The 133,689-nt window shown below is 43.4% G+C and overlaps 23 protein-coding genes and 1 non-coding gene across 47 annotated transcripts in view; 17 read left to right on the top strand and 7 right to left on the bottom strand.

The window, feature by feature from the left end:
* The window catches only part of LOC4325136 (uncharacterized protein At4g18490), a 12,565-nt gene extending 11,048 nt beyond the window's left edge, over window positions 1–1,517 (top strand). Inside the window, exons 17-18 of one of the 3 annotated variants that reach the window (XR_010737723.1) lie at window positions 274–396; window positions 1,099–1,517. The gene's annotated coding sequence lies outside the window, so the exon portion shown is untranslated. Of the gene's footprint in view, window positions 1–273; window positions 494–1,098 lie in introns of those variants that run through there. The other 2 variants (XR_010737725.1, XR_001542549.3) reach the window with 2 other exon arrangements.
* Window positions 1,518–3,965: 2,448 nt separating this feature from the next.
* LOC107279874 (uncharacterized) lies at window positions 3,966–6,611 on the top strand. The gene is made up of 5 exons (XM_066306045.1): window positions 3,966–4,265; window positions 4,348–4,509; window positions 4,613–5,901; window positions 6,040–6,171; window positions 6,257–6,611. The coding sequence occupies exons 1-5, from the start codon at window positions 4,122–4,124 to the stop codon at window positions 6,417–6,419; spliced, it is 1,890 nt and encodes a 629-aa protein (XP_066162142.1). The 5' UTR covers window positions 3,966–4,121; the 3' UTR covers window positions 6,420–6,611.
* Window positions 6,612–14,515: 7,904 nt separating this feature from the next.
* LOC9271701 (pentatricopeptide repeat-containing protein At3g58590) lies at window positions 14,516–17,099 on the top strand. The gene has a single exon (XM_015776455.3). It carries the CDS (start codon window positions 14,745–14,747, stop codon window positions 16,734–16,736), a length of 1,992 nt encoding a protein of 663 aa, XP_015631941.1. The 5' UTR covers window positions 14,516–14,744; the 3' UTR covers window positions 16,737–17,099.
* A 5,328-nt stretch (window positions 17,100–22,427) lies between these two features.
* On the top strand, window positions 22,428–27,211 carry LOC4325133 (altered inheritance of mitochondria protein 3). Of its 2 annotated transcripts, none has more exons than XM_015765956.3 (3): window positions 22,428–22,598; window positions 23,945–24,214; window positions 25,563–27,211. In XM_015765956.3, exons 1-3 carry the CDS (start codon window positions 22,470–22,472, stop codon window positions 26,946–26,948), a joined length of 1,785 nt encoding a protein of 594 aa, XP_015621442.1. In that variant the 5' UTR covers window positions 22,428–22,469; the 3' UTR covers window positions 26,949–27,211. The 2 variants fall into 2 exon arrangements, with proteins under 2 accessions (XP_015621442.1, XP_015621441.1); XM_015765955.3 differs by having other exon boundaries at window positions 23,942–24,214.
* An 812-nt stretch (window positions 27,212–28,023) lies between these two features.
* Window positions 28,024–37,394, top strand: LOC4325131 (callose synthase 12). 4 transcript variants are annotated; one of them, XM_066304088.1, is made up of 4 exons: window positions 28,024–28,093; window positions 28,209–28,287; window positions 30,667–36,061; window positions 37,060–37,394. In XM_066304088.1, exon 3 carries the CDS (start codon window positions 30,688–30,690, stop codon window positions 36,058–36,060), a length of 5,373 nt encoding a protein of 1,790 aa, XP_066160185.1. In that variant the 5' UTR covers window positions 28,024–28,093; window positions 28,209–28,287; window positions 30,667–30,687; the 3' UTR covers window position 36,061; window positions 37,060–37,394. The 4 variants fall into 4 exon arrangements, with proteins under 4 accessions (XP_066160185.1, XP_015616625.1, XP_015616637.1 ...); XM_015761139.3 differs by having other exon boundaries at window positions 28,180–28,287; XM_015761151.3 differs by lacking the exons at window positions 28,024–28,093; window positions 28,209–28,287 and adding an exon at window positions 30,430–30,582.
* Window positions 33,686–33,766, top strand: LOC112937692 (small nucleolar RNA J33). Its single transcript, XR_003240355.1, has one exon. It is a non-coding gene; the product is annotated as a small nucleolar RNA J33 (small nucleolar RNA).
* A 1,052-nt stretch (window positions 37,395–38,446) lies between the features above and the next one.
* LOC4325130 (uncharacterized protein At4g28440) lies at window positions 38,447–40,239 on the top strand. Its single transcript, XM_015766485.3, has 2 exons — window positions 38,447–38,749; window positions 39,657–40,239. The coding sequence occupies exons 1-2, from the start codon at window positions 38,515–38,517 to the stop codon at window positions 39,842–39,844; spliced, it is 423 nt and encodes a 140-aa protein (XP_015621971.1). The 5' UTR covers window positions 38,447–38,514; the 3' UTR covers window positions 39,845–40,239.
* Window positions 40,240–40,393: 154 nt separating this feature from the next.
* On the bottom strand, window positions 40,394–43,286 carry LOC4327016 (protein NUCLEAR FUSION DEFECTIVE 6, mitochondrial). 12 transcript variants are annotated; one of them, XR_010734977.1, is made up of 6 exons: window positions 43,049–43,286; window positions 42,800–42,927; window positions 41,853–41,888; window positions 41,299–41,371; window positions 40,905–40,951; window positions 40,496–40,755 (listed from the first exon to the last, which is right to left on the bottom strand). XR_010734977.1 is itself a non-coding variant. In XM_015766487.3 (4 exons), the coding sequence occupies exons 1-3, from the start codon at window positions 43,198–43,200 to the stop codon at window positions 41,869–41,871; spliced, it is 300 nt and encodes a 99-aa protein (XP_015621973.1). In that variant the 5' UTR covers window positions 43,201–43,286; the 3' UTR covers window positions 40,394–40,755; window positions 41,853–41,868. The 12 variants fall into 12 exon arrangements, 5 of the variants coding, with proteins under 5 accessions (XP_015621973.1, XP_015621976.1, XP_015621974.1 ...); XR_003239181.2 differs by lacking the exon at window positions 40,905–40,951 and having other exon boundaries at window positions 40,394–40,755; XR_001542609.3 differs by lacking the exon at window positions 41,853–41,888.
* Window positions 43,287–43,707: 421 nt separating this feature from the next.
* Window positions 43,708–44,780, top strand: LOC107281091 (uncharacterized). Its single transcript, XM_015783798.1, has 2 exons — window positions 43,708–43,966; window positions 44,146–44,780. Exons 1-2 carry the CDS (start codon window positions 43,708–43,710, stop codon window positions 44,778–44,780), a joined length of 894 nt encoding a protein of 297 aa, XP_015639284.1.
* A 3,313-nt stretch (window positions 44,781–48,093) lies between these two features.
* Window positions 48,094–49,464, bottom strand: LOC4327015 (uncharacterized). The gene has a single exon (XM_015785353.3). It carries the CDS (start codon window positions 49,399–49,401, stop codon window positions 48,361–48,363), a length of 1,041 nt encoding a protein of 346 aa, XP_015640839.1. The 5' UTR covers window positions 49,402–49,464; the 3' UTR covers window positions 48,094–48,360.
* A 6,127-nt stretch (window positions 49,465–55,591) lies between these two features.
* LOC4327014 (auxin response factor 3-like) lies at window positions 55,592–61,656 on the top strand. Of its 3 annotated transcripts, XR_010738898.1 has the most exons (12): window positions 55,592–56,336; window positions 56,423–56,479; window positions 56,889–57,071; window positions 57,176–57,260; window positions 57,894–57,984; window positions 58,068–58,232; window positions 58,353–58,469; window positions 58,546–58,621; window positions 59,552–59,634; window positions 59,992–60,154; window positions 60,241–61,096; window positions 61,204–61,656. XR_010738898.1 is itself a non-coding variant. In NM_001409034.1 (11 exons), exons 1-10 carry the CDS (start codon window positions 55,917–55,919, stop codon window positions 61,077–61,079), a joined length of 2,196 nt encoding a protein of 731 aa, NP_001395963.1. In that variant the 5' UTR covers window positions 55,621–55,916; the 3' UTR covers window positions 61,080–61,096; window positions 61,204–61,636. The 3 variants fall into 3 exon arrangements, 2 of the variants coding, with proteins under 2 accessions (NP_001395963.1, NP_001395964.1); NM_001409034.1 differs by lacking the exon at window positions 59,552–59,634 and having other exon boundaries at window positions 55,621–56,336; window positions 61,204–61,636; NM_001409035.1 differs by lacking the exon at window positions 59,552–59,634 and having other exon boundaries at window positions 55,621–56,336; window positions 56,423–56,560; window positions 61,204–61,636.
* A 3,431-nt stretch (window positions 61,657–65,087) lies between these two features.
* Window positions 65,088–68,163, bottom strand: LOC107276038 (trans-resveratrol di-O-methyltransferase). The gene is made up of 4 exons (XM_015791265.3): window positions 67,264–68,163; window positions 66,718–67,004; window positions 65,551–65,612; window positions 65,088–65,221 (listed from the first exon to the last, which is right to left on the bottom strand). The coding sequence occupies exons 1-4, from the start codon at window positions 68,086–68,088 to the stop codon at window positions 65,088–65,090; spliced, it is 1,308 nt and encodes a 435-aa protein (XP_015646751.2). The 5' UTR covers window positions 68,089–68,163.
* A 1,000-nt stretch (window positions 68,164–69,163) lies between these two features.
* Window positions 69,164–70,652, top strand: LOC4327012 (uncharacterized). Its single transcript, XM_015765788.3, has 2 exons — window positions 69,164–69,323; window positions 69,846–70,652. Exons 1-2 carry the CDS (start codon window positions 69,178–69,180, stop codon window positions 70,426–70,428), a joined length of 729 nt encoding a protein of 242 aa, XP_015621274.1. The 5' UTR covers window positions 69,164–69,177; the 3' UTR covers window positions 70,429–70,652.
* A 556-nt stretch (window positions 70,653–71,208) lies between these two features.
* On the top strand, window positions 71,209–73,976 carry LOC9268108 (uncharacterized). Its single transcript, XM_015765787.3, has 4 exons — window positions 71,209–71,580; window positions 72,807–72,941; window positions 73,150–73,236; window positions 73,333–73,976. The coding sequence occupies exons 1-4, from the start codon at window positions 71,452–71,454 to the stop codon at window positions 73,537–73,539; spliced, it is 558 nt and encodes a 185-aa protein (XP_015621273.1). The 5' UTR covers window positions 71,209–71,451; the 3' UTR covers window positions 73,540–73,976.
* Window positions 73,977–74,248: 272 nt separating this feature from the next.
* Window positions 74,249–79,652, bottom strand: LOC4327011 (uncharacterized). The gene is made up of 7 exons (XM_015765786.2): window positions 79,298–79,652; window positions 78,543–78,770; window positions 78,030–78,103; window positions 77,330–77,489; window positions 75,986–76,105; window positions 75,791–75,899; window positions 74,249–74,637 (listed from the first exon to the last, which is right to left on the bottom strand). Exons 1-7 carry the CDS (start codon window positions 79,520–79,522, stop codon window positions 74,456–74,458), a joined length of 1,098 nt encoding a protein of 365 aa, XP_015621272.1. The 5' UTR covers window positions 79,523–79,652; the 3' UTR covers window positions 74,249–74,455.
* Window positions 79,653–81,825: 2,173 nt separating this feature from the next.
* LOC4327010 (transcription factor VOZ1) lies at window positions 81,826–86,654 on the top strand. The gene is made up of 4 exons (XM_015766249.3): window positions 81,826–82,207; window positions 82,306–82,626; window positions 85,014–85,539; window positions 85,625–86,654. Exons 1-4 carry the CDS (start codon window positions 81,971–81,973, stop codon window positions 86,242–86,244), a joined length of 1,704 nt encoding a protein of 567 aa, XP_015621735.1. The 5' UTR covers window positions 81,826–81,970; the 3' UTR covers window positions 86,245–86,654.
* A 3,199-nt stretch (window positions 86,655–89,853) lies between these two features.
* Window positions 89,854–93,277, top strand: LOC4327009 (uncharacterized). Its single transcript, XM_015759476.2, has 8 exons — window positions 89,854–90,042; window positions 90,780–90,817; window positions 91,241–91,330; window positions 91,415–91,498; window positions 91,654–91,688; window positions 91,777–91,862; window positions 92,617–92,682; window positions 92,988–93,277. The coding sequence occupies exons 1-8, from the start codon at window positions 89,976–89,978 to the stop codon at window positions 93,020–93,022; spliced, it is 501 nt and encodes a 166-aa protein (XP_015614962.1). The 5' UTR covers window positions 89,854–89,975; the 3' UTR covers window positions 93,023–93,277.
* A 2,064-nt stretch (window positions 93,278–95,341) lies between these two features.
* On the bottom strand, window positions 95,342–103,118 carry LOC4327008 (uncharacterized). The gene is made up of 19 exons (XM_015760005.3): window positions 102,726–103,118; window positions 102,178–102,252; window positions 101,925–102,075; window positions 101,300–101,368; window positions 101,048–101,220; window positions 100,473–100,610; window positions 100,212–100,337; window positions 100,035–100,133; window positions 98,786–98,909; window positions 98,556–98,619; window positions 98,232–98,286; window positions 98,009–98,133; window positions 97,783–97,856; window positions 97,599–97,648; window positions 97,276–97,362; window positions 97,137–97,187; window positions 96,976–97,059; window positions 96,634–96,684; window positions 95,342–95,903 (listed from the first exon to the last, which is right to left on the bottom strand). Exons 1-19 carry the CDS (start codon window positions 103,065–103,067, stop codon window positions 95,820–95,822), a joined length of 2,022 nt encoding a protein of 673 aa, XP_015615491.1. The 5' UTR covers window positions 103,068–103,118; the 3' UTR covers window positions 95,342–95,819.
* Window positions 103,119–103,214: 96 nt separating this feature from the next.
* Window positions 103,215–109,845, top strand: LOC4327007 (probable lipid-A-disaccharide synthase, mitochondrial). Of its 4 annotated transcripts, XR_010734898.1 has the most exons (9): window positions 103,215–103,595; window positions 104,745–104,844; window positions 104,938–105,043; window positions 105,128–105,345; window positions 106,134–106,212; window positions 107,096–107,334; window positions 107,977–108,036; window positions 108,137–108,363; window positions 108,622–109,845. XR_010734898.1 is itself a non-coding variant. In XM_015760021.3 (8 exons), exons 1-8 carry the CDS (start codon window positions 103,354–103,356, stop codon window positions 108,836–108,838), a joined length of 1,233 nt encoding a protein of 410 aa, XP_015615507.1. In that variant the 5' UTR covers window positions 103,215–103,353; the 3' UTR covers window positions 108,839–109,845. The 4 variants fall into 4 exon arrangements, 3 of the variants coding, with proteins under 3 accessions (XP_015615507.1, XP_015615501.1, XP_015615514.1); XM_015760021.3 differs by lacking the exon at window positions 107,977–108,036 and having other exon boundaries at window positions 107,096–107,139; XM_015760015.3 differs by lacking the exon at window positions 107,977–108,036.
* A 128-nt stretch (window positions 109,846–109,973) lies between these two features.
* LOC4327006 (pathogenesis-related genes transcriptional activator PTI5) lies at window positions 109,974–111,035 on the bottom strand. Its single transcript, XM_015760037.3, has one exon. The coding sequence runs from the start codon at window positions 110,933–110,935 to the stop codon at window positions 110,297–110,299; it is 639 nt and encodes a 212-aa protein (XP_015615523.1). The 5' UTR covers window positions 110,936–111,035; the 3' UTR covers window positions 109,974–110,296.
* Window positions 111,036–114,684: 3,649 nt separating this feature from the next.
* Window positions 114,685–117,441, top strand: LOC4327005 (glucosidase 2 subunit beta-like). Of its 2 annotated transcripts, none has more exons than XM_066306798.1 (6): window positions 114,685–114,820; window positions 114,900–115,013; window positions 115,669–115,764; window positions 115,918–116,136; window positions 116,281–116,334; window positions 117,002–117,441. In XM_066306798.1, the coding sequence occupies exons 1-6, from the start codon at window positions 114,697–114,699 to the stop codon at window positions 117,004–117,006; spliced, it is 612 nt and encodes a 203-aa protein (XP_066162895.1). In that variant the 5' UTR covers window positions 114,685–114,696; the 3' UTR covers window positions 117,007–117,441. The 2 variants fall into 2 exon arrangements, with proteins under 2 accessions (XP_066162895.1, XP_015626319.1); XM_015770833.3 differs by having other exon boundaries at window positions 116,227–116,334.
* A 548-nt stretch (window positions 117,442–117,989) lies between these two features.
* LOC4327004 (60S ribosomal protein L18a-like) lies at window positions 117,990–119,649 on the top strand. The gene is made up of 4 exons (NM_001409030.1): window positions 117,990–118,120; window positions 118,226–118,341; window positions 118,438–118,501; window positions 118,996–119,649. Exons 1-4 carry the CDS (start codon window positions 118,106–118,108, stop codon window positions 119,335–119,337), a joined length of 537 nt encoding a protein of 178 aa, NP_001395959.1. The 5' UTR covers window positions 117,990–118,105; the 3' UTR covers window positions 119,338–119,649.
* Window positions 119,650–121,988: 2,339 nt separating this feature from the next.
* Window positions 121,989–125,924, top strand: LOC4324637 (3-hydroxyisobutyryl-CoA hydrolase-like protein 5). The gene is made up of 15 exons (NM_001409029.1): window positions 121,989–122,191; window positions 122,289–122,372; window positions 122,470–122,538; window positions 122,989–123,049; window positions 123,191–123,264; window positions 123,359–123,442; window positions 123,751–123,835; window positions 124,036–124,121; window positions 124,277–124,398; window positions 124,502–124,562; window positions 124,838–124,936; window positions 125,188–125,289; window positions 125,390–125,431; window positions 125,510–125,616; window positions 125,723–125,924. Exons 1-15 carry the CDS (start codon window positions 122,147–122,149, stop codon window positions 125,769–125,771), a joined length of 1,170 nt encoding a protein of 389 aa, NP_001395958.1. The 5' UTR covers window positions 121,989–122,146; the 3' UTR covers window positions 125,772–125,924.
* LOC4324636 (FBD-associated F-box protein At5g60610) lies at window positions 125,812–128,124 on the bottom strand. Its single transcript, XM_015766311.3, has 3 exons — window positions 127,228–128,124; window positions 126,487–126,645; window positions 125,812–126,379 (listed from the first exon to the last, which is right to left on the bottom strand). The coding sequence occupies exons 1-3, from the start codon at window positions 128,077–128,079 to the stop codon at window positions 126,056–126,058; spliced, it is 1,335 nt and encodes a 444-aa protein (XP_015621797.1). The 5' UTR covers window positions 128,080–128,124; the 3' UTR covers window positions 125,812–126,055.
* Window positions 128,125–133,689: the final 5,565 nt, after the last annotated feature.

The raw sequence follows: 133,689 nt of genomic DNA, 5'->3' as shown, positions 1-133,689 counted from the left end.
CGCATAAATTTGTGTTGAAGAATACTAACACAACTTATTAAACTTTATAAGCTTATTCTGATATAAAATTGGATGTTAAGTTTTACAATTTTGACCAAATTTTGTTCCAAACACAAATGTTTATGACGAAAATGTAGTATAACGTATATACTCTCCTATTCTCTTTTTACGTATCATTTAGGATATTGACATAATCTATAATGTACATATTTGATTGTCCTGTGTTCGACTCCCCATGAAAACGAATTGGCTTTAACGGCTTTGTGTTTTCAGTGGTAGGCGATGTACCCGTCGACAGCAAGGCGTCTGTGTTGACTTTATCAATCTATAGGATGGATTTGCCGGCCCAGTCTTCGAAGATACTCATAGGGGTAGAGTTTGCGTGCGTTCATAGGGGTGAGTGTGCGTGCGTTGTGAGTGTCTGCATTGTACTGTGTAATTCTCAAAAAAAAGTTTATAGAAGAATCTAAAATATCAAATTAATTTTATTAAATCTAACATTGACTATACTTTCATAAGTTTGTCTTGTATTGAAAAATACTACATTTTTCTATAAGTTTGGTTTGACTAGGTAAAAAGTCAAATGCTTTATAATATGAAAGGAAGGGAGTATTTTAGAAGCAAATTTATCGTAAAACTACAAACTTAGAAGAATGTCTATCACAAAACCATATCTTTAAAAGTAAATTTATAACAAGACTACACATGAAAATATTGGTTAAAGAAACTACATATTTAATTAGTGATATTTTTTTCACAAAACTACATATATATTCTAAAAGTTCCATAAGAACAACAATGCCAAAGATCTAATATCTAAAATATGCGGTTCTCTCATAGCTAAATTGACAATCGAATCTTTAGTTGTATGCTATATTGTACCTTAAATACGTAGTTTTGTAACAGTGGAACTTAAATCAGTAATTTTGCGATACATATGTCATGTAGTTTTGGAAATTTGCTACATTTAAATATATAAATTACTTGTATAACATTTTTTTCAATTTATACAAAGAATTATGCAGTCAAAGTTATATCTTCCAGTTGGTTTACTCTCCCCTAATGCTTCCTTTTCGAATTGCTTCTTATTCACTGCAGTGGAAGATTTTAGGGCGTGCTGAAGAAGCTGACAGGATGATGGATTTAGAAGAGAAGATGAAGATCGTTGCTGCTAATACTGGAAGTAATAGATTGGGGATAGGTTGATTCCTTGTTTTTAGAGTTGTCTTGGTTGCCACAGTTCTGCCTGTCTTCTGTCTTGGTTTGTCTTGGTTGTGTGTTTCTTATCTGATGTCTGCTATGTTTAGCAGCAGTCCCTACTGTCTCTTTTGTCTTAGAGTTGGTCTTAGAGGTGGTAGCTTGCTCGAGTCCTTTTGCACTTTGTTAGAGGTCTCGCCCTCCCTATGTTGTAAACTAATGTCTGGATTTCCCAGCACAACCTTCGGGCTTTCAATAGAAGCCAGGTCTCTGACCTTTTTCTATTAAAAAAAAGCAACTTATGACTAAAGGATCAGACTTTACAACATCGATATGGCGTGGATGCCTATGCTAGAACGACAGCTAAATAAACTACATGCAGGTTTCCTAAAAAAATATTTTAAATCCTGTTTCTCTTATACATTGTGTATTAGAAAAAAAACACAATGCAATGTAAAAGTGTTTTTTTAACAATGTACAATGGTTTAATGATTATTATGAAAAGTATGACGTAAAAGAAAATACCCTGATCCCCAAAACTATAGCTACTTATCGTCGGCGTGAGTATTTATCCACTCTAACCGTTGGGGTTTGCTCTGCTAGATCATACTTCATTCTTCCCAAATTGATCATCATATAATGAAATCCAAAATTTCTCAAATTAATCATCATATAACCGCATGGATACGGATTTCATTAGAATACAATTAATATAGCAATGGAGAATGTGTATGCTAAAGGCACTACTAGAAAAACGATTTTTCATGGCGTTGGTCTATGATTTTTGCTGGCGGAGAAATGCCAAAACCGCTAGCAAAGTCATAACGAGGGGGTGGGGGGCACCGACCGCCAGCGAAAATGGATCTTCGCTGGCGGCCACGTTATACCGGCCGCTAGCGAAGATATGTTCATTTTCGCTGGCGGTTGGGTTATATAGTCTGATAGGAAAGATACAATTATTTATACTGGCGGCCCACTTAAGCAACCGCCAGTGAAAATCGATTTTCGCTGGTGGTAGAACAACCTCCATATTTTAGCACCACCCATGTGTCCTTATCCACCCACCTCGGGATTTTGGACTATTTGCCATTCACTTAGATGTAGCATTCCCAAATGCCATCTTCCCAAATAACTTAGACAATTTACCCCAGGTCCCCACAAACCAGCTCTCCTCTGCCATTTTACACCCAATTTTAGGTCCCACGGCTGCCACATCACCAACCAAGGTGGCACTGAGAGCGTGAAATGTCCATCTTACCCCTGCCCCTCTCACTCATAACACAGCCTCACCACAGATCCCTCTCTTCTCTCGTTTTCAGTCGACCTGGTCTCACTCCTGCGGCGGCGGCAGCGGCGCTGTCGATTCACCGGCGACGGAGCTGCGACAGCCAACGAGGTGTGAGATAAATCCGTTTCCCCCTTCTCTTTTTCAGTTTGGCAACAATTTGTCTCAGATTTGGTTGTTTTTGTTGCAGATTGGATTGTCTAGGGTTTGGATTTTGGGGGTTATGGCTCCATCTGAGTGCCCGCCGGGGTAAGGCACAAATCTCATCCTTTATTTCCATGTATTTTTTCTATGGCTTCCTAGTATAGCTAGGGCACGTACATGCATGGTATACGCATACGGCAAGTCTGTCCACAACATATACATCGATCTGTACACGCATACGGCAAGGGTGCAAGGTAGCAGCATACGTGCATGCACTAGTCCACATGCTGATTCATCAAGGTGCACTAGTCCACATGCTGATTCATCAAGGTCACAAGTTGGTGCATAATGTGAGGGTTACTAATTCATCTGTTTGGATTAATAATAAAGGTCACATGTTGATTGGTCATTGATCATCAAGGTCACAAGTTGGCCACAAGACATCACTGATAATACTAGTGTGCAAATGACTATTTTTATGTATGTGTACCGGTTTGACCATGCTATGTATTAGCATTGAATTATTTTTCATTGATTAACTTTGTACTATTTAGTATGTTCACATTAATTCATATATAATAATGGATCAAAATAATATTTTACTTCTATTTCAGTCATCAGCCTTATGTTTTTTTCCCATGTGCACCACATAAATTTTAATCCTGTGTTCGCCACTGTTAGATACAAAGCTTAACTCCATCTTTTTTTCCTTATGTTTCTTTACCGCGGGTAGGTTTGATCGTCATACTGCGTTTAGTATAAACGTTAGAATCCCCCCATATGATGCTAAGATGGATGATGGGTCAGAGCTGCCAATGGAGGGGCAAGAGCACTCATGGTGGGTGAATGGTGTAGTTAGCATGGACCGTATGGTTGAGGATTTAAAGAGCCAAGTCATCTGGGGTAGTAGGCAGAAACCTATTTTCTATGGAACTGACCATAGGACATGTGAAACTATTGAGATTTCAAGCAATTTGGTGCTCATTTCTCAATTCATTGATAGATTTGATACCAAGGTGATGAACTTGCTTGTTAATATAATGGACAAATCAGACACTTTAGATGGCTCCAATACTGCTATAGCTGCTATTGATTCTGGCTCTGTAGTGAATGATGATCCTCCTGCTCCTGCTACTCATGCTGCTGGTCCTTACAATGTTGTTGCTCCTGGTGCTGTCGGTGCTTATAATGTTGATGCTCCTAGTGTTGTTGCTCATGGTGGTATTGATTGGGATGAACTAAACATCCAGCCATTGACAGTTGAAGGTGGATCCTGTCATGTTACATTTGATGAGGATGAGATGTTTGACATGCTGGGACTAGGTGGTTCTGATATTGGAGCAGATGAGGCAACAACTAGTCAGTTTCCACCAGTTGACCTAGAGCAAGGAATGACAGAAGCAGCTATTCCTGTGAATGATGATGTGGGTGTTGAGCCAAACAGGGACTGGGACAGAGATGACCCAATCATGAATGTAGACACTATTTACCCAAAATGGCTGTCAGGCAATATGCCATCAATGAAGAATTTGAGCTTGGCACTGAGAAGTCTGACCCTACCAGGTTTAGGGGATTCTGTACAGCAGATGGTTGTCAATGGAGGATTGTTGGCAGAACTCAACATGATAAGACTGTTAGGGTATAATCCCTGTTGTTAATTTTTGGGTAACTACTTGTTTTTTTCCTAACTTGCTGCTAACTTGCTTTGTATCGATGTGCAGGTGCAAATAAATGCAGGAAAGCATGATTGTTCCTCTACTAGCAGGGTTCTTGGAAGAATGGCATCACAAGCTTGGGTAGCAGATAGAGCTGCTGCAATTATGAGGAAGAAGCCAAATTGTGGGGCCAAGGAGCTAAAGACCATATTAGAGGAGCGGTACAAGGTACAGATTCCTTACTCCACTGTTTGGAAGGGTAAAGAGAGGGCCATACAAAAGATTTGGGAGTTCATGGGATGATAGCTTTGATTCCTTGTATAACTTTAAGGCTGAGATAGAGTTGAGGTGTCCTGGCAGTCGAGTTGAAATTGGTACCAAGGAAGTAAATGGTCAAGTTCACTTTGAGAGGTTCTTTTGTTGCTTTGAGCCTTGCATCACAGGTTTCTTGTTAGGATGCAGAAAATACCTTAGCATTGATTCTACGGCCCTCAATGGGAAGTGGAATGGCCACTTGGCAGCATCAAATGCCTTAGATGGGCATAATTGGATGTACCCAATGGCATTTGGGTTCTTTGATGCAGAAACCACTGATAACTGGACTTGGTTCATGGAGCAACTTGCAGTGTGTATTGGACATGTGGAAGACCTGGCAATATGTACAGATGCTTGCAAGGGCCTAGAAAATGTAGTTGAGAGGGTTTTTCCTAACTGTGAGGAGAGGGAGTGCTTTAGGCACTTGATGGAAAACTTGACAAAGAGGAAAACTGGTACAGTTTATGGTAACTTGTGGCCAGCTGCTAGAGCTTTTAGGTCTGAGATCTATGACTATCACATGGATAAGGTTTTATCAGCTGATCCTGATGTTGGTGATTGGTTATACAAACATCATAAAATTCTGTGGGCAAGGAGCAAGTTCTCACCAAAGATCAAATGTGACTTCATCACTAATAATGTGGCTGAGTCATGGAATGCATGGATCAAAGAATTCAAGGAACTGCAAGTTGATGCCCTAGCAGATGCAATCAGAGAGAAGACAGCAGCCTTGTGGGCTAAGAGAAGGAAGATTGGAGAAAAACTAGAAGGCAGAAACATTTTACCTGCAATTGTCACACAACTAAAGGCAGCAACTAGAGGTTTAGCCAACATGAGAGTCATGAAGGGAGCGGATGATACAGCTGAAGTGACTGAGCTCCATAATAGTGTTGAAGTCTATAGGCATGTTGTGTATCTTGACCAACAGAAATGCACATGTAGGGAGTGGCAGTTAACAGGGAAGCCATTCTCTCATGCTCTTGCAGCTATCTCCAAACAAAGGAATCCAATCATGGATGATTTTGTTGATCCCGTTTTCTCTGTTAGTTGCTTTAGGGCTGCATATGAAGGTGTCATCCCCTGCATAACTGACAAGTCCCAATGGCCAACAGCGAACAAAGATTTTAAGTTGCAGCCACCAGTGCCCAAGCCTAGAACTGTTCCTAGGCAAAGGAAAAACATGATTCCTTCTTGTCTTGAGAAGGGGAAAGGAAAGATCAGAAGGCAGGTGAAATGCCCAAGATGTGGTGGGCTAGGGCATAGACAGAGCAGCCAAAAGTGTCCTCTTAATGGGACCAAAAAGAGGTAATAATTCTAACATGTTAACTTGTTCTATATTGTCTTAACTTGCTTCAATTATTCATTCCTTTCCTTTCTTAACTTGTTAACTTGTCCTATCTTTATTCACTGTCTTCAACTTGTGTTCTACTTGTGTTTTTTTAGGAAGAGGAAGGCAAAGAATATTGCTACAAAAGCTAGGAAAAAGAAAACTGCTAAGGAAATTGTTGAAACTCCAACAAGATCAAAGGTTGCTAGAGTTCAATTAGTTGATAGCCCTGCTCGAGTCACTAGGAGGTTAGGATATAAAAGAGACCTTGCTTCTTTTTAATTACATGATCATTATTGTGATGACTGCATAACTAACATCTTTTTTTCTTAGTCAAACAAGGACAACTGGAACACCAACTATTGCTAGAGAAGGATGCTCACAAGATTCACCTGGACCAGTGACAAGGAGGCGCTTGGCTATGACTGAAGCAACACCATCACAGCCACTACCACCAACCAAGAAGAAATTGACTCCAAAGAAAAAACAGAACTGATGTTGCCTTTTTGCTTTTGTTACATGAAACTGGACTCAAGAAAGATGGGGTTATTTATGTATTTAATGGCAGCAAAGACCAATGTTAAGGCCAGCCATGCTTGCTACTAGACGTGCTATGTAGAAATGCAGAAAACAATATTTGAAGCCTATACTATTTTAGTTCTAAGAAATGTTCCGTTGAATTGCGTTATATACTTGTTATTATGGTGCAATGTGGCTGATATATTTTGTCAGATTGTGCAATTTGGGTTGGGATGGTATGAACGAGGGATTAGAGTGACTGGGATGTCTTAACAGTGCTCCTATGAGAGCAGTTGTTCAATTTTAGTGTCAGTGGCAATTTGTGTAATTTTTATGTTAAAACATAACAGTTGAGAAGAGGCAGGGGCAAGATAGACATTTCACGCTCTCAGTGCCACCTTGGTTGGTGATGTGGCAGCCATGGGACCCGAAATTGGGTGTAAAATGGCAGAGGAGAGCTGATTTGTGGGGACCTGGGCAAATTGTCTAAGTTATTTGGGAAGATGGCATTTGGGAATGCTACATCTAAGGGAATGGCAAATAGTCTAAAATCCCACACACCTCTTCACAATAAAAATATCTTCCTCTCCTCTCAGCACCAGATCCAGATCCAGATTCAAATCCTCTCCTCTCCTCCTCACCTCCACAGATCCACTCCTCCTAGGCGTCGGCGTCCTCTCCTCCAGGCGGCATCGGCGGCGGCTCTGCCGACGGTTCTCGGGTGGTGGCGGTGACGGCGAAGGGAGGCAACCGTGCGCGGCGGTGACGGAAGGCGGTCGTCGGGGGCCGCGGCGATGGCGACGGGAGGAGGAGTCGTGGGGCGCGACGGCGACTGCAACGGGAGGTGGGGGTGCAGTGACGGCGACGGGAGGAGCTGTTTTGGGGCGCGACGACGACGGGGGGCGCGGTGACGACTGCGATGGGAAGCGGGGGCACGGCGACGGGACGACAACGGTGACAGAGGGCATGGCGAGCTCCTCCTCCTCCCCCTCCCCCAACCCTTCCCCCTCCCACGGTTTCGCTGGTGAGCCCGGCTTCCTAGATCGGGGCTTGGTACAGCAGAAGAGCTCAGCGGCGGTGATGCTCGGCGACGGGGCTCGCACAACCGGTGCTGCTCGGTCGGTGACGGCGACGACGGCCTCCTTCCTCTCTTCTGTTGTTGCTGTTTTTCTTTTTCTTTTTTTCATGTTCAAAATGCTTGTATGCTGTGTTCACTTCCATGTTCAAAATGCTTGTATGCTGTGAACTCTGGATGAGGATTTGAATCGATGCTCGAAAATTTGGAAGTGGATTTGAATATGTACACGCTGCGAAAATCTGATTTTGGGGATATTTTTGGTGTAATTTTTATTGCAGACGGCTGGCTAGGGTTGCGGTTCCGTTTTGATTATTTTTCTTCCAAATTATTTTCGCTGGCGGGTCTCATTACCTGCCGCCAGTGAAACCAAATTTTTGTTGGTGGCCATCCACTGCCAGTAAAAATGAGGAACCGCTAGCAAAAATATGTTTTCGCTAGCAGTCCACATAAGTCAGTTTTCGCTGGCGGCTGCCTTACATAGACCGCCAGTGAAAAATGAACTTCTCTAGCGGTTTTTCGCCGCCAGCGCAGATGCTTCATCTTCATTGGCCTTTGCTTTGTGGCGGCTCCAAATACCGCCAGTAAAAACCCAAAATGGCTGCCATGAAATATAGATTTGGTAGTAATGAGGTGTAATTGACATGGTTTTTTAATTGATACATGCATTATTGGAGAATGTGTGTGCATGGTGTATTGATTGATGTCATTTAAATTATCATTGGTCTTGGTGTATAAGTATATATGATGATCAATTTAGGATGGAGGGAGTATTTTTTGATCCATGCATAAATACGTGCTTACCTAAAAACACACGGATATATTTAGCTTTATGCGTGCATACCCTGCGTATAGCTATTATCATAGTCGGAATACACTTTGGCCGCCGCCCCTAATAAACCGAGAAGACAATTCGTTGTAGCCTCTCTCTCTCTCTCTCTCTCTAATTAGTGGCTGAGCATTTAGAAGAGGTGGCAAAGTTAACATACTTTTGTCTTAATTTGCATGGTTTCTTAGTCAGCTTGCCCTCGACTGTAGAGATCATGTCCGTTACTAGCTTATAGCTACACACGCATCATATCTATCTTACGTGGACGCCACAAGGTTCTATAGGCTATATAAGACGATGCAGGCCTAGATGTGTAGCTCCACACAAACCCATCATCACCTTCAACCTAACGATCGACCTGTACGTAGAACTAGCTTTGTCCCAAACCCAAGTCTCGAGCCCCAGCTAGCTAGAATCCATCAGCTTTAATTTCCTCCCAAAAAGAGGCCATCTCAGCAGGCGACATGGCGGCACGTACGTACCTGGCCGTGTTCGCTTTCTGCGCCATCTTGATGCTTTCTGCCGTGGCGCGCTCGGCCTCGGCCAGGGCTTTGAGAGAACGGGCGCCGGAGGAGGCGGCCGTTGTCGCCGGCCGCGCAGGCGTGGCCGGCATGATGAAGGTGCCCGCCGCGGCGGCCGGCGAGGCTGCAGGGCGGAGGAGCGGCGGCGGCGCGGTCGTCGTCGTCGGCGGCGCGGCGGCGCACGAGTCCAAGCGGCTTAGCCCCGGAGGGCCGGATCCCCAGCACCATTGATCTCTCTCAGTCGTAGGTAGTCGTCGCCTCGTCTGCATCAACACAAATTAAGGAGGTTTTTTTTTGTATGGTCGTCGATCGCCCAGTGCTGCATGTTTCAGTGTTCGATCTTGCGGTTAATTTTGTTTACCACTTCTGTTTCTTCGTCTTGATTTGTTTCTGTTTTTCGCTTTGTACGGCATGTGTTCTTGTCCATGATCAGACCATGTGTAGTGTAGAACTGTAGAACTCGACTAATTAATCGTTCTGCACTGTATGTTGTCAGATAGATGGACAATATAGACGAGTTCATTTCGATGCATATGCATGCATACCTGTGAAACACCATCGGAAGGGAATAATTAATATAGTGATTTCACTTTGATTTTCTATTTCTAGTACAAATCTACTCGACAAAGCGCACAAGCTTAGTTTTAGTAACATTGATCGGATCCGCTCTGTACGTACCATCATATAGATCAATAAGATCAGCGGTCGGTCAGTGGAGTATGTACTCGTACAAGCTTTTCTCAAGAAACCAACTTAAAAGGACAGTGCTAGAGTTTAAATTGGGCTGCAAATTGAAGCAGCTAAATATAATCATTCGTCAACGATATATATATCCGAGCTAACAATGACACAATTAACATGCATTGACTGTATACATTGAAAATGAACGTACAACACTATATTCCTGTGTCATGTGAAAGGAGGGGTTGTTTGGTTGGTGACTAATTTTGCGACAGCTAACCTTAGCTAAAGTGTGATCATGGTAGAAAAAATTATGTCCATGAATTATTATGTCACAAGTGTGGTATGGTTCGAAAAAAAATAAATGATTTAGGAGTTTAAAGTATAAGAAAGTATGGTAAATCTAAGTTGTGGCCGCGAAATAAATACCTATCTAATAATTATAATATGATTAAGATGTGGCTTGATAAAGTGAAGTAGTGAACTAAACAACCCGACACATTAATAAGCAAATTAATAAAGTATAGGAAGCAATTTATACACGCAGCTTCAGACTTCGGCTGTGTACGAAGGGATGCACCTGCTGCCAACTTTAGTTATGTGCTGTATAGCTGTAAGGCCGAAAGGCACCGTTCTGCGCATATATATCGCGGCCCCATATGTGCATAGAAAATCGGCATCAATGATGAGCCTATAATATTGCTGCATGCTTGACCATAACGTGAATGTATTTCTTAGTGATGAACTTTTCAGAAGGAAACATTGACATGGCACTAGTCAATGGAGCACTAGGTACAGGCGTACAGCGGTTCATCAAATAAAGACGTGAATATTAGGAAATGGCCTATTATACAAATAATTAGAAGGGGTGAGGCTTCGAATACATATCGCTCACCACCTTATGAAGCTAGCTGGAAGACCCGGCTCTTCGTACCCCAGCAGCTCATCAAATCGTTGAGTAACTCCAGATAACTTCTCAAGTTTTAGCTAGTGACCAGCAGTCCAATATATACGCTTGAGTAAATCACTAAATGTACTTTCTACTGACAACAAATACTACATCTGTTTTTAAATATATGGTGCTATTGTCTTTTAAACTTGATGTCGCGTTTGATTATTCATTTTATTTGAAGTTTTGTATAAATGTGAGAAATATGATATGAATGCTTGAAATACCTTCACTGACAAAAGTAAGTCATAACAAAATAAATAATACTTACTACATATTTTTTTAATAAAACTAGGATGGTTACACACAATGTCTAAAAGCCTACAATAAATTGTTGATTGATCTTGGCTAACCAGGCCAAAAACCGGGAAGTGCTCAGTTCACCCAAGCCCACAGGCACAGCTTAGGACGAGTCTCCATGTTCGTGTGCATACGTCCTCTAGTTTTTTTTTTTTGTTACGTATTCTTCAGGGGGTAATTTTACCATCATTCAAAAAATACCGGAAGGTATCACGTTTTCTAGTATAAAATTTAGTAGCAACGTCGTATTACCAAGGCCACCCCATTAAAGAGTTCACTCTTTGGGCTCGAGAACAGAACTGCGATTTACAAAATTCAACAAAGTGATTAAAGTTATTCATCATGATGTCATCATTACAAAGGCAGCGTTCGTTCCAGTGAGTTTGAGGAAGAAAGCACGTCGTTTTCCGCGTGCACGCTTCCCAAACTACTAAACGGTGCGTTTTTTGCAAAAATTTTCTATAGGAAAGTTCTTTTAAAAAATCACATTAATCCATTTTTAAAATTTAAAATAGTTAATAATTAATTAATCATGAGCTAATGGCTCACTTCGTTTTGCGTATCTTCCCAATCACTCAATCCTCTCCTCCTCAAACACACCCAAAGTTTATCATCTATATCTAACAATTAATGCTTCATGTAAATTCTTGTAGCAACGTCGTATTATAAGTATCATCCAGTAAAACGTGAAATGAAAAGCTCATCTCCGTACGTGTGGCCTTGCAAGACTCGACAGACGATTATCGCAGTAGGTCTAAAAAGAAAGACCTCGACCGATGCCAAGAATAACGGAGGAAAAAAAAAGGTAGCTCTGGACTCACACTGCTCTGACAACAGTCACTCAAGCATTAATTAGTTTCTTGTTTTCAATCAAGGAAAAGAGCATTAACTCTTTAATTAGTCTGCTCTTCTCCTATCTACCGATCGAGGTAAGCATGCAACTTTTCATTTTTGTCATTGCTTGCGACGTGCCTTGTCACGATCTTCTCATTCTATAGGTTCTTAACGAATAGGGTAATCAGAGAGATCAAAAGCTAGTCCATGCCTTAAAAAAAACCCTTTGCGATTAAAAGACCCAAGAACTTTTTGGATATGATATGCCATCGTCAGAAAATTGCTGGTATCTACACAAGTTGCATTGCTTTAACTATTTTTTTCAGGTCTTAAACCAAATTAAATCGATTGTGCTCGATGGATCGAGCTGCCGTACGTCACGGCTAAACCTTTTAATTTTCTGCTCTGTTCATAGTTTCATATGCTTTTCGATGGGGCCTTGGTATCAGACGCAGCCTATCGACGAACAGGTTCATCGAGCGGTTGTTGGGTTGGCCGGTTAGGATGGTGTAATTAAAATACAGGTAGGGTACGTTTAGTTTTGCCTCTTCAGGGTTCAGAAAGCGTAATACTACTAGACTAGAGGTTGACGGTCGACTGAATATTATATGACGTGTGCTAGCCAGAGCTTCGGTCACTAGCTAGCTATTCTGCAAATCGTCGAAGCGATTGGCTTTCTTGTTTCTTATTTTCAATCTCCATTAATCTCATTAGCGGCTGGTGCGCGTGTGTATACTAATCCGGTTTAATTTGGTCTTGCCTTTTTATGTTTCTCTCTTAATTTTTCGCTGAGATATGGTGGTTGGATCGAGCAATTCAAGATGAGTGCGCAATTAGAATTTTTCCATTGTAGTGATCGAGCAATTCAGATTCAGTGCATTGTACTGGAAATATTCATGAAACCACGCTCCACTCGACCACTCCGGGCTCCCGGAGGCTCCACTAACGATTCTCATGTCAGGATTTCAATTAAAAGTTTGTCATTTCCAATTAAAGGATCACACAATTGATTTAACTTTCAGCTCAAGATTGAATAATCTTTCAGCTAAATTTTGCAATTGTAATTTAAATGGGATGACACGCTTTTTTTTTCCTAAAATGAGGGAGACAATTAAATCCTTCATTGCACAAAGATTCTTGGAGAGAAACCTTTAAACTCAAATCGTCCATGGTATTAGTTTGAGAAAAGGTCGGTGCAGGCACAGGCCAGAATGCTTACTGTCAAGAGAAGATAAGCAAGGCATGCACCGCCACACCGGCAATATGCAGGCAGTAGGCCTCGATCGGTCTGCCGGCCACCAGAAATTAAAGATACTAGTAATTAATCAATACTCTGGCTAGCATGTTATTGATATTCTAGTATAGTTAGCTAATGCTAATGATCCAAGTCAGACATGATCATGGTCCAACGCAGCAGATGCATTGCATATGCATGAGGAGAAACGCCAATGCCTTATCAACTGGTACCTACCGCTAACGATTCCAACATTGCCGCGGCCGGCCGCCGCCCTGTACCTTCCATGTCGGCCAAAAGAACACTTAGTATATATATATCAAGCAAAAGGAGATCGATCGATCGGTCAGTTCATGGATGGGCTATATATCGGTCAGTTCATGGATCGGTCAGTTCAGGGATGTTTGGTACACTTATATAGATTTGAAGGCAACTCCGAGGGATCCACACCCTGCTCTGGATCCCTTGGAGTTGGGTATAACTCTACCAAGTAGAGTTGGCCAAATCTATACCATCCACTGTTTCCTACGGCTGAGATCATGCCTCATCAAATTTACCTAATAAATTAACTCCTCAACATTAATGGTTATAGCTTGAGAGAAAAATTAGTTTTTTCAACGCGCGCTTCCTCTATTTTGATTATGTTCTCAACAAAAAATTAAGTGAAAAACTTTTTGTTCTTAATAACCACGTACAGTCGATCAACTCTAAGCAACAGTATATACCAACACAGTGTTTTCATATATATGCAACAGCGAACCATATCAATATTAATATGTATAATTTTTTAATAAAATAGATGAAGTATGAAATTCTTGTATTAATTCTACAATTCTATAGTAAAAAAAAAATCCTGTGACATGTTGTTGATGCAAGTTTATTTGTTGCACGGTTAATTACTTGTTTTAAGTATATATTAATGTTAACATGGCTTAATCTTAGCCGTTGAGGTACACGGAATGGCACAAATCATGGCAACTCCACCTGATAGAGTTGTAGCCAACTCTAGGGGATCTAGACCCCGCCTAGCTAGCTATACTATAGGCGTTCACTTTGATACCATTTTTAACCTTACCAAATTTCGATAAAGTTTCCAAAAAAATGGCTATATTTAGTTTGCTGCCAAATTTTAGTAATTATATAAGAAATCCTGCCAAAATTTGGCACGTTGCCAAAATTTTGGCAACTATACTAAAATTTTTGGTAATGCCAAAATTTGGTAAGGTTTTTTTTCATCAAAGTGAACCGGCCCTATATTATCCAGGGCGGCATTTTATAGTACACTAAGTCTGCATGTGGTACATATGTCCAAGAATTCGAGATACTGATGATCGATTAAAATGCTAACCCGGATATGACGAAGATACTGAAGATCATTTAAAATGCTCTGCGCAATATGGTGACAGATAAAGAGAAAATATGCAAATATCATCAGATATGCAATGCAAAAAAAAAAACGTTTTTTATGTTGCAAATTGCAGGAAAACTGGCCCGGTCTATCATGACGCACAGCCTGCTCAGCGGAAGCCGTCGCGCGCTTTCCTTGCAGTTTCGGCCCGATGCACCGCCACGCGTATTTCCGGCCCAAACCAGCCCAACTGCAAGCGCGCTCGGGCAGATACCCCCCGGTGAGGAGCCCATCGCAACGTCGCCGCGCGCTCGTTTGCGATTCTTCCTTCCCCTCTTCTGCCGCTGCTGCCACGCGCCGCCTCGACGCCGCCCCGCCTGCTGCGGCGCCGCCGGTCGCCGGGGCGCGCGATTAGCTGTGCGCACCGCGAGCATCTCGTGCCCGTGACGGCACGCCTTTGGCCTTCGCCGGCGCGCCAGGAGTGACACGCCGCTGTCCCCCCCATGCCGCACCCGGCACCCGCTCGACGGAATGCCGAGCCCGAGTCCGAGCGCGCCGCCCTCCGCTTCCCTCTTCAACTCCCTCATCGCGTCCCGCGCCCGCGCCGGCCGCGCCGCCGAGGGCTTTGCGCTCCTCGCGCGCATGCTCGCCGCGGGCGTCGCCCCGACGGCGTTCACCTTCGCGCCGATCCTCTCCTCGCCTTCGGCCGGCGCCCGCTGCGCGGCGCAGCTGCACCCTCACATCCTCAAGAGCGGGCTGCTCCACAGCGACCCCTACTCCGGGACATCGCTGGTGGGGTTCTTTGGGCGGAATGGCCGGTTTGATGATGCACTCAGGTTGTTCGGCGAAATGCCTGTGCGGAGCGTCGTCACCTGGAACTGTCTCATCTCTTCGTTTGCGCAGCATGGACGTGCCTGCGATGCTGTGATCTGGTTCAGGGCGCTGGTTCGAAGCGGTAACAGCGTGTCTGATGGCTCTCTTGTGGCAGTACTTCCTGCTTTTGGCACACCAGAGCAAGTTCATGGGCTTGTGAAGAAAATTGCGATAGATTCCTTCTCAACAGTTGCAAACTCATTGCTGAATTCATACTGTACTCACAGTTCCACGTCTTTGGCAGAGAATCTGTTTAGTGAGTTCATGTTCAGAGACGTGGTTTCTTGGAATACAATGATCATTGCCTTCGCTAGGAGAAGCTTGCCTCAGAGAGCCCTTGAATTTTTCTGGATGATGGAAGGTTGGAGTGTTTTGCCCAATGAAATAACATTTAGCAGTGTAATTTATGCCTGCACCAGTATAAATGGACATGAACATGGGAAGTCCATTCATGCAAAAGTTATCAAACACAATCTCAATACGAGACCATTTGTGAACACTTCACTGTTTGATTTCTATTCAAAATGTGGTTGTACGAAGGATGCTCACAAAGTTCTTGAAGAAGCTCCTGAGGATAGCACCACACGTTGGAATGGACTGATTTCTTGTCACTCAGATACTGATGTTCCAACGTCGTTTTTTATTCTGAGAGAGATGTTGCGATCTGGTGTTATGCCAAACGAGGTTAGTTTGTCTTCTTTGCTCAAGGACCCATCAGTATTCGATCTGTTGCAGATTCACTCGTTGGTAACAAGATTGGGTTACGACGGCTATGACTATGTCTCAAGTGCCATTATATCTTCATATGCTTCACATGAAATGGTTTCTGATGCTTTGGCTTATGGGGGTATGTTAGATCCTGACTCCTGTGCTGTCTCCATGAATGTTTTAGCTGGGGTATATAACAGAGTCCGCATGTATGACGAAGCGAAGAAGCTACTTTTACATCAGGGATGTAATGACACTGTTTCATGGAGCATACTTATCACTGCTTGTGCAAGGAATGGTGATTATGCTGAAGCTCTTAAATTTTTCGAACTGATGAGAATTTTGGGGCATCATTTTGATAGCTATGTATCTGTGAGCCTGCTAAGCATTTGTACAAAGTCTAATAGCCTTGTTCTTGGTAGGTTGCTTCATGGGCTTATCATCAAGACCAATTCTGGTTGCTTAGATACTTATGTTCATAATATGTTGCTAGATATGTATGCTAAGTGCGGTAGAATTGAAGAATGTCTGAAAGCCTTTAAGGAAATGGAAGATAGGAACATTATCTCCTGGACAGCTATAATTTCTGGCCTTGCACTTAATGGTTTTTCTCGTAAGGCCCTGGCATGGTTTAAAGCCATGGAAGAGGATGGCTTCAAACCTGACAAGGTAGCAATTACAGCAGTCCTTTCAGCTTGTAGGCATGGTGGACTGGTGCATGAAGGAATGAATATATTCAGACATATGAAGTCTGAATATTCAATCGAGCCTGAGATGGAGCATTACATTTGTGTGGTGGACATGCTATGCAAGTGTGGTCATTTGAAGGAAGCTGAGGTTGTGATTAGAGGCATGCCATTCCAACCAAGTGCTGTCGTATGGCGCACATTCCTCCAAGGTTGCCAGACATACGGTATGATAGATACTCAAGTACTTAGCTAGCAAATCTGTCATACAAAGTTTGGTTATTTAAAGGAAGCTGAAATTGTTTGTAAAGGCATGCATTTCCAACCAAGGCCTGTCATATGGTCACATTTCTCCAAGGTTGCCAAACAGATTCACAAATATTTAGCTAGCAATGTTTCAGGTGAAGTTGCATTTGATAAACAATGGAGGTGCGCCTTTTCTTTTTTACATTGACTCGCCAGTTTACCGTATATCACTTCAACATTTGGATCATGGTGGATATCAAATTAGTTTTGGTTGATCCTGTACAAAATAGTTAGTTTCGTCTGTCCTGCAGATTCTTTGTTTATATGATCTTGTAATAGATGGTACATAACTACTAGGCATCTTCATTGATCACTCTGCTTCTGTTCCCTGCATCTGCTATGCAAATGAAAATGAGAAGTACTGAGTTGGAAATATCCTAAGCGATCGTTCAGTCACTTATATTCAGGTAATAGATGTAAGGTTAAAAAAAAAAAGAATAACGTCATCGCTTAAGGTTCTAGGTGGATCAATATTTTTACTATTATCTGAAAAAGGTTGCTTTCATCCAGAGAGTGGCAAAAGGTGTGGTGTAAAAGGAACAGCATTGTCGCTTTCGAAACAGATTGCATCTAGTCACTTAACACAGTATGTAGAAAGATTGTTGACTGGAATGATTTCAGTAACTTTTTCCTCTATATTACCATGGAATCTGCTGATTGTGACGTACAACCGACTCAGTTAATTAATATGGCTTCTCTGGTGCGAGTATTTCATCGTGAGATTATTTCATGGTTTTGACGGAATAAAGAGAATTCCTAATTTTTGTCAGTAACCATATGTTTTGACTTTTTGAGGGACGAAGTTACGGATGGATCACTCCATTTCGTATCTCAAACCAAGCAAGTCATACAGGATCGAATTAAAGTCAAATGACCGTATCATTTCTCAGCTAAACAGACACTTAGAACCCGAAACGTGGACTCTGTGTTAACAATCAAGTGGTTCTTATTTGTAATCTCTTGGGTTTGATTTCGACCATTTATCTTATAAAATTCTGCAAGCTGCCTTCTTGCATTATGAGGAGGTCAGACAGCCGTTACATGCAGAGGATGTGGCTAATCGGTTGCAAAGATATAAAGAGCAAATCTGCAACCGAAACATTAACTAACCTTTCGAGGTACTACAGCCTTTTGACGAAGCAGGCACATAGATGAGCAAAATGACATATTGACATATAAATTACATCCAAGCATTGGATTTTATTGGCTACTCGTTTTCCTTTCCACTAAGCACTGTCTACATAGCTACGTAGCGGGCTCGTATACTAATGGTTGGTGATCGAGCATATTTGTTTTGATGCTACAAAGTGATTTGGTCAAAGAATTCTTTTGAATTTTCATATTTTACAATTGCCTTCCATATTACCTATTGTAATGTCTGGTGGCACTAAAAGGTATGGATATCAGTAGCTTCGTATCAAAGTCGAGATTGCAAATGTTGATAGCCAGGGGACCCAGTAATACTGAATGCAGGATTGCAATTCTGAACCAGATTGATTCGCCTTTGGTTTCAGCTCAATATCTCATGCTGTACTTAGGAATTTATCCAGGTAATTTGGCGCCGTACGTGCTGGCGGTACTGCATTCGGCGCATAGCCAGTTCAGCTACACTACTAGTCTTGTCCTTGGCTTTGATTCTACTCAATGTTTACTGTGTGTTTAATTAATTTCTTCCATCTTACCTGTGACATTTGTGAATTCGACAACTCCAAGCACTCGTTGTCTAGGATGCCTAGCTAGCTGACAGTTTCATCCAACAGCAACCTACATGTAGTACAGCCATTGCAATTAGCATACCTCACACTCTAATGCCTAATGCAAAAGCCAAAAGGGGATATATATATCCTCCTCGTCGCAGAAAGTGGCAATGGTGTGCATCATGGTACTGATCTATTACTAGCTAGTAGCAGCACCAGCAATTGTGGTGGTGGTGGCCAGTGGCCACTCGGACGAGGCCAGAAGAAAGGCTACGTAGAATGCGCCAATGCGGTGGTAGTTGAGATTAGTACCGAACTTATCCAAGAAAACGCCCCCCGGCCGGCGCCCTTTGGCCCCCACACTTATATGTTTCTTTTGTAACCGTCGCTGCACTAGTTCCACCGTCTCCTCTACACCCCCTATATAAACACACCTCGCGCCGGCACCTGGCCATGACAACACAAACGAACCTAAGCTAGCTAGCTATAGCTCATCGACACACACACACACACACGTACGTACGGTGAATAATTTCATCGATCAATTGAGATATGGCTATTCGTAGTTGCGTCTGCATTGTGCTCTGCCTGGTCTTGGTGGTCGTCGTGGGGCTCGCGGCCACGCAGGCCGAGGCGGCCCGTGCCTTGGCAGAGTACGCCGCTCCGCCGGGCGGCGACTACGACGACGACGTGGCTGGCGGCGGCGGCGGCGGCGGATTTGGTATCCGTGGACGTCGTCGGCCGGGGAGGTGGAACGTGAGGAGCCTACAGGGCGGCAAGCGGGAAGTGCCGGGCGGCCCGGACCCTCAGCACCATTACTAGACGACGATCCGATATATATATCGAGCATTATTCGTGAAATAATCTCGTCTGAGGCTATTATGATCTCAAAGAAATAATCTCTCTGAGAGGCTTAGGTTGATCGACTGGTGCTCAATAGTTGTACTACTAAACCCTTGTAACTAAGGGTGGCAGCAGGTAGCAAGCAACTTGTGTAGCGGCCGGGTTATTCTTTTGGCAGCAAATAATGTTTTCTCTGCAGCTAGCTATATATATCATCGTAGCATATCCATCCGGCCATCCGGGGAGTAGTAGCCATGCATATGTATACGTACGCTAGCCGCTGCAGCTATCTAGCATATATATTTTGTATACGCTGTAGTTTGAATTGTATTGTTATTACCAACATTGTTGTGACAAAGCTAGCTTCAGCAAATATTTATATATGAATTACGAACGAATGTCAAATGCTAATTGCTGCTTTCGATGTCCCTGCATTGCTACTTTACCATCGAAGATTTGCCAATCCGAATATAATCATCCGTACGGGTGACACATATATATACACGACACCGAGCATGTGGCCATATAAAGGTTCCTTTTAGAAACTTTTCCATCAAAAATTAAGAAAAATATGCGCAACTTTACATAGGTCATGAATCATGATTGTGCCACATTGCAAATAATTAACAAATGGACGACCAGCACGTCATCTGACTGAGAAAAGGGATGAGAAATAATGGCTAGCTCGGTGGAAAAGGCTCTTGTCAAGATCAAAGGGAGAGCGTATAGCTTTTTCGGTCAAAACGTTCTGGCCCTGTTTGGTACAACTCCAACTTCTAAATTTAGCTCCAGGAGTTGAGTTTGAAGTGAAGTTGTAGAGCTACCTAAACCCAGCTCCACAACTCTAGTACATTTTGTGAAAGGGCTCCACCTAACTCTACTCCCAGTTTTGGTGGAGCTGTTTGGCTGAGCTCCAGCTCCAGAAAGAATGGAAGTAGAGCTAGAGCTGTGCCAAACAGGCCCGCCTCGTCGCCGTCGTTGTAGCCTACCAGCAAAACGGCTCGCAGAAGGCCATGACGCGGGCCATTGTTACGGCCTAATGGTTGTGGGCTTCTTCTGCGATGAGGCCCTTCGGGCTTAAATCAGTTAACGTCGTTTCGGACTTTCGATTTGCCACGGAAGGCCTTGCTTCGGCCCAATTTATGGATGTTAGCCTGTGAGCTGACAGTCTTCCGTCTTTCACTAACTTAAAAAACATATCCGTGCGTTGTAACGATGAATATTATTTTATTTGTATTATTGTTAGCAAAAGTATATGGGATTTTTTTTATTTTGATAGTATTGATATCTAGTTAGGAACTCTTATTGGGATGATAGATATATCGTGTACGTTGTTATCTTATGGGATAGCGAGAATTGTGAAGCATATAGGAGTCTGACTCTCGTCCCAAGTTAACATGAATTTCTTACACGACTCCTTCTGTATTTTCAAAAGCGAAAGAACTAAAAACCAATTCAAATACGAACGACATACCAAAGAATCAGCGGAAGCATCGTCAATTTTTATAGTAACTAGAAAAAAAATGTTCGTGCATTGCAATGGTTGAAGGCTATTTTAATTTTATTATTGTTATATGGTTTAGTTAAGGTGAAATTCACCATGGGTATTCACTTGGATATATATTTTTTTAGAAAATCATGAATTGCAGTTAGGAGTCCGATCGTCTCAAGTAATCTGCTTGGATATATATTTTTTCAGAAAATCTAAACATGAGCTACAATTAGGAGTCTGGTTGTCTCAAATTAGCATGCGAGTTTTTTTTAAAGAAATCATTTTGTATTTTCCAAAGCGAACAAACTTAAAAACCGACTCAAATAAGGATATGTATTTCCAAAAACGAATGAACTTAAAAACCGACTCATATATGGATGACATACCAAGGTACCGGCAAAAACATCTTTATTTTTTATAATAGTAGAGATAGAGATGGAAGGAATAAGTTCACCTTGACTCCCTTAACTAGTGGTCGTATTGGATTCGTATTCTTGAACCACAATACTGGATATCCCAAAGTTATGTAACAATAGTAACAATAGTGATAAACTCTAAAATATATTTATATTTTGTATATCTAACAGTGAAGCCAATACCTATATTACAATTGAGCGGTTACCTAAACTCTGTTGGTGTTATAAATACAGTTGAGTTGAGCAGTTACCTGAACTCTGTTGGTGTTATCATGTTGGTGTTATCACTTGATAAAACCAACAGAGTGGTAACCGCTCAACTGTAATATAGGTATTGGCTTCACCGTTATATATATATATAATATAAATAGATTTTCTTTAAAAATAACGGTAAGTGAATATCTGTACTTAGCATGAATATACAACTGATTTTTATAGACTGATTGGACGATTGTAAAAATTTGCAGAGAAAACAATGATTATACCCTTATGTCTTGTTTAGTTCCCAAATTTTTTTTTAAAAACATCACATCGAATCTTTAGACACATACATAGAACATTAAATAGATAAGATGAAAAACTAATTGCACAGTTAGGGGAGAAATCGCGAGACAAATCTTTTAAGCCTAATTAGTCCATGATTAGCGATAAGTGCTACAATAACCCACATGTGCTAATGACGGATTAATTATGCTGAATAAATTCGTCAAGCAGTTTCCAGGCGAGTTATGAAATTATTTTTTTCATTCGTATCCGAAAAACCTTCCGACATTTGGTTAAACGTCCGATGTGACACCCAAAAATTTTCTTTTCCAACTAAGGCCGAGTTTAGTTCCAAATTTTTTCAATAAACTTTCAACTTTTTCATCACATTAAAACTTTTTTATACATAAATTTTCAACTTTTCTATCACATTATTTTAATTCTATCTAAACTTTTAATTTTAACGTGAGCTGAAGAAGACAGTACCGAAGGATAGAATTTCTCCAACAGAGGCGCTGCAGGTTTCCGTCAATGTGAGCGTCCATCTAACAAGCAACCGGGACGGCGACGCCTTTGCTTAATTAACACCCCAGGCGGCCGCAGACCAAACCGACCACCAAGTCGTCATCCTCCTCCCTCCTCTTCCTTCCAGTGCCAATCAACCCAACCCCCGCTTCCCTCCCCCCCTCCCCTCCCTTTCCTTCCCCTCCAAGGAAGCTATCCCCGTCTCGCCTAAACCCTAGCGCGCCGCGATGTCCGGCTCCGGCGTCCCCGCCGGCCGCGGCTCCCGCAGCTTCGACTTCGGCGCCGACGACGTGCTCTGCTCCTACGACGACTTCGCCGCCCCCTCCGAGCCCAAGCGCCCCGATCCGGCCGACAAGGTATTACTTCCTCCCCCCCCCCCCCCCCCGCCCTCTCTCGGCGGCAACCCACCTTTGATCCCTCGTGAATCGTGGTGCGTGATGATCGCGTGCAGAGCTCTGACCGAGGCTTATTGCCGCACGATTTCGCCTCAGCGGTGTCGTATTCCCGTGAATCTATTCGTTCAACTGAATAGTGTGGAAACGGTCCGATGAAAATTGGCTGAACAGCACTGAATAGTTTCAGTTTTTTTTTTGCCCAATTGTAACGTTCACATCGATTTGGTTATAGGCTCGTTGGTACTATGCAGCCATCGCTTGCTATTTCATTTTCTTCCTGACGAATGTGTTATTCCAGCTATGCCTATCTGTTGTAATTCAGAGAATATCATGGATTTATTTTATTGTGTGCATCAAGGTTTATATGGTACCTGCTATACTTGGGATTTTCAGGTCTTATTTTGATTAAACCCACACTGAATTCCTGATGTGCAGTGTAGGTTTGTCTTGAATGGTCAATATAGGCTGGAGATAGTCAATGAGAAATTCATTTAATAAGCTATCAATTGAAATATTCAGTGGGTTATTTCTGTGAGGGCCACTGCACGAGAGAGAAAGATGCCTATAGGATATAGTTTTCAGATAATTTTTTCTGACATTCTGTTGAATAAGATTTATGCAAGTCATGACTATTTGATTCACACGTAACATTAATACCGCCTATAGTTTTCATGTTCAGTAAAATTTTTGTTACATATAAATTAGTGACCATGTGTCCAGGACATTGCTATTCTAGGTAAGGAACACAATCTAATGTTTAGAGAAAAGGTGGATTGACGTTGATTTTGTACTTGATAAGTTTACCTATATGTTCAGTCTGTTTAGGGATTATTGTCTTGCTTATCTATTTGTTCAGTCCATTTATGTTTAGAGATTATTGTCTTTATGGGTGAATGTTGAAAGTCCATTATAGCATTCTGGAAACTTCTGATGACACCCTTGGTGTTGCTGGAGGATGGTATTCTATGTTCTAACAGGTGAAATATAAATAATCACCTGTGGGTTGGTGTGTTTTGGGATGTGTTCTTGGTAGGAGGGACTCCTTGATCCCTCCTATGTAAATATTTCTTTCTTCTTAATGAAATGAAGCGCAGTTCTCCTGCATCGTCCAAAATTATATAAATAATCAAATTAAGCTATTACTGACATAGTTGGAGAGAGCATTACAAAAATCTGATGTATTTGTTTCTTAAAAAATGAAATTTGTCAAAGATATCTGCATTTTTACAAGCAAAATTAATTTAATGATTATAATAGTAGAAATCCTTGTGCTATATTCATCCCTCATTCTTGTACTTGTGCAGCAGGACTTTCACGACAGTAGATTGGGGAGACCATTTGGAAAAGCTTATGAACAAGAGAGTTACGGCAAGGAGGATGTACTTTTTGCTGTTGAGAAGTGCATGAAGAAATATGCTGATAATTTGCTGCGATCGCTTGAGGGAATTACTAATCGTCTTTCACAACTGGAGATCTATTGCTATAAGCTTGAGAGATCCATGGGTGAACTTCGAAGTGATGTGCTCCGTGATGAGACTGATCAAAGATTGAAGTCTCTTGAGAAACATCTTCATGAAGTAAGTAAATCACTATTTTAAGAAAAAATATATTTTGAGACTAGATCCAGTATTTCACATTTTCCACCCTTTCAGTTTCTGCACTGAAGGGGGACAGTTCTTTTGCATCCAGTGTAATTATGATCATGTCATATACTCATCCATATATTATACCCCCTCCATTCCAAAATATGAGCATTTCTGCACGTATTTCAAAATTTATATGCCTATTTGGACATCCCCGCGTGCAGACAAAAATGCTTATATTTTGGAACGGATGGAGTAGCCTTTTGTGTTGATTGACATGTACAGTACATGTTTTCTTTATTTGTTGTGACAACTTACCTTTTCTTTATACTGTGTATGTGATTTTGCTCCTTCGCTTTAAATGCATGCTCCAATTCTTATATGTATTTAAAATACCATCTAGTGAATACATAGGGAAATATTAGGCTTATGTATGTTTAGCCTAGAGGCCCTAATCTCCTAAGTTGTTGTGGTTTTTGTGGGCTATGGTTCTTTAGTATTTTGGGCTGTGATTATTGTTTTTTTCCTTTGAACAAAAAGTACACCATTTCCAATCTCTAAGAAATGTGATGGTGCTATACCACCGTCCCTTTCAGACAAAGGGAGAGATGTCTTCCTGGTCTCTCAAAGGCTGCTCCCTACTGACCTGTTCAGAGGTTAATGCACATAAATGTCCTTCTTGTTTTGTACTTTCTTCTGATAAACTAGTCTTGTTGCCTGTTGTGCACTCGAAGCCTGGAATCCACTCTTGAATATACTCAGTATGTCTAATGTATACCCTGTGACTCAACCAGGATTGGCAACACTCCTCTGTATTTAAATTGGCAACTGTGGTTGATAAATAAGTGATCCCTGTGATGGATCTGTTCTAACATCTTATAAGTTCAGAGTGCACAAATGCTAAGGGTATACATCATCTCATATGTTCCATGCCAGACATGCATCTGTTGAGCCATAATGGCCATTTGGAGTCTTAGGTGCTACCACGAGCTTCAAGATGACACTTATTTAGAATTTGGAGATTAAGGCCTGACCACAAACTTCGAGTATTTCTAGCAAACAGAATATTTAAGTATAGTTCATTCTTGGTATTCATCGAGATTGTCCTGCAGTCTAAAATGACATGCACGTTGCAAAACATTTTGGCTATCACAGAGCTGTTGATGGGCACATGACCGTATCCAAGTTCAGAAGATGTGACAATTTATTATTAACCAACAATTCAATCTCCAAATGTTTAATTTCTTTACTGTTTATGTACTGTATTTTATATCTTTGAGCATTAATTCTCTGTTGAGAAGTTTTCAAGTTTCAACTCTAATCAAATTTTCAAATGATGCAGGTGCACAGATCTATTCAAATCCTTAGGGACAAGCAAGAGTTAGCTGAAACTCAGAAGGAATTAGCCAAATTTCAACTTACACATGACACATCTAAAAAGAAGGAAGATATGCCAACACCATCTTTCCCTGAGCAAAAGACGCTTGAAGAAAAGGCAGATGCACCTGGTCAGCAGCTGGCGATTGTTTTGCCTCATCAGGTGAACTCATCCCTTGCACCTAGAGCTTCTCAACCAGTCCAACAGTACAAAGATCAGACAGTGCAGCAGCCACCTAGCTCTTCTGTACCACAGCAGGACCGTTATGTTCTTAGCCAAGCCATTGTTTACTACCCACAGCGTCAAGCTCCAGGCATTCAGGATACACAGGGGCAGCAAGTACAACCAGAGGTGCAGTACTTGCCAGTAAGGCCTTCAGCAACGCAAGATGTTCCTGTCCATGCTTCATCTCAACAGTCTCAGGCAGCAAATCAAACCCAGCCTCAGTCTTTCCCTCCCTACCAGCAGCAGTGGCCCCAGCAATCTTCCCAGCCGGCTCCTGCACCAGTGGCCCAGCCACAGCCGACTTTCTCGCAGCCATTTCCTCCACCTGTGCAGCAGCCCCAATTATCTAACACTCAGCAGTTTCCTCCACAACCAATGCAGCAGCCCCAACTATCTAACACTCAGCAGTTTGCTCCTCAACCAGTGCAGCAGCCTAATGCTCAACAGTTTCCTCCGCCACCAGTGCAACCGCAGCAATCTAACACTCAGCTTCCTCCTCAGGCAATGCAACCACAACAGCATCCTCCTGTACAAAATCAGATGAGGCCTCAAACTCCACCAAACTACCCTCATTATCAACCCCACCAGTCCTTGAACCCTCCCCCTGAAACTCTACCTGGCAGCATGGCTATGCAAGGACCATACAACACGGTTGCTCCGGCAGCGGGGAGCCGTTCTGAAGTGCCATATTCATACGGAGGACCTGGCATGCCACCACCGCAGCACAACATGCAAAGGCAGCAGCTACCTCCTCCAAGCCAGGGCTCTTTCGGACCTCCAAGTAAGGGGGGCTATGCCGGCCCGCCACAATATGCGCCGCAGGGCAGCTCACATGGCTACAACACTGCATATGGCTACCCCCCAAGTGGTCCTTCAGCAGCCCAGGCACCTCAGATGCCTCCAGCTCCAGGTAATGTTGGTATGAGTCACCCAGGTTCGCATCAGATGATGCGCGGCCATCCTTATGGGGAAATGATTGAGAAGGCAATCACCATGGGATATCCCAGGGAGCAGGTGATGAATGTTATTCAGAGGATGACCGAGAGTGGCCAGCCGATGGATTTCAACACATTGCTGGACCGGTTGAACGAAGCAGGGTCCGGAGCACCCCCTCGTGCGTGGTGATTTCGTCCTGGGTTGGGTTTGGACCTCTCTCCATCCCGGCACGGCGCTCATACGTGTGCAAAGAGTGGTACTATCGTGTAGTAGTTGAATAAATAAGATTTGAAGTGATGCCATCTGTTGACTGTTGCGTATTTGTACGATGTACATATTATACATTGATCTTAATCTTCATGTACTTCCTGCACGTGTACCACCAACTTCTTTGCAATTGGACCATTTCAGCAGATCTGTGCTAATCCAAATTATTGCCAGGTATATTGTCATTTTGCGGTGTGAAATGTCAGGTGATTGTTGCCAGTTGCTACTTGTGTTTTTAAAGTTGCATGTAAATTGTTCCAACTTGATCGAGCATCTTTTACCTGCAGAAGTGCAGAGACGGTATTTTCTGATAGTATATGGGTATTTCCTCTTTTACAGTTTTCACTTTGCTCAATCAAGTTGCGTGACTATGTGACTAATAAAAAAAAAAGTAAATTTTATAAAACTACATGTTTTATGGTCTAAGTTGAAGAAAACAACATACACTTTGATATTTGGCATTTAATTACATATATTTTGGTCGTGTAGTTTCACAAAACCACACTATCGATGAATGGATTCACTCGCGAGATGATGTGGTTGTTTCACATAGGACGAGGACATGGCATCATATTACCAGCCATCAGACAAAATTAACAGGATGCCACGTCCCCATCCTAGATGGAACAACCACGTCATCTCGCGGGTAAATCCATTCATGGATAGTGTGGTTTTGTGAAACTAAACTACCAAAATATATATACTTAAGTGCCAAGTGTTAAAATGTGTGTGGTTTTCTACAACTTGAACCATAAAACATGTAGTTTTGTGAAATTTACTTAAAAAAAATACGAGAACACCCGAGTATGGGTGTCGTGACAGCATTTTCCACACGTCAGCAAGCGTGCGGATATGCACTGAACGGGCTAGAATTTTGAATTCGGATTGACGCATGTGTGAGTTGGAACTTGAGCTCACGAGTAAAATAAACGGGCCTACGATCCTGAGCGCGGCCTGGCTAGAAAAAAGAGGAGTGTGGTATCTGTGCTCCACCTCCACGGCGAAACCATCTCAAATGCGCTGACACCTGGGAGGCCGAGCAGGGAGGAACGAAAACTCAATAAAGGGTAATCTCTTTCTACCTACTATATCTACTAATACCTAGTATTGCATAGCAATCTCACTGTATGAATCTGTTCTTCCTGTTTCTCAGCATCTCGATTCTCCTACAATTCCGACCAGGTTTTAGGAAGAGATCGAGGAGCAGCTGAGCCAAGCTGAGACGCCGCGGCGGCGGCGGCGGCGGCGGCCAACCCATCCGGTGAGACCCTTCCCCTCTCCGTTTCGCTAGCTCGTCACCGCTGCCTCTGCCATAGATTCGCCAGCTCGAGCTTCTCCGGCTCAGGGGATTTCCTCTCCCACGGCCACCGGAACCGACGATTTCGATTCGATTCCGAGCCGACGACGACGAGGCCAGTGGCGGTTCACGCAGCTGCCTCCGCCGCTGCGGCGATTGACGTGTTCCTCCTCCTCCCCCTCCCCCCGAATATGCCGGCGCCATCTCTCTCTCTCTCTCTCTCTCTGCCGTTTTCCGCCGCGCCTGACAGGTGGGCCCACGTTACAGTCCCGCGGGTCAAACCCCTTGGTCTCAGTAGCGAAACTGCCCGGTCCCACTTTCCAGTGGCGGATTTCCTCGAGCCGTGCGGCTACCCGCACACCAAGTGTCCCCCGTTCTTTATTCAGAGTGCAGTGCAGTGGAGTGTGGTGGATCTCCTCCTGCATGCTTTGCTTGAGCCTTTTTGCTTCTGGCGTCAACCTCTCAACCCAGATAATAAAACGCGAGCAATAGCGTTTAGCGTGTGCGGTCGCTTAAATAATTGGCACTTTGGCAGCAACATATGGTTTGTTTAGGGGTTCATCAAATTCAAATCATGGGTAGAAATAGCCGGGAACACCCAGTGGTAGTTGTTTTCTTACTACCGCCGATTTTATATAGAGTTTTTTTTTTTATCTTCGCTTCTGAATGAATAGACCTTACCGTTTACGAGCTCCATAGTCCGTATTTCTAATTCTCCATCCACATCCAGAGAGATTCAGATTGCGGTGTGATAGAAATAGGCTGTGAGGTGTCGCTCTTTTGTGATTAGTGCCTACTCTAGTGCACCGAAAGCTGGCAGTGCAAGCTCAATAAAAGCTTAGCCAAAAAAGCGTCTTAGAGGCGTAACACAGAAGGATTTAGCACCAAATATGCCATACGACAAGTGTTCCTGGGTCACAACGACAAGTCCTCAAAGAAAGATGATAGTTGCTGTCAGTGACATCATAAAAATTTGATGCTCCTAGCAAAAGAAGAATAAAATCACCGTTTTATAACATTTATTCAGTGTGGTCAAGGTATCGATCCCGTCTGAGGTTCAAGAACTGATACGCCATTCACCATCTTTGAAACTTGTACTTACTTAACTGCTGTAATTTTTTCCCCTGTTATTTTATCCATATCTGACGCCTAGTAGTTCTTTCAGTTTTTTAGGGGGACATCGCACGTGAATAGCATGTAAGCAATAGTATCCAATTGTTTCTCTCTCAAAAGAAAAGGTTTCCAAATGTAGAAAAGATGTTTAAAAAAAGTGAGAGACCCTTATGCCATATGACCACCAACATTAAAAGTTATGCTCTTGTCACTCCCTAATTCAAAAGTTTCTCATGCATCGACCACTTTCTGTTTCATCTCCTGAAAATGGAGTGAATATAAGGCTAGACCACACTCATCTGCACAAAATTCACTCCTGGTTTCTCAAATCAACACCTTTGCTCTCACCCAAATTCCGTAGCTTGAGCACTTTACTTAGGCTCTGTTCGTTTCCTGGAGTTCCCAACTCCCCCATCTCATTTTCCGCGCGCACGCTTTTCAAACTGTTAAACGGTGTGTTTTTTGCAAAAAGTTTATATACGAAAGTTGCTTAAAAAAATTATATTGATCCATTTTTGAAAAAAAATTAGCAAATAATTAATTAATCACGTGCTAATGGACTGCTTCGTTTTCCGTACCGGAGGGATGGGTTCCCAACTCAACCAAAAGAACAGAGCCTTATAGGGTGTATATACTAGTATGGTCTTACCTTTATCTTCTTTCATCGATTCCTACCACACCAGATGCCATACAACACAAGCTAACAAAACCTGAGTGCGAGTGGATGGTGAGATTTACTCCAGACCATTACACCAATCTGTCCCATTCACTTGTAGACTTGCTTTGCTGACCTCCCCTTTTTTTTGCTTACAGTGCATCAGTAATCCGTAGCCTACCAGTAGATCACAAATCCATTGCATATCCCTCCTCCAAAAAAGGAGTCACATCTTCTCATCGCCATCATCATTAGTTCATTTTGCCCCCACCGGAAAATCCAGCGCACAGAAACACTAGCGGCATGGTTAGAAACCCCACAAGCAAAGCAACCAAACCGAGCCCCAAACCCACACCCGCCTACTAGGCGGCGGCTATGATGCAAACTGTTGAAGCGATCACGCACGCCTCGCTTCCGCCTAATCCGAAGGAGACAAGCAAATCAAACAAGCGAACAAAAGCGGCAGCCCGAATAAACCAGCTGCGCAGCATGTGATTCCCACCTAGGTTCCTCCCATCATCCCGTGTACTTCTTCGCTTCAAAGGGCTCACACTCGTCGAGTGATTTTTTTGCAGCTGGCTGCGTGAGACGGGGAGATGAGCTTGCTGCGGAACCGCCGCGCCGCGGCGGCGGCGGGTTCGGGGGAGCAGACGGTGGTGCAGGCGGCGTACAACATCATCCCGATCCAGGACGTGGTGATGCACGGGGACCACCCGTCGCTGCAGGTGCCGGAAGTGCGGGCGGCGGTGGAGGCGCTGTCGCACGCGTCGGACTTCCCGGCGCCGCCGCTGGCCCGCGTCTGGGACCCGCACCGCGCCGACATCTTCGACTGGCTCGGCGCCACCTTCGGGTTCCAGGCGGACAACGTCCGGAACCAGCGGGAGCACCTGGTGCTCCTCCTCGCCAACGCGCAGCTCCGCGCCGCGCCGGGATTCCCCAAGGACCACCCCATCGACGTCCTCCACCTCACCGTCGCCCGCGGCATCCGCAGGAAGCTCCTCAAGAACTACACCTCCTGGTGCGCCTACCTCGGCCAGAAGCGCCACTTCCGCGTGCCCAGCGGCGGCGGCGGCGGCCGCCGCACCGGCGCCGCCACCGGCAACGACGTCCGCATGGACCTCCTCTACACGGCGCTGTACCTGCTCATCTGGGGGGAGGCCGCCAACCTGAGGTTCATGCCGGAGTGCCTCTGCTACATCTTCCACTACATGGCCCTCGACCTCCACCACGTCGTCGAGCAGTCCATCGACATCGAGACAGGGCGGCCTGCGATGCCCGCCGTGTGCGGCGAGGACGCCTTCCTCATCCGCGTGGTGACTCCGATCTACAACGTCCTCAAGAACGAGGTGGAGGCCAGCCGGAACGGGACCAAGCCGCACTCGGCGTGGAGGAATTACGACGATGTCAACGAGTACTTCTGGAGCCGACGAGTTTTCAAGCGGCTCCGGTGGCCGCTGGATCCATCGAGGAGCTTCTTTGTGGAGCCTGGAAAGACTGGGCGCATTGGCAAGACTGGCTTTGTTGAGCAGCGGTCATTCTGGAATGTCTACCGAAGTTTCGATAGGGTATGGGTGATGCATATTCTGTTCTTTCAAGCTGCGATGATTGTTGCATGGGATGGTAAAACCCCATGGGTTAGCCTCAGATTCCGGGACATCCAGGTCCGGGTGCTGTCTGTGTTCATCACTTGGGGTGGACTGCGCTTTGTTCAGGCAATGCTTGATGCGGGTACTCAGTACAGTCTCGTGTCGAGGGAGACAAAAACAGTGGCTGTTCGGATGGTGCTCAAGGTGCTTGTTGCTGCAGGGTGGACAATCACATTCAGTGTGCTCTATAAGCGAATGTGGGATCAGCGGTGGCGAGATCGCAGGTGGTCCTTTGCTGCCAATACCAGAGTGCTGAATTACCTTGAGGCAGCTGCTGTGTTTGTCATCCCGCAAGTGCTTGCGATTGTGCTCTTCATCATCCCTTGGATTCGAAATTTTCTGGAGAAAACCAATTGGAAAATTCTATATGTGCTGACCTGGTGGTTCCAAACACGTACATTTGTTGGCCGTGGTCTGAGGGAAGGTCTCATTGATAACATCAAGTACTCCATATTCTGGGTGTGCCTCCTTGTTTCTAAGTTTAGCTTCAGCTACTTTCTCCAGATTAAGCCGATGGTGGGGCCAACAAAGGTAATCTTCAAACTCCATGACATCAAGCGTAACTGGTTTGAGTTCATGCCTCACACAGAGCGCCTTGCAGTAATCATCCTGTGGCTCCCAGTTATTATCATTTACCTCATGGATATCCAGATATGGTATGCAGTCTTCTCATCACTAACAGGGGCGCTTATCGGCCTTTTCTCGCATCTGGGGGAGATTCGCAGTGTTGAGCAGCTGCGCTTGAGGTTCCAGTTCTTTGCAAGTGCAATGCAGTTCAATTTAATGCCAGAGGAGCACCTGGATACCGTTCATGGTGGCATCCGCAGCAAGTTCTATGATGCAATCAATCGGCTGAAGCTGAGATATGGGTTTGGCCGTCCATATAGGAAGATTGAAGCAAACGAGGTGGAAGCTAAGAGGTTTGCACTGGTTTGGAATGAGATCATTCAAACATTTAGGGAAGAGGACATCATTAGTGATAAAGAGCTTGGGCTTCTTGAGCTGCCGGCAGTTGTGTGGAGAATTCGTGTGGTACGGTGGCCTTGTTTGCTGCTAAAAAATGAGCTTCTTCTTGCTCTCAGTCAGGCAGCAGAGCTGGTGGCTGATGACAGGACACATTGGAACAAGATATGTAACAACGAGTACAGGCGATGTGCAGTAATTGAAGCTTATGACAGCATACGTCACTTGCTGCTGGAAATAATCAAGGAGAGAACTAATGAACACATTATTGTCAATCAGCTATTCCTTGCATTTGATGGTGCAATGGAATATGGAAAGTTCACTGAAGAATATAGGCTAACCTTATTACCTCAAATTCATAAGTATGTAATCTCCTTAGTGGAGCAGCTTCTATTGAAGGACAAGGATCAGATCAAGATAGTTCGTACCTTGCAGGATCTGTATGATCTTGCAGTGCATGATTTTCCAAAAATCAAGAAGGACTTTGAACAGCTGAGGCGAGAGGGGCTAGCACTATCAAGACCAACCGAATCTCAGCTGCTTTTTCAGGATGCCATAAAATGCCCAGATGACAATGATGTTAGCTTCTATAAGCAGGTGAGAAGACTCCATACGATTCTCACATCCAGGGATTCTATGGACGATGTTCCAAAGAACCCCGAGGCTCGTCGGCGCATAACTTTCTTCAGCAACTCCCTGTTCATGAACATGCCTCGTGCTCCCACCGTTCAGAGGATGATGGCATTCAGTGTTTTAACCCCATATTACAATGAAGATGTTCTGTACAACAAGGACCAGCTTCGTCGTGAGAATGAAGATGGCATCTCAATCTTGTTTTATCTTCAAAAGATTTATGAAGATGATTGGAAAAACTTTTTAGAGCGCATGCAAAGGGAAGGAATGGCTAGTGATGATGGCATTTGGGCTGGAAAATTCCAGGATCTCCGACTTTGGGCCTCGTACAGGGGGCAGACCTTAGCACGGACTGTGAGGGGAATGATGTACTACTACAGGGCTCTCAAGATGCTTGCTTTTCTTGATAATGCATCTGAAGTAGAAATTACAGAGGGAACAAAACAGCTGGCTTCTTTTGGTTCAGTTCAGTATGAGAATGATGTATATCCCATGAACGGGGGTTTATCACAACGACCTCGAAGGAGGTTAGAGAGAGGAACAAGTACTGTAAGTCAATTGTTTAAAGGCCAGGAAGATGGTGCTGCTATCATGAAGTACACCTATGTGGTCGCTTGCCAAATATATGGAAACCAGAAAAAGGCGAAAGATCAACGTGCTGAAGATATCCTAACTCTTATGAAGAAAAATGATGCCCTCCGTGTTGCTTATGTCGATGAGGTCCATCCTGAGATTGGTGATACGCAATACTATTCTGTCCTTGTTAAATTTGATCCTGTCTTACAGAGAGAGGTTGAGATATACCGTATTAGGTTGCCAGGTCAACTGAAACTTGGGGAGGGAAAACCTGAAAATCAGAACCATGCCATCATATTCACACGAGGTGATGCTGTGCAAACGATTGATATGAACCAGGATAATTATTTTGAGGAGGCCCTCAAGATGCGTAACCTACTAGAACAGTACGACTATTATCATGGAAGCCAGAAACCAACGCTTTTGGGCGTCCGGGAGCATGTTTTTACTGGATCGGTGTCTTCACTTGCTTGGTTCATGTCTGCACAAGAAACAAGCTTTGTTACCCTTGGACAGCGAGTTCTAGCTAATCCGTTGAAGGTTCGGATGCATTATGGGCATCCTGATGTATTTGATCGCCTTTGGTTTTTAACCCGAGGTGGTATAAGCAAGGCATCCAGAGTAATCAATATCAGCGAGGACATATTTGCAGGTTTCAACTGTACCCTACGCGGTGGCAATGTTAGCCACCATGAGTATATCCAGGTTGGTAAGGGACGTGATGTTGGGCTCAATCAGATATCGATGTTTGAAGCAAAGGTTTCTAGTGGCAATGGTGAACAGACCCTAAGTAGGGATATCTACAGACTTGGTCATAGGCTGGATTTCTTTAGGAGTCTTTCTGTGTTCTATACAACAGTAGGATTCTACTTCAACACAATGATGGTGGTCTTGACAGTTTATACATTTGTTTGGGGACGCCTCTATCTAGCTCTGAGTGGTCTTGAGGCTGGAATTCAGGGTAGCGCTAATGCTACCAACAATAAAGCCTTGGGTGCCGTTCTGAATCAGCAATTTGTCATACAGCTTGGCCTCTTCACTGCCTTGCCAATGATTATAGAGAACTCTCTTGAACAGGGTTTTCTGCCTGCTGTCTGGGATTTTTTCACTATGCAAATGATGTTTTCGTCCGTGTTCTACACATTTTCCATGGGGACGAAAAGCCATTACTATGGCCGGACAATTCTTCATGGCGGTGCTAAGTATCGTGCTACTGGCCGTGGTTTTGTTGTGCAGCATAAGAGTTTTGCTGAAAATTACAGGCTGTATGCTAGGAGCCACTTCATAAAGGCAATAGAACTTGGAATAGTATTGACTGTGTATGCAGCTCACAGTGTGATTGCAAGGGATACACTTGTTTACATAATCATGATGATATCTAGCTGGTTTCTAGTGGTATCATGGATCATGGCTCCATTTGCTTTTAATCCATCTGGCTTTGATTGGTTGAAAACAGTGTATGACTTTGATGATTTCATGAACTGGATCTGGTACCCTGGTAGTATCTTTTCTAAGGCTGAACACAGCTGGGAAGTTTGGTGGTTTGAGGAGCAGGATCATCTACGAACAACTGGTCTTTGGGGAAAGATTTTAGAAATATTGTTAGATCTCAGATACTTCTTTTTTCAGTATGGGGTTGTATACCAGTTGAAGATCGCAAATGAAAGCAGAAGTATTGCTGTTTATCTGCTTTCCTGGATTTGTGTGGCTGTGATTTTCGGCATTTTTGTCCTAATGTCATATGCTCGAGACAAGTATGCTGCAAAACAACACCTTTACTACCGGGTCATCCAATCTGGTGTCATTATTCTTGCAGTGCTAGTGCTGATAATATTTCTGAAATTTACTAAATTTCAAATCATTGACATCTTCACAAGCCTTTTGGCATTCATTCCTACTGGTTGGGGCTTGATTTCCATTGCTCAAGTGATTAGACCATTCATTGAGTCTACTGTGGTCTGGGCCAGTGTTGTTTCTGTGGCACGTTTGTATGAGATACTGCTTGGGGTGTTTGTTATGGCGCCAGTTGCATTCTTTTCCTGGTTGCCTGGATTTCAGGAAATGCAGACGAGGGTACTTTTCAATGAAGCTTTCAGCAGAGGCCTCCAGATATCCCGCATTCTTGCTGGCAAGAAAACAATTGCAGTTTGAGGTACAGTACAATAAGCCTTGATGAATTATTTGGCCTGTTTAGAATTTTTTTTTTGTGAGAAGCCTATTTAGATTTTCTTTAGCATTAAATTGGATTAACAGATATATCTTTATATTTTAAACTGTTCGCATTTTGCTATGGAAATTTGATGCTTACATAAGAACTAAAAAGACAAAATTTAGTTTCTATTTGGATCTGGTTGTATCTCCTTTCATTACGGGCGGGGGGACAAAAACTTATCGATCCGAGAAAAGAGCCTATTGTCCAATAAGAGCTTTCAGTAAATAGCTCTTACCTTCCCTGTCAAACAGAAACCTAAGTGTGCATCAAAGAAAGTGTGGTCACTTTGATAAAATTTTACTTATTAAAATTAACAAAATACTGTCGTTACATAGGTACTCCCTCCGTCCCTAAATATTTGACGCCATTAACTTTTTTAAACATGTTTGACCGTTCGTCTTATTCAAAAAATTTAAGTAATTATTAATTCTTTTCATATCATTTGATTTATTGTTAAATATACTTTTATGTATACATATAGTTTTACATATTCCACAAAAGTTTTTAATAAGACGAACGGTCAAACATATTTAAAAAAGTCAACGACGTCAAATATTTAGGGACGGAGGGAGTATAAAAGTCTCATGTTTATCCTCTACCTGCTTTTTATGTACTTGCACGAAACCTTTTGATGCTTCTAATGAAGAAATCAGCTCGCCCTTGTATTTCCATCTGTTATTGGTTATAGTCAGACTCACAGATGACACCTGCTTAGCACTACCACCATACCTATACCAATCAAAGCTGAACTGTGATTTTTATGAAAATTGTGTAAAACGTATACCTCTGTTTTATGGCAGTACACTAACCATCTGCTGTAACACAAGATAACGATAGCAGGGGCTTAACTTGGTCATATTTCTTGCAATTGTAAAGATCAAACTGTGCATTTTCAGTCTTACTTCCGATGATTCTGACTGCTGATTTTCTTTTGCCAGGCTCTAACAAGGTTATCGCAGTTAGGCCGTCCTCCGTCACCTCTGTACAGCTTCTTATGCAATGTGGAAGGCTTTCTGTTTACTGATATAGCTTAGATCCATATTGAACCTTTTAGATGGCTGATTAGCTTCAGTCATCTTACTCTAGATGTTCAGATTTGTACTGAGTAATTTAGGCCTCTCCAGTTTTGCACCTTCTTAGAGCTAGTTGTATGTAGATGATTCTGTTGCAGCATTACCCGTGAACTCTAATGGCTTGTTTGTTAACCTGGCTGGATGTTCCATTTTTTGCGCCTGGAAAATCAAAGTGCAATTGCCCTCCTTCTGAAGGTTCACCTTTGGGTGTCATTTCTCTCATTTCCTGGGAAGATGTTGGAATGATGCTGCCTGGTGGTGTTAGCCAACGTTGGCCTGAAAGATTTGCCTCATTGGCAGAATGCAGCGAGTATTCTATCGTCTGTAACTGTAAGCACAAATGCTTCGAAGTATTGCTTTAAATGAAAATTAGTAGAGGCACAATTGGTGCTTCGATGGGCAACCTTGGACTTTCGGTGCAGCTTGGTGCCTTGGTCGAGCATAATAACAACACGTAAGGTACGGGTTTAGGTTGATTGCCCTTCCCTTGCACGCAAAGATGCTAATAAGAGTTAATGATGGCTATGAAGATAAGTTTATCTGATGGATGCTTTTAGAAGTGATGCTCGAAAACTCTATTCGAAAGTGTCGTCCTATCATATCCAACTCGAATCAAATAATCACATCATTATTCGCGAGATGAGCGTAGCTCAGTTTGTTTTTATCCGGTGGAACATAACTGCTCTTTCCATCTCATTTTAACCATAAGTTTCTGTATCTAATTTTGATTATTCGTCATATTTTTCTTTAATTAGTATTTTTGTTAGTGCTTTATGTGTGACTTATGTTTTTAATATTTTTTAAATAAAACGGACGATTAAAGTTTGGCACGAAAAATTATGGCTGCACTTAAAATGAGATGGATAAAGGAGTATTTATATCGAGTTATTGATAGGTCTAATATTTCAACGATGCTCATGTACACGGTGGCGTATGTGAGTGTCTTTTTTTTATTTTTTTTAATAACAAATACTCAGGTTATTCCCTAAATAACTACTACTCTACTCAGGGGCATAGTAGCATAGCATAGGGTATCACTCATGGCGGCCAAATTCCCACCGAACTGAACCTCTTCCTTTTTTTTTTCTTGACCTTTTGGCAAAGGAGAAGCGGATAATACTCCTTTTGATCCATCCTACTGGACCCGGTAATGATAGCGTCTGGTTTTAACAAGTCACCGCCGCGCGCGTCGCTAGTGGTGGCCTCCTCCTCGATCGCCTATTAAATTCTCTCCCCGCCTCATCTAGGGTTTGGCCCTCCGTGTAATCCTATTCCTATCTCTATCCATTACTACTCTCCAGTGTTCTTTTTTCCGTACCCATGGCGGCGGCGGCGGCGGCGGCGAAGAGGAAGCCGGTGTTCGTCAAGGTGGACCAGCTCAAGCCCGGCACGGGCGGCCACACGCTCGTCGCCAAGGTGCTCAGCTCCAAGACCGTGGTCCAGAAGGGCCGCGCCGCCGCGGGAGCGGGCCCGGCGGCGCGTCCCACGAGGATCGCCGAGTGCCTCATCGGCGACGAGACCGGCTGCATCCTGTTCACCGCCCGCAACGAGCAGGGTACGATCTGTGTCCCCATTCTGTGCATAGTATTCAGTTTCCGTTACCACGTTTGCTTCCTTTGACGAGGCTGGTTTTGAAGTCGCATGCTTAGTGTTAAATTGGTACAATAATGTGCGATAGTATGTACTTGTAGGTGTTTATCTGATATCAGGCAAGAGTATACTACTGTGTTCCATGTAATGCAGCATGTGGTTTTTAGCACAACCAAACTAAGATTAACGTTTGGTTCCGAAAATTTGGATTTAAATGTAAAATATGCTTGGCTGCTGGCTGGTGTATCCAGTTGGTAAGATTGAGGCTATTTGTGTAACCCAAATGGTACAGGTGTCACTTTCTATATTTATCTGTGTAAGGTTATGTAAGTACCTGTACGTCTGTACTTGTGAACTGTGCATCATTGCATGTTTTAGTTGATTGCCTTCTGTTTAGTTCTTAATCTCTGTAGAAATATTTGCTTGAAAACTCTGGGTGCATGAAACTGCAATGGCATTTGATAGATTATTCTTGAGTTGCGCAAGTTCACCCTCTGCCTAATTAGTGTTTTGGATTAGTTCATATATGCATGACAGTATATGCTTTTGAGCACATCATTTCTGAAGCTGGTTGGATGATTGTCTTTTTTTTTTATCGGTGATAGATTTTAACATGCCTTGCTCGTATATGCACATATCTAATTTTACTTTGCTTATTATCGTAAGTGTAATTCATAAATGATTACTCCAAAATGATAAGTACATGTCCTATGCATGATTATTCACATGAATGGACAATTAGATTCATAACATGCCCAGTCCCTGACCTTTTGCGTATTATAGTACAAACGTAATTCAAGAATATCTTCCTAACTTATGTAGTGAACAAGTTTTTACTTGGGTGATGTCTAACAATTGTATTCTATTTACAGTTGACCTGATGAAGGCTGACAGCACTGTTATTATCCGCAATGCAAAAATTGATATGTTCAAAGGATCAATGAGGCTTGCTGTGGACAAATGGGGCCGCATTGAAGTGACTGAACCGGCAAGTTTCAACGTAAAGGAGGATAACAATCTCTCACTTGTGGAGTATGAACTTGTCAATGTTGAAGGGTGAGATCGTGTTGGTTTCGTTGTTATTCAGAAGTTATGTGTTCCAAGCCTATTTGGTCAAATTCTACCTTTTGAGTTGGCTCAAGAAAGTGAAAGATGAAGGAGATTCTGAGGTTAGGTTGTAGCAGTTGGTCTGAACTGCTTCATGTCCTCCTATCGAGCATTTCTATGTACGGATGGGTATTAGCCTATTAGGTGCTGCAGCAGTTGTGGTTGTAAGAACAAATGTGATGTGAGATGATCAGTCAATTTGCTGCTGCATTTTGAGCCTCTAAAAGGATATGATTTCTAGGAGATAAATTGTCTGCAGTGCTTCTGATTCGAACCGTAGTAATCTTATGTTTGAACCTCTGGTCCATATGGGCAAAAATTGTTTCTTGGATGCTGAGTGTTTCCCTACATCGTTGTTTGTTATATATGGCACCACCTTCCCCTCTAGAAAGAAGCTAGCTTGAATTACAATGCTCTAACAGTTGGGACGCGATGGCCACCATGGAGATAGAGGCCTCTGATACTGCTCGTCAACGGAACAGAGAGTAACGGCGTCTCCAGCTTAATACAACACGATAATACTGTACTGCTGTAGTAATAAGGTACGAAACTGTCGCTGTACATAATACAGTAACAGTGCAGATAGAAGCAAAACAATGTAGAATTAGAAAATTTCCAACTCAGCATTATTTTCTCAGCGGGACTTAATCAGTAGTAGGCCATCAATAGTAAAATCAGTTGGACAACCGGAGGTAAGCGTCGCAACGATCAGGTAACAATCTTGTAGACGCTTACACAGACCAAAATCCCAGAATACTGAACATGTCGCTCAGAAGACGCCGACGGAAAGTACTTTAAATTGAATAGGAGGTATCTCGTAGCAGCTATCGTCACATCAGGCTCCGATAACAACAAATCATCCATCTACAAATAGAAACGCAACAATCTAAGATCCAATTTTTAACTGACAGCGTAAAAAGTTACAGCCAAAGAAATAAATTTTCTTTTTTGTTTTAATTCCACGAATTACAAAGTGATAAAACATGAAGCAACAGAAATGACAAAGTAAATACTAGCATGTCTTCATCTCAGACACCCTCCATTGTCACTAATCACAGACCTATAGAGATATATAATGTGTCAAAAAACAAGTATATACAAGAACTAAAAACATAATCATGGTTTCATTGTAGCTTATTATAATTCCAATAGCATGATAGCAGGACAAATAAACTGCATACATCATTAGGTAAGGTCCAAGGACATCGAATAGCATGGTCCCGAATGATCACAAAGAACAAACATAATCATGTAGTTCCTAGTTAATTAAAAGGAGAAACAAGTACCCTGGCAGAGATTTATATGCGTCTTCATCTTTCATTTTTTGTGCAAACCATGGCAGGAAAATTAATAGAACATGACTATGAATATATGCTAACATGGATGCTCCTTAAAACCTTGCCAGACCTGTAGATTTGAGTTGACGGGACTATAATCTGCTACATTCCACCTAGAGTTTGTCACACGTCATCATTGCCAGCTGGGCCAATACAAAAGAATCAGTGTCCCTTTTGCCTCAAATTTGTAATTCATGATGATTAGCACATTATTATAAATTGAAACTCTACTTCAATATTAAACCTACAAATTACAAACAGTTTCAATAAAACCTAAGGGGGTAAACGATCGAACTAAAATGGTCTATGATTTGAAAATGTCGCTCTTGGGAGAGTTTTGATCCGGCAACACAAAAGGTCTAAATGTATGCTTGTGACATAACACGAGAAAAAACAACAAAAGGATAACTCTAAATTATCCGGACTGTGGAATAGCACGATGAAACATAGTTTGGTTTTCATTTCCTGCACTCCAGCTACATGTTTACTTATTAATGATGAAGCGTACAATGCATTCCTTTAAATAAAGGTATCTTGTCTCCGTAAATCCTTCAGAGCCATAAATTAGTGATGGGAACTATCCATCAACAGTTATTAGTATGTGAATCCTTAAGGTTTATTCACCTTTGGTGCTTGGTGTTCATCTAGTTTCGTCTTGACCTACAACAAGGGCCATGCGAAAATATAAGATTGGTTTCAACATGACAAACTTCAGGACTACTACATTTTAACTTTAATCTAGGAGAGTGCTATATAGTTTGCATAAGGTTTGTCATCACACTCATTCCCTACAACAAGGGCCATGCGAAAATATAAGATTGGTTTCAACATGACAAACTTCAGGACTATTACATTTTAACTTTAATCTAGGAGAGTGCTATATAGTTTGCATAAGGTTTGTCATCACACTCATTCCTTGATGTTATTATAGGATGGGGCTATTAATTTTGTGCACTGAAGACACTTAACAAACATAATGCCAAAAGCCTAAGGAATGTGTCACGTTATATTAGCAAGGCTTTGTCCGTATAGAATGTAAAGGAGTTGAAACATAAGAAATCCAACATGTTTGGAATTGTTCATCTAACAAACAAGTGTCCAAAATGACCAGGGAACAATGAAAAATATGCTCTAAAGGAGTTGGAAACAAGGACTACAAGTCTGCAATAAACATGGATTAAAGCTGTAAGCGGAATGCCCACTGCAGCAAAGATGAATTGAAATAAATAATGTGGGACAGTCCATTTGGTAGACAAAGGAATGCGAATTCATAATTACAGTTGAACCGATTGTTTTCATGTAGGACTCTAAATTAGAGCCTGGTCCTCAACTTATTATACTTAGGTGTTGATGAACAATAATACATCTCTTGGTAGCACAGCTACAACTAACAAACATCTCATCCTATTACCACTTAATAGTGCTTGATGTCTTTCTGATCTGTCCAAACCAGCACCTAATCTATTCCACTCTACAGTCCAGCAACAAACAAATGCGCTCCATAACTCAAAGCCAATGTACCGCCATTGGAAAAGCAGTTAACGGGATTGAGATCAGGGAGAAATTATTACCTTCGGAGAGCCAGCCAAAGCTCCTGCACGCAGGGGCAGCGAGGAGCGACGTCATGAGCGCCGACGCCGTGGCGCTGTGCATGGGCATCAGCGTCTCCAAGCAGACGCTGCTCATCTCCACCGGCGACCTGCAGAATCCAAAAGGAAACAAAAAAAAACACAAGCACTAAACTCCCCATCCAGATCAAGGAAAGCAAACAAAAATTCCTAGTGAACCAGAAGTCCTCAACTCCGAGATCTCGCGCGTACCTCAAGATGAGACGGGGAGCAGCGGCGGGCAGCCTCCTCGGGAGCGGAGCCGGCCCGGCTCGGGATGCGGCTCTCGCGGCGGCGCCGCGGATGGACGAGGAGGAGGCGACTCCCGATCGAAGGAACGATCTCGCGGCGGCGGCGGTGGCCATTGCGTCGGGGCGGGTGCGCAGTGCGGTGGCGCTACGCCGGCAGAGGACGGGGGCGAGACGCTAAAACCCTACGGTTAGATGGGCCTGGGAAACGTGAACGCGTACTTCGTTTTTGTAACCCGCGGCCCATTTCACAGCGTCCAGCTTGGGTAAGCATCGCCACGGCCCGCGAGTGTCTCAGCCCGCCGGTCCGCGCCGTGCTCCGTGAGGAAAAAGTGCACCCAAGGTCCCTCAACTTGTCATCGAATTACAAAATCGTCCCCCAACCACAAAATCGGATATCCGGCGTCACCCAACTAACCAAAACCAGTCATAATAGGTCCCTCGACGGTTTTAACCCCGGTTTTGTCCTATGTGGCGGCAGACTCAGCGTGAGACCCACGTGGGCCCCACATGTCAGGCTGCCACATCAACCTTCTCTCTCCTCCCTCCTCTCTCTCCCTTCCTCATCTCTCTCTCCCTTCTCTAACTCAGCCAGCGGGAGGAGGAGGGCGGCGGCAGCTGACGATGGGCGACGTGGGGGAAGGAGCGGCGCGCGGACTCCTCCGCCGACCGCCGCCCACGAGGCCCACGAGGCAGAGGAACAGCGGCGGGCGATGGCACCGCATCGGCCTCGTCGGAGGTGAGCGCGGCGGCCCCACCCTCCTCGACCGCGCGGCGCGCGAAGAGGGCCCCCGCCGCGGCGTCGAAGTCGGGCGTGGAGACAGCGAGGTGGGCGGCGGCGACGGCGGCGGCAGCAGCGGCGAGGGTGGGGATGGGAACGGTGGTCAGCGGGGGAAGGGGAGGGGAGCAAATCGAGGGCGGCGCGGGAGACCGGGACGGGAAGGGGAGCGCCGCCGATGGTTGCCGTCACGCGGGGAGGACCGTGGTGGTCGTCTGCCTTCCCTCCTCCCCCACGTGCCGCGCGGCGCCATTGCCGTGACCGTGCATCATCGTTGGGGTGAGGCGGCTGGCGGCTGGCGAGGAAGGAGCGCGGCAAAGAGGAGGGCAGATGTGGTGGCGGTGGCGTCACCGATTCGGCGGGGAAGAGGGACGGCGCGGCCGACGGGGAAGGAGAGGCGGAGAGGAGAAGGAGCAGCGAAGAGGGTCGGCGCGGCCGACGGGGAATGAGCGGCGGGGAAGAGGAGGGCAGCGGCAGGGAAAAGGCAGTGTCGGCGGGCGTTCGCGGTGGCGGAGAGGCAGCGGCCGCAGCAGCAACAGGCGAGCGCGGCTACGGATGGGGAGCGGCGGCGCCGACGACTCCGCGCCGCTTGGCCTCATCGTCGGCGGCGGCTTCGAGTGGGGGCACCACGCCACCGGCTTCTTGTCGCTCGTCCGTGACGGGGGCGCCGCGCCGCCGGCTTCTCGTCAGTTGTCCGCTGGGCCGCGGCCGGAACGGAGTGGCGAGCGTCGACGACGACGAGGCCTACGAACTGGTGAGCGGCGCGGACCTCTTCATCGGTGGCGACATCGACGACGAGGGCGAGGGCGTCCGTGCATACCTCCTCCGCCTCCCCCGCCGGCCGCAGCCGCGCGCCACCATCGCCGACGCCCGACGGCAGCGACTTGATGGCGGCGTCGTCGAGTCAATCTCCGCATGATGGCAGCAGCCGCACGCGGCCATCGCCGACCGCACTAGGGGAATGGGGAGGCTAGCGAGCCCGCGCGCAGCCACTCGGGAGCCACCATCGCCGGCCGCGCGCGTTGCCGCTCGTGTGAGAGCAGAGAGCGAGGAGGAGGAAGGAAGGAGAGAACACGGAGAGACAAGAGGGGGAAATAGAGTATGTGCTAATGTGGCAGCCTGACATATGGGGCCCACGTGGGTCCCATGTTGAGTCAGCTGCCACATAGGACAAAACCAGTGTTAAAACCGCCGAGGGACCTATTATGACCGGTTTTGGTTAGTTGGGGGACGCCGTATATCCGGTTTTGTGGTTGAGGAACGATTTTGTAATTCGATGTCACCTTGGGTGCACTTTTTCCGCTCCGTGATACGCGTGACTCGGCGTGCGTGCGTGCGACGGTGCGAGCAAGAACGGGCAGCAATTATCTGGGAGAGACGCGCTGGCGCGCGGGGGATTAGTGGATGATACAGGATAAGTGGGGAAGGAGAAGCGCGGCAGTGGCACCCGCTAGCCACCTACCTTGCGGTCCAGCCAATGCCAATCAGCGTCCTAACAAAAAGGCGGGGTCGTTAATGCTAGCGGGCGCGGAACAAAAGAGGTTTGGTGGGCTTTTCCTACGGAGGCGCACGGTCAATTTAGAGCAAGTTTAATAATAGAGCCATCCATAAGTATAAGGTTATCTTTTTTTTTTCTCCTCGTCTCTCTATTTCTCACCTATACATTTAATGTATTTATTTTGAAGGATGTGAATAAGGTCATTCCCAACTCAATGACTAGAATAAGGCCATTCCCAACCCAATGACTAGGATGGTGTCCATAGTATTAAATAAGCTGTCACCTAGGATAAAAAATAATATGGCCAGTGAATAAATGAGGAAAGAGAATGAAACCATATATTGCATGAGACATGGTTTCTACACAATATCCAAGACATCGTGTGAGGTAAGTAGTATTAAATTTAAGTATGGAATAGTGGTGTTTGCATTGGAAGAGTAGTGTCTAGTACTAGTTTCTTGATGATGTGGAATTTATGGAAATTATGTCTAGTGTTTTGGGTTGGGAATGGCCTAACTAGCTCTTGCATGAGGGCCAACTCTCTCCATTTTTCAAATTATCTTTCCTCCACATAAGACTATAGTTGGCTTATACTCCCTCCTTCCAAAGATCTGAGACATATTTCATTCTTTGATTTTTCCAGAAATCTAAGTCCTATTTGTAGTTACTACGTGCTAAATTAAATTGTTAATCGAAAACCAAGAAGTTATTCTAGGACTCCCTCCATACTCATAAAGGAAGTCGTTTTAGACAGTGACACGGTCTCCAAAACATAACTTTGACTTCTTTTTTCTATAAAAATATTTATTGAAAAGTGATATATGTATACTTTATAAAAGTATTTTTCAAGACAAATCTATTTATATAATTTTTATATTTTCAAACTCCACAACTTGAGAGTTATTCATGATTTATATTTCTAATGTTTGACTTAAACATTGTCATAAACGACTTTCTTTACGAGTACAGAGGGAGTACTTATTGGTTGCATGTTCATTGGTTTTGCCACATGATGAGTAAGTTAATTGTTTCTTGGTATTGATGCAAAAAGGAAATAGGTCTCAGATTTTTTTGAAGGAGGGAGTAGTGAGTAGTCTACTATGTATTATATTTGCTCTTAGACCTGGCACGTAAAACGAAGCAGTGTTTAGCGCGTGATTAATTAAGTTTTAGCTATTTTTTAAAAAATAGATTAATATGATTTTTAAGCAACTTTTGTATAGAAACTTTTTGCAGAAAATCCGCACTATTTAGCAATTTGAAAAGCTTGCGCGCGAAAAACGAGGAGGGAGTGTTGGGAATGGCTGGGATGGGAACGAACGCAGCCTTAGAGCAAGTTTAATATATAGTATAGCTAACTACTAGCTCCAAATTATCTAAAGTCAATTTAATAGCCAATTCATACAATAGTTACCTTTAAACATATACTACACTATTAATACATGGTCCCACCTGTCATACACATATTACATCTTGGAATCCGTGCTACAGCTGGCTACAAATCTTTAGTCCACTATTATTCTCTCTACTCTTTTATAGCAAGGTTAATAGTATAGCCAACTACTAGCTCCAAATCATCTATAGTTAATTTAATAGTCAATTCATACAATAGTTACATACTATATTATTAATACATGGTCCCACCTGTTGTATACACATTGTGTCTTGAAGTCCGTGCTACAGCTGGCTACAAATCTATAGCTCGTTGCTCTTCTCTCCTCTATTATCTCATTAAAATATATTTATAGTTGGCTTATAGCCTGCTATTGTACATGCTCTTAGGCTGTGTTCTTCCCCATGGGTTTCCATCCCACCTCCCTCGTTTTTCACGTATTTCACGTGTACGCTTTTCAAACCACTAAATGGTACAAGTTTTGTATAAAATTTATATAGGGAAGTTGCTTTAAAAAATCATATTAATCTATTTTTTAATTTTTTTTTATAATTAATACCTAATTAATCACATCTTAATCTATCGCTCCGTTTTTTATAATCTGCTATAGCACCTGCTCTTATGTAGCGGTACACGGTGGTCACTACAGCCTGCCGATTCATTGGTACACCGTGGTACATACAGCCTGCCGATTCATTATTACTGTACTCGTGTACGAGATGCCGCTGGGACACTGCGCCCGTTGCCCCGTGCTCCAATTCTCTCTACCTTGGAAGCATTTTTCAGCCGAGTCTGGAAATATAACTCAATGGCCGCTACGTTCATTAATGACCGACGGGGTTGGTTGTATCGTACGCAGCGTTTGCAATGCCCCGGTAGGTACGTGGTTTCGGTTCGTTGTTTGGTGCAGACAGCAGGATCCGGATCATCCAAATCCAAGTGGGGGCAATACTTCCGTGACTTTCGTTATGCATGCGCCTCGATCGGGGAGAACAAATCATGGCCTACATAGAGTTAGTTCGTCAAAATGGCCCAAATTATAGTGTGCAACTGTGCACTATCCAGCGGGAGTCCACGATAGAATACTGACTCCAGTAATGTTCGGCAAAAATGGCACAACTCCTATTTCTCCCAGTTTACTGCAGAGATGTTACCAGCAAAAATGGCATTGCTACTGAAAGAGCAATCACGTGCTACAAGCAGGGCTGTCTGTGTAACCCAACAAAACAGAGACAAACAAGATGCTCCTAATCAATCATCGTTTGCGTAGTGGGGCCTAATTTTTACTCTTTACCCATAGTAGCAGGCAGAAGCGCCTCTTGCACCGACGATGAACGGCAATGGCAAAAAAGTTGTAGTGACATATAGTACTGTAGCATGCATTATTTCTTGTACAGTGAGACGAGTACATTCCACTAGTTATCCGACAAAAGTGATTCATCCCTTCAATCACCCCATAACAAGCGCACGTACGAGAGCGGGCGAGCGACCAGCTCGATCTACCTTCGAAGTAACCTAACATAACTTACTTCCAGCACACAAGGAGGTGAACGCGAGTATACTACCACTGTACTACAAACGCTTCGCAGTATAACATCATTGAGATACTCATGGAATGTACTGCCCGTTCGCGTCGTAGTACCCTGCCGCCGCATTGTCATACCTCCTCCCCGTCTGCACGCCGGCGCGCTGCCCGATGCCAAACTCCTCGTGATCGTTGCCGTTTTCGTACTCTTGCCCGGCCACATTGCCATTGCCATACCTCCTCACCTGCTCGCCGGCACGGTGGCCGACGCCGAACTCCTCCTGATAGTTGCCGTTCGCGTACTCTTGCCCGCCGGCCGCATTGCCGCCAAACTTCCTCCCGCCGTTGAACTCCTCGGGCCGCGTCCGCACCGGGTTGGACTCGCGGCCGTAGCCGTACTTGCCGGTGTTCACGTCGTAGCCGTACCGGCCGTTCTGGTACAGCCTCGTGTCGCTCATCCCGTATTGCTGCTGCGGCTGTTGCTGCTGCTGCTGTCCGCCGCGCATGCGCGCGTACGACATCGGCCGCCCCCTGCCGCTGCGGTCTTCGCTGTACCCAAGCCCGGTGCCGTCGCGTGCCGGCGCCGCGTCCTCCTGCTCGGCCGTGGCCACCGCCGCATTGGTGGTGGTCGTTTGCTGCTGCTGTCCGCGCGGGTACGGCCGCGGCCGCCCCCTGCCGCTGCCGTCTGCGGGGTACCCAAGCCAGGCGTCGTCGTCGCCTGCCGGTGTCGCTTCCTCCTCTTTTTCTTGCTCGGCCGTGGCCGCCGCCGCGCTGGTGGTCGTCAGCTTATCGGCGTCGTGGTGCACGCCGCGGCGGAAGTAGGCCTCCGGGTAGCTCTCCTCCGGGCGGCCGTAGAGGCCGTACCCGCGGTTGTGGCTTCCGCCGCTGGACGGCCGAGAAAACTCATCCGACGCGCGGTTGGAGTTGGTGGCATCCGGCGCCGCTGCCGCTGCCGGTGTCGCTACCGCCACCTTGTCAAGCTCGACGGCTTCGGGGCGCGTCGCCTTGCTGAAGAACATGCGGCCATTGCCCCACGCCGGCCACGCGTCGGCGGCGCCAGCTGCGAGGAACGCGAGCGCGAAAAGGAAGAAGAGGTGGCGAGGAGGGGAGGAGGTGGAAGCCATGGAAGCGTCGGTGGGTTGGCAGCTAGCTAGCCTACAGCGCTGCAGCTCGTACTACTACTGTCTATTGTTTCCGTGCGCACTCACTGATATATAGCCGGGCCGATCTGTGCCCACTAGCGGTGTGGTACAATTGCAGTGAGGAGCACTGGTTTCGCAGCAGTGTGCGTAGAAAGGGAATGGGAACAGAGAAGCAATCAGGCAAACTCGGGCAGGTTAGATCAAAAGGCGCCACTCGCCAGCGCGTGAAGGGGCGGGGATTGTGGGGAGAGCGTGCGTGCGTGCATGGCGCCGCTGTGCGCGATGGTAATTGGGACACGCTGCTGCCTGCATGCGAGATCTATGAGGAATTAGCGTAGGCCTCGGCCTCGCAGTGATTGAAGCCATGAGCTACGAACAAGGACGAGCAACAAGTGATAAGTTCAGCACTGGGCCACTGAGCATTTTGGCAGCGTGAGTTTTTAAATGCCTCCCATGATATGAGCCGTGAGTTGCAAGCACACGATGCGAAGTGTTGATGCGAGCCTGAGTTATTATTACTATCACCTTGTTCGCACTGGTTAATTGATATATATTGTACTCGTGTGGATACATCATCGCGCACTTGTAAAACTTTCCTCGGGTGCCGATTTGGTGGGATGCTGAGGGAAAAACAATGTATAGTAGTAACAAACTTGAATATCCTGTCTATGATGGTTGGAGTGGTAGAAATGCCAGCCCTGATTTGAACCTCTATAATGCTCGATAAAAGATTATGTTCGCGAGAAGAAATAAGCTAACCGACCAATGGCCAAAACGGCATATTTGCAAAAAAAAAAAAAAAAAAAAAAAAGCAACGTTTCACGTCGCGTCCTTTGTGGGAGGAGCATCTTTCCAATCCTTGAGGAGGTACCACGAGGTAATATGAGGTACGAGATATCAATTTAATCTAACTGTTAGTTTATCAGGGGTATGATCGGGCTAACAAAAATAAGGTCTCATCTCTTCCATCTACGGCCGTCCATGCCAGCCGTCTGCGTCGCGCCGCTGTCGCGCAGGGAGCCCGCCACCGCTGTCGAGCATCGAGCCCGCCACGCCATCGTATCGAGGCCGTCGCGCCGTCGTCACGCATGGAGGCCGTTGCCGCTATCGCGCCGCCGTCGCGCATCGAGGCCAGGAATCTCCATCGCCATGGACTGCGACATGTGTCTTCTCATGAGCACGAGAGAAAGAGGAGAAAAAACAAAAGAAAAATTGAATGGGTAGGGATTCGAGGGAAACACATGAATACCTCCCAAACCAGATCTTGCCCTCTGCGATACTGCTTGTGCAAACAAACATATACACCTATATCGGAAAAGGAAAAAATCCGATTGAACTAATCAATGGGCGGGTTAATCATTTTCAACATCTCCCGACGACCCGACCTGAGTGGAGGCGCTGAGGGGAGTTGGGCACCGAAGGATGAGGAAGGTGGGAGGAGCATGGCACTGACTACAGTCCGTCGCCGCCGTCATCTAATAGGTCTCCGTTGTCATCGTCCACTCCGACGATCACCGCCTCTAAGGGAGGAGGAGCCAAGGAGGTCGAGTAGTAGTTGAGCCGGCGTCCCTGCATTTTCCTACCTCCCCTAGGGTCGCCGCTGCGATTTCCCCCTGCTCGGGAGGCTGTTGCATCTACCGCGCTGAACTCATCGCCCAGACCGATGGGGATTCGCTCGATTCGCTACCTGCACTAGTACATGCGAAAGTACAATCGTGCCCTCCCACCATCAAAAGCCATTCGGTACCTGCTCTCACGGTGGTGCGGTACCACGAGGTACCGAAACTTTCCCAGCCGTTAGATGGAGTGTAACGAACGGCCAGGATATGGTACCTCCTCTCCTCAAGGACAGTAAAAAATCTCTTGTTGGAGCGTGGCTTTGGAGAATATTCCTGATGCAGCTTTTGTCATTGGTGGACTTTTGGAGGCCTTCACCTTTCCTTTCTCCATTCTTGTCTTGTGGTGGATGACCGACTTTATTTGTTTGTTTTTATTGGGTTGAGTCGAAGTTATTTCGTTGTTGGAGTGCAATGAAGCTTAGCAAAATTATTTATACGTTGCAATCTTTTTTTATGGGTCCTGTTGCTATCCGTGTGTAGTAAGTGGTGCTTTGCTGGCTTGGGTTGATTCCACCATGGGAAGTCGATGTTGGTTGTTCGTTTTGGCAACAAGTTTGGCAACGATGACATGATCATAGTGAAATGGTGACTTCGCCAATCTCAGAATATGCCGATCCGGTCTTCTAGAGGTGTTCATAGGGATAGGGTGTGCTTGTGTTTTATAGGGATGAGTGCACACGCATTGTGAGCGTCTACGTTTGTAATGTATTTCTTAAAAAAAACTTGGGCATTTTGCTAGTCTGTCTTATAATTTTGAAAGTACATCGCCCTTTTTTTACATGTTGGATCGTCGTTGCCATCAGCTGGTGCTAGAATTTTTTTTTATTTTTAAATTTTAATTAAAATATTTTAAAAGTAATTTTTTGTTTTGAAAAATTACAACTTTAGACACTTCACACCCTCATAGAGAGTTTTTTCAAAAACGCCCATCCAAAGGGCGTTAAGGGGTCTAAATGTATAATTTCCAGTATAACTTATTAACTCTATGAATTTGCAATTTTAAAGTGTATCATATAAAGTTGTATGAAATCAAACTTTATATCATAATTTTATAGCTCAAGGAAATCTACAACTTCGTAGTTAACAACCTTTTCATTTAAGATTGTTAGTTGCCCAAATGTTCATTACAAAATATAAAACCTATTTTAACAAAATCTCAAATCTACAATACAAACGACATCAGACGGAGATGAACTTTATATAAAAGTTATAGATATCGATGAGATCTACAACTTTATAATTTATTACCTTTTCATTTAAAATCATTTGTAATGTCGAATAAGCATTATTAGTTTTTTAAGCAATTAAAACCAACGGAAATGGTTTGAACACAAATAAAAACTTTACATTCAGGTCCCTTAATGCCCTCTGGAAGAGCCATTTTAAAAAACCGTCAAGGTGTGAGGCATCTATATTTGTAAATTTTGCAACACGAATTTTTTTAAAAAAATATTTTAATAAAAAATGTAAAAATTAAAAAAATTCCTGGTGCTGAACATCGTGCAAAACTGCAAAGCCACATACCAGGCTTGTCGCGGCCCATGTCTTCATCCCAACCTCAGTACTCTCAGGCTCTCAGCCTCGTCAAGAGAGTGGCAAGAGCCCAAGACGTACTCAAATAAGAAGCTTGGATCTTGGGCCTTCTCTGAATTAGGCACATATATGGGCCATGAACAAATAGGAATTTATGAACTCGACCGTGTCCATGTGGATTTTTTCTCTTGCAATCCAGCAAGTCCCTCGCGTGGAAACGACGAAGTGCATGCGCGAGCAGGCCGAGATTTCGCAATCGTATGAAATCTTCCCAGCGAGGCAGCGGCCCAGCGTCGCGCCGCTCAAAGCATAGGACTACTTCACCAATCACAGCCACCTGGGAGCTGGGAAGCTTTAGGCATTCCCAAGAGGCCCCGGGATATGTTTGAGTAGGTTAAGATTTTAAAATGCAGCTGCTGAGAATCTGAAGAAGCTAAAAACCCGCTTCTAGCTTTTAGTTCATTTTTCAGATTCTACAATTACAGATTCTCAGAATCTGGATAAAAAGCTGAGCTGTTTGGGTGAGCTTCTAGCAACTGGATATTCTTGGATAAGCTGCAGCTGCTAGAAGCTCCCCCAAATAGACCAGCAAAGCGCTATTTGAGTAGTGCGTAATTCGAAATCGATTTTACTACTCTAAAAATATAACAACTTTTAATTATAATTTTGAAGCTCTGGACAATAAGTACTGCTATACGTATGATCCGATTATATAACTAGAGACATGTACTCATAAATCAATCAAAAGATATCATGTTATAACCGTTAATCAAATTTAGTCAGACAGATATATCGTATGCATAACAATCTTCATGAACAATACATTTAGGATGATGGTAACACTACATTTTTTTGTCGCCATGTTTCTTGGTCAGTTACAGTTAATTTGTAGGCCATTTAGGATGCAGGTGCAGCTCAGCAAATTAGACAACACGTCCACTCTAGTTCAAGCAATTAGAAGCAACGTTCGTGACAACAAGTTGGCTAGTTAATGGTTGTGTTTTTCCCTCCTTGTAGCACATGCTCACTTCTTCTCGAGCACAAGAGTAAGAATAAGGGGATGTTAAAATTTTAGCCAAAATAAAGCTTATCAAAATTTTTGGTAGGATTTCTTAAGTGCTTATTAAAGTTTAGCAAAAAACTAAATGTAGGAACAACTTTAGCAACTTTACTAAATAATGTTATGGTTGGAAATGATATTAATTCCCTAAAATTTAGAGTGTAAATTTGAGAATTTACGATGCAAGTTTTGAAAACTGATTATGTACTTAAAAATATAACGACGCCATAAATATAGTGATCTCGTTGGAAAATTAGAATGAGCCATATTTTCGACCGTTTCTTTGTAAAACTATGGTGCCGTGCCGTGCCGTGCCATAATAATGTATGTCTGTACTCCCAGTATCTTTGTGTTAGACAAAAAGACGCGCCGGTAAAAGATAGTAGTACACCCCTCTGAAAGGAAAGAGATGACTAGTACAGTACTTTGATATGCTTTCTCATCGCACGTGAACTCGTGACTCAACCAGATTCAAGAGGTAGCGAGGCCAAAGCAGCAGTACTCGTAATCGAAGAAGGCTGCTAGTGCTAGCGCAGGTCCACCCGGGACGTCGCATACGCAGCGAAGAGCCAAACGTATTCGGTCGACGACCAGCACGGCAGCAACGGGCCGGGCCCGTCGTCGCGAAAGCAGAACGGCTCTAATGTCTTGTCACCCGACGTGCCATGCCACCCCGTGTACCGCCCCCATTCCATCACCCATCCCATCCACATCCCACAACGGGGAGGGGAGGAGGAACTCGCCTGAAAAAGGCGGATCTGGGCCCGCGCGCCCGTCTCCCTGCTTGGCTGCTTCCCTCTCGTTCCAAAAGACGAGCAAAGGGAAGAGGGCAGAGGAGTACTACTACTCCTGCAGTCCTGCGGTGCGTGAGCTGTGCGTGGGCCACGGCCACGGACACAGCAGCGGAGCGGGGGACGTTCCCCCGGGATAGCAGCCGAGCGCGCCGCCTCGTCTCATCACTCGGCCGGCCCGCGCGAGATTGGCTGACGAACAGTGGCTCGCGGCCGTGCACCGCATGCATGCAGTGGCGCTCTGGGCTGGCGGCATCGGCTGCCGCGCCGTCACCCATCGCTAGGTAGGCAGGCAGGCACGCGTAGGGGGAAACGGGTGGACTCTGGTAAAGCCGCACGTTGCCTCACGGGCTCACGGCAAGTAGGGTACGTTACCGAGTAGGAGGAGTACCAGCAAGGCAGGGATCGGCGCGGCGGTATCATTGTTGGTTTCGTTGCTCCTGCATGCTGTGCGAGTAGCCTGCGACTCGCGAACTCGCGATTTCGCGAGTGGTCGCCCGGAGGGGCCCGGTCGGATACTCAACGATTATTGAATGCACGGTGAGTATTAAAAATCTCTGAAAAGAGTATACTGTTAGTAAAAAAAAGAGAGAGGGCATCGTGACAGAGCTGGTCAGACCCGTCGACTGCGTCGCATTGAACGGCATCGTGCAAACGTTGTATATGCTCGCAGCCTGGGCATTAATAACGTGCAGAAGTACAACACTGGTCGTGACGGCCAAGAGCATCAATTCATCACACTTGGGTAGGCTGTCCCGTAAAACAGAGAGCGTCAAATGAGACGCAATCAACACAAGATGCTTCCACTGTATGCTTGTTTCATCAGTTTCGCAGATGAAGCACACCCAGGTACCAACGCATGTACTAAGCTTCACTTTACCACCATGTGTTGATGAAAAGGGTCGGAATCGCACCGTTCTGAATCCATCCAAAGCGGAACTGTGCTAAGAACAGATGACGGCACTGTGCTTCCTTTTCTTTCCACGAGGCGCTGGCGGTGGCATTGGCATCCTGGTGGGGGAACAGTGACCCCCAAAGTTGCAGCTGCCAGCACTACGGCCGCCCCACAGTAGCCAGTAAACGCGCTGCAGCTGCAGCACGCCCCCGCACCGCGCCAAGGGCTAAAACCGAAGTGAAAAAGGAAACCGCGACCAACCCGTCGCCTCTTCACCCGCACCGCACCGTTGCAGCCCGCCCACTCGCTGACTCGCTCCAGCCAGCAGCAGCAGCAGCAGCCACTGCTCGCGACGGAACAGACGACACCACCACGACGCCCGCGTCATAAAGGCATGGGCATTGTCGCAGGCTAGCCACAGCGACGGGGTAGCAGCAGCATCAGCAGCAGCAGCGGCAACAGCGACCGGCATTGATAGCGGCAGCTGAGGAAGGAAGAGGGCGCGCGGTCGCCGCAGGAGCGGAGCAGGGGGGGCATGGGCTGGGCGGGCTGAGCGCTGAGCAGGAGATGGCTGGAGAGCGACGCCCTCGGAGGCATTAATGGCGTCGTCCGCATCCTCCTCCTCCTCCCCATCCTCGCGGCCGCCGCTGATGGCTCTCCCCTCTTTTTACCGGCCCCCTTGGCCGTCCGAGAGGGGCGGCGAGCAGCGAGCCACCGACTGTTGGGCCGGATCCCCAGCGGCGGGAGGCGGCCGGGCGCGTGCCACCGCCATGGGCATCGACCTCAACAACACCGCGAGCGGCGGCGAGGAGGACGCGCCGGCGCCGGGGCCGGTGTGCCGGGATCTGTGGCACGCGTGCGCTGGGCCGGTGGTGTCGCTGCCGCGGCGGGGCAGCGCGGTCGTGTACCTGCCGCAGGGGCACCTCTCCGCGGCCGGCGCCGGCGGCGGGATCCGCGGGGAGGTGGCGGTTGCCCTCCCTCCCCACGTGGCGTGCCGCGTCGTGGACGTCGAGCTATGCGTGAGTGAACCGCTGTCGCTCGTGGTAGGGTTTTCGCTGTGAGGCCGCGCGTGGTGGGCTGCATTTACATGCTGGACTTTGTGCAGGCGGATGCAGCGACGGACGAGGTGTACGCGCGACTGGCGCTGCGGGCGGAGGGCGAGGTGCAACGCTGCTTCAATTATCTTATTGATTCATGTGCTTCCGGGATTGGGGATTGGATGAGATTCTTGGGGGCGTCAAATGTTGGTTGCCTGCATCCTCTTTTCAGCTTTGGGCGTGGCATAAGCTGCAATGTGATGGGTGTTGAATGAGCTTTGATTTTTATTGGATGTCTAAAAATAGACATTGTTGGTTCATTCTAATTTTAGTGAGCCACATAATTTGGGACTTACTAGATCTACTTGGCCAGCTTGATATAGTATGAGTGCCGTTTTCTCTGCACAATGTAGCTTCATTTAGCACATCTATCATGCCTCTAATTTGTATATTGTACCGATACGATGAATTGTTTTGGCATAACAAATTCTATTAACAGATTTGATTTATCAATGGTACATTTGGTTGGTTCAGGTATTTGAGAGGAACTTGCATGGTGGTGGAATCGAAAGGGAGGATGACATGGAGGATGGTGATGAGGAAAGGAAGTCCAGGATGCTGCACATGTTCTGCAAAACACTAACGGCCTCTGATACAAGCACACATGGAGGGTTCTCTGTTCCTCGTCGGGCTGCTGAGGATTGCTTTCCACCTCTGGTGATGAGATTAGAAGTTTGATTTGTTTCCTATTGACTCTTCAAGTGACTGCTTGTCTTGTGATGTAACTCTAACGAAGTTTGTTTTCTTTCGTGCCTTAATAGGACCACAAACAGCTAAGGCCTTCTCAAGAGCTTGTTGCCAAGGATTTGCATGGAGCAAAGTGGAGGTTCCGCCATATTTATAGAGGTGACATCCGAGTACTTGATAAGGGATATGCAATGCCCTTGTTACACAATCTATTTATTTAATTGCTAGTAAATGTTTGATTTGATACCTTTGTATCGGAAACTTGTACGTCATACTCATGTTTGATGATCGGGCATATACAGAGCATTGCTAAATTATGTGTGACTGTTTTAGCTTTGAAAGAGGTCAGGAAGTATTTTAGTCAATGCTACAAAATATATGGCAGGTGTAGCTTTTCAACTCTTTGAATGTTTGACATTCTAAGTGGTCAGTAGTTTTGCCTGTCTGAACTGCGCGTTCAGTCGTCTTTGCCATTCCCTAGGATGCAAATTATTTCCTTCCTAGTTCATCTTCTGATACAATTTATGTTATTCTTTTGTGACTTCCATCACTTTGTTATATATGGTGTGTTATCTCTGCAGTGAAAATTACTTCTGTTAATAAAACTGTACAATTTTGCTCAGATAGTAGTGTCCTTGAAACAGTGGATAGAGGATGCTCTCCAATCTTATTGTTGTCCAAGCCAATATCTCCATTTTGATTACAAGGGAAATGCACAAGTTATCTTGTAGTTATAGCATGTGATGGAGCAAAGTATGACATTATGAATTTTTAACATTCTTTTCATTCCAGGTCAACCTCGCAGGCATCTTTTAACAACTGGATGGAGCTCCTTTGTCAATAAAAAGAAACTGGTCTCAGGGGACGCGGTGTTATTTCTCCGGTAATCACTTGATCCAGGTGTTAACCATAAAGCTAATGCTTTCTTGTCTATATTTTCTAACGAAGCATTTTAAGCGTTTGCAGGGGTGATGATGGTGAGCTAAGATTGGGTGTTCGAAGAGCTACTCAGCTTAAAAATGAAGCGATTTTCAAAGCTTTTAGTAGCGAAAGTTCAAAGATGCGCACACTGTCGGCTGTGGCTGATTCCTTGAAACATGGAAGTGTTTTTCACATTTGTTACAACCCAAGGTCTGCTGAATAAAACATATAGTGTTTCATTTTGTGTGGTCCAACTCAATACAATGTCATTTTCTCTGGGGCAGTTGGACTATATATCCATTCACATATTGTAATCATTGGACTTTGTAGGGCTACTGCTTCTGAGTACGTTGTTCCATATTGGAAGTTCGTGAAAAGCTTCAACCATCCAGTTTGTATTGGAATGAGGTTCAAGTTTCATTTTGAGAGTGAAGATGTTAATGAGAGGTTTGCATTTTTCAGTTGAACTATCTTTTTTTGTTTTTGCATAATACTTTCTTGGGTCTTACTATCTGTGTTGTAGGCGTTCTGGAATGATTGCCGGTGTTAGTGAAGTAGACCCCATCAGATGGCCTGGTTCAAAGTGGAGAAGCCTTCTGGTATGCATTTGAGCTGCTTTTTTATTAAGCTTGTTGACTACGGAACATTAACTTTTGGCTACCTGCCAAGTCTTTGAAACATATATTAGGGCACCACATATAGTCAATTTCAGTTACTGTTTTGTCTATCGGATTAAATGTGAGGTTATTTCACACATTAAAATAAATTCATCAAGTTAGCTGAAGTGCTGAACTCTTGAATATGGGTGCAACATCCTTCTTGTCAAACTCAAATTTTGAATCCAAGCCTGATCTTGTGGAGTAGAGAAATTACTTAGGATGTTCTATGATCTTTTGTTTGTGAGTAAATATGTGCAAACATTAATAAATGCTCAAGTGAGAACTGAGAAGTTGTCGAAATAAATTCAATACGTAATAAAAATGGTGTGCTATAAAAATGATTAGATGATTTGTATCACTTTGATTCCTACATTTTGCAGTCTCTTGCTTAGCCCACATTAGTGGTTGGGACAAATCATATTAGTCAATTGGGATGATATATCAAGAATAAAATGCCAACCCATCTAAAGGGAATCAGAACAAATGGTCTTGTAAGTCCTTGAGGCACCTTAAGACAAATGGTCCTCGCATGCATTTCTTTTTCACACTTCTGATCCCAAGATTCCCATGTAGGTTTACCATTAGCAGATGTCAGATAGAGAATTGTTTCTGCTGGAGTAAAATTTCTTAAGTATCTAGGCTTTTGTAGTTTGAGAACTTTGTAGTTCCTGCATTTCTATTAATAGAAATGGGGAGTTTGGCCCCTTGATAAAAAATAAGATAGAGAATTGTTTCACGCATATTTGGATTGAAAAGGACAATAATGATGTAGGATGTGTACAATCTGTTTATCCGTTTTGCTGTTTATAACATCTGGTTGGCAGCTAAAAAAAACTCTCTTGATGAGGAATTTCGTTGGTCTTCTGCCAGTTGCCAATGTTTGTCGCCCTATGCCGCCCAATGAAGCTCATTGAGCACACAGGAGAAACAAAACAGTGAAGAGAATACTAGAGGCATGTTATTATTGCTTGCTAATATGGGCTGGAACTTGTTTGCTTTCATAATGTAAGCTGTAAGGATCATCAAAGTTGTGCAAAACCAATTATTTAGAGGATTTACTAACTGTAACCATATACATTTTAATGCTATCAACACCTTTTATGATGGCATCCATGTCTGTTTAGGTGGGGCTAAATATTTTTTATTGGATTGGACCAAGACCACATTATCAAGGCCCCATAGGAAGCCTAACAGCTTAGAATTTTTATAGATTTTGATTTGTCCATTATAAATCGTTTATGGTGAATCTATTGTCAATATTACCCAAATTCGCTAATGTTAGCAATTTGATTTGCTGTCTTTTCATACAGGTTCGATGGGAGGATGCTACTGACTGCAACAGCCAAAATAGAGTATCTCCATGGGAGATTGAGATAGTTGGTGGTTCAATCTCTGTTGCTCATTCTCTGTCGGCATCCAGTTCTAAAAGAACCAAATTATGCCCTCAGGGCAATTTGGACGTGCCAGCTCTGTGTGAGTTCCAAGAGCACGAGGTCAATACTTGGATCTATAAATTCTTTAACCCTATATGCTTATTGGTTTTTGTGTTAATCCTGTAGATGGAAATGGTCGTCCAGACTCGGTGGAAACTGAAAAGTTCCCCAGGGTCTTGCAAGGTCAAGAATTGATGGGTTCTAGGACCCATCGTGCTACTTGTTCTCCTCAGTCAATCGACATTACAAAAAGTAAGTCTTTTGATGCTTGGAGATTCCTTACTGATACACGAAGCTGCATGTTGGGCAGTTCAACAAGCAGACTTCCAGTGCAGTACTCTGGCTATACCCACCAATCTGTAAGCTTCGGTGAATCTATTGGATTCCCAGAGGTCTTGCAAGGTCAAGAAATTTCTCAGACAGTTCCTCCGTTTCAAGGAATGTTGCCTGATGCATGTTCAGCGAAAAGCAGATATGAATTAAAGAATTATGTGTGCACCCCAGCTACCATGAATGGACTATCATCTGCAAATGAAGGATATTGTCTCTCCCTGTCAACTGTGCCACCTTCTCCACCTTCCAGTCTTATGTTATACCAAACAGGGGTACCACAGCTTGAATTGGCAAGCAAGAACAATGACAAAAGTGGAAATGACAGCCAACCAGCCTTGCGACAGCACAAGTTGCTCAGTGAAACTAGCTGGGACCAGTTTAAAATTGGAAAGGCTTCAACACCTGGGAATGCTACTAAGCCTGGTAATGGTGGAAGGGAGGTTGACAGAACTAGTTGCCGCCTTTTTGGTTTTTCCTTGACCGAGAAGATTATCCCAACAGACAAAGATGGTGAAAAGGAAGTGAGTTATGAAACTGATTGCCAAAATCCACGGATGCTAGACTTGTTTGGGTACAATTGCAGTACGCCTGGTGCTCTTCATGCCCTTTGTGCTGCTCCTTTGGGAATATGATGCTACTTGAGTAACTGGTATGCTCTAGTTCTTCCTTACTGCTGAAAATTCACTTCTCCTGTACCTTTGGACCTCGTACTCTACCATTATCCAAAAGCTAATTTGGTCACTGACATTTACACAGGGAGGGATACGTACATGTGGAGACGCAGCCACTCCACGCTTCATCCCAGATGTAAACGGCATCGGTCTGGTTATGGTCCCACCGTTCCTGATGCTTTGCATGTAGGTATTGCTGCCTCACGCCTGAATACCTACGTGCGGTCAGGCGAATAAAGCGACTCGATTGTATGTTTGACTGCAGCTCTAGCTGTCGAGTCGGAAGGGCGATGATGTTTATCGTCGTTAATGTACCATCGGCACCCTGTTTATGCAGAAATGTGGACCTAATTATTATGAACTTATTTCCTTAGTTCTATGTATGGTTAGCTTCTGATCTAGACCTAGTTATGAGCCTATTTCAGAAGTGCTATGTATGGTTTGCTTGTCAACATTTGTTTCTGTATCGGTACAAATCACTATGTTTGTATGTTTATTATGCACTTCTTTTGTGTTTTAACATCAGATGCGTTCCATATGGATTTCGTTTATTTCCGCCATTGTGATGTATACCCGGCACAGGATCCATAATAGAGAGGGAATCGTGGGCTAGCTTCTGATCTAGACCTAGTTATGAGCCTATTTCAGAAGTGCTATGTATGGTTTGCTTGTCAACATTTGTTTCTGTATCGGTACAAATCACTATGTTTGTACGTTTACTAGAGGTGAACGCGCGCTTCGCGCGTTGCACCAGTGGTGCCAGGAGAGGGAAATCATTGATTACATCTGTTGGTTCTGGTAGGTAACTGAAACAAATGCTATTTGCAAGGTCTGTGAAGGTCAAGTATAGGCTAACGACATGGTGTGAGATTTAGGTTTAGTGTAGTGCAAAAAATGAAGTTTTGTGACGTGAGCATTTATATTGATAGTTGTTATAGAGGCTAAAAGCTAATCACAACATATATGCAGATTGTGGACAGTCCTAAATAGCAAAATGTGCCACATGTTTGATGGCAGGATAGACAGTACATAGTAGTTTTATAGTGGTAGCATTGAAACAGAGCACATAGGAGTATAGGACTATAAAACTATATTACACATGGCTAAATTCTACTAATATGGTTTGGATGCCTTCACCGAATTCACACAGGGGCCCTTTTGTTGATGTGCAAATGGAAGTGCAATATTTTTTGCTATGATGAATTGCTTCTCCCGTGTACATAGCTGCCTGAGAAGTGATGCAAAAATACAATTTTTTTTATCAATACTGGCAGTCAATAATCTTATGGCATTGAACTACTCAACAATATTAGAACAATTAAGCATCCTTGTTTCCTAGTAATGTTCTTTTTCTGAATGTGAAAAAAGCAAGTTAACATAGTTGTTTTTTTGGTATATATTCAGATTGTAAGAATCAAAGAAGCAATTGCCGATGTCAAGTAATCTGTGAATGAATTAACTGAAGGACCACCAGCAGGTACAAATTTAGCCGAATGTGAAGAAATTAATTAAACATCTCAAATAGCAGGGGGGGCACAAAAAGGTACCAACCAAAAGCAAAGTAATGATTTATCCATACTAAAAAAACAAACAGGTAAACAATCCAAACTGTTTTCAGTAATTTTCTAATAATCAGGTATGTGAACCAAATAATGCACACAGCAGCATATTTATTCAGCAAAGAAAGTTGGAATGGATGGTATTGTAGGATTGTAAAGGTCAATCTGTCAAGTTAACCTATTGGTTTCTGGTTGTACATCTTTTACATAGATTATAAAAGGTATGTGATTTTAATACCTAAATCATAGCAAGCACAATAATTTTATGAGCAGATACTATCAGTATGTTTAAAGGAAGAGGGTGAAAGTGCAAGTTAGTCAAATAATACATAACTTAGTTAAAATGGGATTTTAACCTACAGGGCAGCGCTCATCGTCCTAAACTGAAGCTTTATCATCCCAAACCAATAGTTATATTATCAATAGTCCTGAAAAACCACTTCTATGGCAAGAGCAAATAATAACATTAGTCGTTTCAAAGAAAACTTCAATTTTAGAACCCTAATCAAGCCAATCTTTTATATGCTAGTCTAAGCATTACCTAATCATCACATATTAAATAAAAAAGGACATAAATATTAGAAGCATTAGGTAGAAGATTCAAAGTGAGCTGCAATAAAAACTGGATGCATCCAATGTAGAACATGAGAAGCATCTGAAGGACAAGTCAGTTACATTTGTAAAATATCATAGGCATTACTGAATGCAAATTAGAAAACAATGTAACATCATTTTTTTTATATCAAGTTAAATTCTGTTGCACATCGTGGGGATGTCATGATAATTTAATATGTTCAGAGTTAATGTCTATTATGTCATGATAATTAATTTTTTTATAGAGTTACCAATCTTCAGCTATAACTTGCAACAGAATTCTTGTTCACAAACAACCAAATTATAGAACTAATATATGCCTATTTGGTAAACAGATAATCAACTAAATTTTCACTTCCGTAAAGAACATGTCAAATATAATTTAAACGGTGAACTCAAGGTAGGCAACGAACAACGATCAGCCAAACTGGTTGCCAGTGGTGCCATTTCTCCTCCTGGAGGATGGCACCAATGCAGGCATCCTTTGTTCTGATCTACTATGTTGTGTGCACCTGGAGTCTTGGCGTGTTAAGGCAGGCATCAGCCTATCATAGCCTAGTTTTGCTACTGAAACCATTGCACCAGCTAAAGCCTACAAGAATAAGAGAAGTGGACAGCTATGCCAGTCCTTTGATCTTGCACCAATCCATCATGTTTTCTTTGGTTCTTCTCATATTATTCGCAAAGCAATAATGTAATCCATTGTAATGCAGCAGCTGATTGGCGTTGGGAAGATTAGATAGCTTAGAATAGAATTGAAGCTATAGATGGATTGTGCAACAAATTGAGATAAATTGATTTTCTATTGTTAGGCGCCGGCCCTAAGTGGCATAGCGCGTAGCTGTGCTCGACGGGAGGGCGAGGACGCACGCCTCACCTCCCCGGAGCCGTGGTGGAAACTAACAGGAACTGGGATTAACTTCTTTCTTGATTAATCACTTAAACCGAATGGCCTATATAGGCTTACAATGGAAAACCAAACAGCTACTAACCAGGAACTAACAACTTAATCTTCCTAACAAACTTAATCACTGAAACTAATCCTAACAACTTGATCCAACATCACGGCGCCTGCTCTGGCTGTTGGCGTCGGTTCCGGCGCTGATACTGAATGCCCCACATAACATCTATAGTGCAAAAAGAGCAGACACATAGCGAGCTTTAGTAATCACATCCAAAAATAATACAGAGAAAATTACAGTTCATTAATTTATTTTTGGTGCAACAGTAATATACAGTTCTGATCCAGACCTGTATAACCTTTATCAAATGCACTTGTATATTTTTGGTACAACAGTAATATATAGCAGCAGTAGTAGTGATTAGTGTGATTAGTGTATACGTTTAGTCTCAGATTCTGCATGTAAAAGGTCATCTAATGTCAAGTTACAAACATGCTCGTTATAAATTAATTTTATAGAAGTCACTACCTTCAAGGGGCATAATTAGTAATGAACAAACTAAAAATGCAAAGCCACAATCTATTTTGATGAAGATGCATGACTACATTTGGATGGAGCATTATCAAATTATTATCCACAAAAAATATTGTACATTGCTATATTTTGCTGGAACAAATCAGCATACTCATACTTCAACAAAAGATATATCAATTTCTTATACTTGGAAACAAAGAATCTTATGCATTAACTCATTTGTAATTTAAAGTCATCTGCATGCTACAATGGATCGTAGATGAACCCCTTAAAGAAATGCACAGCCAAATTGACAGCAACACTACCAAAGCAAAGCTCGCCGCCATCAAAGTGGGGTCACATTCGGTGGAGATGCAACCTGGTTGTGGTGGCAGATGACCTTAGATGCTGTGCCAGAGGACCAGTAGGGCAGCACGGCCGTGACGCAAGGGGATGGAGGTGGCAGCATCCTCTAGGAACCCCGCGCCGATGCCCTTCTCTGCTTTGCGTAAGCTCAACAAAGCTTCACTACAAGCTGCATTCACACGCTCACATTCATAGTGTTACACTGATTTAAACTTGCAAAGAAAAATTCAATACACATATCTTCATCGGTCCAAATTAATCACAGTATCACACTAAGACCACCAACTTGGCAAAGATATAACATGCAGTATGAAATTCCAGAGGAAACTTTCCTCTCCTCACCTCCTTCCAAAAAGGCAGAAGAAGAGGTAGGATGGAGCTGACGAGGAGCCCTCCATGCGGCAGATCCAGCAGCACCCGCCGTACTGGAGACCGCCGCTGTCCGAAACGGGACACCAATGCCACAGATCATGCAGCTCCCTCTCCAAATCGGTTCACCGACCTCCTGGATCCAGTGATTCCCCGTCTCCTCGACGTCCCACACGCACGTCCGTGGCCGCCTAATCGCAGGCATCCGTTGATCCGGAAATGAACAGGATGGAGAGGGAGAGGGAGAGGGAGAGAGGGGCAGTGCCGGGCATAGAGGTAGAAGAGTAGAAGGCGGCTCCTGGCTTCCCCTCGCTTCAGGGCGGCCGGATCTGCCGGCGAGGAGGCCGGAGTCACCGGATCCGACAGTCCCGGCCTCCTCGTTGGCGGATGCGGTGCGGGAGCGAGAGGATGGCGATGGCAGGACGACGGCGCGGCGACAGCAACAGCTCGCAGTAGGGAGTGCGCGGGGGAGGTCGCCAACTGCGGGAAGAAGAGGATGAGGGGACGGCACGCGGCGGCGGCCGTCGCTTGGGCAGGAGAGAGAGCGGAGCGAGAGGAGAGGAGGCAGAGGAATGGTGGCGGCTAGGGTTTGGGGAAAGGGGTGAGGGTTGCAAAAACAACCCCTAAACTTCTAGTTTTCAGAGCGCGGTTCAATTTTCCGTTTTTTCGCTTCTTCATATAGAATATTGTTTTCTTAAGAGGTCCTCTAAGTAAGAGCGCACAACGTTAGAACTAAGGACCAGGGATCTATAACAAATTATCAAGTAAATGAAGGGTGTTTTTGCAAAATCACCAACGACGACACGGACGTGCGAGAGCTCACGAAAACCACCCGCCATCCAGCGCCTCGCTGACGCGTCAGCACGCGCAGGTGGCCACGCCAGCTCAAAAATCTCCAGGAGCCGCAAATCTCGGCAGGTTTGTATATAAGCGATTATGCACTTCTTTTGTGTTCTAACATCAGATGGTTTCCATATGGATTTCGTTTACCTTTTCCTCCATTGTGATGATACCCGGCACATGATCCATAATAGAGAGGGAATCATGGTTTAGCTACTGATCTAGACCTAGTTATGAGCCTATTTCAGAAGTGCTATGTATGGTTTGCTCATCAACATTAGATTCTGTATCGGTATACAAATCACTATGTTTTGTATGTTTATTATGCACTTTTTTGTGTTTTTACATCAGATGCATTCCATATGGATTTTTCGTTTACCTATCTCACCGTTGTGATGTACCCGGTACAAAGATCCATAATAGAGAGGGAATCATGGGTAAACCTCGATGACGGACCGGATGCCCAGGACGTGCAGGATCTTGTAGCCGCTGAAGCCCGCGTCATGGAATATCTTGCAAAACTCCCGCTCGTCGCGCTCGGGGCTCCCCACCACCCCCATCATCATCACGTCCCACAGCAGCTGCGTCTCCGTGTCCCTCGCGCCATCTCCCAAGCTCGACGACGATCCCACCACCAGGTCCATCACGATCACCCTCCTGCCGTCCTCCCTCGCCGGCACCGCCTCCCTGCACCGCCGCAGTATCCGCACGCACTCCTCGTCCCCCCACCCATGCAGGATCCACTGCAAAAATAGATGTCATGCTTAGAGTCTCATCAGTTGGCCTAATAAATCAAAGTAAAAGCTAAAATTAAATTTTTAATTTGATTTTAAGATATTTTAACGTATTTTTTATAGTTGGCTTTTAAGTTGATAGGAACAAATATATAAGAAGTTTTACATATTAATTAATTTCTATTTTCTGATAAATCGTTTTTGGTTTATTGGAATATAGGCAAGCAATTGCGAGGATTATAGGAGAAGGCGCCTGTGATGGTGTGACCTTGAGGAGGACGGCGTCGGCCTTGGGGACGTGGTCGAACATGTCCCCGGCGACGAACTCGACGCCTCCGTCGCCTGGTGGGACGGTCGCGACGACTTGCGGTAGTTCGAGGACGGTGCACCTGACGTGAGGGAACGCGGCGGCGCTGGCCCTGGCGGCGCCGCCGGACCCGCCGCCGACGTCCACCAGCGAAGTGATCCCCCGGAACAGCTGCGCGCCGCCGTGGTGGTGGCCGTGCAGGAGCACGTCCATCACGAAGCGGCCGTCGCACGCCATGGCGTCGTTGAACGCCGCGCCGAACCCCGGGTCGTCCTTCGCCACCGCCCAGAGTTCGCGCCCGCCGTGGACGGCGGCGAACGGCACGCGCGGCGCGTCCGCTCCTTCGTCGTCGTCGTCGGCGGCGGCGGCGCGGAACCACGAGGCCAGAGAGATGGACGGCGACACGATGATGGGGTGCAGCATGGCGCGCGCGAACGGCGAGAGCCCCTGCCCCGCGCCCCCGGGCGCGGAGACGAGGAGACGCGAGACCGCGGTGAGCCCGTAGGCGTCCTCCGCACCCGCGGCCGCGTCGAAGATGCCACCGTGCGCGAGCAGCCGCATGAGGCGGCGCAGGAAGGGCTCCCTGGAGCGCGGCAGCGCGAGCTCCGCGACGAGCTCGGGAACCGTAACGGCGCCGCCACGGCGGTGGACGGCGTCAGGGATGCCGAGCTCGACGGCGCAGCGGAGGGACATGGACTTGGTGTACGCGAAGATATGGTTCCACAGCTCAGCTTGGGCCCGGAGGAGCTCGTCGGCGGCGAGGTCGGAGTTGCGGCTGGCGTCCATTGCTCAGCTGCTCAGTGTTTGGCCCGAGTGATTAATTAGCTTTTGGTTCCGTAGTCAAACATGACAACTTTAGGATACTACGAAATTATGAAGAATCCTATATTCTTGCCTCCTTCAAGTTGTTGGGTTTTGTCTTCATTGTGAAATCGCATTTCGCATGCATTTACAAGGAGAAGGTGCTGCCGAAATCCATAATGCTTAACATGCAAGTGCTGATAAAAAAATGTTACTAGTAGATTAGCTCTGAGTGATCAAGTCAGAAGTCAAAAAGTAGTTACTTAAGTTGTTTTTCTTTACTAACATATCGTGCATGTATAAGTCGCAGTTAAAATTTAAATTTTAAAACCTAAACTTCAAGTTGATTTAAATGTTTTTTTTCATCATATTTTACTTCTAGCCTAAACTTTTAAGTTGCTCAAAATCAGTTTGAGTAAATTTTATTTTGGTTCAACTTTTATTACTGATGTTTCATTTTGAATCATCGTATGAGAAATCTTTTTTTAAAAAAACTCGTATATTAACTTGAGATAATTGGACTCCTAATTACAGCTCGTGATTTTCTAACAAAGTATATATCCAAACAAATTTAACACGGTGAATTTCACATTAACTAAATTATATCAATAATAAGATTAAAATAGTCTTCACCCGTTACAACGCATGTGCATTTTTTATAGTTTAAGAAAATAACATAGCCTTACGGTCCAGTAAACCTTCTTTGGGTAAAAGTACATTGGGGGACATAAGGGTTTAATCTTTCGGTTGGGCTATTTGTATCTGCGGTGGCCGAAATATTAAAATTGTATGAATTTTTTAATACAATTTGATCAAATTTAAAAAAAAAACCAAATTCACGAAAAAATAAAAAAAATGCGGCCGAAATAATATGGTATCGGCTGGGGCGGTCCGATAGGACCAACTTCGGAAATTTCGTTCGGCAATTTTAAACCCGTAGTGTTAGAGATCCAAACAACCACAAAATTAAATTACTGGAGTAGTAGAGTGCTAGTAGACCAGAAGAGGGGAGTCAAACTCAAAAGTGTATCAAGGATAAGCAGCCGAGGAAAAGGTATTTGACGGAAGCCTGCGATGTCTGCGGCGCCGGCTGCGAGCGGCTGGTTGCGGCCGTCCGCGACCGCGCGGCTCTGCGAGGCGGGGTTCTTCACCGATTACGCCAACCCCGCCACTACGCGGATCTGCATCGGCCGGAGGCGGAGCGGTGCGCCGAGAAACATGTGAGACCCCCTTCCTTGTCTCTGAATCTCAGATTTTTGGGGGTTGATTGCTTGAACTCACGCCTGATGTACGCGCGCGGATTCAGTAGTGGTAACCCCACAAGTTCGATTTTGTTGGGGATTATTGCTGTTCTCAAATGCCCCTTTCAAATTTCATCAGTTTTGGGAGTAATTTGTTGGCTGGATGGGAGAGGTCGTACGTTTAGATGAGGAAAATTGAACTATGCAGGTAATACGTGCTTGGTCAAATACGCGCTTAGGTAGATGCTAAGGACCGTATGATATTTGGTGAGGCCTATAGAAGTGAATTTTGTAGCTTGCAAATCAAATATCAGTTGTTAGTGCATATTCAGTTAGTTGTTCTAAATCCCAAGTTGCAACCTCCAGGTATTGAAGCTACTTGCTGAAATTCGAGGCTAGAAGAAAGATCATTGATAATATTTGCATCATAGATTTTTTTCAGTTTTCACTATAAAAAGGAAACCTGTGTTTTCTTCAGAATGTCTAATATGTTATCTTCAGTGCAGGGCTTCAAGTTGCATCATCCAATTTGGGCCGATGCAAAATTGCTCATGTTAAAAGTGGAGATGCTGATGGTTACCCAACGACTGAAGATTTGTCAATTGACGAGGAAACCCTGCAGCGTAATTTACAGACAGCCATCCAGGAAGAAGATTATTCCCGGGCTGCAAAGATAAGGGATGATCTGCGCATCCTCCATGAAGATACCAAAGCTTCCCTCCTTGCAGCAAACACACGGTTTTACAATGCTTTCAAGAATGGCGATCTTGCAGCGATGTACTCTTTATGGGCTAAGGGTGACCATGTATATGTTATCCATCCTGCTGCGGGTCGGATATCAGGTTATGACGTGGTCATGCAAAGCTGGGAGATGGTATGTGGCGCAGATTATGAGTTCCCACTAAACATTGATCTGAAAAATGTAGAGGTTCATGTGCATGGTGACCTTGGTTACGTCACATGCTTGGAAGTGGTTAAGACCAAAGGAAGAACATGGGGGAAGCAAGTCGCCACAAACGTCTTCGAGAAGGTTGATGGCACATGGCGCATGTGTGTTCACCATGCATCACACATAGAGGAATGAAAACCTTAGTTGATTTGGCATGGAAATTTTGCAGAAAAGCTAGACAGGCAATACATGATTTCGAGATTTCTATCTTAGCAGCTGCATCATTAGTCTATGTTTTCTCGAGTCAATTGTATCGATGCTTAAGTTTTCAAACTGAATTTTTTGTGGTTTCGTTTGAGATTCCATAGTGGTTGGCATATTATGTCACTTGAGATTATATATGACTAGCTATTTTTCCATTTCTTTTTGGCGGCTAACTGGGAATGGACTTGATCTGCAAGTAACTCGTACCAGGCTACTTCACTGAAACAAAACCTGATTTGTCAATTGTCATGTACTCATGCTTCTTGTTGTAAACTGAGTCGTCTGGTTTTTTATATGCTTTACTTTCTACAGTAAATTATTAGCAATATATTTTACCAGATTCAGGAATTGACAACTTATCATTGGACAATTTCAGCAGTAACTTTGTATAGGACATCTGCTTGCCCTCCGGTCTACATGTTGCCCTTTGTTCTGCTGTTTCCTGGTTATATGGGATAACATGAAGTTTCCACGCTGACAAAATTTGAGATAACAAAATCAAACAAAGACACAAAAAAAAATACAGAAAATACTTCCTCCGTCCTAAAATAAACCAACGAGTAGAGTTCAGGATTCCTCTCACTTTCTACGAAGTTGTTTGATCTTTGATCTTCTCTCTTTCTGATTTAGGGCGAGATTATCACAAAAAGGACCAGACGCGACCACCAACTTGGCCAATAAGCCTGAAACTGAACGACCCCCCCTCCTCCTGCTCGCTTCCCTCTCTCCTTCCTCTCCAAGAAAGAGCCAACTAGGCGAGCGGAGCGCAACAAACTCGCCAACCCGCGCCGCGTCTCCTCCTCGTCGTCGCAACCCGCAGCGCGAGCGCCTCCCACCGATCATACGAACCCCACCGCCACGTCTACTCCCTCGCCGCAGCGCGAGCGCGCACGGAGAAGAAGCAAGCAGAGAGAGAGAGAGGGAGAGGGAGGGGTGGCGCTGCGGCGAGAAGTGATGGTGCTGCCATTGGTGAAGCTCGGGTCGCTCGCGTTCCGGACGCTGAGCAAGCCCATCGCGGCCCGCCTCAAGCACAACGCCGGGATCCACCCCAAGTTCCGCGGCTTCATCATCGGCCTCGCCCAGGTGACGTCTCGTCTTCATCCCTGATCATCTCTCTCTCTCCGCGGCTCCGCCCTGTTGATGCTTGGATTCATAGATTGCCGCGTCGCCTGGGTGGATTGAACTGCTTGAGCGGTTTTTTTTTTCCGTAAGGGCGGTTTGGACTTTGGAGATTTGAGGATGTTCCTCCGAGACTCTTGGGTTTATTTTGTTGGGAACTAGCGACGTGTGGGGATGTGTATGATGAAATGCAAATACGAAAGTACGACGAGCTAGTTCTGAACTTCTGATGCTTTTTGGTAAATTAATGGGTTGTTTCATTGGTATATCTTTACATTGGACGGTTGCGTTTATGCACAGTTCTGGTTTGGTTGCAGTATTCTGTCATGGAGCTTTCAGGCCATGATACAACAGTGCTTTGTAATGGATCTCTCTGTTTTTGTAGCGAGTTCTGGATTTTTTTTTATTGAGTCCTACAAGGATCTGCATAACTCATAATTCCGCTTTGATCTCCTACAAATGTACATTCATCTCGATTGTTTCTGCAACATTTATCTGAGGTCAATTATTTGATGTGGATAAATGTCAGAAACACATGTTAGTTATTATGGATTTTGGTGTTCATATCAAGTGGAATAATCTGCAGCATTTACCTGAGGTCAATTCTTTGATGTCAGAATCACATGCTAGTAATTCATGATTTTGATGTTCATAATAAGCAAGGACAGTTTAGCTTCAAGCTTTGAGCCAGATTATAATGATTCCTTACGTCTGTTATTCAGTAATACATGGCTTCTGCAACACTGAGGAAACAATAGCCATGATCCTTATCTGTTCAGAGCACCACCAATAATTCACATTACTTCACAAATCTAACCTTTAAAATGGATTCTGCATATACTGATGATGGGTATATTTCAAATAAGATTGATCAGAAACTATGAATACATATGCATATACTGATGATGGGTATCTTCCAAATAAGATTGATCTGAAACTATGAATACATCTGCATATACTGATGATGGGTATCTTTCAAATAAGATTAATCTGAAACCATGAATAGATAATGCTGCTGCTCAATCCTTCTGTAGAACATCAAAGAATTTTAGGCTGAGATTATTGGCGACCTGAGCACAGTAAAATGGATGAATTCTTCTTATCCTAACTCATGCATGCCTTTGTTTTAGTTTGAGCAGAAAATTTTTTTTACTACTGTACTGACAAGGTGTATGGCACATTATGTTCAGGTAAACCATCGTTTCACTACAAACATGCAGAGGCGGCTTTATGGCCGTGCAACTGACATTCACATTCGGCCCCTGAATGAGGAGAAGGCAATTCAAGCTGCCGCAGATCTTCTTGGTGAACTATTTGTTTTCTCGGCAAGTACTTTGATCTCAGTTATTCTAAATGAGTTTTTGTCTGTTAATACCAGAAAATTCTGAACATTTTACTCTGAAATGCTATAATTGAAGAGCCTGAAAACTGGTTCTTCCAGAATTCTTATTTTTCTCTAACTTCCTATGCTCGAGAAGTACTTGATTATGTCAAAAGATTACAGCTGACATGAATTGTCACATGATTTTTCAGGTCGCTGGTACTGCAATCATCTACGAGGTGCAGAGAAGTGCTAGGGCAGAAGCCAGAAAAGAGGAGATCCGTAAGCAGGAAATCGAGGTAACATGGTATCATGCGTAGTTTTTTACTGTAATTTTTGCAATACGCAAGCGTTCTGCAGAGATTGTTAAACTGTCTCTGTTCTTGAAATGGCAGGCGAGAAAGCAGAGGATAGAGGAGCTAGCCAGTGAGGTGCAGATGATGAAGAAGAGGATCAGTGAGATCGAGCGGCAGCAGGACGAGAGACGGGCCCTTCCGAACTCCCGCGGCTCCACCACTGCCACTCCGATGCAGGCAGCTTCGGCGGCAGCGGCAGCAGCAGCAAAGGCAAAGCATCAGCAGCCCACGGCCGCTGCTGCTTAGCTTCTCCAGTGGTACTGTCCAAAGCCCATAGGCTGTCTCCCCTGCCCTGCATTTCGGAAGGACTAACGCAGATTGATTGCCCCTGTTTTCCTCCCATCCCGTAGCTCGATTCGATTGTAGTTATTCGGCGAACGGCTGGACTTCTTACTTGTTGCGCTCGTTCTGAGTTCTGACCTTGTGAATAGCATACGTGAGAGGTCGGTGTTTGCTCTGAGCTGAAGCTGTTGGTGGGCGGATCAGTGACCATCTGGCTCGAAGTTTTGATACTGTTTTCGGATATGCTATAGTCAAGTGTACATTGCAGTATTCTTGCTTTGCTTACTGATGTGCAAGACTAAGTACCTGCCATTAACATAGCTCAAAAGGCAAAATAGCCTGCATCCCCTCATTGTTATTTCACCACCATTTGCATTTTCTAGCAAATGAAGTCTGCTTTATGTGATGTTTCATATTTTCTTAACACTAGGAAACAAATCCCGGACAGCAGGAGTTCAGTGTTGTATTATAGGTGATTTGACTACTTTTCCTTGTCGACTTAGGCTTTTGCTGAATTAGTTAATAAATCTAACTTAAGTAATTAGGGCTAAATTATCATTCCCAATTTCTTTAGTGCACTAGCGCTACCGGGATCGAATCATGCTTTTCACCTTTCATGTACTCCTAGGAGGGAAAGAACTCTCAGCAGAGATATATGTGCCAGAGTAAAAGATGAAATGAAAATTTCTTTCGGGCCTCACGTTATTGCTTACTGCATTTCCATGTATGACAAATGCATCTTGACAGGACGACCAAATTTTGTCAGGCCAACAAACCGATACATATTTCCAAAATAGAGGTAAAGAAAAAGGAGAAAGTTCTTACGATTTACAGACAGGTGCGGTTCTTCTGTTCCTACAAGAGAAGAATCTTACTAAAACTAGTCAAATTCTAAAACCACCTTGCCAGGCACCAGCCTTTTCTCCTTGGCCTCGTGAGCTTCTCTTACTTTGCTGATGGGAAATGTCTTCTCCACCGGTATCTGCAATTTCCCAGCTCCAGACAGCCTCTGTATCTCATGAAGTCCTTCAGAGTCAGCTCTCATGTATGTCCACCAATAATCTGATATTAAATTTGTAAGAAACATGAGAACGTCTTGTATAAACAATGGAATAGGTCATATAGATAACTTCTGTAAAGCAATTCATCCCTAAATTAAATACAAAGGTAGACATGAATACAATTGTATATCATAAGATCGCATGATAGACACACATATCCTGATCATATCTATTAAGAAACAAACAAATTGAACCCTTGTAGAATTAAGTCGTTAACCAAACACTGACAAGCAGTTCACAAGCAATCGACACCAATGGTGACCAACTTAGTCATTATTAATCACTTAAGTGCTGGATCTAAACTTTAAAGAGCAGGCGGCCCACTGCTATCAGCCTCAACTCGCATGTATGCAGTCAAGAATTCAATGCATCACTAAATAAAAATGAAAATATTTTATATTCACTGTACATGTATAGTTTTTCTCTTGAGGGTTATTTTCAAAGCTACTGATAGTAGTTATTAAGTTGTTTTCTGCAGTTCTGGGAAATGGTTGGGATGTTTATGAGCGAAATCGAGTAAGGTTGCATAGATTTGCGTATTGATCTAAAAAGCTATCTGAGAGACCAGGCCATGCTTGTTGGATTTTGGCAAAAGCAAGCCCTGCTCTTCGCCAGTTAGTCAGATACTGACCAAGTTCTAGTTGGTGCAAGTCCACATAAATAAAGGCCGTGTTTAGATTTTTTTTTTTTTGCCAAAAACGTCACATCGAATGTTTGGACACATGCATAGAACATTAAATGTGGACGGAAAAAAAACCAATTGCACAGTTTGCATGTAAATTGCGAGACGAATCTTTTGAGCCTAATTACGCCATGATTTGACAATGTGATGCTACAGTAAACATTTGCTAATGACGGATTAATTAGGCTTAATAGATTCGTCTCGCAGTTTACAGGCGGAATATGTAATTTGTTTTGTTATTAGTCTACGTTTAATACTTCAAATGTGTGCCCGTATACGTCAAAAAAAATTTGGACAGTGAACTAAACACAGCCAAAGTTTTTTGCCGGGTAAACACAGCCAAAGTTTTAAAGTGGAAACGTAGATAGTCTATTAGTCTATGACCAGCTACTATAATTAAAGCAAAATATATCCCCTCAAGACACAATAAATTACCCAACAAAAAGAAAAGATTATATGAATAGATACAAACCTATTCCATGAGAATAACGGTACTGCATTTGTTTCTTTAGTAAAACAGCAGTAGCAGCAGGAAGTCCCACAGCTAATCCATATCTATCTGCTAGGGCAGCCGCCTCTCCCTATCACAAAGAAGGATGATACAATAATGAACAAATGACAATCAAAGCAGAAACACAGAAAAAATTAAAAGGGGCAGGTTGACGACCTGAAGGGTCATATAGTGTCCGCCTCTCCTCAGAACATTAATGCCAATTCTCTCAGTTTCAGGTACTCCTATGGTATCCAACACGGCATCGAACTTTCCTTTAACTGCTGATTCAGTATCCTGTAAGGTAAACCATAAAATATGAACATTATGGAGACAATGGTACTCATCTAGGGAAATTTCTTAAAGAGAAAAAAAAAAACAATCTACAGGACAATTAGTGAGCTAACAATTTTATCCAATCGCAGAAATGATCTATATGCCCTGACACAAAATTCACTAATGTTTTCTCACTCATGGAGAATAACGGAAAACTTCAGTATCCTCTCCTATATTTACCAGGCACAAAGAATTAGACAATAGCTCAAAGCCACATATAATACTACTGAGCAATAGGACTGTTCGTTCCAGGTTTCTCCCAACCCGTCTAAACTGTATCGTGTTGGCCACTGATGCTGCAGTCACACCACCAGCCACAAGCGGCAATGAGTTGCAAGTTTTGAATGATGTTGAAAACCGGTTCAAACACTCTTCTGCTGTGCAGTAGTACTAATATCATTCCCTGATAATCTATAAGTATAAAGTACTATGTTTTGTATTGATGCAAGAAGAAAAGAAAATAGTCACATTAGACCTAAGAAAAATGATATGTCAAGTGTAACATTGCATATGTGTAGTCTTGTAGGAGAAATGAAAGATTCCACAGCTAAGAAGATGAAAAACTGCTAGCTGCTATCAGTTCTGTGCATAGCTTCACAGTGCAAAGTGGATGAATAAGCGATTCAGAGTTCATATGTCTGCATGTAAGCATGAGTTTATCAGATAATGTGGTAACAGAACAACGAACCACAACGACTAAACAACATCTAAGGCACCATGGTACCATTAAATATCCATTCCTGCTGTGTAACAATCCTATCTTAGCAAAGACAAATAAATATATACTCCCTCCATTTCATATTATAAGTCGCTATGACTTTTTTTCTAGCCAAAATTATTTAAGTTTGACCAAGTTTATAGAAAAATATAGTAGTAGCATTTTCAACACGAAACAAACATATTATCAAAATATATTCAATATTAGATTTAACTAAACTAATTTGGCATTTTAGATATTGATAGCTTTTTCTATAAATTTGATCAAACTTAAAAAATGTTTGACTAGAAAAAAGTCAAAGCAATTTATAATATGATGAAACAGATGGAATAGATAGCTAGACATATTAAGGATATGGTTTGCCTGCGTTGATACCGAAAATAGTGCAAGGGCAAAAGAATTCACTATATCATCATCATCGTAAAGAAAATATAAGTACAAGAGTTTGGACTTCTGAAAGCGTTTACCTCAGCAGTGTAATCGATAGCTTTTTCAGCACCAGCGGCCAACACTTGTTCAATACTTTTAGTTCCACAGGTTGCAGAAACGCTACACCCTGCAGCTACTGCAAGCTGAACAGCAGCTAGCCCAACAGCCCCACCTCCACCAATCACAAGTACTCTTTGTCTAAAACGAAAATTAATTGCATTCAGTTCAAAAAGGAAAGGTGAGCATAACTTCAATATGTAACCACTCAACCAGACATGAAATAACATTTTACTGATAACGAAAAGCTTGTGCTGTGAATTGGACCTAAATAATAGGGTTGGTTTTCGGATTGACTACAAGAGATTACAACTTCCCTGCATAATTTATATTTATATAATAGAACCCGAAGAGAGGGAAGTGTAGTGCAGATCACCATTAAAATTAAGAATTTACATATGTACCTAGATATATGTGAAAAAAATCTGAAACTTTATGAAAGGAGATGAAGTAACTTTTGTAGTAGTATGCTTCTAGCTGTCTGCCGCACAAGCAAACTACGAGGAGCACACTTTTTAATACCAAACCCATTTAAAAGTCACTAATTACATACTTACCTACCATGCTAACAATCCAATAAATTAAAAGTAAAGGTAGATGCAAGTTATAGGAAACAGCAACAATGGCAACAAAAAGAACTTGTTGTCTGTTTCACAAACAGTGGCGTATAACCAGACATACCCTTCAGAAATTCGAGCCGTACCATGTAAAGCACGCCATGCAGTCAAAGCAGCAAATGGTATAGCGCTAGCCTCCTGCAATATAACAAAACTTGATTCGATTAGCTTGCAGTATGGTATTTTTTTCACATACAGGTAACATTGGAAACCAAGTCCTGAGCTATCTACTTAAGAAGATAGAAATTGTTCTCCCCATCAATAAACAATAAACATGAACTAAAACCTTTTAGAACTTTCATTAAAAAGCTTTCAAAGGATGGGTTTTTGTTTAAATCTACACAAAGGAGTTCCTATCATCATCCATTAGCCACAATGCCTGTTAAATACAAAAATATGATGCACTGTTGTACATTCCTGAAATGGAATAAACATATTGCATACATCCAGGGAAAGGACCAGGTCTGTCCAGTTCATACTATGTGAAGATTAATGGTGAAAGAAATTGACGTGATCCTGAAATGATATTTTGAAATATCAATGTTACGACGAGAAGAGTTATCTGATGAATTCATACCACATGACTGAGTGTAGATGGTTTGGAAGTAAGCTCATCCTGTGAAAGAATTGCATAATCGGTGTATGTCCCTCTTATGGCTGTTGGATGCAAAGCACCAAACACTTCTTGCCCAATAGTAAAGGACGACACAGAAGTCCCTGTAGCTGCAACTTCACCACTTATATCCCGGCCAATGATCAGAGGTAGGACTGGCTCAAATATTGAACGCCCATAACCAGACCGCATCTGAGGAGAGACATTTTTTTATGAGATGAATTAAATTTCACCAAAAGAACAATATATTCCATTTCATAATTTGGAAAGCACAAGAATATATGCATATCCGATTGTTCATGTCAACTGCATTTTGCTTAATTCCAGGCTTCAAACAGAGTATAACTTAACTCAAAGCTGTTGTAGACCTATTTGGTATCTAATTCCATGAAAATTGGGACTGGGGTCACCTGGCCTTTTGGTTCCTAAAAGAAAATGAGAACACAACATTTCTCATCTGGGGATCACAAACTATAAACCTACTGCTGATTGCACTCCTTCCCTTCCTAGTTCATATAGCATTAAACAAGAATCCACCACTCTGTTGCATTAGCAGATACCACCAACTGATCAGTGACTACTACCTACAGTGCAAAGATTGACCCAAAACGTGCACCCGTGCCAATTTTTCTACCCGACATATCGAAAATAATAATAAAAAAAGTTATCATTTCACCAGACGGTTCCCAAGGAGAGGGAGTCCAGAGCAGAGCGCTCACTCGCAGGTCCAGAGGGTTGATGGAGACGGCCCGCGCGCGCACGAGCACATCCCCCGGCTTCAGATCGGGCACCGGCACCCCCTGCCTCACCTCCAGCACCTCCGGCCCTCCGAACCGAGGCACCACCACGGCGCGGCAGCTCTTCTCCCCCGCCGCCGCCGCCGACGTGGACGCCGCCCGCGCCCCGGCGATCCGCCGGCGAGCCCTCGCGGCCCTCCACCACATCGCCGCGAGCCTCCTGAGCCCTAAGCCCTAATGGCGGCGGCGGCGGCGGCGGCGTTCCCGCGAGACGAGGAGCGAGGCGGCAATGGCGGCGAGGCCCTCTCGGGTTGGGAAACCGACCGGAGAAGGAGACGGGGGAGGAGAAGGGGATGTGGGCTATGTACATGGACGGCTTAGTCTATGACATGTGGGGACAGAAGGAGTGGGGTTCAGCGTGTCCTGGAGCGAGCAGACGTGGCCCGCCCGAGGGGGTGCGAGGCGACCTCGCGGCGACGGAGCGACGAGCGGGCGAGGTGGGGGCGATGTGTCCGGTTCCCAGCCACAGGAGGAGGGCACGAGAGATTCTGGGCCGTCGATCGGACGTGGCGTGAGAGGTTATTAGGGCAGTCCCAACCTTTAACATAGACATGTTTTCCATAAACTCTACATCATTAAGAAACTAGTACTAGACACTACTCTTCTAATATAAACACCACTATTCCATTAATTTAATGCTACTTATCTCACATGATGTCTTAGATGTTGTGTAGAAACCATGTCTCATGCAAGACATGGTTTCCCTCTTTTTCTTCATTTATTCACCTGCCACATCATTTTTTCCTAGTTGGCAATTTATTTAATGCTATGAATACTATTCTATTTATTGGGTTGGGAATGCCCTTACCCGCTGATCCGATTACACGCGTACACCTTACTTACGTGTAGCCACTTGGTATCACTCCCTTGTTTCAGCGTTAAAAAGGTTCAGGTAGTGAGAGGTAGACACATGCTTTCATCGAGGAAACTGCCGTAATCGGCAAAAACTGGAGGTGGTGCTTGCTCAGCTTGGCTGCTTGGGGCGTCGAGTCGAGATGGATCGGAGCATGCAATCGTTGAGTTAGGGTTCAGGTTGAATCTCGGGCTATTACTAAGGCTGTGTTCGGTAGGAAGGATAGGAACTAATCTCTTCTATACGGAAAACAGAGCGATTTTTTAGTACGTGATTAATTAAGTACTAGTTATTTTTTTTTAAAAAAATAGATTAACATGATTTTTTAAAACATTTTTTTGTATGGAAAAATTTTTCAACAAACATATCGTTTAACAGTTTAAAAAACTTGCGCGTGAAAAAAGAGTGGAGTGGATTCCCAACTGCTCCTGCCGAACGCAGCGGCGAATCCAGCATGGTTGTTGGGGGGACTCGAGTCCCCCTAACTAGCTGGATCATCATTGATAGATGGAGAGATGAAAGAGGTAAAGAGGGAGAAAATGAAGAGTAGGGGGACTGAAAAAGAAAGAAGAAGATAAGTCCCCCCGAATAGGGAGTTTGGCTAATCTCGCGGACTTTCATTTTGTACAGGTGTAACGAGAAAGCGGATTGGGTGGTCAACTTTGGTTTTCATGGATATGGAGTTTGGTGCGTTTTTCTTTCTTTTTTTTTTTACTCATGCAAAGTGGGCTTTTGCGATGCAAGCGTGCAACATATAAAAGCGTCATTTGATAGTTCATTTTCTAACAAGTACCGTAGTTTTTTTAAATAACTAAATTTGTGATAAATGGGAGAAAAACATACTTGTTCATTTTACTTGCATCCTAGTGGGTCTTGCACTATGTGAGATAGTATGTAAAGGAGGATGGACGAATGAAACTCCAGCTTTTTACAAAAAAAGTTAGAACCTTGGCTGGACTGGATAATTCATCCGACCTTTATTTTTTCATGAAATCTGATCTTCCTTTGGATATCACGAGACACTTACATGCACTTGTATCTCAAAAGATTTATCTATGGCCAGAATCCAGATACCATGCATGTCCTTTTTCCGATCGCAATATCCAAACGCTCCACTCATAGAGACCGCGTATAGTCGTATACCCGCACCCTAAAATACGACTACAACTACAAGACGATCTTTCCAAAGGAAGACCGAAATCAGATGACGACTTTATTCGAGACTTCGAAGCAAAGCATAAACACAAACAAACCGGGAGAGAGCGGCAGTGAGTATAGTAGGATAGGCACAAACAGAAGTTTCTTCTTTTCAAGACTGCACGAACAAAAAGAAGCCGTCCCGAGCTGTGTTGTGCCGTGGCCGTTGCCGGGACGGCTCTTTCGGCTTTTCACGACTCGTGGATTCCTCCCTCCCTCCCTCCCCTGTCGTGTACTCGTCCCTAGCCTAATCCATCCGCGGCGCGCGCGCGCGCGTCGCCTACTCCCTCCCCTTCTTTTTTGCCGCCGCCGTCGCGAGCCGAGGCGAGGCGGGCCCAGCAGCAGCAGCCCACTCTCCCACCCCCACCCAACAAAGTGGCAGCGGCCGCGGACCAAAAGCGGAAGAGCCGAACCAGCAACACGACATCACACGCCCATCTCCTCTCCTCTCCTCTCCCCGTCGAAGAGGAGGAGGAGATCAACGAAGAGCATCTCCCTCGCCGCGAACTCGCGAACCGGCGCGCGCGGGTGAGGAGGAGGAGGGGATGGGGAGGGGCCCGGCGGCGGGGAGGTCGTCGGCGGGGGCGGCGCGGCACCAGCAGTTCAGGGCGCGCGCCAAGACCCGCGTCGACGACCTCCAGGAGATGTTCTCCGGGCTCCAGTCCGCGCGCAAGGAGGCCCGCTCCACCGACGCCGCCGTTCTCGAGGCGCAGCTCCACCAGATGCTCCGCGAGTGGCGCGCCGAGCTCAGCGTCTCCTCCTCCCCGGCCTCCTCCCTCCAGGCAAGCGCATCACGCCCCTCCCCACCCCCCACCGTCCTCCATTTCTAGGCTTCTCCTCGGCTCACGCTTTCATTGGGGGGGCGGATTTCGGTTAGCAGCAGGGGAACAACCGGGAGCTGTCGGATCCGCCGTCGGAGACGCTGCGGCTGCTGCAGCTGGCGGCGGCCGAGGAGGAGGAGGACGACGCCACCAGCAAGCTCGTCGAGCAGCAGCAGCAGCACCCGCCATCGGCTAACCAGGCCCACGGCCACCCGCAGGCGCAGGGCGGCCAGGACATGAAGCCGGAGCCACCGGAGGAAGCGGTGGCCTCCCCGGCTGATCTGACGGTGCCGCAGCAGCCGCAGTCGCCAGGTCAGGGAGTTCTGGCGAGTGGTGGAGGGATGCTGGCACCTGCCGCTGCCGCGGTGTTCCATGATCAGGTATAAGATTTTTTAACTTTTTATTACTAGTCTGTCAAACGGAAGCTCCAATCTTTATGCGAACTATGGTACAATGGCACCCTATTAGTAGGGTGGATGTGGATCCTTGGAAACGTGAGTGTTTCTTCAGAGATGTGAGCGGCTTGGCTTTTCGGTTCGGTGTGATTTTGTGCCTGTGGTGTGCTTTTCTGGTTTATCAATTATATTTGTCTACTTTGTTGTGTTTGTAGAGATGTTCAATGAAGTCCTTGTTGTGTGCGTTTAGTTGGATATAATGTGATCTGCAAAAACAGACCCGTTAAATCATTTAGTGGGAGTTTCTGCTTTTCTTGTGTAGACAAACTTCATGTGCACTTGTGCTTGCCCTCTGTTGGTAATGCAATAGGCCTCACCGTAACCACAACAGGAAAGCTTTGGTTTCGCATTGTAATGGAGATTTCAAATGGACGGCGCTTTGATCTAGGTGTATTGACTATTTTTAGATAAAATTAAGCTTATTATATGTGTGACATAAGGTAGAAACTGAACGTTATATATGCGCTGTACCATTCAATTCACTTCTTTGAGGCATGGGCTACTTATGGCCTTGTTTCAGCCAGCATCTTTTTTTTTGGGGGGGGGGGGGCTCCTATAGCTTGTTGATGTGGCGTTTATTGCTATCAGTAGGTTATTATGCTCCAATATAGCAACATATAGATGCACAGCTAGTGTGTCCAAAGCATTGTTGTTAACGTTCTTCTGCTCTTTGGGATACATATGACATGGGTTTTTGACATTGCTGCAATTTGCCACTCCCAAGTTAGTAATGTTTTGTTTACCTTTCTTTCCCCGCTGTTAAGTTTGCTGCTGCAATTGTTGAACAACTTTATCCCATCTTTCATAATCCAGGTATTCATTCTGCTGGAACTTTATTACACTTGTGGCGGGTGATTTTATCTCTAAACTTACGTGTATGGTGATTTTGGGATGATTGTGTTCTGAATTGAGGGTTTGCATATTGATTTGCTAGAATTAGGGTATTTTGTGAGGGATAAGGGACCGAGTGCATAAATTTAATACCAACAAAAGGTGTAACCAAAACTGGCAAGACATTGATCAAGCCAGTAAAACTGAAATTTCAGTTAAACAGGTGGGTTTCTGCCATCTTAGAATAAGGGGGTCAATGTGGAAGGGAAGGCCAGAAGCTCAATGTGCCTGGTCGTACAGATGCACACTCTATAGCCTTGGCATGCGTCTTGGACAATTTTAAGCAATGTATGCTTTATCATCTCAAAGTTGATGATTTCTAGTAATGCTGATTGGGTGAAGGAGTTACATGGGTGGAGAGAGCTCCTGGAGGTCTGCGAGGTTGAGAAAGAACATGAGCATGGGACTTGTCATGGTTGTGGTTGGGACGGGACCAAACAGGTTTTTGTGGCTGGCCCAGCCAAGCATTAGTCAACATGCATGCCCAGCCCTTGAAATTAAACTGTAGATGAGAACTTGTTAATTGTGAATTTGAAGAATGTGAGCCAGTGATGCACTTAGCTGTAGATCATTGTGCTGGAGATTTGGTTTCCAGCGCATTCCATTTACAACTACCAAATGGCTGAATCTTCGATGTTTGTTTGAAATTTAAATTCAAGGATATCGTTGTTTTGACGGCTCAAACTTCAAAGTAAACGTTTGCTGCTCATTGGATGCTGGTTATAAGTGACTAGCTGGATCTTCCAAAATTATCTTACAACGGTAAACTTGGATCGTGTAGTTAAGAAATCTGATGTTCGTTATATTGCTTATTGTAACTGGGATTTGCGTATTGGGTTAATTAAGCGAAGCTATAGTGTGTTTAATTGTGTGGGACACTTGGAGAAGAACAAAAAGCTTCTGTTTCTGTTCCTCTTGATTGGTACAAGGATTGTTCTTGTATTGGAATTGAACTAAGAAATTATCTGTGATTGCTTTCTTGTAGTTGTGATCTGAATCTTTCCTTTGCTAATGCAATTTTTGTGCACTCAATATGTGGTCAATAAATCTTATTTCTAGTGTATTCAGAGAATAAAACAAAGGACTTATGTATCTGCTCTTTCTGATGATAGATAATTCTTTTATCAGTATTGCATTTTAGATTTTAGGTTGAGACATTGCCCGGAACTTTTCTTTTGCCTATTTCTGAGCTCTTATGACCTCTTTGGCATTGTAATTGTCATGTGATCCTCCTAATGATGTTTTTTTTTTCCTTTTGCTACAATGGATTGTCTTCATGTATTCGACGTGCATGCAATAGGCAAGAACACATATCATCATGTTACTTGCGATTTTGCCTTTCTGCCACATTTCTTAAATCTTGACTTTAAAGTTTGACAGAGGAGAGCTAATTTTAACAAGATTTCACCTTGTCCTTGCAGATGTATTATGTTAACCAGGAACTTACTGTTGAGGATTTCCTTTATGATGATAATTACAAGATGTATCTTCCTGGATACAATTCAGATGTTCTCAATAATCTGGAAAGTACTGGTCAGCTGGAATATCCACAGTTCAATTTGCCACAAGAGTTACCCCCTAATGCATATCTTGATACGAGTAACTGTGGACAAAATGCTGGAGATGTTTTCCTCCACATGTCAGACTTGCTCAATACAATGTCTCCAGTACCTGCTGCATTCCTGAGGCCCAAATGCGCTCTCTGGGACTGCCCTCGGCCTGCTCAAGGATCAGAAAGGTGGCAAGATTATTGCAGCATGTATCATGCTGATTTGGCCGTGAAGGAAGAGGGTCCACCAGGCACAATGCCTGTGATCCGTCCAAGAGGTATCGATTTAAAAGATGGCCCTCTGTTTGCTGCCCTCAGTGCAAAAATCCAAGGAAAGCATGTTGGTATTCCTGTCTGTGAAGGGGCTGCAACTGCGAAGTCCCCATGGAATGCACCTGGTAAGTTATTGCTACATAACTCCTCCCATTGTATTGGCATGGACAAGTGTTTGAATTAATCGCTGGTTCATTTCTATCATTGCAGAACTTTTTGATCTGTACATTTTTGAGGGTGAATCTATTAGAGAGTGGCTGTTCTTTGACAAGCCAAGACGAGCATTTGAGAGTGGAAATCGAAAGCAAAGGTCATTGCCAGATTACAATGGCCGTGGTTGGCATGAATCAAGGAAGCAAGTGATGAAAGACTTTGGGGGTCTGAAGAGGTCCTATTACATGGATCCACAACCATCTAACAGCTATGAATGGCACCTCTATGAGTATGAGATCAATGATTGTGATGCTTTTGCCCTATACAGGCTTGAATTCAAGTCCTCTGATGCAAAGAAAACTGCTAAATCAAAATTAGCTTGTAACCCACTGAATGAAATCCAGCAGCAAATGGTTAGGCTGAGTGCAGATAGCCCTGTCGAAAACAAACGGTCTGCCCGCAGCAGGACAAAGGCTAACCCAAATGATATCAATAGCAACATCTACTTAGTTCAGAACACTACAGTTCAAGGCAGTATTCCAAATGCTTATCAGGCAGTGTCACAACCGGACCAGATGACGTATTTGAATGGCAATGTTGTTTATGGGCCTCATCTCCCATACGGTTACTCAACTGAAAGAAGTGACTTCTATTGGAGCTCAAATGATGGAGCTTGAAGAAGGGTAACCATATTTTATCAACGGCATATTTGGCCTTCAAGTTCTAACAGCTCCAGCTATACTTATGGGGTCTAATCTTATTGGCATGGCCCCCATCATTCTAATTGTCATGGGTTGCATCAACATGGAACCTCTTCGAAAATGCCTGCGCTGCAGTCGTATTTGTGCACAATAACTTCGACAATGTAATATAGCCTAGTGTCTTGACATAGCATCTCCCTTGGTGCAGAGCATATGTAACATAAATTGCCAGGTTTGCTAGACTTGTAACCTTTTATGTGGGTCTATCAGCTATTTGATGGACCCGTTTATTTGTGACGCTGTATATGCATGAGGCTGTTCTGAATCTGGGAGCAATGTTGGTGGCCTTTGAAGGCACTAACCTGTTGATAAAATTGTGTTCTCTATGATTGAACCCCAATTACATGCTTGAGATGAAAGCATCTTGTAGCAATATTCAGCTGGTTCGTTATCTGTTCTGCTATGCTGTCGATGGCTACCACCATTTTTGCTACAGCAACGAGACTACTGGTACAACATAAGTTGATAGAACAGCAGATGCCTAAACTGATGAAAGTTGTCGATTGAAGTGGCATGGAGCCATCAATGGTTCGTTCTTTGATGTCTGGTCTGGTCCCAACTGTCTATCTCTGAAAGAGAAGTTATTCCTTTGCTGTCCAGCTCCTGACAAGCCTCCCAAGATTCCGATGGGACCATTATGTTGCCAATGAAAATAGCGTCACTGGATGCTCGTTGATCGTGAATAGAGGCTTTATCGTTCCGTGAAAATGACAAATATCTGATGATATATCGGTACACATCAGGGATTCAGGGTCCATTTCTTATGAATGGAGGAAGAGTCATTATTTCGATAAACTTGATTCTAACATACACATCTCCCTTAATTTCCTAATCTTGGGCTGTGTAATAGACGGGAAGATCTTACGAATAAGACCTCTTTTAGACTCCTTTGGAACACATGAATTGAGAAAAAAAATAAGAACGAGAAAAAAAAATCATAAATTGGACGTCATGATATACACAATCTTGTAGGTATTGAAATCGCATTGAAATTAAACATATGTTTGAATATTCCACAAGAAATTGAATAAATTTTAGGGGAAAATATTATTAGAATAAAGTTAAGAGGAGAGATAAAGTGCCTTCTACTTTTCTAAGGAAATAAACACAAAGAGGTTTGAGCTCATATGTTTGAAATCTAAAAAAATGAGGGAAAAATGATTCCAAATAAAGTTTGCTAGTCCAATATTTCGATGGGGGCCCTTATTGGTTGCCCATATTTTCTAATAAGTTGTTTAATAGCTTATTATTGAATAAAAGTCAATAAAAGTTTGTTTACAGGTAGGATTTGATATATGTGTTCTTTTAGCGACTTAAAAGCCAATGCTGAAAACAAAACTACGTTGAAAATATCTTAAAATTAACTCCAAAATTAAGTTTAAATTTTTAAATTTTAGCTTTGGTTTTTGGCTTATTAGGGCAACCAATGAGGCTTTGAGTTATTTGCAAATCCAATTCTTTAAAGAAAACTAAAAATAAGGGGTTTAGGCCCCTTTGATTCAAAGTAAATTCATAGAAATTTTAGAGCATTTCATTCCTATAGGAATTTTTCCTACAAAGCCCTTTGAATCAAAGGAATGAATCCTATGGAATCCTATGAAATTCCTATGGAATGCCTTTTCCCATACAAGTTTTAGAGGAAATTTAACAAGAGGTAAAACCTCATGGAAAAAATCCTTTGAGTCTTTATCTCACCTCAAAATCCTGTGTTTTTCCTGTGGTCCAATCAAACGGTTATTCCTATGTTTTTCCTGTGTTTTGCAATCCTCTGTTTTACACTTATATTCCTATCAGAATCCTATGTTTTTTCTATTCCTCTGTTTTTTCATTCCTGTGATTTAAATGGGCCTTTTAAATTCTACAAGAATCATATAGAATAGCGATCATATCCTCGTCATTCCAACACCAAAGGCAGAGAGCTACAATGCTCCATGCCATTAACTATTTGCCTATTTCCAGCCGTTGGATCAAACATGGGAGCACTAGATCAACCGCTACAATAGTCTACAGTAAACCAAAACATAACAAACCAACATTATTTTAGGGTAGCTATGGTAAAGTACTGTAGCATACCTCATATTTTAATGTTCAATTCTACCGTTCGGCCCCTAATGGCTAACGATGTGAATCTGCTTCTACCATTCGCCCCTTAATAGCTTAGAATAAGTGACCTAAATAAATAGTACAGGAAAGTTTTTGAGAAAAAAAACATATTTTTAGAAGCGTGTAGCAAATAATCCTCGATAATAATTCAACCAATAAATTTAAAAAGGGCTAACCATGTCATGAAAAAGTAGTATTCCTTAACACTCACTCACTCCTTTGAATTAGGGTATTTATGTGATGTCCCTAACAAAATGAATTTCTAGCTCTCAGAAAAATAAAAACGTGAGCTAGAAACTCGAGCCTTGATGTTGGCCAACCACATCCAAATCCATATGTGATGTCCCTAACCTTCTTCAACTCTGGAGCGACGAGAGAGTGGTGATAACTACAACGAGCGACAGCTAGCGGGCAAGACGAGGAACGGATGATGGCAACCTCCTTCAACTACGGCAGACGATGGAATGACGGTGGTGGCGAAGGCGCGACAGCCTATGGACAATACGTGGAGTAGGCGACAACAACCTCCTTTAACTCTGATTTGACAAGGGAACAACGATGACGACAGGGCGCAACAGCTGGTTGGCAAGACGAGGAGCGAGTGACAGCAACCTCCTTCAACAACGCACGATGATGGAACGAAGGCAACGACAAGGCACGACAGTCAGCGGCAAGACAAGAAGGGTATAGTGATGGCCTCCTCTAGCTCGTGCGTCACTGATCTCCACTAACTTCTAGAGCGCTGCAACCTTCTCAAGCCGCGACACGGTGGCCGGGAATGGATGAAAGACAGGGACGACTGCCGACGAGCATTTCTAACATTGGAGGCAAGAAGAAGAGTGAAGAGTGTAGTGTTCAGGATGGTATTTTAGTTTAGATAGTCTGACTGAAGTTGATATTTTAGCAAAGCCCATAAAACTAATAGGATTTTAACAATTTAGGGGCTATTTGATTGATGGCCATAAGTTGCCACACTTTGCCACACTTGAGGTTAGGCAAGTTTGACCATGTTAGATGAGTGTTTGGTTGGCTTCCACAAGTGTGGTAAGATTTCTATTTTGTAATCTAGATCCCACATGTAAGTGACTCTAAAAAATGTGGCATGGTTTCATTTTGTTGGCTAGAGTGTAGTTTGGATTTTGATGGCCTCACCTTTGGTAAATTTAGCTAAGAAAGTATGATAAATCTAGTCAATATTAGTACGTAAACCAAACAGCTCCTAAGCTTATATAATGGTGTACTACAAGTGCAATTTTTTTGGGGAATGGTTACCAGTACGTACGGTGCACGCACTCGCGCAGTCGGTCGCGTCGCACCCGATTCTCAGCAGCACCACCACCGGTCTCCATTTCCTCCCCAGATTTTCTCGTTCCTCAGCCCCCACCGCCCTGTAAAAAGCGGCCGCGGCGGCAGTAGGGTTTCGGATTCCCACCCCGCGTGCAGCTTAGGCGAACCCTCCTCCCTCCGTTCCACACGCCCCAGTTCCCCGCTCTCTCCCCCTCACCTCCTCATCCTCCTCCTCCGCTGCCGCCGCCGCCTCCGCCATGGGCAGGGGGAAGTTCAAGGGCAAGCCCACCGGCCGCCGCAACTTCTCCACCCCCGAGGAGATCGGTACCGACGTCGCGCCCTTTCCTATTTTCGATTCGGCCCTGTTTCGTTTTCACTGAGAAATCTGGTGCCAGCCGTCAGCCGCCGCCGCCGCCGGCATGGGCGGGCTGCTCGATCTGATGCTGCGGCGGGGGGGTTCGGGTTTCGCTAGGCTGGGATGTGCTCGTAGAACACGAGCGGCTGTGAATTTGACTTGAACGCGATGCATAGAGCGCTTTTTTTTTGTGATGCTGTACGGGTTAGCATACAATTCGATGGTGTTTGATGGTTTGGGTCGTGGAGGAGGGAGTGACTCGTTGATCTAACATGGGTCTTAGCTTCGGTGTTTATGTTGCCTGATTTTGATGCTCATGTAGTCAGGCACTTATCTGCATCTTTAGATGCTTGGCTCTATCCCATGATGCAGTAGTACAGCTCGATTCTGTTTCTTCGTTTTGATTTATTAGTTTTATAAATTCCAGTTCACTGTTTCAGATCTTCACGGAATAAGGGTTTGTGTGGAGTTTAAACGCAGTGAGAAATCGATTGCACCTCTGTCTTTATCTAGTCTCAGACAAAGGAACTCTGTTGAGACTGTATACAGGAGTGCAATAATATTTTTAAGTTCTTGATGTACAATTGAAGACCATTTCTTTTTAGTTTGTGCTTCTGGATTTTGATTTCGTTTTTGATATCCTGCTAAGTGCAATATATATATTTTTACTTGCTTCTGATCATCTTTTCCATTCAAATAACTGCAGCTGCTGGTACTTCAGGTCGTCCACGCACATTTAAGAAGGTTCGTCCACATTTCTACCATGTGTCGCTCCTAGATGAACCAGAAAAAAAAAACTTTTTTGTCAGTTACACGGTTTAGGATAATATTAAACTAAACTATTTTGCTTTTGGCATTTCGTATTTCACCGTGAACAATCATTGTCTGAATGGATAAGAAGAACAACTATTTCATTGGTTAGTTTTGTTTGTTGTCAAAGCATCTGTTCCAGTGCAAAGAATAGCACATCTAATCGCTTGTATTTATTTATTTATTTATATTCTGGGCGTTTCCAGTATCCACATGGATGAATGTTGTTAATCCGCAGTAATGAAATCAAGAGCATTGCAATTGCAAATGTTTACTCAATTATTTGCACCAAACCTTGGTTTGTTTCAACACTACCTTGTCATATTCGTTCTAATGAATGAACTGAGTATCAAATAGAATTTAGCTGAGGAGGAAAAGGAGGAGGAAGAAGACGACATAGAAGAATCTGAAGAGGAAGAATCTGAAGATGAGTCTGAAGGGAAGGCTGTAAGTAATCTTACTCTCTGCAAGTATATGTTCATAGTTCAGTTCCTTTTCTTACCTATCTGACATGTTGTGCAACAATTCCAGAAACATAAAGGAACTGAAGGTCTTATTCAGATTGAAAACCCGAACTTAGTGAAAGCAAAGAATATAAAAGCCAAGGAAGTTGATGTAAGTTGGTGACTACTGATAATATTTTGGACTATATTTTCTGTTTTCCCCCTTGATCTTCATACTATTTGATAGTTACGTCTGAATCTTTTTGTTCATGTGTACCAATTAGTATATTTTTCATGCGTTTGTCCAACTTACTTTGCATTTTACAGCTCGGAAAGACAACTGAGCTCTCGAGGCGTGAAAGGTACCTTTTCTTATTTCAGTCCATGCATTGTGTTTAGCTGTTCAGGAAAATTTTAAGGTACAATACTTCAAATATGTTTGAATTATAGAGAGGAGATCGAGAAACAGAAAGCTCATGAGCGCTATATGAAGCTTCAGGAGCAAGGAAAAACAGAACAAGCTAGGAAAGATTTGGGTGAGAATTCTTATCTATATTATGTCCACCTCTTCCCTTCTTTTGGTGTTCCTTGTTGGTTGTAGTTACTTATGTATTTATATCGCATGCGACCTATGAGCGTTCATTAAATCTGGTTCAGTATACCTATAGAAACAGACACTGTAACAAAGGAAAATAGCTTAACATGCTAGCATGATGTACAAAATTTAGTATCAGTAACAATGGATAAATCAGGGCCCTTTAACCCAGTTGATATCTTTAATCAGATATAAACATCAGTGGGTTTAGATTTGACATCTTACTGGACATTGGATAGTACTGATTCAGTACCGATACTAGCATTATACTAAAAAAACAAGTTATATGTGGACAAATCCTACAATTCTTGCATATTTTTCAGCCGACTTCACTGATCTTATGGATGAAGTTTTTGCGTCTTGTTTAATGATTTTTAACCAAAAATCTTCTTGTATTCTTTCTGAACTTCGACCTGAAAATTTACTAATGCAATCCTCTTAGATGTCTCACAATGGTGCAAATGTTTTCCTTTTACTCTTCAAGATAATTGTCTTTCTAGAACAAAGAAGATTCTATTTTATATGTGAGACGCACATCTACCATTTAATGTCAGATTCAGTCAGAACTGTCCATTTGACATTATTATATATCTTTGTAGAATTGGCATTGTATATTTTTTTTGGGTGCGTTCAATATTGAAGAATTACCTGTGAATTGCCAACAGCCATGACCCTTTATAATTTTGCAAATGCAGAACGTCTTGCTTTAATAAGACAACAAAGAGCTGATGCTGCAAAGAAACGTGAAGAGGAGAAAGCTGGTACATCTCCCTTGCTATTTGTATATTGCTTCATGGTTTTGGTTTTCTTGTGTCATTCAGAATTGGTTGCAGACATATCATATATGAAAACATATTGTTTGATCATAGCATCATGGAGTGTATATTCAATTGCTTGTGAAATTTTGATGCCTTTGTTTACTAGTTTTGATAACATTATGGGTGCATTTTGCAGGTAACTAAGTGTTTAGCACTGAGATGAAGTGATGCTCATTTTACACATTCAGTTAGTAACATGTTTTCTTAGATTGCAATATGTATACTGATGTTAATTTTATTCTTGGCAGCCAAAGAACAGAGGAAGGCTGAAGCACGCAAATAACTGCGGCAACCATGTGGACAATGAAGGCGTGAGCTGCGTCGGCTGGATATTTATTTCTTATATATATGCCCCTAGTATCTTTTAAACTCGGTCTCGATTTCGATATTTCCATAAAATTATGCATTGACTAACTGTAGTATTGTCGACGTGGCTTGATGTAAACTTGAGCTTGGCAGGGTGCATATGTAGTATGATCAGTTTATGCAAAATTTGCGTTTACTTACGTTGATATATAAATCAAGAACGTTGTGAATACTGGAGATAATCCATGGTCATGCTGCTTAACATTAAGATAACCTAGCTATCTTCTTTAGGAGAAAAATAAGACTAATCATCATTGAGAACCTGAAATTTCTCAATTATGCCCAACATCAAGAAGTCAGCTAGTGTCCATACATTTTGGGCTTTGATCTTTGACAAGGCAAGACCTGTAGGTCGTAGATTCATACTGAGGGGGTTGATCGTAGGCTCGTTGCAGTCACTCCATGCTTTCATTCAAAGATCGTAGGCTCGTAGCAGTCACTTCAAGCTTTCACTCAAAATTGCCTATGCGCAAGCTGAAGTAGTGACATCCTGTGATTGCTGATTTTGAATGATATGTAGCGTCGTGCACTTCTGGAGTTCTTCATGGGAATTAATGAGATATAAAATTAAAACCAGATGACTGATTGATTGACATGAGAAAGCAAGCAAAAAAAGAAAAGAAAAGAAAAAAAAAGTAAGGACTCCTTTGAAACACAAATGCAAACAGAAACATAAGGATAGGAAAATCGTAGTATTTAAGTGCCATGTCACCTTAAATTTATAGATGGAAAAACACATGAAAACAATAGAAATGATCGTTTTGATAGAGTGCGGGAAAAACACGGGAATCAGAAGGAAAATGATCGTTTGGATGGAGCACAGTAAAAACACATGAATGAAGAAAAATGGATGCAAATGAATTTTTTAAAGAGGTAGAACCTCATGTTAGGAAGTCTCCAATATTTCAGAATCCTCTAAAATTTTCTATGTTTGGAGGCAATCCTGATGAATTTGGTGAGGCCATTTCTATATTTCAAATGAATTCTTTTCATAGGAATCCAACCCTCCAAAATTCCTTTGCTCGAAAGGAGCCTTACATAAAATTTGGTTGCGATTAATTGAGAAAAGTAAGTAGATAGGAGTATATTTTATGACAATTTGAACTCCATAAATAGCTACTCCCTCTGTTTCAAAATAAAATACAAGCATTTCACATTTGATGACGCTTACCTTAGTTCTAAGAGAATACATACTTATCACATCAATCTTCTTTTTTTTCTTCAATTTCCCTCCACCTCCACCAAGTATTTTCTCCTCAACCTTATTCCACCGTCTCTTATTTAATATGCGACACAAAAGTCGTTTCTCCTCAACCTTATTCACTGCTATAACAACTTGGAAATACTTATATTAATATTATGTAATAGTAAGAATATTTTAAAAAGGGGAAGGGAGTATGTTGTGTATTAAAAAAATAAATTTCACAAAGTCATATATATTTTAACCAAACTATTACAAAATTACATATTTAAATCAGTGTATCACAAAACTATAGAATTAACAATACAGTTATTACGAAATTATAGATTTAAGACAAAGTATTGTAAAATTGCATATACAAACTTATCTAAAGCTTGAATCTAACTTTAGTGCCAAGGGTTTAAATTTTAAAATATATAGTTTTGTGATAACAATCAATAATATTGTATGTTTTGTGATAACAATCAATATTGCACCAGTAGTTTCATGATATTTGGTATTAAATCTAAATCTATAGTTTTGTGAAAAAATGGTGCTAAATACTCCCTCCGTCCCATAATATAAGGGATTTTAAGTTTGTGATTGCAATGTTTGACCACTCGTCTTAGAAAAAAATTGTGCAAATATAAAAAACGAAAAGTTGTGCTTAAAGTATTTTGGATAATAAAACAAGTAAAAAAAACTAAATAATAATTCTAAATTTTTTTTGAATAAGACGAGTGATCAAAGAGTGCAAACAAAAACGCAAAATCCCTTATATTATGGGACGGAGGGAGTATACAGTTTTGCAATATAATGTCTTACATCATAGGTAGATCAAACTATATGTAGTTTTGTAAAATTTAGCTAAAAAAACTAGGAAACTCTACAAACTCATGTCAACCTGTCAACGATTTTATATCTCAGAAAAATATACGACGTACCAACGAGCGGTTTCATGATTTCATCAGAAAGCGAAATGTTCGAATATACGGCATTACGTGTAAAACAATGCTCATGACGACCTTCTGTACTTCTGTCTTAGTTCATGCATCATAGCGTTTCAAATGATTTCCTTTCATCTCTCAGTAACACATGCCCATACAAATGTGAACAAAAACAACCAGCATCAAAAGAGACTATAGCTGTCATTTTTTCAGCACTCAACTAGAAAAGAATACTATGACCTTCAAGGGCAATATCTATGGTCGTTCCAACAATTACTGTAAAAAGGCTATCAAAAGGTATAATCGCCTTCCAGAGGTAATCCATGTTACCAGCCCACCCACCCTGTTCTGTATTTCTGTTATAGCAGTAGCTCCAATCACGGGCTTATTCGTTCTTAGCATGCCGTGAATCATTATCATCCCACGGCTGAATAAAATTTTCATGCTGGGTCATGGTGAGGAACGCTGGCAGCACTTGAAAAAGCTATCCGCCAACCTATACATAAATAGGATGCATCTGCGCCTTTTGGATTATTATAGACTAATGTAGCAGCACTCACAAAACTTCGTTTAGTGTCACTGAAGCTTCAATCCATTGGTTTGTTTTTCATCATCTTACGTTTCGTGGCATCCAGATATTTCTTCCGAAGCCGAATGACCTTGGGAGTAACCTGATGAAGCTCAAATGTCAATATGAAACTCCAGGAGCAAACTGGAATAGGAGTTGGAACAGTTAAGCTTAAATCAAGCAAGAAGATTATTTTCTTTTGGTAAAAGATTGGGAGTAATATTCCACAAAATAAGATTATTTTCTTAGGATAATCTGCACTTCTAATAAACAAAAAAAAGCTAGCAGCATGTAGAGTAACTTAAATTTGGATTTGAATGTGGACTAACATGCATATATTGTAGCATGCATTTTGTTTTGTAGGCTGCATTCCTACATTCCAACCCATGCACAGAGAACACATCTCTAATTTAGATTTCTGATAATCCTTTACAAATGCTAGTAGCAAACTATATAGCAGAAACTGCAGGTGGATGCTTATTGATTGCTTTCTTTGTTTGGTTCTTAATATTGTTTGTAACATGCCATTGTATTATATGGTAGAAATAACAATGCACCCATTCATTAGCCTGCAGAATCTCCGTCTGGCAGAGGATTTTTTTCTGAAATGTAAGTGGTTTTATACATTGGCAATAGTCGTCAACAAGTCATTTCAAAATCCAAAAAAAAAACCAGGATTTTTTTTTTATTTCTAGAGCTAAAAGTAACAAGCCAAAAAAGAATCGGAATAAGAATCGGGAAAAATGGAAAGCTCATCTCTATGCGCTGCTTGTGCCACTTAGTCCTCACACAAGTACAAGTAGAATCATCAATAGCAAATACAGAAAACTTGCCTCAATAAGCTCATCTGCAGCAACATATCCAATTGCCTCTTCCAAACTCATCTGCATGATTCAGTGCCTTTAGTTAAGATTATGTAACAATCATTTCCGAGGAAGCTAAAGGAAGGAAGCAAATGACATTTTTCAGCAAAGAATGCACATAATCTAGATTTATGGTCTCCTCAGTTCCCAAAACCCAAGGGAGAGTGTGACGCGAATATTATAAAGCTTGCAAGGCTTCCGTTGGTATTAAGTTGTTAACTAGTGTTTAAAGCAGCACCATTTAGTCTGTAGGGTGATAAAGTGATATCTCCTGAATGCTGATGTCTTGGTAAAAGTTAAAACACAACATACCAATCGTGGTGGAGAAAGCCTGACATTTTCATCCTTTCCTGGAGCTCGAATGTTTGTAAGTTCTTTAGTTCTCACAGGATTGATCTGAACAACAGAAGAGTTATTTAGTTTGTGTATTAGAAGAGAAACCTAATTCATTGATAAGCATATAATCAACTTACATCAAGATCACTGTCACGTGAGTGCTCTCCAACAATCATGCCTTCGTACGCCTTAAAGAAAGGAGAAAGAAAGAGGAATAAGGAAACCCCCTACTCTTAGATGGTAGATCATAGTAACAAAATGAATAAATGTCGATACCTCCATCCCAGGAGAAACAAACAGAATACCACGAGCTTCTAAACTCATAAGTGCATGTGAAGTGATAAGTCCCTTGCCGACAGATACCTACATATACACATAAGAGCACTTACATTTGTCATGTTGAGTTGAGCAGAATAAGGTGCAGTTCATCAAATCCTGCTTACATTTAATGACATATTCCTTCTTTTATTTCATTTGCTTAATTCTTGGTTTAAAAATTCATTGCTGTCTATTATTGCAAAATAATGTAAAACTTGTTTGGTATGAAGACAGATAAGAGTAAACAGAAGAAATTATGAAACTGAAGGAATTGGCATTACCAGAACTCCTTTTCTAACATTGCCCAGCTGACCTCTGTATTTAGCATATGCTGCAATCATAGAGAAACCAAGGTCAAATACTCTCAATAAAATCTAGTTGGTGGCATCAATGGCGTGGTTTACTTCAAAAAAATGCATAGGCGAGTTAAGGAAATCATCTAGGACTTAATAAGAAATAGCATACCCTGGAAAGCGCGATGCATAAACCCAGTTCCACGTGTAAAGCTGCTGAATATTCCTTTGAATCCCACCAAACCCCTGCATACATAATGCATCATTTCGTATCATAAAAAATTGAGAACCAGACTGAAATACATGGCAAAAGACAATCGAGTCCAAAATTGGCATCAACTATAATATGCTTTTGAAGGTGACACATCATGCAGCTGGTAATTATATGCACTAATCACCTAGATGGGCAGGTCAAAAAGATCCGAGTTCTCCCAGTTGTCCCTGGAACAGGGCCCATGTCCATTACTTCACCCTTCCTGTGTGTCAGGGTTTCCATGACAAATCCAACATGCTCCTCGTCTACCTACAATATGTTCAAACATTAACAGTTTATGAATACAAGTTTAGAACAAAGTAAACAACTAAAAACAAAGAAGTTCAAACAAGGTTCCATATTTCTACCTCAACAGTTACTTCTTCAATAGGCTCTAACCTTTCTCCACGGTCTGTTCTATACCTATTTCAATTAATACATAAATTAGTTAATAGTGGGAACAGTGCTGCCAAATTGCTCAGATACAGAGTTCGATATCAGTGGAAAGTGTATTTCCACAGAACAGGGAATATAACTACTTCAGGGTGAAACAAAGTAATAGAACAAAATATCTAGCTACAAACGGTTAGCTTCTCTAATACTGTTGGAAAGAAAATTGAACTAAAGAACTTCAGGCTGAAGTGAAAACGTAAGCATACAAAGAGTATAATATGTGGAATATTGGTGCTCACATCACTTTTGGGGGTGAAACTGAAAGCTCAAATCCTTCGCGGCGCATATTCTCAATCAAGATTCCTGGAAGTTATGCAGATCATCAAATGCTATAGTTGGCAGGAAACTTTTCATTATATTGTACACGAGGTTGACGTATGAAGTGCTCTCAAATAAATCAAGAAAAAAAAGCAGTTAAATAGCATATATCAGAAAAAGAAGGGATTTCATCAGTGGTACATATACTTACCTAACTGAAGTTCTCCCCTTCCTTGAACTTCATAAGATTCTGATAATGGTCCAGGAAGAACATTAATTGCCAGGTTCGTTTCTGCTTCTGCCATTAGGCGGTTGCCTATTTTCGCTCCAGTTAGCTACAAAATTTTAGATGGACCTCAGAAAAAGAGGGCAGCTATTATTGCTTGATTTATTGAATACAAATTTATATTACTATAGCACCATACAGATTGGTAATTAGGCTCTTTCCAGACTATGTGTAGTCAGCATAGGCAACCTATGAAGTTGATTTAGAATAGCTGTGGTTGGATCTATCTATGTCATTCAAACAAAGGAGATCGAACGCTGGTGTGTTTTACTTAGAGGCACCAAGGCTTCCATACTTTGCATCGTTATATCCTAATTTAAATTTGACCGCACCATTCCTCAGAAACAAATGACATAAAACTTCACATTAAATAAAAGTATGTACATACTGCCCAAAAACCAGCCTGGATAGCATTGCAAAAACACCTAGGAGGCTAGTACCATACCTTGGATTTAGACCTCCAAGACTAATGGTGTTAGCTTCTTAGTCCTTACTCTCACCTACCAATTTAAAACTTCATTCAGAGGACTAGCTCCACCGATAGATTTAGGAAAACCTATGCGCTAGTAACTGAATTCAGATGATTAAAAATGTATGGTATGTTTGCCTTCTGATTATTTTGACAGGAAAATTATGATCTAGTAGTATCATGCTCAGCAAGTCAACATTTGATATCTACCCATTATTTGTAGTTCAAGACTTCAAGTAGTGACTATGAACAAGATCTAGTGATACAAGTTATATTGCAGTGAGCAAATGTTATATTCTCTTTTTCTTAAAAAGGAAAAGGTAAAATAACTAATATATTTCAGTCTGCAACAAATTTTCAGATCCAATATGAATTAACTAGTTCCTTAAATTTTAGAATCCTGCATATGACATCCCCAAATCCAGAGCAACATAGTGCGTGGAAGTTATAACACCATCTGATTATCATGGTTCCATTAACATATTAGCAGCTCCTACAGGAATCTGAAATCTATCTTAAAACAATAACCTAACTTTAAGCAAAAAAACAAAATAGGAACATGAAAAGCAAAATAAGAACACTTTGATGTATAGGAAAACAAAACAAATATGCATGAATTTTCATCAAAAGCAAAAAGGACAATGAAAACAATATGAGGAATAAATAGGAACACTTTGATGTCTAGGTTAATTGTTTGCTACTTACATGAGTGCCATCGCGGCCAGACAGTGGTGAATCATTCACACCAAAAGTCATAGATATTGTGGGAGGGTCCAACTCAATTGTAGGAAGGGCAGTCAAAATCTATATTGTACAACCATTATTAGTACAAGGAATATCTGACAATAGAAACACGTTCAGCAGCACGAATTAGCAACCTACATCTGAATTTGACACAGTATGCCCAATTGCTGGAGCAGCCAATCCAGCCATTGAAATTATGTCGCCAGCTCCTGCAGCCTCTACTATTACCATACTTGTTCCTTTCTTTTTCATGAGCTTGACAACCTGAATTTGTTTCAGTAGTTTGCAAAGGTCCTTAAGGCATTTAATGAATACAATAATTTAAACATATTGAATGAGAAAAAAGTGTCTTCAGCGTTTAAGCATTGCCGAGAAGAAGTGCAAGAAATTCAGTTAAACCTTTCCATCTTCGATCTTCTGAACACCATCATCTGTGCTACGAAGACCATGCACTTTGTCACCAACACGGACAACCCCAGATCTTACTCGTCCAGTCAGTATTCGTCCTAGATAAAAATCGCGTTCCATCATGGAAACCTGTAGAAGACTATGAATTACTGGCTCCGCTTAAGAATTACCAGTACAACCTTACATAAATATCTTCAGAAGAGGTAAATTTAAGATAAATTCTAGGGTGGGGAATTAGAGAAAACTTGCCTGCAAAAGTTAAATAACACACATTTCGGAACAAGAAGAAGTGTGTGAAGTCTTAAATTCTGAAAAGGAGGTGGAATCTTACAAATAGCTATTGACTAAGAGTGGAGAAAACTTGGCCAAAAACGAAGGCATCATTTTGTTTTGGTTGCTAAATCAAGTGGAACTCTATTACAAATAAACAAATCGCCATAATACTTAGTCGTTCACTCATTCTAATAAACATGTCATTAGAGATGGATGGAGAATTACAAAAGAAATAGCAAGTTTTCCCTCGTCTAAATAAAATATCCATTTCAGATGCTGTGCAATACACTAACCAACATTTGGAATGGAGCCTCAAGGTCAGCTTTTGGAGAAGGCACATGCTGTAAAATGGAATCAAGCAATGCAGACATATTTTTCGCATTATCAGGAGGGCTCTTGGTGAATTCTAGAGAAGCCCAGCCTTCTTTAGCCGATGCATAAAGAACTGGGAAGTCTAACTGTTCTTCTGCAAAACCCGAATAAAATAGTGTCACATATTTATGAAAAAACTTCCAAGGCACCAAATTGAAGTACTAGAAATGCACCTGTAGCACCAAGATTTGCAAATAGATCAAACACCAAGCTCTCTACTTCATTGCAGGTCTCTTCCGAAACTGTTGGAGTATAATTGGTTAGTTAAAGAGCTATAGCAAACATAATATACTAGGGATATATATATATGCCAAAAATAATGAATATAATGCTTTATCTATTTCTGAGCTGGTGTATCCCACTGCAGTTGGCCATTTTTACTTTGTGGGAAGTGAATATATCGCAGTAGCTCATCTTTCAAACAAAATTATTGCTAACGCTAAAAAACATTCAATGCTAATAACAGGCTACTCAAAAGGAAAGGCCTTCTAACTAAAAATTACATGACTGGATATTTCTCTTTTTCTGTAAACATAGAAAACAAAAGGTAGCCTAATTTTGTGACGGGAAATGGAATATTGTGTCATTTTGGATAAAAATTATTGTGTATTTACCCCCAAAGTATATGTTTCTGTTTATCTGCTTAAACTAAATTACACATCAAAACTTCATACTTGCTCAGCTTAAGATCGTAGCTTGATTCATATCTAAGACAATTGAATCACTTTGTTATGTACATGCCATCCATTGCTCACAAAATACTGCCATAGTGAGCAGAGCATCTGAGAATAAGCAAACCTGATGGCCTGTCAACCTTGTTGAGAAGGAGAATTGGGCGCAAGCCATACTTCAAAGCCTTTGAAAGTACAAACTTGGTCTGCGCTAAAGGTCCCTCCCCAGCATCAACAACCAAGACCGCCCCTTCAACCATTCCAACAACTCTCTCGACCTGTCACATAATTGGTGAGGATCATGTCAGATACCATAGAAAAATCATCATTTCTTCTTGTTCTTAACTGTATGAAATTATAAAAGAGTGCTGAGTGTGTACTTCGCCACCAAAATCAGCGTGACCAGGTGTATCAACCATGTTGAGTTCGTTCTCCTTCCAAGAGACAGAAGTGACCTACACAAATAGCCGAGACGAAAAAAGTGAGATGCCACATAAAAAGTTACCATACTGAATGCTATGCAGCTATTGGACCATCAATGAAGAAGTTTCAACAAAAAAAAAAATCAGAAGGATGAGATAATGATTATCTCAGCAGATCAGATTTCGGGAGTGATTTATTGAACTACAATAGATGTGCAGGCTTTACGGAGTACAGAATGAGCAGAGCAGTTGAACCATAAGTGACATAAATCCTCCCAGAAATTTACTTACGCACTGAAATCTGCCAAGGTGCTCAGCGATGTATAACAGGGAAAACAGTAGCGCAAGTTTGAGAATGGCCTTTGAAGCAGATCTCACTTCCTTCCCCAAGCCAACATTCTAATCCCTCACGTGATGCACGCAGTATGTTCGACGGAATGGACATTTAACCTCTCGTGTGCCCTCACTAACCACGCGGCGCGCGCGAGTGGTGGAAGGTGGGTTACCTTGGAGGCAATGGTGATGCCGCGCTCGCGCTCGAGGCTGATGGAGTCCATGGCGCGCTCGTGTGGGATGTCGGCGCCGCACTGCCGCAGGAGCCGGTCCATCAGCGTCGTCTTCCCGTGGTCGACGTGGGCTATCACCGCCACGTTGCGGATGCGGGACGGGTCGAGGGCGCCTCCGGGCCCCAGGGCCGGGGAGGCGGCTGCCGACGCGGCGGCGGCCGAGTAGAGGCGGCGGAGGAGCGGCGAGACGTAGGGCGCCGGGGACGAGGCGGAGGTCGGGAAGACAGGGCTCGTCCGGCTCGCCGCCGAGCGGAGGCCGCGGAGCAGCATGCCCGTGGCCATGGCGTTCGCGGCGGCGGCGGCGGCGGTGGCGTGATATTTCGCGCGGCCGGGAGAAAGGGAGGCGGCTGCGGCCAAGGGTTTTATTCGGGCGTGTCACTGCGACAGTTTACCAAATGTATAAAAGCCCATCTGACCACAGGCCTGGGTAGTTTGTCCTGGGCTTCTTTCGGCCCAATCTCTCTCCCGTCGAGCCGGCCGCCTCCGCCGCTGGGGCGTTCCACTTCCCGACGGGCGCAGGCGGCCGGCGTCGACTCTCTCCTGTCCAACACCATAGTTGTGGCGGCCGATGCTATCGTTAAGGATCGCGGCCGCCTCGCGCCTGCGAGGGCTGCTGGGCGGCGGCGCAGCGACCGGGGCGCGCACACGCGCCTTCTCCTATGGGAGGGTGGTGGATGCCGCTGCCCGGGACGGCGAGCTCCGAGTTTTCGTGGTCGCCGGTGAGGTCTCAGGCGACTCGCTCGCCTCGCGCCTCATGGCGTCTCTCAGGGCGCTCTCACCGGTCCCCGTCCGTTTTGCTGGTGTTGGCGGGTCTGGTATCCCTCCCTTTCCCCCCATTTTCGTTTCAGTACTTCTGTGGAATCGATGTACTAGGGCATTATAACTTGAGTTTGTACATTATTTTAGGTTGCTCTTAAATCGGACCAGCATTTGTCCAACTTTTTGTTTGATTTGATTTTTCATGTCAATTTTCATAGGTCCATTGCGTGCTTATAGATTGTTTCGTTTCACATGAACATAAACAAAACTTCCATTGTTGCTATGCTTGGCATGCTCACACAGTCAAAGAAAGACTTATTTTGGAACCGCTTACTTAAAGTTTTTTTCTGAATGTTGTTGGAAATTAAATTCTAATTGTATTGTACGTAGAGCTAGATTCATCGATGCACACTTGAAATGCTCAAATTTGCATATGGAGAGCAAGACAGAGTTTCAGCCAATACCTTGAGACTTGAGCAAGGTGTCTAGCATTTAGTGGAGAGACAAGCAACAGATTTTTCATTGTAATTCTTGTTACAATAGTATGTGATGCTCTTCTCTCTTGTAGTAGGTTTATTAGGTTGTAGCACATTGAAGAAACAGTAAATTTTTATTCTAAGCAATCCTCAATGCTTGGCATATAAGATTGGAAAAGATGAAGAGAAAAGAAAGAAAATTGGGAGCAAAATGGAATTCCAGAGTTAGGGGATTGGATTGTTAGATGCTGACCTATATAAGGGTATTCGGCAAGTCTCTTGGATCTAAGCAACAAAGATCAATCTATAATATTCCCCCTAGTTCATCAACTCATCCTACATTCCGCTTCTCATCCCTAGCAGCCGATGCCGCCCGGCTATCCTTCTGGTGGTGTTTAATGCAATTACACCTTGCCCATAACAGTGTGTATCCATCTGTTTAATTATGAAGAAAGTTAACTTTTTGTGTGGTCAACATTCCCATGTAATAATTAATTCAGCATCATTGCATCATTTCACTTCTCCATCTATCTGAGTTAATCCAAACCCAATTTCAAGTTGGATTCCATGGTTTTACTGCAAGTATGATCCTTGAGTTTCTTGCCTCTTAAATGGAGCTCAATCCAGACTCAATTTCAAGTTGGATCCCATGGCTTTACTTCAACTCTGATCCTTGAGTTTCTTACCTCTTAAATGGAGCTATGGACTCTTTTCTTTGATGTAGGGAATTAATGCGCAATAAAGGCTTGCAGTCACTTTTTCCCATGGAGGAAATTTCCATAATGGGATTGTGGGAACTGCTGCCACACATATATAATATCAAGGTGCAATGTTGTTCTGTCTCATACTCTCATGCTTTGCTTTTTGTTCATGTTCTCTGGACTTGTATTTTAATTATGCTCATTTTGGTTTTACAGAGGAAGATTGAGGATACTGCAGATGCTGCTGTATTGTTTCAGCCTCATGCTGTAGTTACTGTTGATTCAAAGGGGTTCTCTTTTCGCCTCCTGAAGCAATTGAAATGTAAGTCTATTAGCATAAGCATTTTTTACAATACCATTCCTAATTTCTCGTGAGCAAATATGATAAACACTTTCTGTTGTCTAGGTAGATACAATCAAGTTGCCCGTCCTCTACATGTCCACTATGTTGCACCATCATTCTGGGCCTGGAAAGATGGTGAAAGAAGGCTTGCAAAGTTGCATAATTTTGTGGACCATTTGTTGTGTATCCTTCCATTTGAGGAAGAAATTTGCAGATTAAATGGGTTGCCTGCTACATATGTGGGCCATCCATTATTGGATGATGCTATTGGCTTGAATATGGTATGGACTTACGTGCTTTGTTTCAACATCAGTGCCATCAGCCTAATATATTTTTGTTGAATTTTAAGACATTGCTGTCCAAATCTCTCAACAGTTTTACTGCACTTTCTTAAGTGTCTTCTCTATCCAGTTATCTCGTTAAGATTTCTTTGCATAAATGCTTTGCACTACACAATGAATGCACCATCTACTACATAGAATGGCAATTTAATGTACCAGAATGTTTCTCTCTATAACCAGTAGCTATTAAATTACTACTGCCGATGCATAGCAGCAGTATAAGAGAATAAAGGTAAGGTTTTGTCATTTATTCATTTTATAAAGTGATCATTCTCATTGATGTATAGCTACTAGTAGCTTCTTTTCTAGTTCAGTTGTTAAGATATGTGCACAAGCATCTAGTGTCTTCATGGGAATGAGATGAAGATGATTGTGCGAAGGATGTACTATTGTCTTTCTACTCTGTTAGGAAAAATGTTGGCACGGATGGAATAACTAGTAATGGCTGTCTTATCGCAGGTGATTTAAATATTTCACGTGATCTTTTATCAACTAAGCATTTTGATCTGGATACTATTGTCTTTCTACTTTGTTTCGAAAACTGATGACATGGATGGAATAACTAGTAATGGTTGTCTTGTATTGTAGATGAAATATTTCACATTTTCATTTATAAACTAAGCATTTTGATCTGGTAATCTGGAGATGCTCATGGCATGTATATAAATTGCTAGTGCTAATCCACTGACTTGACTTACATATTCTTTATGCTTGCCAAAATAATATAGGAGAAGGAACTATCTTCTGTCAATTCCATGCATCAACGAAGTGGTGAAGATTTTCGACAGGAGCATGAAATTTCCCCAGGTAGATTGTATGTGTAATTATTTGGGTGTGCTTCTTTTAGTGGTAATGCTTATGTTTTGTTTTTTGTTTTCTGCTTGTATTTATCAGTTCTATGAATTATATATCTGTTATGTGGTTTATCCATTTCTATGAACTTAGCCGAGGAGACAGACAGCATCACAGTTACATGTTATCTGTTAACAGTGCAACTTCAAATCTGCAAACTATTCGGCAGTTGCAACTGCCATTTAATTTTGGGCACACTTGCACACCATCACTTGTCAAGTGCTACTATACTATCTTTCTGGGTAATGTAGTATTGTATAAGTGAAAACTCATGGCTGCTGCATCAAGGTTTAATAATTCCTATATAATTCGGTGCTGTTAGAGTAGTCGTTGCAAAGTAATCTATTTTTTGTAGCAAGTTCTAAGTAGCTTACTCATAATATGGTGCTACAATCAGATCAGCTTTCAATAATGAGATGCAAAGCATTTTTTTTACGGGAAATGCAAAGCATATATTACACAGATATTTCAACTTTCTTGTGAATTGCATTTATCATAATTTTCACATGCAACTCTGGTAAAACATATAGTTAAACCTGAAAGCTACATGTATAACTGAGCACATATTGTTTTCTTTTTATACACTGCAAATCTGCAGGACTATGCCTGGACCTGGATCCTTGCATTTATCATGTTATCTTGTGCATCTAGGCATTCACTGAAATCATATCTGGATATACTGCTCCAAATTACATGTTATCTTGTGCATCAATAGCTAGTTAGTTCTCCTCTATGAAGCTGCATCAATTTTTTTTTCATAGGCTTAATCTTATTTGCATTTTTACTCTGTGTTATTTATATGTGCTTGTTTTCTAATGAGAAAATCCACTTTTGCTAGATTCCACAATCATAACCATACTGCCTGGAAGCAGGATGCAGGAGGTAGCCCGTATGCTTCCCATCTTCTTGCAAACTGTGCAACACCTAAGTCATACATTTAATGAACTGTCACTGGTCATCCCAGTTGCTCCTCATCGGGATGTGAGGGTATATGTTGATAATGTTGTTCGATCAGGGCCATTTCCAGTGGTACTGATAACTGGGGAAACACTAAAAGAAAGATATGATGCATTCAATGTAAGCTCACATGATTTTAGTTCTCGAGTGCCAATTCAATTTTTGGGTACTATTATTTTGAAATTTGGTTATGTTTCAAAGTATCTTATCTCCCCAATGCTTATATCATGGACTTTTGTTTTTTTACGGAAGGTTTCATATCATGCACTGCACCTGTACCCTGTGCTTGCTCCAGAACAGTGTTAATTTGACAAAGTTCCCTGAATTGCTAAGTCTGTATCTGAAGTACATTTTCTTGTTGCAATATGCAGACAAAAAGTTATCTAATCTAGAACACTGTTGATTACTGCAGCTAGTAGATTGTCCCATGCATGTTGTTTTAACATATTCTGTCCCTTTCACTCAGGCAGTATATGAAACAATTCCTTAACCACAGTAAGATTCAGCATTATTATGAATGATTAGACTAGTTATACACATAAGAAAGATTGTGTCAGTACTAGTTCTTTGTTTTCTAGAGAAAAACATATTTATTTCTTGTGAGGTACCATATTTTTGTTAAGGTGCATCTGTTACGTCTTTTTTTTCTCAAACACGTATCTGCTACACCTCAAGCCAACATATCTTATAGTAGTTATTTCTATTAATGAAAGAGAAACATGAAATTTATATGATGTAATTGATAGTTAATATGTGAGACAGATAGCAACCTAGGTGGGCTTCTTGTGCCAGCAGCCCAGTACTCGTCATGAAATTTCATTGGTAATGTAATTGCGTGCTAAATACCGCAGGTCTGCAGTCGATTTCTTGCAGTTTCCAGAATTCATGTGAGTAAACTGAAGAGTGTTGTTTCGTCTTGCAGGCTAGTAGAGCAGCATTATGCACTTCAGGAACAGCTGTCATGGAGCTGATGTTAGCAAAGCTACCCTGCGTGGTAGCTTACCGGGCTCATTTCATCACGGAATGTTTGATTCATCTGAGGAAAAAGATAGACTTTATTTCTCTACCCAACATTCTTTTAAACTCTCCAATTGTCCCTGAGATCCTTTTTGGGGCTTGCACAGCGGAAAATCTAGCTGCAAAACTAAGGTAATGTCCCCCACCCAAAGAAAAAACTCATAGATATGAACATAGTTATCTCCCATGGATAGCATCCATATGGGTATAGGTAGCAGTATTCATATAGATTCATATGCCTTGACATGCCTGTTAGTTAACACAATTGCTTAACGTGCTTCCATTGCTTCTTTTTTTCTGAATGATGTTCATTCTTCATTATTGAGAAATAGTATGTATGTATTCGACACTTGGACCTGATCATATTTCATCCCATTTTGATCTGACCAGTGAGGTCATTTGTAATGATGAAGCCCGTCAGCTCCAAGTTGAATCAGCTGAACAGTTACTGGAGATGCTTTATGAACCTATCAAGCAACGAGGTGGCCTATTTCAAGAGGAGCTGCACAACTCGAGCCTGCCGTCAAATATCTACTCCCCAAGCACGATTGCAGCATTGACAGTGCTTTATACAGATAACCATCAACAAGCGGTGCACCAGAATTGAGTGGATGTCCTCAGTAGCAGACAAATATTTTTATCAGCCGTGATGGTCGCTATTGCGTGCAATCTCATCTTCTCCGTCTGCTGTTCGTGATGAAGAGTGTACTTTCTGCAGATCCTATTGGCTGCCCTAGGCCCACAATTGGAGAGGCAAAACGAGTTTTTAGGTAAAAAAGGCTTTTCAGTTCTTGGTTTCTGATTCTGAAGTGCCGCATGAAGTCAGGTCAGCATCGTATTATCATTATGGAGGATGGGAACGCATGTGTTCTGGTGGGTTTAGTGCGGGTCCTGGTCATCATTCTGCGATGATGCGTTTGGCGCAAGATTCTTCCATGGTTAGAATTTCCTGGAGTGAACAGTTGGCAGTTGATATGTGAGAACAATTACAAGAGATTTTTCGGATGGTTTTGATACTTTCATGGTCATCGAAATTACGAGATGAAGTATGAACGGATGCACAGTAACGTCATCAGGTCTGGGCTTGCTTGATGGCTGCTCTAGCCATAGAGGATCCTCGGTCAGTGAGAAAGCATAGATTCCCACGTAGCCGGCGATCACGTCACGGCTGAGCTCATCTAGGTGGTGGCCCATGCACGAGACGGCGAATCTTCCATGGAAAATATTTCGAAAATTGTTGCTTCGGTTTTAATTACAAGTTGCCGGCATTGCCAGTGTTCCACTTGGGAATATCTAACGCTTTTCTTATAACGATTTTACCTGCCAACTGCAGCATGGCATGGGGAAAAGTCTTGAGCCATCGTGTACTTAAATTGTGTAATCATCTGGTGCCACTAGCTATCCGTGAACTTCAGGAGTAAGTTGATCTAGAATGGTGACTGGTCAATGGAGGCCTTGTAATTGTAATTTGTAAAACAATCTAATGATGTAACATCTCAAGGCATTGCCAGTGTGGTCGCGGTGCATGGATTCGTTTCCCTGGCATCTCGGTAAGAAACAGTAATATTTCAGTATTTCACAGTGATAAGTGATTATTAGCATTGGACCCGGTCACTCGGATTCTGTTCTTTTCAAGAGTTCATACATAGGTCATTTTTTTAATGTAGGTTTTTAAAGGTTGTTTATGAAAATGGTCTTAAAAGTATTCCTTTTTTATGAACTTGGCTTTACACAGGCTAAACTGTCATCAATCTAGAACGCTGCACTTTGATGATATCTTGGACATATCGCCATGTTACAATATTTTCTTCGTGCTTGGAAAGCACGATTGATGCCTTCAAGTGAAACTTTGCTCACGGAATTGGTATCACACCACGAAAGATATCATAAAAAATGTGAGCACTAAGCACAGAGTAACAAACTACATGACATGCTCTTGGTACCACTGTACCATCAATAAGGCAGAACATTACCACACTAACACTCAGGCCAAGTGCCTACTGCAAATTAACCCTGGGTTTTGATCCTCATCCTACGCGCTGTACATGTCAAACTGATCTTCATTTCATATCACGCACTCACCGTCGCTCATGCCGACCTGCTTCGCGGCCGCGGCGGCGCCGCGACGGGCGCCGTCACCGGCGACAGCCGGCGGGAAGTTGAGCAGCGCCTTGGCGCCCCGCATGCGGAACGCGGCGCGGTCGTACGCCGCGGCGGCCTCCTCGGCCGTGCCGAAGGTGCCGAGCCACAGCCGCGCGCCGTGCCGCGTCGGGTCACGGATCTCCGCGGCGTACTTCCCCCACGGCCGCCGCCTCACACCGCGGTAGTGCCGCCCGCCAGCGGCGCCGCCCCTCGCCGCCGCTCCCCTGCCTCCGCCTCCGCCGCCGCCACCCTTGCGCCCGGCGGGGTGGCCGGCGACCACCGGCGCCGTCGTCCGCGCGCCCAGCTCCGGCGACGACGACGACGACGACGACAGCGCCGCCACCGCGGAGGCCTCGCGGAGGACGTCGAAGAGGACCATGTCCAGCGAGTCGTTCTCGTTGAGCGGGAGGTACGACGACGGCTGCCCGTTGGCCGCGCGCGCCAGCGACAGAGACACGTCCACGCGTGGCGGCAGAGCACCGGCGGCCTGGAGCGCGGGCGCGGCGGCGAGGCGATCGGCACCGACGCCGGCGCCGGCGCTAAACCCCAAGGAGAGAGACATGCGGGGCTGTACGCGCGGGGCGCGCTAGCTCATGAGACGATCGAGAGAGGTGGATGGATGGAGAGACCGAGAGAGTGGTTTGCAGTGTGGTGTGTCAGGTAGGAGGCGATGCGTGATGTTGTCGCGCTATTTGAACCCGAGGAAGAGCTAGCACTGGAAGTCTGGAACTCTGGAAATGGAAGGATTAATTATTTTTAACTAAAGTGGGGCCATCATGTGTCATGCAAAATGTGATTTCGCAACCTCCTCGGGTGCAAATCATGTGGTTCGGTTCATGCATGCTTTGGCCTTTGGCCAATTACTCCCATTTTTCTACGTAGTTTTGCTGATGAAATCGGCCAATCGGGGTAGGCCCATCCATCCACCGTTGGAGCAGCCAGCTAGCGAGCAGTAGCAGATATTCTGTACGGAGAGGCACACGGCGAGCAAAGCTAGGCTTTTCATGTGTAGCTAAATTGTAATATCCCAGTTGGATTCCTTGCATCTCACGTAGGCAAAGATGTAATATAGCGCTCTGTTTATTAATGCACGGATATGCATGTATGGTTACCTACTCTAGTGACCAATAGAAGAAGATCCTCCTCTAAGGCTGTGTTTGGCTCTCAGGGTTGGGAACACATATACTGCACACGAAAATGGAACGGTGCATTAGCGCGTGATTAATTAAGTATTATGTATTTTTTTTTAAAAAAAAGATCAATATGATTTTTTAAGCAACTTTCGTATAAAAACTTTTTGAAAAAACGTTTAGCAATTTGAAAAGCGTACACGAGGAACTCAAGGGTATCGAACACAGCCTAACTTAACTTCGCATGCAATTGAGTCACTGATATATAAGTCCCACTTTGTTATGTTCCACATGTCAGTGGTTCAATTACATAGTAGTTAGAGCACCTGCAATGGTAAATTAAGGTGCTCTCTATAAAACATGTACATCTCAACAATAAACTAGATTAATAGTAAACCATCTCAATAGTATGTCTACATGGGTATCTATAGCTCTCTAATCTATTGCCTCGTTTTTCTATATAGACTATCTCCAGGTTAGTATATAGCTTTGCTCTCTCTATTCATTTAATTTCTTTCAAGTAAGAAAATATGCTGATATGAATATTTTGTAGAGAGACTATAAATAACCATTATGGGTGTTCTTAAGTTAGAGGATCCCTTTATAAGGGTCCAAGGGATGGGAGGGGTTAATAGCAGTTGATTTCGAGTCGGCTCATGCTGTCTCGCTACTACTCCAGCTTTTAACTTTCTTTTCCTCCATTATTTTTTCTTTCATTTCATTGATTCATTCTTTATTTTTTCAGTAGCGCTTAATAGCTTTCTCGTGGGGGCATTGACAGGATGTGGAGACTGCGTGGACGCTTTTTAGCGCCATATGGTACACACACGTCTGAATTCTTGGGCAGAAAAGCAATACAACTAATTCTTGGCCATATACTCCAAAAGAGAAGACCAGAGAAAGAACTTGGGAAAATTCACTGCAGAGCCGTGGCGTGATTTGGCACGTCTTCCTTTTCAGATCGGCTAATTATTCTGGATCTTCTGTGACCGATCGAGGCCATCGACGTCGTGCCGGTGCGGCATTACGTACGCGCGCAAACGTAAACGAGAGTGAGAGTGGCCGAAGCGACGACGAGAGGATAGGGGCAGCGATCGATTGGGCCAGGCCAGTGGAACCTTCCAAAGCCACGTACGGAGACAGCGGTCGTCGTCAGCTCGTGTTGTTCGCGAAGGGCCAAGAGCGTTTTCTAATGGCTACTACTTCTAGACACAGCGGGCAGACTTGAGCTACCCGCTCCCTCGACGATATCGGTCAAGGCCTCAAGGGTCAAAGGAGCATTATTGATCCATCCGTTTCATAAAAGCAACGTCGTAATATAGAGTGCAACCCATTATTCAAATTTATAGTAGTAGAATATGTTATAGCCCGTGTTTTATTTTTAAGAGTGAAGGAGATATATTTGACTGTCATTACCGGATCGATGTGGCTCTCTCTAATAATCACCCATCATAAATGCATCTAACAAGGTTATTTGTGCATCGTTGCATTCTCAAGAACGTGGCAACTCGTTAGATTAAATTTAAGGTTATATATATGTGTCGCACTATCAAACCCAGTGGAGCGCGCAATCGGTAATAGGCTCTTCCCTGTCGGCCTGTTAGACCATTAACATTGGGAGCATCGATAGTTCGATTCCTGATCAAAAGAACAAAAGGGAAGGGGAAAAGGAAAAAGAAAAAAAACACGTAGATTGCGCGACCGTTGACGATCTTCGGCAAGGGTATAGCACAATGGTGTTTTGGAAAGAGCGATTCATCGAGGTAGCAGTGTATGCTTAAGTATAAGTTGTCATCTCCGTGACACATGCTTTATTTTTCTAAGATCGGATGGAGAGGCAAGAGGGGGATGTGAGGGAGGGAAGACTTGTATTCGATTCTATCGGCCGACAAGTTATGCTCGTGCGGGAGTAGTCATCCATTTCATTGCGAGTTCCGTCTTTTGTGTACTTTCTTTATCACAAAATTTAAAGGATTTATAGATTCGTATTAGGATGTATCTATCTCATGTATTTAACATCTCTATATGTTAAAGCTCACTTGTGATAATCCCTTAGGGTGTGTTTGGTTGGTGGGATATATCCGGATAAGACATGGCTGCCACTTTTTGGAGGGTGTTTGGATGCTGGGCGAGAGTGGGATAGGGCGGCCCAGAGGGGAATATTCCCTCCAGATGCTGGATAGAGGGATCCGGCTGATTTGGCCGGATGCAACCGCTCGAGGCTCGGGTGAGCCGAGCAAGCGAGTTGCGTGACTCGCGTCACTCCTCACCACCACGACGCGAGCGAGGCGACGAGCGCGGCAGCCGGCGAGAGGGGCGACGAGCTCGGCGGCCGGCGAGAGAGGCGACGAGCGCGGTGGCCGGCGAGAGTGGCGACGAGCTCGGGGCGGCGGCAGGAGGAGGCGAGCTGCGCGGTGGGAGGAGGCGGCCGGCGGCGGGAGGAAGCCGGTGGGAGGAGGCTGCCAGCGGCGTCGGCGAGCCCAGATCTGGCGCTGCTTTTTTTTTCTTTTTTCTTTTTTCTATGTGTATTTATAATGGAATGTGTATTTATAATGGAGTGTGTATTTATAATGGAATGTGTATTATGTATTAATTTGATGAGGTATATTCACCATCTCAAGTGAGAGGTGACCACACCTACAAATCCACCGTACTTCCTCCAACCAAACAAAAAATTGGATCACCAGATCCACCTTTGTTCCTACAACCAAACAAAAAATTGGATCGCCATATTCACACAACCAAACAAAAAACTAGACCGCCATATCCAGCAAAATATGGACCGCCGTATCCCATCCAATCTTGACCAGGAACCAAACACACCCTTAATTTTTCAGTGGGTATGGTTGACTTGACGGACGTACTACTCCATACTAAGTCGCTTAGGACAATGTTTAAGTCAAATCTTGGGAATATAAATCATGAATAACCCTCAAGTTGTTGAGTTTGAAAATATAAAAATTATATGAATAGATTTGTCTTGAAAAATACTTTTATAAAAGTATACATATATCACTTTTCAATAAATATTTTTATAGAAAAAAAAATCAAAGTTATGTTTTGGAGACCGTGTCGTTGTCCAAAACGACTTCCTTTACGAGTATGGAGGGAGTACTGTTTGGTTCGGTCGGGATGGACCCGAACTCCTTGAGATCAGCACACCCGGGCGGACTGCGAGCGCATCCAACGGCAGATGACGACCCAACCACCAAGTCGTCGCCAAGTCTCCTCCTCCGCTCCCGCCACTCTCATCCTCCTCCACCTCCTCGCCGGCGCCGCCGGCGCCGCACCACCGCTCGTCGGCGTTTCTCCTCAAGGTGACGGCAGAGCCGCATACCTAGGCGTTCGCTCCTTCATATCTTTTCCTTACTCGACCTGACCAAATAGCCTCTGCAGACGAGGCGTACTTCGCGCCGGCGGTCATCGCCTGCAGGGACGGCTCGGGATCCTTCCCGAAGCGCCGCCTCAACGACGGGTACTGCGACTGCTCCGATGGAACCGACGAGCCAGGTCTCCCACCGCCTCGATCTCTGTTTCCGATTCGGCCCGACCTTAACTGCGAAATGCGAACTTCGGGGTCTTGGGGATCTGGTCGATTTCGCGTGTGTGACGAGATCTGATGGAATATTGCGTTGGATGTTAAAATTGGTGTGATGGGAATATTTATCTTGTTATGGATTTATTACTTGCGATAGTACAATCCTTTTTTTCCCAATTCACCAAGGAGAAAAATGTGCGATTTTGTTAGTAAAAAAGGATGTGATCTTGATCTTTCAGAGGACATGAGGAATGTGCGATTTTTACAGTGCTTTCGAGGATTGCTTTTGCTGTGTTTTACGCCAACTCCGTGCTAATGCAAATCATAGATTACTAACATATTTAGCTGCCAGCTACATTAAATCAAGTTTATTGATAGTATTGTGGCCTGCCGTTCGTGTACACTCCCTCCGGGCTGGTTTATTTTGGGACGGAGGGAGTACAGCTGAGGTGAGCCAGTGACCGGCCACACCGCCACAGCATTCATTTGTGACGTTCTGAATGCTAACATAGAAAATTCTTCCACATCTATGTGTTTATCTGTTGCTTCATAGTAGTTGATAATAGCACCAATGCAAAAGATGTTCACTAATATAATGCTGTCCCTCACATTATTTGTGTCATCCAGGTACTTCGGCTTGTCCAGATGGCAGGTTTTACTGTAGAAATGCTGGAGACACCCCTCGTTTGTTGTTCTCGTCTGTTGTGAATGATAAAATATGTGGTATGCTATTGCTTTTTTCACAAAACAATGTTAATATCAAGAGAATACAGTTTTTTTTATCCTATGTTCAAGTTCTCTGTTTCAAAAAATCCGCTTCCATTTACTTTCATCAATAGCAAATTTTTTTTACTGTGTTTTGTTATGCTCTTATAGATTGTTGTGATGGAAGTGATGAGTATGAAAGTGGCATCCGTTGTCCGAACACTTGTAGGAACATAAATGATGTTAGAAAGGATGATGATGTTGGTATAAACAGAAAGGGTGTTATGAAGGATGACGGCGTTGGTATGAACATAAAGGATGTTGCAGAGGATGATCATCATGATAGGAAACGTACTCTAGATATAGAAGATCTCATCCAAAAGCTAAAAGGTATTATCTCTGTTCAGCATGCCACTTAGATGTAGCCATTCCAATGGATGTGCATTTTGTTAAATGTGATTTTAATTGTCCTGTTTGCAGGATTAAAAATGGCTGTAGTCATTGAGATAGGTCTTGTTATATGTACATTTGCAGTCTGCTTCGCTCGGCGCCGTACCAGAACACGGAGGAGACATTATATTTTGAAACGTAAGAAAACATCGCCCCCCCCTGCATATTAAATCATTTTGTCTTGTCTAGTAGGAATTCTGTAGATATCATTTTTTGAAGTAAAGGGCAGGAGCGCTGCCAAAGTGCCATTCAATGGAAGAATATGATTACAATAGCGACACACCAATGCCTGCCACAGAAGGGCCTGACCACTTAGGCCAGTGGCAAAACTATGATTACACTAGCTAGATAAGCTCATTTTGTAAACATCATATTCTATAACCTAATTTACTTGGTCTATAATTCATAAGATCTTTACTTGCCAACGAACTTATGATTTTTGAAATTTTATTGGCATGTCTATTTCCTTGGCGTTTAACCCAGTGAGATGACCCTCTGTGTTTAACCTGTCCGTTTCTGATAACATAAATGGGAGAGGGTTCACCTCTCTTTCTCAAAAAGAAAGAAAATCAGTGTGTATTTATTGATAGTGTTATTTGTGTAATATTCCTACTATGACCAGATTTCTTTGCCGCATAAGTATATGGTAAAAGTGTAGTTTTACAAATTAACCTTTCAGGACCATCAGTAGCTTTATCACCATGTGAAGCTGCTGTGAACACATAGCCCAATTTATTTTCAGTTTGTGATGAAGTATTCTCGGAAACAGTATAAACTCACCATAGAATTTGTGTTTTATTTTCAGGATAGGTGAGCTGTCACTCAGAAAGTCCAAAGATTGATATGGAGTACAATGATACTCATTTGCAATCCTCGAAGTCTCCAACTCTCCAAGGATGACGGGAAACTGGAGATAGAAGAAGGGATTTACACGCTTGCTCATCGAGACGTCTGGAACATCAAGTCGAGGAAAAAAGGCATCACGTTGTATGAGTACGATTATGTGTTATTTTTGCCCGTATTTTAGGTCTCCTCAGCAGAGTTGCTGGTTGACCAAGGCCAGGAGATGATGAAATCCATGTAGAGATGTAGGATAAACTACGTGAATATGGCATCAGCTGGCGACGCATTATTGCGAGGCCTTCCTAAACTTCTCTGTAACTGTGATTCTGTGAAGTGCACTGCAATGATTTTAAGTTTTAAACAGCTAATAACATAGATATAAAAATTTTATTCATAAATTAATTTTCGTTGCTTTCTTCATTTTATTGTGGCTTATCAACAAGGCTCCTCAAATTGCACATGCTAAACTGCTGCTCCCTTGTTCTCGCCATAAGCTAATACTAAGGGCCTGTGGGAGAGTTTTTGCAGCTGCAACTTCTCTCAAAATTAGAAACTCCTACCACAGTCTAGTTTTTTATTCAGATTGTAAGAAGTGGTTGTAGAATCCAAAAAATGAATTATAAACTAGAAGAATCCAAATCCAGAAATAAATTATAAGCTAGAAGAATCCAAAAAATAAACTATAAGACAGAAGCTAAAATCTCAGCTTCTCCATATTCTTACAAGATCTCAGCTTCTCCATATTCATAGAAGGGGTTACCAAACAGCTATTTTTCAAAATCTTAACATTACAAACCTCAAGAAGCTCAGTGTCGCATCAGTTTGACTGCATTTGGCCCGTTTGGGGTTATTACATATGGGCTTCGGCCCATGATGGAAAGTCCAGCCCATATTCAACCATTCCGGCCGATTAGGGTTTTACACCACCTCTCTCCGTGCTCCTCCTCTCCACACTCGCCTCCCCTATAAAAGTCCTGGACGCCGCAAAACCTTCCGCGCCGCCGCCATCTCGGACCACCGTAGCACGCCGCCTCCCCGCCCAGCGACCTCGGCAACTCCGGCGAAGATGGGCGCCTTCAGGGTTAGCACCATCTCTCCCGCTTCCTCCCCTCCACTTCGAGGGCTGGTTTGATCTCGCGAGATCTGATCTGACGTTTGCTTCGTTCTTGGTTTTTGCGCGGCGCAGTTCCACCAGTACCAGGTGGTGGGGAGGGGCCTGCCGACGCCGACCGACGAGCACCCCAAGATCTACCGCATGAAGCTCTGGGCTACCAACGAGGTCCGCGCCAAGTCCAAGTTCTGGTGAGGGTTCGGATCCCCCTCGCGAATGCGCCATTGTTTCGCGCTTGGTTTAGGTGTTTGGATGTCGTTCAGTGACGTTACTTTGTCTGCGTGCAGGTACTTCCTCCGCAAGCTGAAGAAGGTGAAGAAGAGCAACGGGCAGATCCTTGCCATCAACGAGGTGATCTATTCTTTCCCACCTTACCTTAGTCTCATGCGTGCATCTCGGTGCTTTCCTTTCTGCAGAGTATAATGGCGTATTAATATCAATGTTGAGCGAACTACTTAGTTCTGCACTTTTGACTCTATATAGTGTGTTCTTAATCGGTGAAACGAAATGTACTAGTCATTTCATGTGCCATACAATGTTATTGCTAATTTTTACACGAATGCTAGTCTATTTCACTGATGTCTTTTTTTCCATGCTCGGTGTTAGATTTGATTGCCTACTGCTAGACTTATTGTCGTTTTTTTTCCTGATGTACAACTGTGTATACTTGTATTATGACTTATTCTGATTCTTCTGCTGTACATTTACCCCTTGGAGATTTTATGATAAATTATGATTGTGGATACACAATGATTTAAATTGGCTGAGTTAGTTCACGCTTAGTTTATTATCAGCTTTTTCAATAGTTTACCTGATAATATTTCCTTTTGTTGTTTTATCTGCAGATTTTTGAGAAGAACCCAACAACTATCAAGAACTATGGCATCTGGCTGCGTTACCAGAGTAGGACTGGCTACCACAACATGTACAAGGAGTACCGTGATACCACCCTCAATGGTGCCGTTGAGCAGATGTACACTGAGATGGCTTCCCGCCACCGTGTCAGATTCCCTTGCATTCAGATCATCAAGACTGCTACTGTCCACTTTAAACTCTGCAAGCGTGACAACACTAAGCAGTTCCACAAGTCAGATATCAAGTTCCCACTGGTGTACAGGAAGGTCAGGCCCCCTACCAGGAAGCTGAAGACAACCTTCAAAGCTTCAAGGCCAAACTTGTTTATGTGATCCAAGTCGCCTTCCATGTTCTGTAAGATCTGCCAGTATGGTGTAGTCGTAGTTCAGAACTTAAGATGAATCTTATCCATATGAAGCCTGTTTTTGAAAAGTTCTGGTAGGTCCATGCTGCGGTCTCTCTAGGTTCTCGTATCGTATCCTGGTATCCTTTTCTTTTGCTTTGTGATCATCTGATGCCTCATACTGACAATTCCCAGTTTGCGTTGATATTGGTTTACTGAAATATTATAACGTTGCTATTTTGCTCACTGCTTATGGTAGCCCAATTGAATAATCCGTAAAATCATAGTCTGATTGAACTGTGTTTCAATTTTCTTGCTGTATATGCTAATCTTAGTGACTTGCATCAATTGGGTGTTATGTGCTTATTACGTAATTCTGTAAAACGAAAAATACAAGTTAATTCTTCATGATTGTTTTTTGTTTCATGCTTTCATATTTCATTGGTTATTTGTTTGGCACAACCGCACAAAGCTTTAGCTATCTATTTTGGCTGATATTGGGTATGCATCATTTTACTGATAGGGATATTGATTGATGCTGGATAAAAATGTTTTTCTTGCATCACATTCAAACTTTTGAGTAGTTAGGATGGCAACTTTGCCGAGGTTACCAACAGTTAATTTGGTTCCCTTTTTTTCCCTGTTGCCAATATCTGATTAACTCTTGGGTGCTCTCTCTTTTCCATAAACCTAGTGGTTTATTGGATAAGCATCCTAGCTAACATCAGCTGCTAAAATAAAGTAGTTTTACTTTTTAAGTTCTCTTACTAGTCGCATTGTGAGGTTTTGTTAGGCAACTTTGCCGAGGTTACCAACAGTTAATTTGGTTACCTTTTTTTCCCTGTTGCCAATATCTGATTAGCTGTTAGGTGCTATTCTTTCCATAAACCTAGTGGTTTAATGGATGAGCATCTTAGCTAACATCAGCTGCTAAAATAACGATGTACTTTTAAGTTCTGATCATTCTTTCGTTTTGTTTTCATAATCTAATTCAATGTTCTGTGACTCCATAAATCATTTTTTTTACTTGGGCTTTATATCTCTTCCTAATGCAAGACGGTATGCAAATTTTGGTCATTTCAATTATGTACAAACTCATCCCAGTTGCATTTGCTACCTGTGAAGTTGTTAGGCAACTTTGCCGAGGTTACCAAGACATGTTTGGTTTCCTTTTTTTCCCTGTTGCCTATATCATTAGTTGCTTGGTTGCTTGAACTCCATTGACCTATTTGGTTTTTTGGGTATGCATCCATGCCAACATATAATATTTTCCATCATTCTTTTTACACTTAGCACTGCCCAAATGTTGGTTTGGTTCGTGGACTGAGATTCTCGGGAGGCTTTTATGTTTTTTGATCGAATGGTTCGTGGTTTCTTTGCTGGTTTGTGGTTATTTTATCTTCTTGGAGTATATGTTTGTCGAGATAATTGTTGATGTAAATGCAGTCGTAAAGCTCTTAAACGAACTCTACCAACAGCTCTTATTCCGAAAAAGTAGCTAAACTGAAGGATGAAGAACTCTGGTTGGGCGGCCGAGCACCTGCAGCATCGGCCACTGCCTTACGAGTACTTTTCGTCTGTGAGGTCGACTCGACATCAACCCTTGTAATTCCGTCTGTGTGGTACACAGGATTTGTTATTTAGTAATTGTAACCATTCAAATTATCTACTGCTATTCATTTAAAGTTTTCAACTTACCTAGAAGTGTTTTTTGTCGCTCGTCAATCGTCATGATAACGAATGCTCATACAACAAACTGAACCAGACGATACGGACGAAACTGCATGAAGCTAGAATAGCTGTGTGTTCTAGCAGTGTTGTCTCGTAGTAATACTGTACGTACCAGATCGTCCAGTACATTCAAAATTTTCACCAAGTGAAGAACTGAGTTCTGGAATCGTTAAGTGAAGAACTGAGTTCTCGAATCGTGTGTGATTTGTATAGTTCCGAGATTAGTACTCCCTCCGATTAAGGTTTTAATACGTTGTTAGTAAAAAAAAGGTTTTAATACGTTTTAATTTTAGTTAAAGTTAAAGTTAAACTGTTTTAAGTTTGACTAAATTTATAGACAAATATAATAATATTTATAATACTAAATTAGTTTCATCAAATCAATAATTAAATATATTTTTATAATAAATTTATTAATTGAATATATTTTCATAATAAATTGTCTGGGGTTAAAAATGTTACTATTTTTTTATACAAACTTGGTTAAACTTAAATCAGTTTGACTTTGATTAAACTCAAAACGTCTTATAATCTAAAACAGAGGGAGTACTCTCTCTGTCTCATTTTAAGTGCAACTATGATTATCCGTATCCAACTTTGATTTTCCGTTTTATTTGAAAATTTTTTAAAATTAGTATTTTTACTGTTATGAAATGATAAAATATGGATAGTAATTTATACGTGACTTATATTTTAGTTTTTTTTAAATAAGACGAAAAATCAAAGTCACACTTAAAAGGAAATGGGGCGGCGGAGGGAGGACTAGTCCACTGATAAGTGATAACGCATCATTCAAAATGATCCCGAAGTGAAAACCGATAAATTCTCAAAGAGGTGTGAATTAGAAGTCAAACTGCATCGACCCAGCTGTCCATGGTCTTCTTCCGTTCGCCCTCGCTTTCTTCCCGCACCAACCCCGCCTACCGCTCCACCACTACTACTACACCATCCCCTCCACCGGCTCCCCCTCACCAAACTTCCCTCCACGCCTGCTTCGCCCAACTCGTTCTCTTGGAGCACCTAACTCGAGCTGAGCTCCCTTCCCGCGGAATTCGGGTCCCTCCCTGATGGCGGAGCCGGAGCAGCAGCAGCAGCAGGCGAATCCCGACGAGGTACCGATCAGCCCCACGCGAACGAGGCCATTTTCTTCTCTCTTGTAGTATGTGGTGTGGTGAGAGTGAGAACGCGCGGCGCCGTTTCTTTGTGCAGGTGGTGCTCGGGCAGGAGACCGGCGGCGCGAGGGTGGCGATCCTCAACCGGCCGCGCCAGCTGAACGTCATCTCCGATAGAGTGGTGCGATTTCTTTCGCTTCGTGCATTTTCCGATCTTATGCCGGAAGCAGCAGCTGGAAGCTGTAATTGGCTGGGCCGTGCTCGGTTTCTGGTTGCAGGTGTATCTCCTCGCCCAGTTCTTGGAGAGCTGGGAGAAAGATGAGGATGCCAAGCTGGTCATCTTCAAGGTGCGCGCACTGCTGCCCTCTTAGCACCCTGCATTGATAAAGCTCTAGGGCAGAACATAACTAATTATAATTCAGACAAGGATAGGTTTTAGCCTAGTGATGTCATGCGTGATTTGTTTCCAGGAGACAGCTCAAACAAATCATTTACCTTACTCTAGTTTGTTTCTTCAAAGTCCTTGCAATGCATGGAGCACTTGGCTAGTAGTACAAACTATGTAGAGAAACGTGTTGCTTGTTTAAGGATTCGGTAAGGTGTGCCTGGTCAACATTTGGACTTTACTCAGTAGTTAGTACTGATACATAAGGTAACGTTTTGATATGGATAAGTTTGGCAATAAGACAGCGATGAAATGAGGCGTATCATGTCACAAATGAAACTTTTTGTTATGACTTTGTATGATACCCATCGATTGGCCCAAGCATATGAATGTATGGTCTGCTGATGAACAGGGGGCTGGACGTGCATTTTCCGCTGGTGGGGATCTAAAGATGTTCTATGAAGGAAAATCAGGTATGGATATGATATGAATGTTTCAGTGTAGCAGTGGTACCACATCACATGACCTTACTGTATAATTTGATTTCCATCCCCAAGACTCACATTTGCGCACACTTGATGGCATTTAAACCTATTAACAGAACTCCTTTGCAGATGACTCCTGTCTCGAGGTTGTTTACAGGATGTATTGGCTTTGCTACCATATCCACACGTATAAGAAAACCGCGGTGATGCCCTCTTTTATGTTTGTGGGAGGACTGTTTTCTAACTTGGGGGCGAATTCTGTACTCAAATTCTATGGTTTTATTTCAATTCATGCAGGTGGCTCTTGTTAATGGACTTGTCATGGGTGGTGGTGCAGCCATGGTTGCTCCACTGAAGTTTGCAGTTGTCACAGAGAAAACAGTATGCAACACTAGTCCATAGTCCAGTTCTTTTGGAGGCTTTTTTTATTCCATATTGTGTTATATGTTTGTTTGTTGGTTTGCTGTATTTATCTGTAAAAGTGTAAATCACCCCTCTACATGTCACTATCTCTTCAATTCAGCTAGTATTATTATTTTGGCAAAATTGGTTATATAGCATCAAAAGTTCACGTTTTTGGTATGAAAAAAATAGAAAGGAGAGAACACTCCTATTCTTGAAACGGACCCATTTGGTATCATGATTACTCTGTCTTGGGAGTTTCACGGTGATGTTTTTTGTGTGTTTAGGTCTTCGCAACCCCTGAGGCTAGTGTTGGATTACACACAGACTGCAGCTTTTCTTATATCCATTCTAGACTCCCTGGATATTTAGGTAAGTACTGAATTGCATTTTCCATTCAGAGGTCAAACCATCACCTTACTACAGGCGTATTGTCTCTTGAGATGTAATGAGAAATCTGATAGTGACTTGTGTGACAAATTAAACATATCTTAGGACAATATGGTTCTGTAATGTATCACTTGACATAGATATTTGTGCCAATATGCTTATTCTCTTTGAATAATTCTTAGGGGAGTACCTGGCTTTGACCGGTGCAAGGTTGAATGCAAAGGAAATGATTGCTGCCGGTCTTGCTACTCATTTTGTTCCTTCTGAAGTAAGGCATTCAGCATTTACCATTCATATTCACGATGGTTCCGGTGCATGATTTCCTCGATTGTTCTACATGTAGCTCGACAAATCAAAATGTTTGTTGATATATTGTCTTTCTGTGGTTGGACTAACCAAAAATGATTATAATGTGAATGGCAGAAATTGGAAGAACTTGAAAAATGCCTGCTGAATTTAAACACAGGAGATGAGTCTGCTGTTCGAGCTGCTATTGAAGAGTTCTCAACTGATGTTCAACCTGATGAAGATAGTATTTTAAACAAGTTAAGAACTGATGTCCTTTTCCAAATGTAACTTGCTGCGCATGCATTTATTATTCTATTATTGAAATAAATTGACACTGGAATGACAATCTTACTTCGATAGGCTCCCAACTATCAACAAATGTTTCTCTGCTGAGACTATCGAGGACATCATAAAAGCTTTTGTAAGGATTCTTTCAATTACTTGCTTGAAAAGTGTTGAGTTCCTCAGACTATAGAATATTCATCTTGGTTTCATGCTACAAAATAATCTAAACAACAATAAGTGGACAGTATTCATCTTATGCCCAAAATATATCATCGTCAACCAATAGCTTCTGGAAAAACTAGACACAGTACACTCACCAATCACCACCAGTCTTCACTGTCCTATAACAAGGCAATCAACTTTTTCCTGCAAATCATAAGTAGCGTCTTTTGTTGTTGTTGTTGTTTGTAGGAATCAGAAGGGAGCATTGATGGAAACCAATGGATCGCTACAGTACTGAAGGGCATGCGAAGATCATCTCCTACTTCACTGAAGATGACTCTTCGATCGGTACAAACTCTGACATCGTTTCTAATGCTGATGATTTTGTCTCGTCTTAATAATATTTGTGTGCTTCTTATGTATGGTGAATGCTTAAAAGCTATAGTAGCTGTCCGCTTCTCCTTGGTTAACAATTTATTTATATGTTGTGCAGTGTACTAATTTTTGACATCTTGTTATGTATTGTGGTGCATTTACAGCTCCTTTTTGCACAAGGCAAGAATGTATTCTTAATATTAATGGTTGTTTTAATTCTTCAGATCAGAGAAGGTCGGAAGCAGAGCCTGCCGGAATGTTTGAAGAAGGAATTCCGACTTACAATGAACACTCTCCGATCTGTAGTTACTGGCGATGTCTATGAGGTACTGTGATTTGCCACTATATGAATAAGTAACGGTGATTCTTGATACAGGCAAGACTAAGATGTCATTCATCATAATATTTGCACCTAAAACTTGGCAGGGAATTAGAGCTCTCAGCATCGACAAAGACAATGCCCCTAAGGTTCTCTCATACACACTCTTAAACATGTCTAGAAATTTTTATTTTTCATACTGTTTTTTAATTTTTGTTGCGATACAGTGGAGTCCTGCTACCCTTGAGGAGGTCAAGAACGAGGACATCGACCGTCTTTTCGAACCATTCAGTTCAGAAAAGGAGCTCCAAGTCCCATCTGACGATTCCAACAGGTGAACAATTGCTCCAAAATCCATTTCTTTTCTCTGCCCTTCACACAAACAACAGTGTATCCTAATCATCTGCACTATTTCCAATTTTGACATGGACAATGCACAGATGGAGTGGCAAATTTGAGCACACAGTCTATGGCAGAACTTCAGAGTAATTGGCAGCAGAAATAGATGTTCATCATCCTCACAAGCATGTTTTAAGTACTCGTAACCCCATGTATTCTCATACTTCCCTGTATAACATTGTAACACAAAAAATTGAAAATTACATAACGCACGAAGCAATAAAGCATCTCAAATGTTTTGTTACATCCTGAAGCCAATGAATAAGAACTTTTCCGGCGTGTGATCTCTGTAAAGAGAATTGCAACCTAAGGGTTAAAGTCTAGGGAGTGAATGTATGTCCAAGAGAGACCAGTCATGTAGCGACTTGAGAGCCCTATGAGCAGTTGGGCTCCACAGGATACTCTAACTCCAAGTAGTATTGTTTGTACTTGGTAGTTTTCTTCTGAGTGGGGGCTTTCCTCACTGACAAAATTCTCCTCACAGCAGCTTCTTGGTCTTTCGGGAACTCCACCGCCATCTTCTTCAGGTTCGTTGCTTGAGTTAGCAGAAAGATAAAGAGTTCCTTCTGGTACCGTTGAGGCCTGAATCCAAGAAACTTGAGCTGCTCCAAACTCTTAGTTAGGCATGATAACTTTGAAAGCCTCTCCTCATGATCAGCAAAATTTGGCAATGCAGTGTCGTCTTTTGCATCAACAGCCTAAGCATGAATGGCAGGTAGATAAATTAGTGGTAAACTTACTGATGAAACTCAATATAGTAAAGATGCTAATGTGAATGCAAGAGTGAATGGGTGATATTGCATACCGAAAGAGTCAACTGTTGCAGGTTGGGGCAACTCTCAAGCAGCTTCAGAAGGAAGATGAGTTCTCTTTCATTTGAGAAATCCAAGCTCACTGACAGTATTCTCAAGTCTTCAAATTGTACAGCCAAGTTTGGAGTGTCTTTATATTCAGATGACAACAACTACAAAATAAGACAAAGATAAATGACCTTCTGAAAGAGCAAGAGTTACACATGTGTTAGACCATATTCACATTCCGATGTTCAGTTGTGTGATTTACACTCCAGCTATCTGTGCTATAAGCATATAATGTTGACATATAAATTATCGCTTCATGTTAATATCTATCAAAAACGCATTTTATCAACACCGTGTCATTTGAACAGTGCTTAAACATCAATGCAACATTGCAAATAGGAGAATACGAGTATTACTAACCTACTACAAAGCTCAATGTCTGAAAGTTATACAGAACAACACATTTCCTGATTAGCGGTTTCACTATGGCCCTGTCCAGAGAAAAGCAAATTATTCATGACAGTGCGAAGCATTGCCAAGGAATATTTGGCCTAGATAACTCCTACATTAAATCATTCTATTATGGATGTAATCTAAGAACTGTTTTACATTAATCACAACTTAAAGCACATCACAAACAGTTCCCTATTTCATCAGAACTACATAAACTAACATTTGTGTGAAACACATCAGAGCAGCTAATTAACCATAGGATGCAAGCAAAACATATACAAGGGAGAGCGCACCTTGATGGCCATGCCCCTGAGCGTGAGGCAGGTCAACCCCGTGCCAGCATCCAAGAACGGCCGTATCCTGAACTGCAGTTTGACGCGCGGCCTGGCGATGTGCAGGTATGCCTTCCTGATTTCCGGTGCAGGATCCAGCCGAACCGACTGCACCTTGGGGCGCGTGTACAGCGTGATCGTCCTCAGACCCGCCATTTTCACCGTGACCTCACGCTGCTCCAGAGCCGACTTAAACAGGAGGTTCCTCACCGTGGAGGACTCCATACTGCAGCTGCCGGCGAATCCCATGCAGTACACCATCTCCAGCGTCTCGAGCACGGGCGCGGCCTTGAGGATGACGCTGATCATCCGCTGCGGGATGGCAACGTGGTGGAGCTTGAGCGTGCGGAGGCCAGGGCACGCGGCGGGGCACCATCGCGGGAGCGCGCAGGAGTCGAGGGAGACCACGGTGAGGGAGCGGATGGAGAGGAGGTTCTGGGGAAGGAACGCGCTGCGGGGCAGGCGGACGGCGAGCTCGGAGAGGCCGCGGTCGGCGGCGGCGTCGAGGAGGCGGCCGAACGCGGAGGAGGAGAACCGGCGGGTCTGGGGGGCGAAGGAGAGGCGGCGGATGAAGGACGGCCGCGCGGGGAGCGACGGGAGCGGCAGGGCCGGGTCGGCGACGAGCGCGGAGTCGACGCGGCCGAACTGGGACGGGAGGACGCGGAAGCGGCGGGAGAGGGCGGAGAGCGTGACGGCCTGGCGGGTCGTGAGGCGGGAGAGGATGGCGAGGATGACGTCGTCGGGGAGGCCGGAGAGGTAGTCGTGGCCCCCTCCGCCGCGGCGGCGGCGGCGCTTGCGTGGGGTTCGTGCCATCGGTGCGGCGCGGTGGAATCGGAGGGGGAGGAGATTTTCGTGGATGGATCCGGAGGGGAGGGGAGGGGAGGGGGGCAAAAGAGTCAGGAGCTTCTGATTTCCGAACCGGTCGGGCCTCAAGTAGAGGAAACCGGTCGCACGCGCGATAGGTTTTCTGGTTTCTCCTCTCTTTCTGTGTGTGTGTTTATTTACACGCACAAGGCAAGTTTGACTACACGTGAGACCCACAGGAGTCCACCGGTGATACGAGCCCTATTGGTTCAGTGAGGGAGGGAGGTGATACGAGTTAACAGGAGGAACAACGAGATATGAGATCTTTTACGGTGCTTTGAAAGGTACCCTAGGTATCTCCTTAACGAATTGTTATCCACAGTTAATCTTTAAAGGGTAATTTAGGAACACAAATTTTTATTAACAAGGGTAGCTTAGTAATTGCTCAAATCCCACCCGTCACCCAATCAACCAAGCCGTCGCACCGTTGATTCAAGATTAACCCTAATCAACCAAGCCAGCCCGTGCGACGGTGGCAACCGGCTGGCGCGACGGGCTCGTCGGCGGTGACGGCGACCTACTGCTGCGTACGTCAGCTGCGACCGGTGGGCGCTATGGGCGCGTGCGTCGGCGGCGGCGACGGTGTCCAGCTGCTGCTTTCGTAGGCGCGTACGGCGGCAGCGAGCGGCGGGCGTGTGAGGCCTCGGCAAGCGGCGGCCTTTTACGACAGCGACAACCAGCAGATCATGTAGGTTCCTCTCGCACGCGAGCGTTCTAATTCTTCCTCTCGTTTTTTTTTCTTCCTCCTGCTGAAACGTTTGTTGCTTCTCTCAAAAGTTCTGAATTTGTAAGAATACGCTTTTGCCCTTTACCGAAAAAAATTTAATAAAAAACAATTACCATTTTACCCTCCCACCTTCCATACCTGGCTCACCCTTTTAATACATTTTTTCAGGTACCTTCTCTTTCTGTCCGTTAGATCATTGCAGATCAATGGTCCTAATTAATTCCAAGCATTGAAGAAGATCTAACGAGATATTTTGAAATCTCTTAACCACAAAACCAAAAATATGTATCTTTAAATTTACATAAACCATACACTCAAGGTCCAACAACAGTATAATGGATGGTTTCGCTGACATGGCATCCTAGTCAGAAAAAAAATTAAAAAAAGTACATGGAGCCCACATGTCAGTTACAAATCATTTTCCTTCTCCTTCTCTTCTCTTTTCTCTCTTCTCTCTTCTCTTCTTCAGTGAGGGAGGCCGGCGAACTCCCCATCCCTCCCAAACCTCTCTGCTCGCCACCCGCCGACCGCTGTCGCGCTCACATGCCGCCCGCATCTGCGCTCGCCCATCGCTGGCCTCCCTCACTGAAGAAGAGAAGAGAGAAGAGAGAAAAGAGAAGAGAAGGTGAAGAACAGAGAAGAAAAAAGATGTGCAGCTGACATGTGGGCCTCACATTTTTTTTTAACTAGGATACCAGCGAAACCACCCATATATACTGCTATAGGATCTTGAGTGCATGATTTATGTGAGTTTAGGGATATACATTTCTGGTTTTGTGGTTAAGGAACCTCAACAAATCTCGTTGTTAAGTTGAGAGACCTCCAGAACATATTCCTGCAGGGAGTGACAAGGCCCATTGTGCGTTTCGATCCTTTTTCCATAGTGAGGCCCACACAAAATAGGCCCTAATAATGAGTAGAGCAATCTCTTGAGTCTTTGACACAGTTCTCCCTCACGAGTAAAATCATCTCTATGTGCTGAATGAAGGAAGTCTCAGGGCACTCACAGTGCAAGCACCAGAGCCCATGTCTTAGCCCAAAAAAAGACCCAAAGACACTCTTTCCCACAGTGCAAGGATTCTATTTTACGTAACCTAATTGAATGGAGATACTGTGGAAGGAAAAGAATCCCACAATGGGCGTTACCCTACGCGCGTGGGACACGTGAGCCGAACGCAGTTTATTTCCTCACCTACCCTTCTCTCCTCACTGCTCCTCCTCCTTCTCTCCTTCTACCGCCACGCCTCCTTCACCTCGCCTCCCACGCCGCTCCTCCTTCCGGTCCGCCGCCGCGCCTCCTCGCCTCCCACGCTGCGGCGGCACGCCGGGGACGCCTCGCGCTCCTCCCCCACCTCCCCTCGCGCCTTCGCTCCTTCTCCGCGAGCTCAAGAAGCTCGCAGGAAGCCATGGCGAGTCTCGCATCCGGCCCCCCATGGATGACGTCGTCACCAACGCGTCGCGGCTTCTTCCTGGACGACCTCGACAACTTCATCGCTCCACTAACGCATCGCGGCTTCTCCCCTGCGACGCCTCCTCATCTCCCCCACCAGGGCGGCGTGGAGGCAGGGAGGGGTCGGCGTGGCCAGGGGCGTGGCGGCGCTAGCCCCGCCCTAGAGTGTGGTGGACGGGCTCGGCGATCTCGGCGGCGGCCGGGAGGAGGGCGCACTCCTCCTTGGCGTTCTTGGCGGCGACGTTCTTGATTTTTTTTGTGTGATTTTGTGTGACTCTTGATTTTCTTGTGTGATTTTGTGTGACTCTTGTGTGATTCTTCTGGTAATCACCGTGACGATCTGTGTTCTTGATTTTGCTTGCTAATTTTGAGGATTCTTGGCGCGGGAGCAGAGGAATTGGTGGCGGCAGAGGGAAATCGGTATGGCGGGAATGGGTTTTGGGAGGGTGAATCGGGGATTTCGCGCTACGGTTTCGACGCGAGGGCGAGGCTACGCCGCCCACAACGCGCGCTACCCGGGTCTTCTCCTCGCTGCGCGTCCTGGATTTCGCGAGGTTTTGCGTCGCTCACCTAGGGGACGAGGAACCTAGTTTAGGCGCGGGTCCAAGTGACACGGCGGCAAAAATCCAACGTGGCGCGACGAGGTCCCGGTCCAGCTCACCACACTGTGAGAGCACTGTGAGAGGCCTCATGTCGTGCATACACAAGTACTGTCTAGAGTTTGTCTTCTTGGAGAAGACCCAGAAAAACCAACCTTTGTATACAAAAATGCTTAATAGACATAGTATAAGACACCCTTGGATACTATCCCATCGTCATGTGAAGTAGCAAACTATGTTATGATCCCCTTGATCTTGTTTACGCCTTTGGATTTAAGATATGTACTTAACTTTTTAGATTAGATAGTTTTACCTTTGTGTTACTTTGGATACCATAACTCTTTATCAAGTAATATTGATTACATCGGCTATCGCACACCAATGACCTCAAAAAGTAATATGTAGATCACACATTCAATATAGGGTAAGTTGTATGTGAATGGATAATAGAGTTGGAATAATTCATAGTACTAGTATGTATCGCTCCATAAGTTATTTTGTTGTAAATGCTCACTTACCTAACTTAGGTACTATTTGTTTCAGCTTAAGATTATTGTAATCTCTTATTAAATCAGATTACTCTAAACTAGATTATAATAAGCTGACATAGAATAAGCTGCCAATTGTTTGGTTTCTCTGGATTATTAGAGGCATCTAAGGCCTTGTTTCTTTCAGCTTGGAATTATTATAATCCAGATTATTGGGAGTAAGCTGAAAGAAACATACAACTTATTGAAGTAGCTTATTATAATCTGGTGCCCAGCTTATTATAATATGATAAACTCATTTAGGTGAGCTTTTTCCAGATTATTGGGTGAAAAATTACCCACCATGCCACCCCACTCCCTCTTTAGACTTGCAAACCCAATAATCTAGGCTCTAATAATCTAGGAAAGAAACAACTAACCGCTTATTCTACTACAGATTATAACAATCTAGTTTATAGTAATCTGACTCAATAATCTAGAATATAATAATCTTAAGCTGAAAGAAACAGGGCCTAAGAGTAGTGGGTCTTTAGCCACTCAATAATTTGGAAAAAGCTCCTCTAGTGAAGATTATTGGATTATACTAATCTAGTTTATAGATTTGTTAACAACCAAATTTGGTAATATCGGCATCGGGAAAGAAGATTAGATCGAAGCAAAGTCGGAGGTGGAGATCGAGTTCGGAAACAGAGCAGGAATCGGCTAGAGTCCAGATCGGTTATGATTAGGATCGGCTGGGTCTGAGTTGGGCTAGGTAAGCCGATGCAGCCGATTCCGACAATGCAACTCGATGTATGACATCGGGTTGAATTGAGGTGCTTCAAGGTGATTGCCGCACATGGATAGAGTCCTGAGAAGTCAATTGTATCTATTAATTAGGATGTTTTATATAATTTCCTTAGAGATATGCTTGGGCAAAAGTCTGCCGCAAAGACTTATGGTATCTTGGAGTTTGTTAGAGATAGTTGTCGTGTCTGTTATGGACATATCTTGTAATTTTCGGGTATAAATAGACCCGAGCACTATGTATCTTTTAACACACACGTTCAATACAATCTCGGTGCATCGCCACCTTTTTTGCTTTAGTTTTATTTCGACGAGTTCTTGCTTTCGGGTTGAGCTGCATCGGTTTCGATCTTCAACAAGAGGTAAAACTTGTTATGGCGGCTTGCGTTCTTGGGATTAGTGCTTCCATCTTTATGACACTCTAATCTTGTTTATGTAATTCGTCGAGTTATCATATATCCTACATAATCCTTGGCAATATCGATATCCAACCTACAATCGGCTAACATCCGTCAATAGAAGGCAGCCGATTAGGTTAAATACCGATGTTGACTTAGATTATATAGGATATCATTTATAGATTTAACTGCGGTTTCTTTGCTTCTATTTCTTGTTGATTACAGGATCAAATCAACTGGCACGCTCATACATTCGAAGGTGAGCTTTGGACCTGCACTGGAGTTAAGAAGACGGCTCGGCTCAGCTGAGTAACAAAGGTGCTACCGACAGCTCTCTAGGAAATCAAGGTGACAATTCTCAAGGAGTCCATGGAGTGCAAGGTGACGGGGTGCATGGAGTTCAAGGTGGTGGTGCCCAGGGGTTGCAAGGAGGAGATCTTAATCAGAATAGTGATACGGCACAAGATTTTTTCAGTAATTTCCAAGATCGGGTTGACTACGCTGTGCATCATGCTTTGATCAATCAATCTGGGGTGTTAGTCAATACCTTATCAAACATGATGAAGTCCATAGCCGATGGTTCAATAGCTGAGCATCAGGTTGTAGGCCCGGTTTATTTGCAAGGAGGTGTCTTTCCAAATTATCGGTCTTTGATTACCGATGTTCAGCCATCAACTCAGGCGGTTCCCTCTGTTGCACCAACATCTCAGCCGACGGCACTGGCATCAACTCCCCTACCTGCTCCATCAGCAATGGCGCCAGGCCAGCCAGTGAACCCTCGGTTGTTAATGAGAGAGCAGCCACAACATGGCGGGCAGGTTGCGAATCGGTTGACCCAAGATCAGGTTGCTGCCATGTCACGTCCCAAAATGACCCTAAAATATATCCTTTAAATTATGCTTAGAATAATTAAAATCCTTGTGAAAGCCTCCAAAAATTAAAATGTGCAAAGTTAAAAGTCAAATAAGGCTTGGAGGATTTTTGTATATTTCCTAAAAGCCTAAAATATGTAAATAAATTTTAGTGGAATTTTCAGAGCACAAATAATAATTGTTAAGAAATAAACAAAGTTGAAAAGGTTTTATAAAAAGAAAAACAATAAAACCCTCCC

The sequence above is a fragment of the Oryza sativa genome, chromosome 1, assembly GCF_034140825.1.
Source record: "Oryza sativa Japonica Group chromosome 1, ASM3414082v1".
Taxonomy (NCBI): domain Eukaryota; kingdom Viridiplantae; phylum Streptophyta; class Magnoliopsida; order Poales; family Poaceae; genus Oryza; species Oryza sativa.
Note: the sequence above shows the minus strand (reverse complement) of the source record. Positions and strands in the feature narration are given on the sequence as shown.

What these genes read in the sequence shown, in the direction of transcription:
- LOC4327004 (NM_001409030.1), top strand. An exon ending in CGCGCCAAGTCCAAGTTCTG is followed by an intron (nt 118,342 to 118,437) that starts GTGAGGGTTCGG and finishes GTCTGCGTGCAG; the next exon opens with GTACTTCCTCCGCAAGCTGA. An exon ending in AGATCCTTGCCATCAACGAG is followed by an intron (nt 118,502 to 118,995) that starts GTGATCTATTCT and finishes TTTTATCTGCAG; the next exon opens with ATTTTTGAGAAGAACCCAAC.
- LOC107276038 (XM_015791265.3), bottom strand. Translation starts at nt 68,088, where the DNA reads ATGGACGCCAGCCGCAACTCCGACCTCGCCGCCGACGAGCTCCTCCGG. An exon ending in CCGACGCCGTCCTCCTCAAG is followed by an intron (nt 67,005 to 67,263) that starts GTCACACCATCA and finishes CTATTTTTGCAG; the next exon opens with TGGATCCTGCATGGGTGGGG. An exon ending in CTGCACGTCCTGGGCATCCG is followed by an intron (nt 65,613 to 66,717) that starts GTCCGTCATCGA and finishes GCCTGCGATTAG; the next exon opens with GCGGCCACGGACGTGCGTGT.
- LOC107281091 (XM_015783798.1), top strand. Translation starts at nt 43,708, where the DNA reads ATGGGCGACGTGGGGGAAGGAGCGGCGCGCGGACTCCTCCGCCGACCG. An exon ending in GGGTGGGGATGGGAACGGTG is followed by an intron (nt 43,967 to 44,145) that starts GTCAGCGGGGGA and finishes CGTTGGGGTGAG; the next exon opens with GCGGCTGGCGGCTGGCGAGG.
- LOC4324636 (XM_015766311.3), bottom strand. Translation starts at nt 128,079, where the DNA reads ATGGCACGAACCCCACGCAAGCGCCGCCGCCGCCGCGGCGGAGGGGGC. An exon ending in TCAGGGGCATGGCCATCAAG is followed by an intron (nt 126,646 to 127,227) that starts GTGCGCTCTCCC and finishes CTTATTTTGTAG; the next exon opens with TTGTTGTCATCTGAATATAA. An exon ending in TGCAACAGTTGACTCTTTCG is followed by an intron (nt 126,380 to 126,486) that starts GTATGCAATATC and finishes ATTCATGCTTAG; the next exon opens with GCTGTTGATGCAAAAGACGA.
- LOC4324637 (NM_001409029.1), top strand. Translation starts at nt 122,147, where the DNA reads ATGGCGGAGCCGGAGCAGCAGCAGCAGCAGGCGAATCCCGACGAG. An exon ending in ACACGTATAAGAAAACCGCG is followed by an intron (nt 123,265 to 123,358) that starts GTGATGCCCTCT and finishes CAATTCATGCAG; the next exon opens with GTGGCTCTTGTTAATGGACT. An exon ending in CCATCTGACGATTCCAACAG is followed by an intron (nt 125,617 to 125,722) that starts GTGAACAATTGC and finishes GACAATGCACAG; the next exon opens with ATGGAGTGGCAAATTTGAGC.
- LOC4327008 (XM_015760005.3), bottom strand. Translation starts at nt 103,067, where the DNA reads ATGGCCACGGGCATGCTGCTCCGCGGCCTCCGCTCGGCGGCGAGCCGG. An exon ending in TTTTTGACCTGCCCATCTAG is followed by an intron (nt 97,857 to 98,008) that starts GTGATTAGTGCA and finishes TTATGTATGCAG; the next exon opens with GGGTTTGGTGGGATTCAAAG. An exon ending in TATGCATCGCGCTTTCCAGG is followed by an intron (nt 97,649 to 97,782) that starts GTATGCTATTTC and finishes CTATGATTGCAG; the next exon opens with CATATGCTAAATACAGAGGT.
- LOC4327010 (XM_015766249.3), top strand. Translation starts at nt 81,971, where the DNA reads ATGGGGAGGGGCCCGGCGGCGGGGAGGTCGTCGGCGGGGGCGGCGCGG. An exon ending in CCGCGGTGTTCCATGATCAG is followed by an intron (nt 82,627 to 85,013) that starts GTATAAGATTTT and finishes TTGTCCTTGCAG; the next exon opens with ATGTATTATGTTAACCAGGA. An exon ending in GTCCCCATGGAATGCACCTG is followed by an intron (nt 85,540 to 85,624) that starts GTAAGTTATTGC and finishes CTATCATTGCAG; the next exon opens with AACTTTTTGATCTGTACATT.
- LOC4327007 (XM_015760015.3), top strand. Translation starts at nt 103,354, where the DNA reads ATGCTATCGTTAAGGATCGCGGCCGCCTCGCGCCTGCGAGGGCTGCTG. An exon ending in ATGCTATTGGCTTGAATATG is followed by an intron (nt 105,346 to 106,133) that starts GTATGGACTTAC and finishes AAAATAATATAG; the next exon opens with GAGAAGGAACTATCTTCTGT. An exon ending in AAAGATATGATGCATTCAAT is followed by an intron (nt 107,335 to 108,136) that starts GTAAGCTCACAT and finishes TTCGTCTTGCAG; the next exon opens with GCTAGTAGAGCAGCATTATG.
- LOC4327012 (XM_015765788.3), top strand. Translation starts at nt 69,178, where the DNA reads ATGTCTGCGGCGCCGGCTGCGAGCGGCTGGTTGCGGCCGTCCGCGACC. An exon ending in AGCGGTGCGCCGAGAAACAT is followed by an intron (nt 69,324 to 69,845) that starts GTGAGACCCCCT and finishes TGTTATCTTCAG; the next exon opens with TGCAGGGCTTCAAGTTGCAT.
- LOC4327006 (XM_015760037.3), bottom strand. Translation starts at nt 110,935, where the DNA reads ATGTCTCTCTCCTTGGGGTTTAGCGCCGGCGCCGGCGTCGGTGCCGAT.
- LOC4325131 (XM_066304088.1), top strand. Translation starts at nt 30,688, where the DNA reads ATGAGCTTGCTGCGGAACCGCCGCGCCGCGGCGGCGGCGGGTTCGGGG.
- LOC107279874 (XM_066306045.1), top strand. Translation starts at nt 4,122, where the DNA reads ATGGCTGTCAGGCAATATGCCATCAATGAAGAATTTGAGCTTGGCACT. An exon ending in AACATGATAAGACTGTTAGG is followed by an intron (nt 4,266 to 4,347) that starts GTATAATCCCTG and finishes ATCGATGTGCAG; the next exon opens with GTGCAAATAAATGCAGGAAA. An exon ending in CTTAATGGGACCAAAAAGAG is followed by an intron (nt 5,902 to 6,039) that starts GTAATAATTCTA and finishes GTGTTTTTTTAG; the next exon opens with GAAGAGGAAGGCAAAGAATA.
- LOC4327015 (XM_015785353.3), bottom strand. Translation starts at nt 49,401, where the DNA reads ATGGCTTCCACCTCCTCCCCTCCTCGCCACCTCTTCTTCCTTTTCGCG.
- LOC4327014 (NM_001409035.1), top strand. Translation starts at nt 55,917, where the DNA reads ATGGCGTCGTCCGCATCCTCCTCCTCCTCCCCATCCTCGCGGCCGCCG. An exon ending in AGTGAAGATGTTAATGAGAG is followed by an intron (nt 58,470 to 58,545) that starts GTTTGCATTTTT and finishes TCTGTGTTGTAG; the next exon opens with GCGTTCTGGAATGATTGCCG. An exon ending in CAAAGTGGAGAAGCCTTCTG is followed by an intron (nt 58,622 to 59,991) that starts GTATGCATTTGA and finishes CTTTTCATACAG; the next exon opens with GTTCGATGGGAGGATGCTAC.
- LOC4327009 (XM_015759476.2), top strand. Translation starts at nt 89,976, where the DNA reads ATGGGCAGGGGGAAGTTCAAGGGCAAGCCCACCGGCCGCCGCAACTTC. An exon ending in CTCCACCCCCGAGGAGATCG is followed by an intron (nt 90,043 to 90,779) that starts GTACCGACGTCG and finishes AAATAACTGCAG; the next exon opens with CTGCTGGTACTTCAGGTCGT. An exon ending in ATGAGTCTGAAGGGAAGGCT is followed by an intron (nt 91,331 to 91,414) that starts GTAAGTAATCTT and finishes CAACAATTCCAG; the next exon opens with AAACATAAAGGAACTGAAGG.
- LOC9268108 (XM_015765787.3), top strand. Translation starts at nt 71,452, where the DNA reads ATGGTGCTGCCATTGGTGAAGCTCGGGTCGCTCGCGTTCCGGACGCTG. An exon ending in GTGAACTATTTGTTTTCTCG is followed by an intron (nt 72,942 to 73,149) that starts GCAAGTACTTTG and finishes ATGATTTTTCAG; the next exon opens with GTCGCTGGTACTGCAATCAT. An exon ending in TCCGTAAGCAGGAAATCGAG is followed by an intron (nt 73,237 to 73,332) that starts GTAACATGGTAT and finishes TTGAAATGGCAG; the next exon opens with GCGAGAAAGCAGAGGATAGA.
- LOC4327005 (XM_015770833.3), top strand. Translation starts at nt 114,697, where the DNA reads ATGACGACCCAACCACCAAGTCGTCGCCAAGTCTCCTCCTCCGCTCCC. An exon ending in CGTCGGCGTTTCTCCTCAAG is followed by an intron (nt 114,821 to 114,899) that starts GTGACGGCAGAG and finishes TAGCCTCTGCAG; the next exon opens with ACGAGGCGTACTTCGCGCCG. An exon ending in TCTCATCCAAAAGCTAAAAG is followed by an intron (nt 116,137 to 116,226) that starts GTATTATCTCTG and finishes TCCTGTTTGCAG; the next exon opens with GATTAAAAATGGCTGTAGTC.
- LOC9271701 (XM_015776455.3), top strand. Translation starts at nt 14,745, where the DNA reads ATGCCGAGCCCGAGTCCGAGCGCGCCGCCCTCCGCTTCCCTCTTCAAC.
- LOC4327016 (XM_015766487.3), bottom strand. Translation starts at nt 43,200, where the DNA reads ATGGCCACCGCCGCCGCCGCGAGATCGTTCCTTCGATCGGGAGTCGCC. An exon ending in GCTCCCCGTCTCATCTTGAG is followed by an intron (nt 42,928 to 43,048) that starts GTACGCGCGAGA and finishes TGGATTCTGCAG; the next exon opens with GTCGCCGGTGGAGATGAGCA. An exon ending in CTTTGGCTGGCTCTCCGAAG is followed by an intron (nt 41,889 to 42,799) that starts GTAATAATTTCT and finishes CCCTTGTTGTAG; the next exon opens with GTCAAGACGAAACTAGATGA.
- LOC4325133 (XM_015765955.3), top strand. Translation starts at nt 22,470, where the DNA reads ATGTCCGGCTCCGGCGTCCCCGCCGGCCGCGGCTCCCGCAGCTTCGAC. An exon ending in GCCCCGATCCGGCCGACAAG is followed by an intron (nt 22,599 to 23,941) that starts GTATTACTTCCT and finishes GTACTTGTGCAG; the next exon opens with CAGGACTTTCACGACAGTAG. An exon ending in TTGAGAAACATCTTCATGAA is followed by an intron (nt 24,215 to 25,562) that starts GTAAGTAAATCA and finishes CAAATGATGCAG; the next exon opens with GTGCACAGATCTATTCAAAT.
- LOC4325130 (XM_015766485.3), top strand. Translation starts at nt 38,515, where the DNA reads ATGGCGGCGGCGGCGGCGGCGGCGAAGAGGAAGCCGGTGTTCGTCAAG. An exon ending in CACCGCCCGCAACGAGCAGG is followed by an intron (nt 38,750 to 39,656) that starts GTACGATCTGTG and finishes TTCTATTTACAG; the next exon opens with TTGACCTGATGAAGGCTGAC.
- LOC4327011 (XM_015765786.2), bottom strand. Translation starts at nt 79,522, where the DNA reads ATGTGGTGGAGGGCCGCGAGGGCTCGCCGGCGGATCGCCGGGGCGCGG. An exon ending in ACGGCTCGAATTTCTGAAGG is followed by an intron (nt 77,490 to 78,029) that starts GTATGTCTGGTT and finishes TTTTCGTTTTAG; the next exon opens with ACAAAGAGTACTTGTGATTG. An exon ending in CTATCGATTACACTGCTGAG is followed by an intron (nt 76,106 to 77,329) that starts GTAAACGCTTTC and finishes TTTACCTTACAG; the next exon opens with GATACTGAATCAGCAGTTAA.